Source organism: Pempheris klunzingeri, chromosome 7, assembly GCF_042242105.1.
Source record: "Pempheris klunzingeri isolate RE-2024b chromosome 7, fPemKlu1.hap1, whole genome shotgun sequence".
Lineage (NCBI taxonomy): Eukaryota > Metazoa > Chordata > Actinopteri > Acropomatiformes > Pempheridae > Pempheris > Pempheris klunzingeri.
Genome location: NC_092018.1, coordinates 14,077,129 through 14,197,760, shown reverse-complemented (window position 1 = coordinate 14,197,760; position 120,632 = coordinate 14,077,129). Strand labels below are relative to the sequence as shown.

At 39.3% G+C, this 120,632-nt stretch overlaps 4 protein-coding genes across 4 annotated transcripts; 3 read left to right on the top strand and 1 right to left on the bottom strand.

Moving 5' to 3' along the window:
* Positions 1-753: 753 nt before the first annotated feature.
* Positions 754-8,411, top strand: vsig10 (V-set and immunoglobulin domain containing 10). The gene is made up of 9 exons (XM_070834169.1): positions 754-1,007; positions 1,116-1,427; positions 2,661-2,966; positions 4,449-4,739; positions 6,358-6,642; positions 6,953-7,066; positions 7,265-7,277; positions 7,844-7,986; positions 8,077-8,411. Exons 1-9 carry the CDS (start codon positions 956-958, stop codon positions 8,169-8,171), a joined length of 1,611 nt encoding a protein of 536 aa, XP_070690270.1. The 5' UTR covers positions 754-955; the 3' UTR covers positions 8,172-8,411.
* Positions 8,412-9,793: 1,382 nt separating this feature from the next.
* Positions 9,794-16,382, top strand: wsb2 (WD repeat and SOCS box containing 2). The gene is made up of 9 exons (XM_070833564.1): positions 9,794-9,987; positions 10,100-10,268; positions 11,413-11,618; positions 11,715-11,846; positions 13,344-13,444; positions 14,442-14,638; positions 14,825-14,914; positions 15,016-15,132; positions 15,425-16,382. Exons 1-9 carry the CDS (start codon positions 9,945-9,947, stop codon positions 15,633-15,635), a joined length of 1,266 nt encoding a protein of 421 aa, XP_070689665.1. The 5' UTR covers positions 9,794-9,944; the 3' UTR covers positions 15,636-16,382.
* Positions 16,000-21,945, bottom strand: rfc5 (replication factor C (activator 1) 5). Its single transcript, XM_070833565.1, has 11 exons — positions 21,812-21,945; positions 20,908-20,972; positions 20,542-20,678; positions 20,321-20,400; positions 20,155-20,228; positions 19,056-19,215; positions 18,729-18,810; positions 18,444-18,573; positions 17,917-17,994; positions 17,310-17,364; positions 16,000-16,864 (listed from the first exon to the last, which is right to left on the bottom strand). The coding sequence occupies exons 1-11, from the start codon at positions 21,856-21,858 to the stop codon at positions 16,765-16,767; spliced, it is 1,008 nt and encodes a 335-aa protein (XP_070689666.1). The 5' UTR covers positions 21,859-21,945; the 3' UTR covers positions 16,000-16,764.
* Positions 21,946-24,405: 2,460 nt separating this feature from the next.
* Positions 24,406-112,988, top strand: ksr2 (kinase suppressor of ras 2). Its single transcript, XM_070834167.1, has 21 exons — positions 24,406-24,579; positions 37,538-37,678; positions 38,529-38,679; positions 51,361-51,396; positions 52,283-52,784; positions 73,974-74,146; positions 86,402-86,471; positions 87,741-87,824; positions 88,133-88,218; positions 91,010-91,030; positions 91,302-91,411; positions 94,648-94,816; positions 95,025-95,066; positions 96,719-96,788; positions 100,877-100,925; positions 101,796-102,157; positions 105,187-105,283; positions 105,371-105,504; positions 107,011-107,145; positions 111,078-111,207; positions 112,842-112,988. Exons 1-21 carry the CDS (start codon positions 24,406-24,408, stop codon positions 112,986-112,988), a joined length of 2,883 nt encoding a protein of 960 aa, XP_070690268.1.
* The last annotated feature ends 7,644 nt before the right edge of the window (positions 112,989-120,632 follow it).

Here is a 120,632-nt window from a genome sequence, read left to right as displayed (position 1 = left end):
AAATAATCAGTTGAAAATTGGAGATCCATTTCATTTTTAAACATAGACTATAACATTTCATCTCAGATTTATGCTAAATGCCTAAAAAGGAATCTTGAAGAGATCATAAATGAGAACAAAAATGCCTTCATGGCCAAACGTTATATTAGTTCCAATATTAGATTAGTATTATATTTAATTAATTATTCAAACTACATACATTTAAACATATTAATTGAGTTCATTGCTTTATATAAAGCATTTTTTCCTGAAAATGTTAGTTTTGGAAATAAATATTAATTATATGCCCATGCTCTATAAAGATATAAATAGCTCTGTGATTTTATATCCCAACATTTCCAAAAGTTTTCCCATTTCAAAAGGTGTGCACCAAGGTCGTCCTATTTCTTGTTTTTTTGTTTCTGCTTGTTGCTGAACTTTTCTTTTGAAATATTTTACATATTCCAAATATACAAGTCTTAACAATTTTCAACAGAGATATAAAATCACACAATTAGCTGATGACACTGTATTATTTATGAAGGACAAATGGCAAATATAGAGTGTAACTGGTTTAGTTTTCGAAGCTCAGTATTAGCAAAAGTGACATTTTATGCTCATATGAGAATGAAGACTGTATACTAATGTTTAATATCCCCACTATACAATGACAAAAAAAAGAAGAAAGAAAACTGTGTTACTGTACCTTTAACAAGGTGAGGTCAGGGTGTGGTTTGTTCGTGCCAAAGTTTCCGGATCAGCGTGCACTAGTAAACAAAGCAGCAGCGCCAGAAGTCCCATCATGTCTCACTGGTCCCTCCTGCCTACCCAGTGGCCTTTGGCTGGTTTATAATGGGCGGACTGGTGTCCACTGCGCTGCTGAGTGTCACACAGGTGGACTAGTCGGACAGGTTTGTTCTCGGGGCCCTTTTGTTCACCTTTTCTTCAACGCCATGTAGCCAATTGGAAAGTCACCATGAAGACAGTCGCAGTCGCAGCTCTTCTGCAACTGTGTCTCCGTGCGGCAGGTGAGTTTTTTATTTATTTATTTATTTAAATGGCGGACACACGGCCAGGTGAGTCACACAGGAGTGTCTGACAACCTTCCTCACGTCGCTTCTCTGTCTGTATTAAAGCGACAGTTTCGGGTAATGGCTCCACAGAAACGGCCCTGACAGCCGCGCCGGGCGACATCGCTCTACTTCCGTGTTACGCCGTCGGTAACGTAACACCGACTTCAACGACGTGGATGAAAAATGGACGAGAGGTCGTCAGCGGTGGCGCGTCTTCCCCGAGTTCTTCCCCCGCCGGGCAGCGCCTCGCAGTGCTGCATGACGGGAGTCTGAACATCATGGGGGTCATACCTGGGGATGAGGGCAGCTACCTGTGCAGCTCCGCACTGCCGGGAAACAACACCTTTAGGGCGCGTGTGCTGCTTCAAGTAGCCAGTAAGAGGATGCTCACATGTCCAGTGATGACCTGCACCTTTCTGCCTTCATTAGTTTGAACTCCAGCTTCTTTACTAGTGAAATGACAGACAGTGGTGGAGGAAGTGTTCAGGTCCTTTACTTCAACACAAGTACTAATACCACACTCTAAAAATGCTGTTGCAAGTAAAAATTCATTGACAATGTTATTTAAGTATATAAGTATAATCAGGAAAATGTGCTAAAGTAGCAAAAGCAAACGCACAATAGAGAAAAATGCCCCGTGGGACTGGTGTGTATATATCATATCATTAGATTACTCGTGAATCCTCCAAAGTGTCATGAAGGGAACAATTTTTTATGATGTTTTCACTACGATTACAGCCAAAAGCCAACGTGTTAGCCTGACAAAAAAAGTTGCCCATCTGTTTCTTTTTTTGCCAAATAGGTTTCCTAATGACAGGGCTACACTTTAGACAAACCAATCTACCTAAAATCCATGAAAACTTTTGCAAATCTGTAAAAATAAATAAATGCATAAATAAATAATTTTTAAAAAGTGGCATGACACCGCTCTTACAGCGTTATATAGTCATAGGATTTGTTTAATAGTTCTTTTAGTTAAATTAATTGTTTGGTCTATAAAATGAAAAATGGTGGGGGAAAAAATGGTATGGCGTCTTCATAATGACTTTTTTATCAAACCAACAGTTAAAAACCCGAAGACATTCAGATTACAAAAGAAAACAGAAAAGCAGCAAATCCTCCAACCTGGAGCTGTACTACTATTCAGCATCTTTGCTTGTTAACTGACTTAAGACTTTTCTGTTATATATTTATCTTGTTGTATTTTCTTGAGGAACCCATTGAGCATTTGGTCCATAGAAGGCCAGAAATGACGTGTGCAAGTAGGTTTTTAGTCTGATTTAAGGTCAGAAATTTAAAGATATTTAGTTCACTATCACGTAAAACATGAAAAAATACAAGTTGTCATGTTAGAGAAACAGGCCAGAACCACCAAATGTTTTACTTGAAAAATTAACTTAAAAAATCAGTTGATTATCAAAGTAGTTAGGAATTAATTTTCTGACGAGCAGCTAATTGTATCATCAGCTTATCACTTTTACTTACCATGCAATAATAAGGGTTTTAAGAAAGTTAAACGAGTCATTTACCCTAATTCTAATATACTCTTGATATTAATGGCTGATGAGAATATGAACCATTGTGATGTGCTGCTCGTCCTCCTTTCAGGTGGCCCAGAAAACATGTCTACATCCGTGGGTCCCGCCACTGCCCTGTCCAACGGGACGCTCATTGTGTATTGGGGGGCCACCGTCTCCTTTAACTGCTCCAGCTCCTCCTACCCCTCTCAGCAGCTGACCTGGGCCTTCAGAGGAGCGTCGTCCAGCAACGCATCGCTGGTGTCATCCTCGGGATCCTGGCTAGACTTCAGGATAGAGGACATCCAGCCCAGCGCTCAGGGAGTTTACAGCTGCATCGCTCACAACACCATCTCTCACCAGGCAGCCAATAAGAGCACACAGCTGCTAGTGTACTGTAAGTACTATGAGCCGAGTACCCAGAATACCCCACTCTGCTCTGATGTAGAAAAGCATTTTTTTGTGGTTATTTCTATTTATTCGACTGTGATTTAGAGGAGGAGTCGGAAATGTCAAGAGTCAGCCTTGGTTTTATAAGTATAAAACATATCGCAATGTATAAAGCAGCATTTTGTTTCAATACTGGTTCCAATACAAAACCTAAGTCTGATATTAAAACAATAGTGTTATCATTACAGGAAAAAATACATGTTAAAAGTGTTAAATGTTGAAAGTTTCCAATTTTGATTGGGGAAGTGGCATCTGATTAGATATTCAGCACCAACTTTCAGTACTTTTTTTTTTTTTGTCCAAACAGAAAAGAAGGATAATGCCTCTGAATATAGGAAAAGAAAAAGAAAGAAAAAACTAAAAAAAGAGAATGAAATATATAAACATTATTTATATTAAATTAATTACATATTAAATACTAGGCCTAAATACTAGAACTAACCCTGAAAAGGGAGAAAAACACTTACTTAAGGAACTTAAGCATTTACAGACAGTACAGTAGTCAGAAGAGGAGTCAAGGGAGGCGGATAAAACTAAAACTAAACTATTTTAAATAAGGACAAATGCAGAGATCAGAGTACTCTTCAAGAAAGGTATAGGGACAAGGATATCATCTCAGTGAATAACAGTTCAGCAAATTGTGGCGTGTTTAATGTCAGTAGTATTGATGTTTAATTCCACTCGTATTTTAGAGATATGCTTAAATATTTGGTATCTACCTCCTTAAATGTTTTCTATACAACAGTCAAAACATTAATATTGCATTAAACAGCCTTTTGCATGATAAAGGTACAGCGGAGTAATGGCGACCTGAGCAGAGAATGAAGTCACATTTAGTCTTTGTGTGTCGTAATCCGAGCTTCTCCGTCTTTTGTTTTGGCTGTCGGGACGGCCACGCTTGCATGTGAGTCCGTGAATCGTTCAGTGAGCCGAAACCGAAAACTGTGTCAGAGCTGCTGCCCAGCGACAGACTCAGCTGAGCTTTTGAGCTAACAAAGTAGCACAAGTAGTTTGTTTTTCTGAGATAATGAAATCCCATATAGCGAAGCTTTAAGAAACGGTCTGTTACTTTAGCTATGTCCATAGAAAAGATGATGACACTGGGATTGTTACTTTGTTACAATGGGATTGTTACTTTCAGGAAACAGACACAGAAATAGGTTATGATCTTTTCACCATTTTTCCTATTTATCCTTAGTGTATCAGTGCTAAATATGTCTAATTCCCTGCAAACTGTAGTGTAATGAACTGTAACTGTCCTGTATCTTGCGCTCACTGCTAGATATAAAAAAGAAAATAGAAATAAGCGGAAAAAAAGTCAGATAAACTGTTTAGTTGCCAACTCCAACATTTAAAATTAACTGTATATTTAAAACATAGCAGTCATATCACATGGTAAGTTCCTTACTGATGTTTTTGTTCTGACCAGATGTCCCAGGCAGACACCCTGAGTGTATGTGGGTACCAGCAGAGGACCCCTCCCGCGCCCAGTTAAGCTGCACCTGGTTCGGAGCGTATCCCACACCGACGCTACGCTGGGGGGAAGACCAGGGTGGCCAAGGAGCTCGCTGGAAAGGACGTGTTTATGTGTCGGAGGTGACAGACAGCCTGTCAGTGACGCTGAACCGCTCCATGCTGTTCGAGGGGCAGACGCTGAGGTGCATGGCCCAGCACCTAGCGCTGGCTTCAGGGACAGAGAAGTCGTGTTCGTTTACCCTCAGTAAGCATGTTGTGGTCAAATGAGCCCCTTAACAATCCTGAGATGTACAACTACTGAATATTTAATGTGCTTTCCTCTTCAGAGGCCCCTCAGCCACACTGAGAGTCTTCAGTGAGAGACAGTGTTTACTTGCACTCAGTATTGACATTAATTTAAAGGGTTGGTTCATTCAAACTCTCAAATAACAAATGTGCTCAATTACCACTTGTGGGAGATAGGTTTTGTTTTATTTGTTCAGGTTTTGAGATTGAGGTTTCTGTCCCTTTTTGGGGCTCACGATAATGAAAAAGCGTATTAAAGAAATTTTGCAGAAGCATAACGCTGTGGAAACAAAGAGATATTCCGTAAAAAAAAAAAACTGTCCATGGTGAGCTTTGTGGATTATCCAGAATAACAGGGACACTTAAGTATGGCATCTAGCCATGCAGATAACATTGGTATAAGGTATATCATAGGTTTATGAGATTTCTGGCTGCACCCCATTGCAGTGAAGCTCAGTAGGATTGTTTCCCTCATTTACGGCATTGATAAACTTCTTTATATACATTGATAAAAATTTAAAAGAATCTAAAGAGATATTTCTCTCTATTAATGCATCCCTTTTGCACTGCATAATCCACATAACTCAAAGGAACTACTTACTTGGTGGAAAGTAGTTCCAATGAAAATTGTTCACAGCTGAGATCTATCTGAGTAACAGACACTGCAATAGTTGTCATTTGCTCCACGTCTTTGTCACAGCACTCTGCTCACAATATAAACTTTACTCGAACAGAATTAAGATTTAGATGTTCAAATGCTCCTTTTTTAAAATTCTCTGTTTTATTAATATTCTCTTAATTAGTTTACCTTTCATTTTAAGCACCGATGTGAATGCAAGCACAGCCAGAGAGACACAGTTGGTAGCGTGCCCATGAGGACACGTGTATAGTTAGTGAGTGAGTCACTAAGTAGTGTAAGGGTTATCCTCACAGGGCAGGACAGTGCAAACACTGAGACAACACAAAGAGTGTGACAGTCAAAACAGTTGCTTAGCTTATCTGCAATCTTTGATGTTTGTAAAGCTTTGATCGCATGATGTGTCTTTTATCAAATGATATAATTTACCTGTCAGCACAACGCTCCCTTAAAGCAAAATTTGACACATTGTTATACAAAATGTACTCCTTCATTATTGATATAACACAGTAATGATTCAACCAATGCATATTTATGAAAACTTTTACTTTTAATATTTTCAAGCATTTTTCAAGAAAAAAATGCCAAACATTTACTGGTTCCATTTTCTTAGATATAAGGATCTACTGATCTACTCTACATGTTGCCATACAGACATGAGAGTGGTCTGGATTCTCTCATCTAACTCTCTGCAAGAATATTTCCCAAAACAGTGTGCTCTTCCTTCAGACAATTTAATTAGATATCATATTATACATTTTTCTGTTGGTCAAATCAACTAATCATTTCAGCACTACATGGCATTTACCTCACTATGGCTTCCTCTGGGGCCAACGAGAATAAAAGTCAACTCTTACAGTACTGAAAGACAAATCTGGACAAATCATATTTAAAAGAATATGAGTCTGAAAACATTTCGGTGTTTGTCCCTCTCTAACAGAGCCTCCGTACCCTGAAGGCGAGCCGCTGGTCACGGCTCTGGAGGCGTCCAGCGTGGCCCTAACCTGCACTGAGGCCGTGTCCTTCCCCCCCGCAAACACCACGTGGACAAAAGGGGTCCAGCAGGAGGGCATTGTGCCCGGATCGAAGTACGCCCTGTCTGTGGAAGGCCCCGTCCTCAGGCTGACCATATTCAACATCAGCAAAGACGACGAAGGCGCCTACTTCTGCCGCAGCGAGAACCCTCTCGCTGTCCGTGAACTGGAAGTCTACCTCACTGTGAGGAGTGAGTTTGGGATGAATGGAAGGGTTTGGCTGCAATATGCTCACATGCACAGGAAAGAAACCATTTGCATATAGGTGCATTTTTGTGAAATAGCAACAGGAAGAGAGGTTAACAATTTAAAGAATGTAAACAAATGAAAACGTGAGAGAGGAGGATGAGCACCAAACAGCGCGTTGAACATTCAGTTCTTGGCAAACAATAAGCCAGTCACAGCAGGTGTCAACTCCACCTCTGGAATGCTGATAAACCTGATGCTCCTCCCTTTTTCTTCTTCATAGTCCTCTCCTGTCGTCTTGTTTTGTCTCGACAGCCTCCTCGGAGTACACAGGAGCCATCATCGGGATCTTCATAGCCGCGCTGATCGTGGGATCAGCCGCAATCGTGGCTAAAACAATTTACTCCAGCCGGCACCGAATTTGCCTGGGTAACTGCTGCTGACCTCTGCAACATAAGCACAGAAGTCACTAATGCATGCAACTCCAATGATTCTGCCCCAATTTATCATTCTGTGCACACATTAGAATTTCCTATACTACATCTGTAATGTTGTACACGAGAACATATAAATCATAAAAATCCACTTATACTATTTTTACTATTTCTGTTCATATTTTTGTTTCAGGAAGCGGCTTTGGGTGAGTATCTCAAATTTACTTCTCTAATAGGCAGTGCGTGCTCATTTTAGTGATCCAGTCCATTAAATACCAGTGTTCACTGCAATCTGGGTTTCATTATAAATGTCTTGTACAGTAGTTTATTATATTGTCTCTGAATCAAGTAGTCAGAAGTTGTGTCTTGTCTCACTATTTGGCACATATAAGTATAAAACTGTGTCAAATGTCCATTGTGCATTGCATTTTGGGGCAAATGTGTCAACAATAAGCAGTTATTTAGCTTGTTGACATCTCTGAGTAAACTTAAAGGTACCCTGTGGAGTTTTTTTTTTTGTTGTAAATATTGTTCACATTCAGTGTTTCTCACCAAAACAAACTGAGTGTGTTCTTGAGACCTGATAAATGTGTTTTAATGCATTTCCTTCATCATTTGCAAAGCAGGTTTTTTGGAAGAATAAATTGCTTACATCTGTGTTCTTTCGATTTGGGTGTTTGGGTTCTTTGTTTGCATGTTCTCCGTGTACGTGCATGGACTACTCTTACCTGCATGTGCACTCTAATGTCACACTGATGTCGCTGCCCTGTAGGCAAATGGAGGAGGACAGAGGAGACGTGCTGAGTCTGGTGGAGTCTGATGACGAGCAGATCTTTCAAGACGCCGTTCCCCGGCTGCCCCCGTTAACCAACGGACACCACACGACGCTCGTCCAGATACATCGAATCCCGTCGAGTATGACCCCATCATGGCATTGATTTTTATGGTTTGTAAATGGAGCGGGAAAATGTTTTGTAATGTTAAAATGTCCCTTTTTTTTCTTAGGTGATCACGAGGATGCAGAAAATGCTGACACAAGTCCACAGCAGGAGGAAGAAAGTGTCCCGACAGAAGAGTCAGTGGATCTTGTAACATTTTAGGTGTTTCTAGATTAAATGCTTTATTTTAGGTAAATACCATTTACTCCCAATGAGAATGTGAACTGAATCGGTGGAAGACGCATGTAAAAAAAAAAAAAAAAACAATTCTAATTTGTCATTTTTTAAAAACAGGGTTTTGAATTTTTGTAAGCTTATTTCTATGATTGATTTGTTTGTACATTTTGAATATGTTGCTCTGACATAGAGGTTCATGCAGTAAATGAAGCTGTTTAAACCAAATGTGATTGTTGGTATTATTCTAGAGGTTAAACAACAGCTTTGATCATCCATAACTAACTCCCTGTTCATTGATTAGTGCACGCCTCCACCCTGTATCGTACACTTATGGATGAACTATGACTAGAATGCAACTCGAGACAGCTTAAAAATGTGGTGGAGTCAGTTTTTCAGCCGTCTTCGGTTCTATTGTGTAGAACATAATGAAGGATGAAACTCCAGTGTTTCAGTATTGGTCAGTTAGTTGTTTTTGGCATGAATTTGCTCTTTGTAAATATTTAAACTATAGATAAAACTATAAGTAGAACTGAAATGATTACATAGATAATGACTTGATATACAGATAATTATTCCTATTATGTTAATTGATGAACCATTTATGTCACTTTTCATGCAAAAATACCAAACACTCCCTCACTCAGTTGTTTGGCTTTGACATTTTTCTTTGTCTTATGTGAAAGTAAAATTAATATCTTTCGTACTGTCGTCAAACTGTTCTGCAAAACAAGACAATTCAGGAAAGTGAGGACATTTTATTGGCCAAAGGATTCAGCGCAAGTAATAGTTAGTTGCAGCCCTAAAATTAAAAGAATGTTTTACACGAATAGCAATGCTTAATTCAAAGTAGATCATTATCTATTAGGTAGTCAGAGCCAAGTCTAGTGGATATGTTCTGTTATAATGAAAATCAGTCAAGATTCTTTTACAGCACTTTAAAATTAACACAAAGACACTTTAGAACATAAAAAGTATAAAGATACAAGGTAAGGTTTCTTTTTGTAGCACATTTAATAGACAAAGGCAATTCAGGTGTGGAGTGGAGGGTTAAGAAAAACATTTTTAGAAAGAAATGACATGGAAAAATAAACACAAGGTCAAGATGTAAGTGCGAGATTTAAATCTGGATTTAAAGGTGGGAGCCTGAGAAAATACCATCACAGTAAACTAACCTGTTGGAAAATAATGGATATTTTTATTGATGTGAAATCCTTTAATTGATTAAATTTAATTCCTATTATTTTGCTGTTTTTAAAATGGCATAAACTGGAGATATAAACCAAGCCAAACTAATGCAGTGATAAATAAAGTATGTTTTGGGAAGTAATTTTACACTTTTCTCTGACACACTGTGTATTTAATACAAAATAACGTTCTTTATTCCAACCATCTAAGCTGACCATCATATTTTAATTCCCTGGATATCAGTTGTCTCAGTGTCTTCGTGTCATAAATGTTTATCAGTAGAAACCAAAGGGATCAATAGCCTGTGTTATAACTTCACGAGGGGGCGTGGCGTGTCTTAGCGAGGTTACGTAATTAAAGGAAAAACGTGAATACGTTGGACAACGTCGTAGCCAATGGTACAAAGTAGTGACTCAGAAAAAAACAGGAAATCAGCTGAACATTTTGTTTGTCGCTCGCACAGCGGACAGGGAATCGCGGTCCCAGATCGACAGCGTCTCATGTAAATGGCCCAGACACGGAGGACAGCTTCAGGAAGTCGGCGGTAAAGCGGAGGATGTGAAGCGGAAAACGATGATGTGCTCCACGGACAGCAGCGCGGAGCTGCAACCGACGCGTAAGTCATATTTTTAGGAATAATATCCGAGCCTTATCTTGAGAAACCGGCAGGAAAAGGTGCTCCGACCTGGACCTGATCAATCTGTTCTGTCCCCCCCCCCCCAATCCAGCGTCCGACCCGGCTCTCATCCTGGAGCTGAAGACCAGACGGCCCCCGTCCTTGGAGGGCCGGGCGGGGTGCGAGACGTGGAGCGTGGACTTCTCCCCGGACGGAGCGTGGTTCGCCTGGTCGATGGGACACGGGATCGTGTGGGTGGTCGCCTGGCCTCTAGACTCCGAGTACGTTCACCTGTACGTTTTAATACATGCGTGACGCATTCAGGTGTCACCGGTTCCCTGTGGGTGGCAGTGTGACAAATCAAGCCATGTTGGGATATTCTTTTTTCTTTACTTATTTATTTAAACATCAGTCACAACTTGAAGTAAAGAATGGAAATATAACCATAGATTTATAACCTGCAGAATGGGTAAAAAATACAATAAAATGCCCCAAAGACTGTCACCAGTTTGTTGGCAAGCTTTGGAGACCCGTAGTGGCCAATAAACTAACCAACTAACTAAATAAAATAAATAAAAATATGAAATAAACGATGATGCTAATATCAGTGTGCTTGTACAACAGAAACAGACTTTGGACAGAACAGCAGGATAAAATGAAAAATAAATCTATTAGATTATTTCACCATTTCCTGAATATATTACATATTAACATTTTGTTTGCATTTATTCATGTAGTTATTTCAGTGGCTATATCTATTATTGAACCCTTTACTATACCATATGATTTACCTTTTTTTTTCTCCTTAAAACAGGCCTTTAACCCAAGTGTCTGTCATTTTGCCAAGTGATGTCAAGTGCCGAAAAAAGGTTTCCTTCTCCTTTTAGCTCTGTGTGTTCATCAGGGCCAATATGATGCCTGCTAAACACCAAAACAATACCTGTTTAGACACATTAGAAAATGAAACAAAGCTGAGAGAAGAAAATATGTGATCAAAGAATAAGGGGCTGATATTCTTTGCCAACTTTTGATAATGGACAGTTCTCCCTCTCCTTCTCCTTTGTGGATACATTTTTGGTTTCTTGATCCTCCTCCTCCTTTAATGTTTATAGACCAGCCCATGATAACATGAAGCATTAAAAGTCAGAAAAACAAAGTCAGGAGCAATATGTAGAGAATCAAATCAAACGGATGCTGTCAGCTCCTTTTTTTTCCCCATTAAAACTATAAACGTTAGAACCAGAAAATTCAGTTATATTAACTTTGCTCTTGCTTTGTTTTTAACCTGTTGTAATTCTGATTATGATGTTTCCAACCGCAGCATCATATAATCATCAGTTCTAGCTTCACGCCACCTCAAAGTGAGCTTTTTTTTTTTTTTTCTCCTTATTGTATCTGCATACTTGATGCTCTCCTCACCCACAGAGAAAGTCAAAACGGAGACACCGACAGAGGAGACAAGAGCTTCAGCTGTGGTCATCCAGTGTGGGGCCTCGCCTTCGGACCCAGACCTCCGAAACCGTCTGCAGCAGCGGCACGTCCAGCTAAAGCAACATCGAAAGGGAACAGCAGCCTGCTTCTGGCCACAGGCTTGGAGAACGGAGTGATCAAAATCTGGAACGTGTTAACAGGTGAGTTTTCCACCGCTGAGGGTGTTACCTGCGTTGTTTTCTGATATCACGAGTCTGTCGCAGTAGATTTGAAAATGCTTTTTATGTGTTTTTCAGGCGATGCTGTGTTTGATCTCCATGGCCACGAAGGCGTTGTGAGGGACCTGATCTTCCCTCAGAACGGGACACTCACGCTCATATCATCTTCTCGGGACAAGACTTTGAGGATTTGGGACCTGGCTCAGAAAGGTGCTGTACGTGCAGGTTTTTAGTTTAATCCAGAGCACTTCTTCAGGAACTCAAAATATTATTGAGTTTTCACAAAGAATCCTGATAGACTCTATTGTTTACTTATCAAAATGCAATGCAAACACTCAGTTTCATAAGTAAATAGTTTAAGGAAATAGCATTTGTTTACATTCAGGGTGGACGTTACTAAAAAGAGTCCTGACATTATGAAGGCTTTGTACAAAGTCTTGAAAGTTTGGAAAATGCTTAATGTTAACCGTTTTATTTCCAAATTCAGGAATATGCTTCAATTTCAATATTTACTCCTTAAAAATGTTTGATTTTTTTAACATAGTCTAGTGTTTTATAGACACAATTACTCAAATAAACCAAAAACTGGTCGATAGTTGAAATGAATTGATCCAGTCGTCGTATTTGTTTGGTGTCTCGAGGCGTCTCACACCAGATAACGATCAAAACATCCAAAGTGAATACAAACAGCTGGCAAAATAAATCAAGTGACAATATATATTGATTGCTGTGGATATAAAGGAATTCTGCAAGCTGTATTTTTCACCATTGCATTTATAGTAACAATGTAGATAAAGGCTTCAAGTGTTTTCAATCTTACCCCTTAAAAAGCTGTGAACCCTGATTATGAGATATCATCTGTTCACCGTTTCCCAAAGCGTACGGCGTGTTTTTATGTTGATTTCCAGCCTTTCAGGCAGCTCATGGTTTCACTTGATGCCGATAAGAATCAAGCACATGAGGGAGGATCTGACATATGAGACATGACGCTTCTGTAAAGCAATCTTATAATCTGACAAACTAAGACAAGGTCCGGCCTTTTCTCACAGCTTCAGGTCTTCAGGAATGACCTTTTCGAGCTCAGTTCTTTGGTATTCACAAAGCTGTTAATGCCACATTATAGATTTACGGTGTATTGATTTACAATTGTCTTGCACTCCGTTTTGATTCACAGACATTGCTCATAAATGCACGTTTTGTTCGGGAGCCGACTGACTTGTCAAATCTTGAAGCATCCTTGTTGAAGCACCCATGTTAAACCGGCCCTGCACAAACATGAAATGCTCACTGTGAGTTGCCAAACAAGTTTCAAGTCTCTGCAAACTGAATTTTCACGCTGCATTGATATTGACTGAAACCATGGCTGTCTGTGATGCTGGAAATCAGCCTACAGGCTCTGGGTATGCACTGATAAATGGTGTGAAATAAGCATTCAGGGTGTGCAATTTTCAGGTTTGGAATCATCAGTTAAATATTTCCTACTTCTTTCTGTGTATTTATCACTTCGCCTGTGTGTTTCGCCACCGTGCAGTCCAACTGAACCAAACCTTCTGCTCCAATGGAAGAGGTTAAAGCAAACAAATGTTCATGTTCACACACATAGGAGTTATATTTGCCACCACTTTTTTTTTTGTTTGTTTTTAGTGATGCTTTTGCTGTCTGCCTCATTCAGTTCAATTCGACTGTCTTTTTTTCTGGCTGTTGTAGGTAAAAAGGTGCACGTGCTCTCCGGCCATAAAGACTGGATCAGCTGCTGCAGCGTATCTTCAGACTGCAGCATGATCGCTTCTGTCGGGAGATTTGACAGAGTGAGTTATGTCATTGTAACAGTATGTTTTATATTCAAGGTGAAGCCACGCGTAACAACACAAACACAAAAACTGCAATCCTGGGGGTCAGTTTTCATATGAATTTGCCTTGTGCTGGTGTTGTTTTTATGTACTTAAAACGACAACACAAGTCTCCAAGCTGTCTAGATCAGTCTAGGGAGTCTTTTTCAATTAGTTCATTGTCAAATTGGTGTTCAGCGCGTCACTGCAGAAGAAAGGGACACTCTTTCCTGTTGCACAACTTTGTGATGTAGGCTGATAAGAATTAACTATTAAACACTATCCTGCATCAAGTTTACTCCTCAAGGACACTGGAATAGTTGTTAGATAAAGGGAGAGTATTTTATTTTCTAACTCAAGGGTTTTCCTCCCTGATCTTTTATCTAAGCAAATATTCATGGACAATATCAGCTTTTACAAGCTTCTGGTGACAAGCCTGTTTTTTCTGATCATTTGAGCAGCATTTCCTTTCGACGGCTCACAGTTTTGGAAGATTGCATTTGCAGTAGCATTTATTCACTAACCCAAGGTCCAGATGGGTTTATCCAAGTCACATACAGCTTTTAAGGTTCGCTATTTGGTGCATTTGTCATGGAGTGATCTGGTTGTAGTCATCTGCTCCTGTGTTTAGTTGTTGTTAGATGAGCAGTTTGATTCTTTGTTCTCCTCATTTGGAGACAGTTGGAGCACCGGGGAGCTCTTCCCACTCCTGTCAAACTGCTAATTTGTCACATACTCACTTGCAAAGAAAAGCAGAACGCTTAACATTGTGTAATACCAGACTTTAAGATCACAATCACACTTAAAATGGTTTGCAGCATGTTTCAGCTTGTCCCGTTGACATTCAGGGAGTCATTACGCAACTTAGAATCATTCACCAGATTTGACTAAACAGACACTCATTACTTCAAATGAAAATGTCCATACAGCAAGATCTAAAGACTGATTGACCCCTCCATGATTTTACCTCCATCAGATGGTGTGTCTGTGGAGTCTGCGGTCATATACGTTCATGAGGAACCTGACAGGAGGGACCCACAAGACCTTGTACCTCCTGTCTTCCTGCGACTTCTCCCCTGACGGGGCGCTGCTCGCCACCGCTGCCTTCAGCGGCTCAAGCTGGTGGATCGACCTCTGGGACCCGTACACTGCAGAGAAACTGGCCACTCTGGTGTAGGTTTACAGTCTCAAAATGCACTGAATATTCTGTGTTGGAAATTGAAGGCAATTGGAATCCTGAAACTCATATCCTGTGCACAAGTGACCCTTCACATTGAGGGCAAATGCATCAGAGGCACATATGAAGGCTTAGCTCCAAGCAATATCATTCTTAAAAACTCCTGTTTCGTGTATCCACAGGGACTACTATGAAGATTACGGCCAAAATCAAATCTCAGCAATACAGTTCTCACCTAACGGTTTGCACTTGGCCATCGTGACTGATGACAGGTGAGTGATTTATCAGTGACATCTCCCATGTCTTTAATATCATGTCATCGTCTAGGAGTTTCAGGACAAAGTGATTTCAGACTGGTGTGTTGCGTTCGCAGAGCACTTCGGATCTGGGAGCCGGGAAAGAAAGGGATGGTGATGCAGACGAAAGCGGACCGAGACGCCAATGGACTCTGCTGCAACTACCATCCACAGGGGGGAGTGGTCGCCACAGGGTAATAATCCTCATGTGTTACCTAACTGATTGTAGGCGTGAAAGGTGGCTGTAGAAATATCTTGTGAAGGGTGGTGGCAGAGGTCAGAATGGATGTCAATGGTGGCCGACTTGCATGACAATGAGCACACGTAGAACTTCTTAATCCATCCCTGCAACTTGAACCACAAAAAAAAAAAAAGCTAATTTCCCAAAGCCTGCTCTTCAAATGTCAGTTCAGCATCATCTTGCAGTTTGCATGCGTTTCTTGGCCACCATATAACTGTAACACTGACCATACCCTCACGTGACAGAACCAGAGATGGCCACGTGAGGTTCTGGAGGGCGCCCAGGACGGTGCCCAGCCTGAGCCACCTGTGCCGATCCATCCTGCGCCACTCCGTCTCCACGCACCAGATGGAGCCGCTGCCTCTCCCCAAGAGGATCCTCGAGTACCTCACCTACAGGAACATCCCCGACCGCCTCAAGACCTGCTGCTCCTCAGATGAAGAGTGGGATGGTTGAATAGGAAAATTAACCAATGCAACATTTACAGCGAGTGATTGTCAGGTACTGTCACAATAAAAAGAAAAAAAAATGCCTTCTTTGTTTGCTGATTAAGAGATGCTTTCAATGCTTGATTTAGCACAGGAGGCATTTCTTATTGTAATTTTACATTAGATACATTACTAAGAATTTCATTTATTGCACTACTACTGTAAAAGGATGCAGAAAATTCTATGTTCACATGCTTTACTTGAATATCACAATTTTATATGCTTAATTTATTGTGTAAATATCAAATGTGTTTCTAATTCCTGTGTTTATTATAAAACAGCACATGCACAGCTACTGTATCAGCACATTAATTAATAAACAAAAACTGGACTTCTAGGAAATAGTTTTATTAAACAGATTCAAACACTTGTACATGTCCAAGATGTATTCTTACACAATTGTATATGAAATTTATTTGTAACATTACAGCTTGTTCAATGGATGAATGGTTGGCTATGTGTTAATCCTACACAGGTAACTGAATTTACAGTTCTCCATATTTTAAGTGCCCAAAGGATAGATTTTTCTTTTGGTGCTCGAGTTACAAATGACTGCCTTCCATTTTGTTCAGTTTGTATGTAGATGGGAGTGACTCAGATAGCTGTTAGCATTTGTGGCTGCACTGTGCACCAACTCTGGAGCGGTGGTGGGCAACCATGTAGTGAACACTTCAGGGCTTTTTTTTTCTTCTTAATAAACAAACTCCCCAACTGACTGCTTTGATTTCTCATCATGAAAGTGTACCAGTCGGTGAAAAATCACTTGTTTGGCTTAACCTGTTCTCAGCTCTTCATAGCATCATTGCACACCGCAGCCACAGGGAGCACCCACATTTCCAAAAAGAACCTGGGACACGGCCAGATTTTGGATAAACTGTTTAAAGGTTTTTTTGTTACATTGACAGAAAGCAGCAAGATGGCACAGCAAGACATGAAAGCCCACTTAAACATCCCCTGAATTTCGGATGATACATTACTTTCGTTGTGGTACAAATAGATGTGATGGTCATCAAAAATTGTATGGCCAAATTTCTGTCCACCAGTGATTTGCAGTCGAGAAACAGAATGTTTGTTGGGGGGCAGAGCAGTTACTGTATCTAGGAGGCCTCGCTGACCACCAGGTCTCTCACTGCCTGGAAAGCTGCAACCATGGAGCTCAGCTGGATCTTCTCATCTGTTCCTGAGGCGAGTCTGTGTCTGAGGAAGAGACACACGATAAGACCAAAGACCACAGTGCTTGAAGTGGGTAGGCACTTTTTCTTGTGCACCAGCACTTCTCTCAAGCTGCTGGTACTCTTTTCTTCCTTCACCATATCAGGTTCTCTGGGCAATTCTTAATTGCCCTACATAAAACTACATTTCCCAGGGGGCACTATGTGATGCTCACCTGTTCCTGTACTTGCCTTCCTCTTTTTCTGTCAGCTAACGTTACAATAATGTTGGCCTGGCCCCAAAGCACTGAGTGCAGGCTGGAAGCAGCAAGCTAACGTCACCGTTGTTATATATCATGTATTGATATTATACATTTTAGCGTTAATTTTTACTCACACTTGAAATGGTTCCCAAATTCAATTACTTGTATGTAATCTAATCTTTTCCTTTCTGTAAAAAGGAGGCAGAAGGAATGAGCGATCTCACTTACTCGATGTCAGCCAACTTGATGAGCAGACCGATCCGAATAGCTGGAGGAAAGTCAACTTGAAAAGGGGAGAGAGAAAAAAAAAAAGACTGTAAAATTTGTACAATCTTGTTATGATTGTACAAATACTTCTACTTGTAAAATACAGATACTTGTCACAAACTACTGAAAGACATAAAAGTTGAAAAAGATCAACCAAAAAAAAGCATGCCTAGGAGGAAAAACAAAATCACATCCCAGGGTCATGATCTTAAACCTTTGTTAACAGAAGACATAAATAGCAACCCCAGTCAAAATGAAGATGTTTCTAACAGAGATCCGCTGGTTCTCCAGCTACGTTATAAAATCATTTGACACACATAACTCCAAAGACATGCAACTGCTAAAGCCAAGAGACCTGGAAGGCATCTAAATGGAGAAATGTTAAATACATGAACCCTCTAGATAGCAGTAGGATGTAACCTGCAAGTACAATACACAGTAACCAACAGCAGCTCAGGCAATTGCTCCTACAGGGAAAACCCATTCTTTGGTTAACACACTGAAAACACTAACATAGTACCAGGTATTAAACAAACATTTTTTTTTACATGTCTTTGCAGGGCCTTACCTCTGTGAATGAGCAGGTGAACCTCGGTGAGGATATCATGCAGGGCCAAACCTTTCAAAGTCTTGAGCTGAAGGATTTCTGTGACAAAGGTGTTAAGGAATTGCAACACTAACAGAGCTGGTACCTTGTTTTACATTATGAGAAGTTCATTCAATCAAATCCCAAAACTTCATTTCGCACAATGCAAAACATGTATAAGCATGGGTGATATTGGTAAATGTGTCAAAGTCTAATTTTACGTCGTCTGAATGCCAATCAGTCGTGTTTGAAACTGAATTTACCAATAGATTTGATGATCGTTTAACTATCTATCTATCAACCTAACGCTATTATCAGTTTCAAATACGAAAGCAAATTCAGGATGTCTGTCTCTTTCTGGACTGTGCAGAATACCAAACACACTGGTTTACATTTCACAAGACGGGGGGGGGGGGGGGGAACCCTGTAGATTATATGAAACATAAATATAGACTGATCATTCTACAGTATGTGTATTATTCTGAAAGACAAGGCAAGGTGAAGGATACGCTTGTATGTTGAGGTGAAGTCTTTGTTGAGGGACCAGTCAAGGATGTTGGCTATGTCTGAGCGGAGGGGGTGACCCGTGCAGGTGTACACTGTGTCCTCTGTGACCTTCCCGTATGCCATACTGGTGCTCTGAAATCATAGGAGGTGGATAGCAGTTAGTACAGATTACCCTTATAGGAAAACAACAAGTGGAATGCATTTGTTATTTTTGCAGTTTTAAAACAAACTATGAATGAAAGTAATGAAACTTGCTTTTGAAAATGAAAATGAGCTTTTGGTTGTACCTGCAGTATATTGAGAGATCTTCTCATATCACCTGACGATAAAGTCACAATGGCCTTCATTCCATCTGGAGTTATGTCGATGCTGCCACAAAAACATTCACTCTTTCAATGAACAATAGGGTCAATGTAAAGCTAAACTGTGTAACATGTTTAATAAGTAAACAAATGTATTAATGTCTGCAAAAATAATTGTTTTGAGCAAAGCAATTTCTGTGCATGGTGTCACTAGTTTTCCCAGGATGAACACCTTCTACCTCAGATTGTTTTAGCAGTAGAAGGAGTAGAAACATTCCCAATATTCACACGCACACACTCATAGGAACTGACCTCTCCTGCTGAATTACATGCTCCAGGCGAGGGATCATCTGGTCCGGGGACAGCGGGCCAAAGCGAAACCTGGTGCAGCGAGACTGCAGTGCCGGGATGATCTTGGACAGGTAGTTGCAGATCAGACAGAATCGAGTGTTTTCTGTAAACTTCTCAATCACTGAGAGAGATAGAGATAGACAGAGAGAAATTAAAAGTAAATTAAATCCCATGCCTCGGTCTTCTCAAAGTCCACTCTTACAATTCAATCAATCAGTCTTTATTTATATAGCGCCAATTCATAACAGTGTTATCTCAAGACGCTTTCCATAAAGACCAAACTTATTGTCTGGTTCACTTTAGAAAAACATCCTTTTCTTACTGCCATTGTGTCATTTTTATATCATTTTGACATATTGCTGTCACTTAAAGCACTTTGCTGTGTCATGGTGCTTCACTAAGTGTTTATGGACAGCATGTTGCCTGTTAGAAACTGAAAGTAGTTCATGCAAATTCATCAAGTTGGACATTGTGGTCATTTAAATAAATAAATAATATTTTTATTGCACTTATCAGGAGTAGCACTCCTAATTTAATTGTATTCTATACAATAAAAATAAAGGCCTTGTAATTCTGATTTTAGATATAAAATATTAAAACACAATACCTGTTCTGTTCTAAATAACCTGACTAGGATCAATTATCTGTATAAAGATTGTCAGCCTTCTCACTGGGACGTTTCAGTGATCTGTTACTAATATTGCACTTTCAATATTCTTTGTTTAACTGTGCAGCAATCACTAAATCTGCAACAAACCACTCCATTATACAAATGCACTCTGAAACAACCACTTACAGCTGCAACATTGCACTGAGCAGCAAAAAAAAATCAATGCTTTATGATCACACAAGCTTATGTTACACACAATAACCAAAGACAACTGTTACAGTGTAACTCAGTCAATGGTTAAAACCCAATATTCACACAGGTATTGGCTTCTAAAACAAATACCGGTGTGTGCAAGCAGATACCCTGTAATTCACCAGCAGCAATTTGTCTGGCTGCTCAGTGAGCCGTGCGGCTCACAGTGGGCAACGCCCGGCCGAACAGATGGCCTACCTCGCCGCAATGCATTCTGGGCATCCTGGGTCATGGCATCAGCCTCATCCAGTATCACCAATTTGAAGCCTTTCCTGAAGGACAAGAGGCACGGAAAGTTATGGGCTGCAGATAGGAAGGAAAGAGCATTACGAGCATTCATTTCTGAATAGATTCTTGGTCTTACTTGAAGATGGTCCTGGTGCTGGCAAAACTCAGAATAGGCCCTCGTACAACATCAATACCTCTGTCGTCTGATGCATTTAGCTGCACAACAAAAATACTCAAACATCAAATCAAACGGTCACAAGATCCAAAAACTGTCAAAGATGTCAGCTGCAAAGACAAACGTCAGCCTTCATATGATCCCAGTAAACCAAAAGCTTGGAACGAGGAGTTGTTGTGTACCTCCAGCACCATGGAGTTGAACTCTTTGTCCTTGTACAACTGCTTGGCACAGGCGAGGATGGTGGAGGTTTTGCCCGTTCCAGGGGGCCCATAGAACAAGAGATGGGGCAGCTTGTCCTCACTGATAAACCTCTGGACTGAGGAGGTGAAACAGTTGTAAAGGAAACAAAATTAACAGTCATTTAATCTAATCACGAGGAACAACTTGATGTAAACTTTATACCAACACATTTATCAGTTTAATAAAATAATTATCTTACCACTTTTTAATTCAGATTTATATACTATTAAATGTTACTGGTGAAACCTGTTGAGGGTTTAGAAATGAGGATTATATACATTTATTCTAGCAGTCCATATACTTACTGGTGCTTAAAATATCTTTGTGCGAGATCAGATCATCAAGTTTCTGTGGTCTGTATTTTTCAACCCTGGAATACAGAGCAGAAACACATTGTCCATCAATTTGCCTTAACATTGTAGGTACAGCAGAACTTGGTTAACCTCCAAAAGTATCACCCTCTACATACTGGTACAGACGTACAGAACGACCTCCATTGAAAAATTGTCTAATTTTAAAAATCTTACTCATAATTCAATTTTCAATTCAATTTATTTGTATAGCTCAATATCACAACAGAGTTGTCTCACAGTGCTTTACAGAGTTCATTGATTGAACAAACAATCTAATAAAGAGTCCAACAGTCGATGAGGCCAATGGATCAGTCCGAGGCATCACCTGCCCTTAATGACCCTCCTTCTTCGGGAAGGAAAAACTCAAAAAACCCAATGGGAAAAGAGGAACCTCCGGGAGCACCACAATGAAGGAGAGATCCAGCTCCCAAGGCATGGGTAAGTATGCAAAAGCCTTTAACTTCCGTTAAACATTTCAAATTGCTGAGGGTCACTTTTCAATTCGGCATCTATATTTTTCACCAATATCTTAAGCAAAATATGAACTTGATAATGATTTCACAGTAGACGCTGTAGCATTTCCGATGAGCTAGTTGGGTTAAGTGGCAACTAGGCGATGCTTGATGCTTTAAAACGTTTATTATGTTTGCCGAATTCAAGAGGAGCTCATGTAGCTCCTGATTAAATGTTTACTTCTAAAGGATAAGAGTCTACAGTTATGTGAATATACCGGAAATGCTAAAATGCATCTACATAATACGGCGAGCTGTTAGCTTGAATTCACAGTAGTAGTCAGGTTAGCTTGCTAGCACTAACTATTGTAACCCATCTGTGACAAACAGCCATTTCAGCTCACCATGGTAGGTTTCTTGACTGTAGCGGCGCTTTACTAGTAGAAGCCATGTGTTCTTTGGCAGGGAATTTGGCTCCAATGAGGGTTAAATACTTTCAAAGTTATGAACACTAATCGTTTACTGTTGGGGACCGTCTTTGGCGCGCTCCACAACAAAATGTGCGTCGACGTCACGGCGTACAACCAATTAGATCACTTTGTCCGCTCCTATGGGCGGGGTCTCTATGACGAGAGTGGCCACTGTAAAAAGTGTGTGGTTTAAGGATAAAAAAGATATGTTTAAGACATACAATATATAGGGCCTACTTTAAAAAATAACATACCATGCATGCATATATTTGAATCCACTTTATAGATAACATTCTGGAATAAATACATTCTTGAAAACATTTGATATAATGCCATTAAAATCAAGAATATTAAACTTAGAAACTGCTCAATATGCTGGTCTTATCTTTTTCTCTTTCCTAGCCAGTCTTCTCAGCTTGGCTGGACTCAATGCTGGCTGAAGTCTCTGCAGGAGACACAGAGAAAATGTCATAAAAAATTTCCCACTAGTGTCCCCAGTCCACCTCATGAGAGATGACATTACTGTGTACAGTTCAGACCCCCCTGCTGGGATCCCTCCCATCAACCATCTAAAGAGAACGTATTATCATGATTTACAATTTAGTTAGAGACATATGAGGATTTATTAAGAATTTTAATCTGAGGGCATTACAGTCTGTGAGTTTGTTTAGGCCTGTTGTGTTACCACACCAGTGTCTGATTCTTACAGCAGGTCATACATGCAATTCTCACATCATTTGCACCTGATTTTGCTTTTAGCCATTTGATGAAATGATAAAGACAGTGTTGTACAAATCCTTTCTAGACTGACTTTCGGTGTAGCTTCAGTTATATGGACTATATTTTCTTCTAACAACACCGTGATGAAAATCAAACATGCCCATCTTTATACATATGTTATGAAATGTCCCTGCATATTTTTTCAGATGATTATTATTTCACCCAACGTCTCATACGAGTTGTTCTCAACATCTTTGGCTTGTGACCCCTTAAAATATAGCAGTGCGTTGATGCCTCCTTACAGATTAGTGGCATGAGTTGTGAACAGTTCAGTCAGTTCAAAGAGTGATTTTTTTCCTCCTCAGAGTTTTGAGGCTATAAGTGGTGAAACTATATCCAGTATTTGAAAGGAAAAACTTTTTTTTTTTTAATATCTCATCTCTGTAATCATCTTATGACACCTCAGATTTATTATGGTTTCAGTGTATTTTCTGGTTTTGATTATGCCATGTTGTAAATATTTAAACTTTCTTTTAATCGGGGACTCTCGCTGAGATCAAGATCTCTTTCGCAATAAAGACCTGAGCAAAGAAGAAATAAGAACAGAGATAAGACATACATTATAACACTGCCAGTCACACAGAGGCAGTGGTGGAAGAAGCGCATGGACCTTTGGTAAAGGTATAGAAACACAACACGACGGTGTGGACATGGGATACTGTTACATGTCAAAGTCCTGCATTCAAAATGTTACTTGAGTAAAAGCACTTTAGTAAAAATACACTTAAAAAGACTAAAAGTAAAAGTAGTATGCTCATTGTGCAGAATGGCCTATTTCCAAATAATATATAAGTCCTATAATTAGATTATAATTATTAATGCATCAATGGATACATCACTTTAGTGATTGCAGCTGATAAAGGTGCGGATCAGTCATAAAATCACTGTAAAGTCATGGGATTAAACAGACCCAGGCTGTAGAAAACCACACACCTGACACAGAACTAGTGTGTGTGTGTCCTGTATGGGAGTATCGACATCTAATCCCCCCCCCCCCTCTCCCCTCCTCCTCCGCCATCCTTCCTCCAAACATGTGAAAAGTGTTGATCTGTTCCTCACACAGGCCTGCAGACGCCCGCTGCACTTTGTCGCAGATCTCGCGAGAGCGGCCCATCACGGCGGTGTCTGGGCGATGCGATGCTGTTGCTGTTGCTGTTGCTGTGGGTTTGATTGACAGGAAACATGTCGGTGTGGTGGGAGCGAACCGGGATGCAGCTGCTGCCAAGGGAGACAGGGAGTACCTGCATCCGATCCACACATCAGCACCTTTAAAACCACCGGGCTTCCCCCCCCCAACCCCCCCCTCCCCCCCCACGATACGCCTGCTTAGGATGCGCTGAAGAGCTTCTCTGTTTCCTTTAACATCCATTTGAAACGAAGGGGCACCCAATGGATGCTGTGGCACACCGTGTAGTCCCGCTCGGTATCTTCATATTGTATTTGATTTAGCCTACAACCAGAGACACCTTGATGAAACAGCAGGAACTACGAGGACTGGTGTTGCAATGGAGTCGACTCTCTCACGGCTCAAACCGCGTCTGTAGACCTACAACATCTCATTTCATGGCGTTTTGCAGGTTGCTCTTTTCCGTGGGCTTCTCCACGTCTCTTATCTGAATTATTATATTTTTTGATGTTGCTTTTAGTAGATTTTTTTTTTTTTTTTAATTTAATTTAATTTAATTATTATTTTTTTTTATTTTTTCAAAGTGCAAAGGGAAAATAACGACCACTGCTCGCAAAAAACTATGAACGAGGAGATGACAAAAAGCGAGGAGCAGCATCTTAGTTTGCAGAAAGCCTTGCAGCAGTGCGAGTTGGTGCAGAATATGATAGACATAAGCATTTCTAGTTTGGAGGGTTTACGGACCAAATGTGCCACATCCAACGACTTGACACAAAAAGAGATACGAACGCTGGAGGTAAGCAATGACTGAATTTCTGCTGTGCTTCTCCATCTAAATCACTTCGGAGGGCTGTCACTGTGTTATTTATCCGTAGGCCACTATGCATTCATTTTCAGTGCCTTTTTCAGCGACAAACTGGTTTTCTGCTGTCGGTTCTGTCATTGCATGAATATGCAAAGATTTCTGCCAGAGCCCACCGCTATCTGTTTTGTGCAGTGCAATAAATCAAGAGGCTACGGGGCTGCAGTGGGCTGTTGTAGACTTGCGCATTCTGCAGGTGGCGGGGAGAGAAGGTGGCTCTTCTCCATCAGAATAATATCTGAGGCAGCCGAGGCCTATAGGCAGCCCGTGTTTACAATCCATTGCCAATATGCCAGCCTGCGCATCTGTCCTGGCAGCGCACGCAGGCCCGGCTGTTACGCAAGGCCAGCAGATTACAGAAATTGTTACAAAATATCGTTATCCGTTTAATTGGCCCGCGGGGTATTCCGTAAATTGCGTTACGTAATGGCCATAATGTCCCGGTGTTGTGTGTTTTTTTTTTTTTTTTGAGAGATCAGACTGTCCGTTTTGAGATCACTTAAACCAGTCGAACACCCCTATCCCTCCTCCTCCTCCTCCTCACCAGTGAGAGGCTGTTACGGTACATAAAAAATGCCATAAAGTGCGATAAGGTCACTGAAAACTCACCATTGGGCACCGCAGGCACAAGGGCCTGTAAGAATGTTATGGTGATGCCTCAGGAGATTAAAACAAATACCATTAAGTGCGATAACGTCGCCATAAACAAACCACTGAGCATCTGTGTTTGCCATCAACACACTTTTAAATCCAGTGGGAATATAGTTGACATATGACATAAAAATACCATATAGTAAAGTGACCTGTGGGCCTTCACTGTTGTGTGTTATTACAGATATAAACCAATGGTCATATATTCAATGCCTTGTCTGAGTTAGCAGTGGAAGTTTGTAAGTGTTGCGCAGACAGGGGACAGGAATGTAATCCAAGAGGAGAGAGAACTAATGTTAAGTACAAATGTGCTGCCAGCAATAAGCAGGCTTCAGCCTGAAGATAAATGTTCCCTGAATGCTTTGCAAAGCATTGTGGGTCCTGGATTATTTGTTATAAACATACCGAGATATTCTTTTTTATGTTGCGACATATTGATATTAGTCTTTGCGAGTGGATTTTTATTTTTTCAATACTAAGATTTGACTGATGGTGTCATGATTTATAACTTTACCTGTTTTGGATCAGTCCCTTAACTTTTAAGGAAAAGTGAGGACTTAAGAAAATACACATCTTAAAACATCTATATATCGCAAACTAGGCTGAATGGTTAAAAAGGTCTCTGCTTTATTGTGAAAATTGTAGAAACTGTTGCATCAGTAAGACAAGGGTTTTACCAATGTGTACATTGAACATTAGACAATATCATCCTTTAAACCGCGATGGCAGTATGATGAGCACAAACCTGTACATTTCCAGCCAGGGCATTTGCAGTGACACCTTTGTGGTTAAAGGGACCCTGCAGCGTTTTTGAACACCACCGGTGCTGTGGAGTGTTTGAATGAGGCCGTACTGTTTGGGTCACTTGTTCAGAGGGCTGATGTGAAACATATTTCTTGTGATCGCAGAGGGCAGTAATGCAAAGTAGCAATATGTCGATAAAGGACACAATACAGGCTCCAAAGCCTTCATAAGTTATTAATTCGTTTATACCTGGTTATTGAATTGGATGTAGAAAATATAGTGCATCGGGGGTATTGTAGTCTTTGTTATACACCACAATAGTGGAACATCTGGCTTCACTTTGTACACGCACTGTTGTTCAGGTGACGCTGTATCCTGCAGCAACATTTCCTTTACATATTGATTTAACTTCACAGCTGAAATTAGGCAAAAAGTTGCCCATTTACACATCCAGCGGACACAGAGGGACATTAGCGTTCATTTGAAGTCACATTTCTGGCCTCTTTTCTAATTTCTATTCTTGATTAATATAAGTCCAATATTCATTTTTCCCTAAGCTCTGTTTTGTTCTTCATCAGCTCCTGAGAAAAATATCTGGCTAGCTGCTACAGTGTGGCTCTGTTGTTTGGTGCTGGGCATGTAGCACAGTGTGGGTTTATCAGAGCTGTTATGCTGAAAACAGATGCCAGCTGCAGCTGGAAGCAGAGCTGATGAGAGCAGTTTGTGGGCCTTTCATATTACACATGATAGTTTGGTTAATATTAGGATATCGATTACTGCGATTATACATTGTGTGTCAGATTTCACATCTCCAGTATCACCACACTTTGCGTCTAAATAGTGAGTCCCCAGCAGCATTAATATCCCAACTTATGTCCCATCTATGGTTGCTCTCTCTGTCCCTTCGTTCATAACTGCATAAAGATCCATAATGATGACTTAGATTTGTTGCAGACATCCTACAAGTGAAACTTTGCTTCTTCACCTGCAACCACAAGTTGTATTTCTGCGTTGAAGTCTTGGTTTAATATTGTTTCAGCTATGCTGTAGCACTCTTCACTATAAACTTGTGTGAAAAGATGAGAAGGAAAACCTATAAATTGGTTTACCTGCTACTAGGACATTCACAGTGGTTGAGAAGTACAGTCAGAGGCCACTTTTTTATTATGTGTATGCCCACCAGCCAAAATATTAGAAACACCGACATGAATTCAGGTCAGAGTGAGATATATTGGTAGTCATGTACTGTTGTGGGCTGCAAGTCTTCAGTTGTTAAATTTAGGCTACAATCCCCTTGTAAAAACATATTTTATCAATACCCAGGAACCAGTACAGATCCAACTCAGCTTACTGCAGGAACTTGCTCTGGATGGGTCTGCATATGTGTTTGTTTTGATTGTATAATGTAATCTAAAGGAAGTAAATTAACTGATATGTGAAAGAAATACTCAACAGTAAGAAACATGCTAGAAAATGAATGAAAACAAAGGAAAACACACTCAATGGTGAATTCACAAGTGCAACGAAGGAGTTACTCCTGAGAGCCATCTACTCTTCCTCAAATCCTCTGAGTTTGAGAGCTTTTCAGGATGGCAGTCCCCTCATTGCCTCAACGACAAATGAGTTGTCCGCCAGGGGTTTTGATCAGGATGGCAATGACGTCCCTCGTTCATCCCTCGTTAACCTGTCCTGATCTTTATTGAGTGCTGTGTGTATGGGAGATCTCTCTGTTTTCCATCTCTATTATTAACCTAAAGGACCCAGACTGTACCTCAGACACAATCTCTTAGAGGCGCTGAGCGCTGACCTTGCCTCAGCCAAAAGCTTAACCGAGAATAGAAGCCTATATCATTACCTGGATGAAGTGTTAATACTGGTTTCCATTAATATGATTATGCATTGGCGGCGGTATCCCTTGGATACACTGGAATGATCAACGCACATGATGAATGATCCTTTTTTTGAGGCTTTCATAGAGCATCACATGTGATCCAATTACGTATTTCATATAACATCAAAAAGGGCAGACCAAAACAAGTGCTGTTATTCATTTATACTCCAGTATATGAGATGGGCTTTACAATGTTTATTTGAACAAGAGGTGCAAAATTAGCTTTTTTCGCCTCAAAAGTGGCACCATGGTATTTTTTAACATGGAGTCAGAGGATCACTGAGTAGGAAAACCAGTTCAGGTATTATAGCTCAGAAGGTCAAATGATTCATTATGCTTGAAACAAACTAGGTCATACAAAGTGTCCTCTGACCACGTCTAAAGACACAAGTATCGACACATGTTCCAAATGGCAGCGCTCAAAGGGTGCATGAAGAGCTTACTGTTATAGCTTCCACTTTTCTGTGTCTTATACACATCTGGGTAAAACACATATGGACAGTTGCTGTGCTGTGTGGACAAATTGTCTCACTGTCTGACATATTATCACAGTTTAGTTTGATGTGGCAAACTTGTTAGCAAAAGGTTGCTTATTTACATGTACAGAAGTTACAGGTAACATAATCATTAATTTGGAGTTGACTTTCTGGCCACCTGGCAACATGCGACTCCGATATTCTCTCTACTTTTAGCTCTTTGTTGGTCTCCACCAACTCCTGAGGGAAATATCTGCTTCTTTAGCAGCTAAATACTCCGCTGTGTTCACCAGCTTGCCACTCACTGTGTCTGTCTGCTGTTGGGTGCTGTAGTGTCCTGTGGGTTTAAAGTGCTTTTCACTGTGAACAGCTGCTGTAACCAAAAACCCTTTGGCATTGTGTTCACATTTCCTTTTGATACTGTGTTTTAATGATATTGATTATAGCTGCTTTAAAGTGTAACATAACCTTAATGGAGCATTAAACCGATTTTACACGTTATTCTAAACCTGTTTAGCTTACATGCTTTGAGAAATACTACTCAGTCGGTGTACAATATCTTTTGGAGAAAGTTTCCAAAGTTTGAAAAACAAACCCTGATGATGTTAGCGAGGTCTAACAAATCATGCAATTGAGTTGCATTATGGGAAATGTAGGTTAAAACGTCAGGACATCTCTCCTCTTGAGAAGTGTATGAAAGTGCTCCACTAAGTAATTTGAAGCACCATTTTAAGACTGCTTGGACTTTGTTTGACTCTTTTTGGCTACTACTATTTACTACAGTATTCTGCTGCTCAGTAGGCTAAATTTGGGTACTACCAGTTGAGGAATTGCTGTTTTTAAATACTAAATGCAAATGAATGTGTACATTTTAAGTTGCATGACTTTTAGTTGTGCCTTTACCCGAAATGAAGTTGAATTCACAAATTGCACAAACCTCTGCTTCAAGACATTTTATTATGCTCTTGAATGAGCTCGAACGATGCTGGACATTTGTAACGTGAGGAAGTACAGGGCTCTACTTTAACAGATCAGATAAAGCCGGCGTGGAAGTTATCGTCTGTTGTACATTCATTAAGTGTTCCAGTTGATCTGGATTAACTGTGAGCGTAGCAATTGTGAAGAGGTCAATTTAGCTCACGCCTCAAGTGGGAATAGCACCATATAGGCTCATCGACCTTAAGAGTCTGCTTAAAGAAACACTTATCATTTTAGGACTCTGCTGGTTTAGTTATTGATGTTATGATGTGCCTATAAAAGTACACGCAACCCCTTTGACTTTTTAAGGTTCTATTGTTTGACAACATTAAAGTGGACGTAGGTCTTTTTAAAACACACCAACAGAAAAACATCCTTAAGTCCTCCTATAAGTATAATGTTTGTAGTATAATGTAGAGGCCAGATCAGAAAATTGCTACTAGAACTGTAACATGTTGGGGAAAAAACTCTTTTTCAGAAGGTATTGATTGTTTGTAACTTGCTTTTTAAAAACAATGCAAGCAGCATTATCGGAAGGATTCGTCACATCTAGCAGTCTGTGCAAGAGCAGAGACAGAAGGTAAAGATACTAATGTGTTAAAAACAGGGCTAATTTTCAGAGTGTGGGGTGCTATTGTTAGCCTGCTAGCCCTTCCAGCTTATGCCTGTACAGCTGCCCACAGTACAGTATGTTCAGTCCCTTCTGGCTTTCACTTCAGCAAGGGAGTAAAGTTTGCCGTGTTAAATCTGCCCTGACTGGAGCTTGTTGGTTGGTTTTCTATGTTAGATCAGGGCATTAAACTCCCATTACCCTGGCTCCACTGGCCACATTTTAACTATATACATTCCAGAGTTTCTCTTTCCTCTCCCTTGTACCAATAGCACTCCTCTAAAGTACATGTTTAGTCAGGTAAGGTCAGATCACTTGAGATTGTTAAGACAGTTTTCTCCTCACACCTTGCTCCTTTTGAAACTGGCTGTGCTTCATGCCAAGCTGATTTTTAGGTTCAGAAAGAGACATTTTGGTCATGGCTCAAGTGTTTATGTTGACAAGTTGCAGAGTTATGTGCAGCTTGCTTGATTTTCTGCACCAGCTTTCATGAACCAGATTTCTTGTAATCCATCCAGTATTTGTTGAGATATTTCAGTCTTGACCAAAGTGGTGTCATTGACTGACCGGCAGTTTGACAGACGCTGGAGCCATGCCGCTACTATGGCTAAAAAGAAATTTAGTATTAGTCCAGTTACTAAAAAATATACAGGGGTTTTGAGAAAGATAAACATTGCTAACTGAAGTCCATCCATCCATCTATTGTCTATGCTGCTTATCCTTAAGGGTCACCAGGGGGCTGGAGCCAATCCCAGCTGACATTGGGCGAGAGGTGGGGGACACCTTGGCTTGTTTGCCAGTCAGTCACAGGGACAGCACATAGAGACAGACAGCCAGCCATACCTATAGGGCACTTCAGAGTCAGCAATTAACCTAACCTACTTTTCTTTGGACTGTGGGAGGGAGCCGGAGTACCCGGAGAGAACCCACGCAATGCAAACTCCACACAAAAAGGCCTCAGGCACAAACTGCAAATCTGAACCTGGAACCTTCTTGCTGTGAGGCAACATTGCTAACCACAGCACCACCGTGCTGCCCTTGTTAATAGTATTCATCAAAAATGTTCTGTCAACTTGACTCTCTGCCCCTCTCTGTCGCTTTTACAATCCTCAGCCTTTCATTTCCAGTGAACTTGCTATTTTATGTTATGTCTTGCTATGTGGTTGCTTTTATGCAAAAATGACATTCCAAAAGCTACTCGACAATCTTGAGTTTACTACAGAGCAACATATCTGGTCTCAATTTCTTTCTCTGTTCTTGAATGTATGAGCAGCGGAGAATGAGCTGTACCCAGCACACCGTTTAGCGGTGTAACAGTTAATAGGGGTCCCCTCTCAATACTCTACACAGGGCATACTTCTGGTAGTTGTAATGAACTACAAAGAAATATGTCCGATAGATCTGAAGAGCTCCGATATATACATCACATATACATACATACATACACACATACCATTTTTGTTAGATGTGGTATGAGACTTCTGCCATAAAAATATGATATACAGAAAGAAGGCAACTCATTTAGCCAGGGTACAAGTGTGCTTCTCTGTAGGTGTGCACTGAGCAGTCGCCTCATCGGGCAGAGCGCTAGCAGCCGTGGGCAGCTGCTGTAGGGTTTTCTGCATTCAGAGGTGACTTGCGAGTCCCTCCTCCACTGGTTTCTACTTTGGTATGCACTGATGTAGGCCAGCACTGTCTAATTCCTAGCAGTCATTTTGTAGGTGTGTGTTTGGAATGGGGCCATCCACATGCATCATCCTTAAGTCTTCAAGCATCACGTCACCCACTGTGGGCCTGGATCTTATTCTACCATCGTTTTTAATTAGAACCAATTGTTTCAGCTCAGAACCGCTTCACGACAAATGCACTTGCTGTTAATCTTACTTGCCAAGTTGTTGGATTAAAGTACAGTTGAAAACAAATCAAAATATCTGTTAAACATTTTAATTGTTCGCTCTGTAATGAGAATATAGTGGTGATATATTTTTGTAGCTACCTCAATCTTTAATCATTTGCTCCTGGCCGGCTGGTGGGCTTCAGTATGTTAGAAAGCGACATGTTCCGGACTACAGCCTATTAACCCCTTCAGAACCTGCGTCCACTGGAATGGACATGACACATTTATGGGTCTAGACCAATAAATATCTGAGATTTCATCATTTGAATAGTGCTTTATTGCTGATTGGTTCCTGATTATCCAGTGACAATGAAGTTATGACTGGTAATTTGATCTGAGAGAGCTGCAGACATCAGACATTACAAGCATGGCTCTGAAGCTTGACAGGACGAGGAGTAAGCACCTTTATTTTCTTATAAATATGCATTTATGATGATTGTAGCCTAATCAATTTGCACTCCGCATAATTCACACAATTCAAAGTGATGATATTTTATGTTGTTCTGAATATATTTCATAACTGCAAGGTACAGGATTTTTTTAAAGTTCAGTGTCCATTCCAATGGACATCAGGAGTTGGGTGATGTTAGCCAACAGTGTCAGTGTCACATTATTTAGTGTCACTATGCAAAGTCTGTGAGCATTTCATAGCTAAACTTTGACAGTTTATTTATATTTTATGTATTTATAGTCCAACGGTGGGACAAAAAGCAGGCCCGATTTTTGAATGTGCCCCGTGCAGAGGTGGTCAAGTTGTACAATGAAGCAATGGGTGGTGTTGACCTGCTCGATCAACTTGTCAGTCTGTACCGTACCGAATGATCACATATGCTTTTTGAACTCGCTGTGGTCAACAGTTGGTTGGAGTATAGGCTGGATGCCAAGAGTGCCAAAATAAAGGCCAAAGACACTCTCGATCTCCTCCACTTCAAGATGAATGTGGCCCAGTGTCTAGTGAGGGTCCACAAACCAGTGGCAGCAAAACGTGGAAGACTCTCCAGAACCACAGCATGTCCACCACAGACCACACATTCAGGATGTAAGGCCCCTACCTGAAGTGCAGTTAGACATGGTTGACCACATGCCAAATTATGACGATAAGAGGGAGGCCACCACATGCAAGAGGCCCTACTGCATGGGAAAAACACACGTCTTTTGTGACTAGATAAAAGTATCCACAAGCTGATGTATGTGTTCCAATTCTTTGTGTGATCAATTTCTACATGCAGCCTACTATGTTAAAAAGTACGGCAATGCATTCATGAAATGTTGCTGACAAAGACATCAGAACTGATGTCTTGATTTTATGTTTCCCAAAATCATACACAGGTTGTTCAAATTGTTCATGTCCAGACCTGAACACAGACATACACATAGACAAACATGCAGACACATGCAGACATCTACTTCTAAATGTCAACAACATATCCTTTTTCTCTTAAGTTTTTATGACATTTCACGCCCATCCAGTCGTGGCGTCCATTGTAATGGACATGTAAAAATACTAATAAAAAATTGACTTAGCAAAAATGTCTTTTTTTCCCCTGCATTTCTATATTGGAGAGGAGTAAAAAGCAACTGTAAAAATTTTTTTGCTCAGCAGAAAAAAATCAGATCTGAAGGGGTTTTAAAGAGTTGTGAGTGAGCAAGATATCAACATTTTCTGAAGTGAAAGCAGCAATACCACAGTGTAAAAATACTCCATTTCAAGTAAAAGTGTTGCATTCAGAATCTTATTTATGTAAAAGTACTGTAAAATGAACTATTACATCAAAAAGAAGTTCTCATAATGTTAAATGACTGCTGAGGGTACTGTTGTATTATTATAATATATAATATTTAATATAATATTATTATTTTGGATTGTTATTACTGATTACTACATTAATTTCTAAATAACATTTTATAATTGCAGATGACTATGCTGGCTATGTTGGGACTACTTGTTATATTGTTTTCTAGTTTAATCTATACCCAAAAAGTGATTTTATGTTTTGTGTGAAATTGTAATCCTTAAAGTAACTAGTAATTCAAGCTGTCAAAACAATATAATGGAGGGAAAAGAGTGGTACTTTCCTCTGAAATGGAGTGGAGTGGACTCCAGTTTAAAGTTCTGTAAATTAGAAATACGGGAAATGCTGCAAAGTACAAGGACCTCAAAGCTGTTACTTTCCACCACTTGATATAAGACGCTCTGTCATGATGTAATTAATGAGATTTTTATTAGCAGCGATTGGTGTCATTGAAAAATGGGTCCATGTTAAAAAATGACAGACATTATGTGTCAGGCATTAATGTAACAGATGTGAGAACGGGATGCCCTTTGGTTGTCCTGAATCTTAAGCTGCCTTGTTTGCATAAAGTGTATGTTCGTTATAAGTATTGTAGACTACACTGTGTTTTGCCAATATCTATCCTGCTGAGGAGCAGAAATTAGCAGAGAGCAGACAAGACTGAGTGTGGACTGATTATCGAGAGTAATGTTAGGTCTTCCCCTGTCTTGATGACTAAGAAGCAGAGTTTTTGCTAAATAGACTCACAGTAAACAAATATATAACAGAGCTATTTGAAGATTGAAGATTGGAAATAAACAGACAAATGACCAGGTATCATTAAAAATGCTTAGAAATAAATAAAAAAAGAGAAGCTATTGTCAATTAAAAAAAACATTAAAACATCAAAATAATTTGTATACTTACAATAATTGAATTATTCATAATGATTTAATTATATATGCATATGGCATACATATTTATTCATTAATCTAATTTAGTGAGACTTTATTCATTCAATTTAATATGTAATTTATTTCACTGTTACGTTGCCTCAGAATTCATTAGTTACTAAACACAAAGGGAAATAGATCAATCTCATCACTTTAGCTTTTTGTGTGTGTGTGTGTGTGTGTGTCATCATAATCATTGGTGCCACTTATGAGACTGTGATAAACCACATAAATTCCAAGATTCCTAAATTAATTGACTCAATCAAGTATTTCTATTTGAACCCATGACACTAAAATGAACTCACCTATTTCTTGCAAGCACAGCTTCACTGCTAGATTACCGCACTCCTTTAAATGCACTAACAAAGAAAAGCCACTTCAAATAATACATTTTTAATAGGAAGGAAATAAGAATGTATGAATAAATACAGTGCTGTCGTGAATAAGAAAAGAAAGGAACCACCCAAAATATATCAGGTAGAAAAATGCGGGACATCCAACCTAATATGCATCATTAAACACAACTGACAGCCTTGAAATAAATAAAAAGGAAAAGATGCATGAAAATAACATACATATTTTAATGGTCTTTAACATGGCAGCTGCACCTGAATAATCACCTGTTACTTTGAGTAACTCTTATAGCGATACATAAAAGTATTTAGATAATTAAAAAAATGACTTATTCTGATGGATTTATTCAGTAGTCAATTTGTTAAAAACATGTCTCCATCTTTTCAACATCAACATCTTTTCCATCTCTTGTTTTGGGTTCAGCAGCATAACATGTGATTTATAGTCCCGTGTTGTTACCTATGACAGGAGACACACGTCTGACATTTTTGGCACAATCACACATTTAACTGGAGGAAAAAAAATGGAAGTCAAATGTTTACATGGCAGCAATTTAAAGGTTGAGTAACTCAAATGTGTTAATAGGGTTAAAGTTACACTGATTCTCTCCTCACAGGATGTAATACAGTGATAATGAAGTGAATTAGCGAGCATGAGGGCTGATAAAACCTGAGGGAAAAGCAGTTTTGAAATTACAGTTTCTCACTTTTCAGAAAGTGAGCCCCATTTCGTTAAATCCACAAAACTTTAGTTTGCCCTCAGACAACTTTGGTAAGTTATTATGCTTCTATAAACATTCATTGTTATATAACAACAACTGATACCAGAACAGATTCCAGTAGTCATGACCAAAGCTACCATCAAATAAAATCCAGAGCAAAATAGAGAAGAGAGTGTTCATGTCTTTTCAGATATGTAAATATTGCTTCAGGTTTTTAAGGATTCATTGAGAAAAGTAATTGAACAACAACTCTGCCACCAGCATTATGTAAGGTAATTAAACACCCTGATGATTTAGTAATGTATCATTTTAATTTTTGTGTACATATGAATATATTGGTCGTAGTGTATTGTTGTCAAAACTGGATGTGTCTTGCTCAAAAACTCTTCTGTAGACTGTATATTTACTGCTACAGGGGCTTAAACCATCAAACATCAAACACTGAAAAATTCGACTTAATTTAACCAATTACGTCCCAAATTTTTTTCTGTATTTTGCATTAATGCTACATCAGTAAATAGTTGACACCCAAAAAGACAACGAATGCTGAGTATTGACAGTTGCTCTCTGTGCGACAGACAGTGTGTCTCACCAGTTGAACAGTTTCTTCTTCCTCCCATGTTCACATTCGTTGATATGAGTGTAGAGGAGCTCACAGTGGCCAACAACCACAGCTTTCAACCACGGGCCACTGAGCAGCTCCACTGGAACAAACAGTCGTTGAGTGATCTTACTGATGGTGGTCGAGGGACCAGTGAGTGGTGCATTTGTTTTCCCTCTGCGGGTTACGCGAACTGTCCAGGGATTTCAGTGACTTTGCAGTAAACAGCGCACCGCTCCGACTGTGAGACTACTCACTACTGTAGTACAGTGCTGCACATCTTAAGGCTGACAGAAGGCTTTCCTTTAATACCATTGTCATGTCTCAAACAACTTTGGTTTCTTTGAACAGTGCAAATGGCTGTAATATTAAGGGGAAATGTCTGAAGTTGTTTTTGTCACTGAGATTACTGATGAACAATCACCCTGATTTTGTAGGACACAACAGGATTCAACACCTTTATAGCCTACAGCAGCCCTTTCCACTATTGGCAGGGGTGGGAAGTACCTAAGTACGTTTACTCAAGAACTATACTTGAGCACAATTTTGAAGTACATGTACTTTACTCTAATATTTCCATTTTATACCACTTTATACTTCTACTCTACTACATTTTAGAGGCAAATATTGTTTTTTAATCCACCACATCTATTAGATAACTTTAGTTCCTAGTTACTTTGCTTATTCAGACTGATAGTACAAAAAACATTTGAATTAAACTGTAAATTTAAAACTACCCACAAAACACTAAATTGACACATTAATGCATCAATAATTATTTTCCACTAATGTAATATATAATGTTTTCAATTGAGTACTTTTGCTAATTGTACTTTAGGTATATTTTGATGCCAATACTTTTTGTTCTTTTTATGTTGGGTAAAAACTTGAATGCATGAGTTTTACTTGTAACAGAGTATTACTACACTGTGGTATTGCTACTGAGATCTGAATACTTCTTCCACCTCTGATTATTGGGTTTCTATTCAGTATCAGTTCTGGTTGTGATAAGAACAAGAGAGCTTTGCTGTCCTGTTTCCCGACTAAAACTAACACATTTCATGCTGTATTCCTAAAAACTCTAATTTTCATGTTTATACTTTCCCAAACTGCATCAGATTCCACAGCACATGCAGTTTTCGTGTAATGCATGAAAGTTGTACGTTGGACAAACTAACCGTAATCATTTTTGTTTTATATGTGGATTTTCCAGCCTTCACTGTAGTTGTCTTTCTCATTTTCAGGGGAAGCTGGTGAAGTACTTCAGCCGCCAGCTGTCCTGTAAGTGCAAAGTGGCCTTAGAGGAGCGCAGTGCCGAGCTGGAGGACTTCCCTCGCCTCGGCCACTGGTTCCGCATCGTCAACTTGAGGAAAGAGGTCACACAGGTAATATGTCAGGTCATCATTTTTATCCAAAAAGACGCGCCTCTTATCTTCTATAATTACATCACGGGGATATAGGTTTGAATGGCTCAAATGGCCCATCTGATAATGTACACATGGGTAATGGAGATTATAGTATTAAATATGGTGGTTTAATTGACTAACATTCATACAATGTCACCAGCTTATTGCATGTCACCTTTTTTTCTCTTTATCATTCAGTCTTTTCTCTATCGAGCAGCTACCACCACCATGGCTGGATGTTCAATTCACTGCAGAAGTATTTTGAGCTGCAGTTCCTCTAATGGCCACTAGATGTTGTCTTTAAGAAAACCTTTCAATTTTTTATCCTTAAATATAAATGTCAATCAAGCTTTTCCCCAAGCTTTAATAGTTATTATCACATCTTCTAATGCATGCTTTGGTGGCTATTTGGGGAATAATTGCAGTGACAGTGCATTACAGCCACAGTGATTGCAGTTTGTTTGTTCCACCTTAGAATCACCCAGGCTTTAAAATGTAGGTTTGTTTTGTCACATTTAATAAAGATTTTGCCAAGAGATGAACACAAATCCATTAAACAAATCCATTTAACACAACACAACACTAATAGGCCAGTTTTTTTTACACTCCACCACCTCTTTTCACTCTTAACTATCAATAAAACACGGAAAAAGGTAAAAAAATTTACCCCACAACTTGTTTTGTCATTCACGGCAGCTTATTTTGGGCATCTTTAACTGTAAACCAGTGTTCCAGTGTTTTAAAATGAGATCTTTACGATGCACATGAGTGTGCATATGGTATCTGTGTCTAAGTGTCATATGTGTTTGCATATGTGTGTGTTTTGTAGGAGATGAGCCCTGGCGAGGTGACCCTGGAGGGCCTGCTGGAGATGAGCGAGGAGCAGGTGTGTGAACTGCTGCAGAAGTTTGGTGCCAACGAAGAGGAGTGCGCCCGGCTCAACGCCTCCCTCTCCTGCCTCAAAAAGGCCCACCAGCTCGGTAAGAGTTCCTCCAAAACACACAGAGTTGAGCTCACACACAACACATCCAAAGAAGCCTTAAGAGCCTCTCGAAGAAGTCTTTTTTTCTGACACCCAATGTCTTTCCTAACAATGGGTGTCAGGTAATTAACAGTAGGTTGGGCGTACTGTGTTGTGATCACACATTTGATAGAAACCCAATACAATTTGTGGGTTATAATCTCACTCCATGGCATTTGTTATTCGTATGGCACAAAAATGACAGTATCCTGTAGTATTTTCTCTACAGTACGCTGTACAGTAGAGAGCTGACCGGAGATGAGGGGATAGTGAGGGGGTGACATATAACAAAAGTTCTCTGACTGGATTCACACTCAACTTGTAAGACACCAATATACAGCTAATAACAACTTTTATTTATTTGATTTAATTAATCAATAACTAATTTCTTAAAATGGTTTTCATAACAGGTGAGTCCACTTATTGCTTGATCTTTCTCGTCTGAGCTAGCTGTTGAATTCTATTCTATTCTAGATATGACACAAATTATCAATGAGATAAATGTGTCAAATCACAAACATAGTATACATTATCGCAGAATATATAGTAATTTAGTGTAAATATAGTGTCCAGATTGATGCAAAAATTAAAAAACAAATTTTCTTTAGGATATAATTCATTAATCCACATACTGATATTATACTTATGTTCTATGTATGCGATTGCAGTTTCTTATCTAGTGGCAAAAAACAGTTTGTCCACTATTACATTATCTTTAAATGCATTGAGAAGCATGTTATTAGTACCCTCACCAACACCACTGTCTATGTGTGTGTTGTCTTTAGTTATGAGCTATAAAAGATTAGAATTTACAGCAGTCATCATTTGTAGATTCATGTGTGTTATGTATTTTTATGACTTTGGAATGGTAAAAATTCAATGGTATATTCACAAATGCAGCAAGAAAATGATTATTAGATTACCTTATTTAACTAATTCATAGCGTTGTATGGCATCATATGGCAGATCCTTAATTTTTTTGAGTGTCATCATATATTTATATATATATACACATGCATTACTGTATTGGCTATGGCCTTAACTTAAATATGAAGTCTGCCCAATATATATCAGAATGTAATACTTAATATCTTTATTCTTACACTGCAGATTAAAGTGAATCACCACTTGTGACCACCTGCTTAGAAGAGCATGTTTCATGAAGTGGATAAATGACTATAATGTTGCTATGAATCATCATTACAGCAAAAATTTAATTGCAATTTAAAAGATTTGTGGGAAGTTACTTCAAATGTCATGTAAAAAAAAAATCTACAGTGACTAATATGAAGCAAAAAGCTGTGTGGAGTAAACTGTCAGCAAACTTTGGGAAGATCAGTAATATTTGGGACCCAAAAGCATGACACAGAGACCAGACAGGCAGGAATCAGGACCACTTAGTATCAAGCACATTAGATGATCTAACAGCACATGAATGGGAATGGTCCGGTGTATAAACTGCAAGGCTGATGAGGAAGTGGGAACAGGTGTGCAGGGGAGCACTGGGGTTACTGCAGGGCACGAGGGAATGGCAGGATCTGAAATGTCAGGAGAGTTAATGCATAGCAAAGGCAGAGAGCGGATCATAAATGTGGCACTAAAATCTTGCTGACATAGTGGCAGTCTGGAAATTGTCAGATATGAAGCAAAAAGTTGTATGAATGATGACCAATTTTTTAAAAACTACACATGATTATGCAGTTTTAAAACCATCGGACTATTGTCTTCATTTGATCACTTGTGTTGCCTCATTATATCTCCTCTTAGGACAGTGTAGGTGTGTAAAGACCGCGCTAAAGCAACATCTCCCTGATACTCTTAAGAGTGGACAACTTAGACTTTTAAATTCACCTTCTAGCGTAGCTTACAGTAATTCACAAAAACATTAAAGTCCCATGTTTATAGTGCAACAAATAAGACCAAGTTTAGCCACACTCCAGATCTGTAATGTATAGTAACAATATGTTATTATTTATTCCTGCTTCAAGTGGGTTTTTTTTATCCATCAAAGTCACATCCAGCTTCTTCAGGTTTGCCAGTCCTTTCTTTGAATTTCATGTTTCCCAGCAGTGCATTGTTATTTGTTGTCAAATCGATTCACCTTTTTAGAACCAAATCTGAGAAACTAATGTCTCTTTAACCCTTTAACGTCCTCACCAAGAAAAAAGCAATGAAAAAATTTATTCTTTATATATTTTATTTCCTTGGGGCACTAATTACAAAAATCAATGTTTTTTTATGAACAGACCCCACATTTTTTGAAATATTGGCCTCTACCAAACGGTTGAGATGTCGTAAGTAAAACATGTTTTCAATAAGATATAGTGAGTCAAAATGTGCTCTACCATATGGTTGAGCAGAAGGTTAAAGGGTTAACTGCCCTGACAGCTGGTATCTTTAAAGCCTTTGCTGACCACTTCTTTCCCATCAAGAAAACACAGCAGGAATACTTCCTGCGTCTTCTTAAAACACAGTAATCTTCATTAGTCTTATTGGTCTGTGGTTATAATGAACAGTACATGTTCATGTGCAACATGTTGAGCCTCATGAATAATAATTTCATTTTAGTGAGCATTTATGTAATGGCAAGTGGACTGTACTTGTGGACTTGTATAATGCCCTTATAGTCTTTTTCGTCCACCCAAAGCACTTTAACACTTACCCATTCATCCATTCACACACTATTCATACACTAATTGCATGTTGCCAATCTTCCATCAGGGAACTAATTATTTACAAACACTCACACACTGAATGTGTAGGACTTTTATTTTTACCATCATGTTTCTAGGATTTATTTCAAAGATAGTCACCCAGTCTTTGTTGCATTCAGATTTTTGAAAAGTGGCTTTTACAAACAGTGCGGACTTGTCAAGGCATCTGCTTCGGAGTGCATGTCTTTTGTTTCATGGTTGCACACCAGGTGGCGTTACAGACCGCACTGTGTTTTCAGCCTGTTAGGTAAAAGCTTTTTCAAATATACAAATGAACCAGAAGGGGGCAGTAGATTATCACACAAATTGGGTTGTTAGGTTTGGTAACAACCTTTTATAAACCCGTTTGATAACATATCTGTCTCCTCTCTACTCCCACTCAACACACACACACACACACACACACACACACACACACACACACACACACACACACACACACACACACACACACACACACACACACACACACACACACACACACACATACAACAACATTCACAGACACACTCTGTTCTGTAACAGATGTCCTTTCAGAGGGAAGGTTCTGCTAAATATTTAAGCAAATTAACTTAATGAGTAGTCTTTCTTCAATATGCCCTAAACAAAACTGTGCTTTATTAGAGTTGGTAGGGTAGGCTGGTCTTCAAAGCATTTAAAAAAAAATAAAGTTGTGTAATGAATAAGGAGACAAGCAGAGAAACAGGACCCCCACAGCGCAGCCCAAAAACCAGACTCTTTGTGATTCTGCAGGTGCTCGGCTCTCTTCTCGGGATATTCACACCTCTCTGTTGGTCCCTTTGCTCATTTGTCAGACTGCTGGAGTTGCTCGCCTTCCTGTGTGCTTCTCCAACTTCCTTCCTATATTTCTGTCTCATCTGCTTGATCGGGGATGGAGGCGGATATTGTCAGGTTGACAGGCACACAGGCAGGCGTGTGTCACTTGGCAGAGTCCGTCAGGTAGTCCCTGCCGCTCATGCCTCAGTCCAGCTGGGTTCACACCAGCCAGGCATCAGGCACCTCTGGAGACCAGCCTTCTTTTACCATCATTGTCCAGATCTTTGGCTGTGCTCACATGAAAGATGTCCCCTTGCACCTGATGTAGATATATTTTTCTAATCAGGATGAGTGCAAAGTAATCCAAACTGGACATGACCGTTACTAAAGCTCATATTTCTCATTTGAGTAAGCGTACTTGAGTCATAATTGAGAGTTCAGCGAGTCCTAACAATACTAAAGTGTCCCTAAAATGAGGAAATGTCTCAATTCAGTCAAAACGCAAAAAGCGTTTAAAATACATTATAAACAAACAGAAGTAGCTTAGATCCAAATATTTTATTCATAACTTTTATTGAACCATTTAAAATGGCAATGATCAGCCTGCCTGCATTGCAACTAACAGAATCCAAACAGAAGCGGGGATGGAAGAGACGTGTCCAGCTGCTAACTGTCTTCTTCCTGAAGCCCTTTACCTGTTGCCTGAAATAGAGAAACACTATATCAACGATTTAGTTACAGTTCAGGTACAGTTCCTTCCTGTAGGAGGATTTGAATTTGCTGGAAAAGTATATACGACATTCCAGCCATCTTTTCTACAGCACTGCATTATGACTTAGATTTTAACATGTTTCTTAGAATTGACATTTTCTTTCTAACAGTTGAACTATAGCTATGCATGAAAGTGCTTGGAAGCAGTAGTGTGAACAAAAAATAAATGAAATCTTAACTCAATGACATCTATCTTTTCGTTTTCAACTGCATCTCATGTTTTTCAGTACATGAGGATAGCTCAGTTTCCATCACATGGCGTAGGCATGAAAGATGGTAACTCGTGTCCCTTTATCTTTTTCCAGCTGTCCACTGACTCTTGCTCGTTTGACCTTTCACCTCTGGTGAACCTTTCATGCTCTGGCCCTTGGTCTGGTGCTCACATAAAGCTTCTCTCATCTGTTTCATGTGTTCACTTAGTTTCTGTCTAAGGTCCTTGCTATTGACCTACAGTATATATTGTTCCCTACAGCTGTTGCATAAGATGCCATACACTCCAGTTTTCCTCTCTGGGGAGTTCCTGTCGTGAGGTTGCGGTCTGTGGTGATCCCTGTTGTGGTTCTGAGTCGGTGGGGTTGTTGTTCAGGATCCTTATCATCCCCTCTTTTTTACTGAACCAAAACCAGTGACAGCATTGACATTTTTTCACATCTGTGGTGTCGAGCGCTTCCACACCAAAATGCTTGCTCACATTGATCCTCAGATTTGTTGCCATGATAATCAACACAGTGCCGTTATAGTTTTATGGTTTCTTATCTATAGTTTTATTTCATGGGTATTTATTTACTATGTTGTGTAATCAGGTTTGGTTGATTAGGATGGCAGAGCTGTAGTTTTCATGTTTTTATTCCTGGATAAATAAATTGAACTTGTACATACATACTGGGACTTTGAATTCAACAGATCATTATATATTTAATATAGAATGTGTTCCCACGTAAATACTGTAATATGAATTTCAAATAAAGAGGGACAGCCCTGGAATAGACTGAGAAGGGGCTAAAGATCATGGAGGCCATTCACATCAAACCCTAAAAAACAACTTTAAACAAATATAAATACAAATATGACCACCTTCTTCACATGACCAAGGTTCCTTACTTGGGTCACGTGATACCAGCTAGGCAAACTCTATCCACTGGTAAAGACCATGAGTTGTGATCGAAAACATTTAGCATTAAAGTGTGAGCTGTTTGGCTTTCTCTGTGTTAGTTTCATTTCTTCACTTTCTACCTATTTTTCCTATTCGTCGTCCTGTGTTCCTGCTTATTGTTTAGCATTCTCATCTCTGCCTCTCCTCTTCGCCAATTGCTTCAACTGTTGCGTCAACCCTACTACCCTCCCTTCCTCCTTTCTCTCTTCTATCTGGCTTTTCAAAGGTGGGGTTTGGCCACACAGAGCCACTAATGGGCTCTCTAACGGGGGGACTGGCTAGAGATGTGTGAATGTACCACAGCAACACCACAACCCCCACACAGAACGGTGAGAGGCACTTTCAGCCGAGAGAAATACAGCGTGCAGCACCGTTCCTCATATTCTTACCCAGATGGTGCTCGGAGAGAGAGATGTCATAGCTTCGAAACATCGCTGCATTTGGACGTGTGTGTGTGTGTGTGTGTGCGTTAGTGGGACTGTGCCTGTGTGTCTGCATATATACATGCAAGAGTAGAAAATTCTTGAAGGGTTACACAGCCCCATGAGAGCATTTAGTACTTCAACACTGCTAAGCAAGAAGCGGAGGATGTTCTTACGTCTTGAGTCTTTTCAAAGACTTATATTTTCCTCTTAAAAATCTGGAGGTTGTTGCAATAGTACAGATATATCCAACCATTATGAATGAGAGAACAGAAAAGGATTTACAGATTTATGCCATATGTTTTTTCAAACAAAATATGTTGTTCCAGTTTATGAGTCATGGGGAATTATGTTAAAATTGGCTTTCATGGACATTCATATACTTTACAATCTTGGCAGTTTATACATCATGTCAGCGGAGAAATAGAGGACGATATAAGTGAATGTGTGTTGCTCTGTGGTGTAATGGTGGAAGAGGGAAACTAATACAAGTTAATAGAATTTTTCACTACAGACTCTTGGGATTGCAGTCCACGAGTTGCGATGAGGATGAGTCATACAATTCAGAGGCAGCCAGTCGGTCCTTTGTGCCGCAATATACACACATTATCCAGCCCGCCCCTCTAGATAAGTCCACACACACACACACACACACACACACACACACGCTAATACAAACATTTTCACATGGAGAATTTCCTGAACATGAGCCCTTCTGTTGATCAGGCTAATAGTGTTGATCTTTGTTTAGCACGACAGGTCTCCTTGCTGCCTTTCCTCTGTAGTCTTTGATAGCTAAAAGGAATGTCCCTACGCCTTGCCTTGAGACAGCTTCACATGAATACAAACACCTAATTGGCTTCAAATGCCATCAGCGAGAAAAGAAGATGAAGAAAGGCAGAGACGAGAGGGAGCAAAGACTATGCGAGAGAGAAGATTGAAGGAGAAGAGAGGAAAGTGAAGTAGGCATGTGGGGGAAGAAGGATGTGGAATAAGATGAGAGAAAATTAGGGTGAGAAAGACGTGAGATGACGACAGGTGGTGAAGAAGAAAAGTAGTCATGTTGAGAAGAAAAGAGCAGATGCAACAGGGAAGGAAAACGACCAGGAAAAGCATTGACCGAACCCCCAACACCCATCTTCCTGAACACCCCTGGGTGGTCCTTATTGGGTGTTAACTAATTAGCAGAGTCCAACGTTGAGTCCCACTGATAACACTGCAAGAACATCCACAAACCCTCAACTTAAAAGAGTCAAGATTAAAAAGGGATACTGCGTCTATTGAACACAGCCATTGCCCTTTTTGCCAAATCCTGTTTACAGCGGCAGTGTGATAGGCTAGCCACTGTCCCAGTGGCATTTCACTGCCATTTAGCCCAAAGAAGCAACACATCTATAGGTAATTAGTCCAATTATGAGGCTTATCTGCCATTCTCAAACCCTCACTGCATGTTAAAGATTGCCCCAGTAATGGTGTTTGGCTGCGCTATTTGCATCAATCAATGCAAATGCATCATGTGCGCATTGTTTGGTTTGACAGCTGATGTGGAGATGCAAGTTGATTCAGCAGAGAGGAGAGAAGGGAAGATTGATGATGATGTGGTGCCAAAATTAAAAACACAGCCAAGTGTCCACCTCCACCTGACGCAGCGGCTGTGTGACTTGGTTTCACATTCAGTCTTGTTCAGTCTGTACTCAACTTCTGACGGACAACCTCTCCTAGCTTTTGTGCTTTCGTGCTACCGTGCTGACCAAATAGTGTGCTGAGTCTGTTGCTGGGCAGCAACTCTGACTCTGAGCTACGGGTTACTAAACAATTCACAGACTCGCATGCATTAACGTGCACATGTGACCACGACCATGACGACCGAAACAAAGGACAGATCATCTTAGACTACAAGACAGAGGGAGTGTGACCTCTTTTGCTGCTCTGCTTACTCTGAACTGAATGTTACACAGCAAATAGCTGTTTAATACTAAATTCATTTTTCGAAAGGACATTTTGGAAATATTTTGGGACATTTTTAATAACTTTTTTATTTCAAGTTAGATGAACCTCAACCTGATGACAGTTGATGGTTTGTTTAGTTACTGTTTGGCAAACAGTTGCCTATTACACATCCAGCACACATGGAGCAACATTATCATTCATTTGGAGTCTCGTTTCTGGACACTTGACCAATATTCACTTTCCACTATGTTTACCAGCTAGTCGCTAACTTTGTCTTTCTGCTGTTTGGGCAGCCTACAGTATGTTTTAGAGCTACTTTGTTGAAAACAGCTGCGTGTGGCATGTGGAAACAAGGCTAAGCCGTGTGCTCAGATGAGACGTTGGCTTGGCAACCTCACAGCTATAAGACAAGTCATTGCACTCGACTTGTCTTCACCAAGACATAATTACAGCTTGAAAATCTACAAAAAAACAAGTTATATGTTAGTGAGCTTTAGAGGTAGGCATATTTTTAAACTTTGGACAGAACCAGGCGAGCTGTTTCCTCTAAAATTGCTCAGGTGTGCAGCACAAGTACAAACAGAACTTTATCAATGAATTTTTGAAGTAAACTGACTATACGGTATCACCATTGCCACTGATCACATCACTAACTTTTACCAGTGGAGCCCCTCACTGGTAGACAGCTTGGCTGTGATTCATAGTAAGGCCACAAAACCCACAGAAACAATGATAACTAGCCATACGTGATAGTCTACAGAGCTATGAACCTCATCTACAGTGCTTGTATAGGTCAGTTTGGATGTGACAGCTTGGGCTGTTACCTACGGTGATGTGTTCACGTACTAACCTACCCACTGAAGTGCATCTGAACTGTGATGCGTTCCCTTGCTGACATACCTATGATGCTGGTGATGCAAGAGTTTAGCTCAGGAAAAAACTAGATTAGAAAAGAACTAGATTTAGTCATTGAGTACGAAGCTTTGAACTGAACTGAACGAAGGGATTTGAATCAGAGAGGTGATTCTTGATATCCACGTTTAGCACAAACATGAGAGTGGGTTTTTAATCCTTACCTCTAACTCTCGATCAGAAAGTCAAAATATGCATTTAATTTATGGTTTCCACCTATATCTGTGACCCTTGGACAAACTTTGACAGCTGTGTGATGATTGGCTCGTAGGGGTTAGAGTGTTTGATTAGTCTAAGTCCAAGAGTGTAAAATGCCTACAATCACCTGATGAGTTAAAAGCAGGAGGAGAGTGACTGAGAGGAGGGACAGAATGAACATGAGTGGTCATAACCAGACAGTCTGCATGGTTAAACTTATTCTATTTATACATACATACATTCTTATGCGGCATAGTCAAGCCTTGGCATCAACAAGTTGAATTTAGCCAATGGAAATTGTGATAATTATATTTCTGTTTTCTACCAAAGCTCTCCATGAAAAGCAACTTTTCAATTTTACTCTCTAACAAACACAAGCCACACAAATTAACCTAAATCACAGTTCTCAAAGGGGTTATACTCAGTCGGTGTTCTCCATCTCATTTAGCATCAAGTAGTTTTATTGTGCGCCTGAGGCTTTTGCTAAGGTGAGATCATGTGAAACAAGAAATTCACAAGTCATGTCCTGTTACTATTTTGCAGAAGCAGTTGCTAAGATACTAGTTTGCTTGATGAATTGACTCATTACTTGAAGCAACAGTTTCATGAGTGTGATTCAACTTCATTGCTTCGCTTGCAGAGAAATTTCACTTGGGTATCGGCTTGATAAGCACTGTCAAAAGCATTTTCAAAGTGAGGCAGCCATATGTAAGAAAATAATTACCAACGGGAAGCTTATAATTTAAATCAAAGGTGATTGGTCGACTTTTAAAAAAACAGATCTTGTTAGATTTTTCAAGGTACTTTTGAAATGCACAGTACATGTTGGCGCTGGAAATGTCAGGTATTAAACACATCTGGACCTGACCAAAAGCAATCAGCCTCCTGTTGCCTCCCATCTGTAATCTCAGCCCCGTGATGTGAACTCTTCACTGACCTTTGATTAGTTTTTGTCGTCCATGTAGAGGCTGTAAAGCTGAACTTTCACATTTCTGAGTGGCTTGTTGTGATTTTATATCTCCTAATAAATCAGGCTTGGTCAAACATCCCCCTCGTCTTTCCCTATATCCACGGATGAGCACTCTTTTGGGTCCACTCGTCCTTTTTGTATCTTGATATCTTTCTGAAGGGGTTCTAGGGTTGAGATGTAGGCCTTTTTTTCAATGTGGGGTCAGGCACAAGTGTGAGAGTGGTCCTCAGACAGCCACGCTGAGGGCAGAGCACCGGCGACAGCTTGACTCGAGAGACCCTTCTGACTAATATCCATAGGTGTGAATCACAGCTGTCAACAAGGTGTATATTCATGAGACTAATTTGTCCTTGCAAGTGTGGTCTGTATTACTGGGATCTAAAACATCGGAAAAAAAATTACAGCTCATGCTAATACATCACCTGCATGTCTTCAAAAGAAAGCACTCAAGTTTTCCATTTCACATACTGTACTTCGATTCTTCACAGAAACCTATTCTGTGCAGGAGATGGATAACTAACCGCCAAGAGCTGAAAAACAGCAAGTTTCCTTGACAACAAGACAACACAAGGTTCTCTAATTGGAAAACTTCAGGCAGCAAGCAGTGACATTCATTTGGTTCATTTGGCATGTGTTTGCACCTGTTCAGTGTGTGTGTCATATAGGTACAACAATAGGGTTACAAAGCAGGAGTAGCCACTGATTCTGGAAGTATTTTTACCACTGTGAATTCTCATTTGAAAGTTGATATTTTAAATGTTCTTTCATGGGAGCCCCCTGGACAGTTCAAAATAGATTTAGCATTGCAACATTGTTGGACTCATGACGAACTGTTCAAAAAATCAATACAGCAGAATGAGAGATATCGTCTTTGTTGTTCCTTGCATTCTTCTTCCTTGTTATATCCTGATACCTACATCACCCACAATGCAACCTGACTGTGATAGTTCAGTTGCAGATTGGGATGTGTTATGCTAAGGTTTTCTCTTTTCACACACACAGTACTCACACACACCTGTAAATGGACTTTGATGTGTAAAAGTGCTAGCGCTCTCCTTTAAGGTTTATGTGATGGACGTCAGTTTTGGCTGTTTCAATTGTGTATGGCAGATGGATTTAAATTCTATAATACCCATGAGCCTCAGCAGCTGTTACCATGGAGGAGAAGAAAGTCAAAGGGACAAAGCTGTTGCTGTAACAGGGATCAAAATGCCACACCATAGCTGCTGATTTGCAGTAGTATCAGCTTTTTTTTGAGTAGTTTGGGGGAAAAGCCAAAAGAAAAAGTAGCCGCAACATTTGCAGACTATCAAACTCTAAAGTTGGCATGGTTAAAATGCAATATTAACTAATTTAGTGTTGTTTTGGTCTTTAACAGTTCCTTAGAAAAGTGACTGCCTCTTTAACTGCTAAATGATCACCATGTTCACCCACTAGCTGGTAAATGTGTCTGTTAGCTGCTTGGTTTTAGGCAGGTAGCAGTTGGCTTATCACAGTTTTTGTTGGAAATAACTGTCTCTTTCTGCAGGAATTGATGTTCATGAGTGCTGTGAGACTGAACCTAAATAGTAACATTCAAGTGGAGGGGCATAAAAACAAAAGAATGACCTGAAAGATGCTGAAACAGTCAGGGGAGAGAGTCGGGTGATAATTCTCTGTGAGTTCATCACTATGAATAAGCCCTTTCACTTTACATGTAATCATTTGACCCATTGTAATACAAAATTGTTCATTCCTTCAGCTTTGAACAGCTTGAGGTATCATCTGTTTTCTACAAAGTGTTGTCTTTAGTGTGTGTTTGCTATTAGCAGTGCACTCAACAGATTTTAATCTCGATGATGCAAACTTCTCTCATGGTTTATGTATATATTGTAGTCTTTGCCCTTTAGAAAAACACTGACAGTTCCTGATTAAACATACATTTGAACTTTTGCGTTCAAGGCTCTCTGTCAGAATTACTCAAAGAAGACACACAAAACTACATTAATATCCTGCCATATTAAAACATTTAACTTACCAGCCATTGCTGCAGGTCACTAGTGGTCGTGTTAAAACAAAATGTTTTGGTATGTTTAAGTAGTGGCAAGTATAACTTTTGATGAATGAAACCTTAAGAGTCTCAAAAGTGGTTGTCTTTTGGGGTCTTAAACAAGAAATTTAGAACCCCCGTAGAAGAAATATGCTTAAAATATACTCAAAAAAGCCTTTAAAATTCCTCTACACGAGGTCTCTTGTGTCTTTCCCACAACTGGTAATTCCTTGTGGCCTCTTCTTCATAACATTACAGAATAGGGAAGGCTGCAGGCTTTTTTTCCATCAAGTTTTGCAATTCCACTGGGACCTTTTATGGGAGATATTTTTCGTGGTTCATTTGATGTTGCTGGTGTTGATATTGTGTTTGAAGTTTGTGTTTTTGAGGCTTATCCCCCTGTAGTTCCTTAGAGACAACGACACATGGAAGAAAACTAATGACACAAAGCAAAAAATGAAAAAAAAGTGTAGGGCTGTTGACAGAAATTTGCATTAACAATGGGTTGGCGGTCAATAGCAGGTTTTGAAGACTGAGAGGTCAGTTTTCTTCAGACATGCATGAGATGCTGCATCTGCTGAAATGAACCGAGGATCAATTCTACCGACATTATTTTTTGTTTTGCTGAACAGCCCTTTGGCTGTGCATAAGTGCAGATGGGAAGACAAGTAGAACACTGCAAACTATTTCAGCTGTGCCTCTCCCAGATCAATAAACACATTCTTTGTTTGTTTCTTTCTAAAGAACAACTTGAGGAGGATAAATTGCACAGTAATGGAGGTAAAGTATTATCATCTGAGCTTAAAAACACCCATTTTGGCTGCTCACCTTCAACTATTTGCCTCTGTTGCTCTTTGTTTCTCATTCAACAGGAAGTTTAGTTTTGGTAGAACTTGGCTTGCTTTGTGACTCATGCAGCTTTGCCCTGTTCTGTTTTGGCGCTTCCATTTTTCGCACTCTATTGCTCCATCCATTCATGCTTAATCTGCCTCACATCAGCGTATTTGAACACCGCAGCACTACTAATACGTTCACACCAGATAACAACAAAGTTAATTCTTCATTGCCCAAATTGAGCACATTTGCTGGTCGTAAAATGTCCCCATGCTGCCAGGATCACTCTTACTGCTGCAATCAAGAAGTAGAACGAATGGATGTTTTAGTATTAAGTGCATGACACAAACCAATTTAGTTTAACTTGATACACTGTATTACACAGAAATGTTCACCCAAATTATGAAAATAACATATTTTTTCACTCACCGAGAGTGATATCTAGACATGCAGATAGTTTTGTGTTTTTTGGCCCAAGTTTTGACATATCTGTCCCTGAGATTTCTACAATGGAGGTGCTCTCAGTGCTGAACATTTGTTAAATTTAACAGCAACATCTTTTTTTACATAAGAACAATTTTAAAATATGCACTTTCTCAGTAGAAAGTAGTCTCACTGAAAATCATGAGGTCTCAGGATTATCCAGAGCATTGTTTCTGGAGCTGTTGCTCGAGGCAGAAAGCTTACAGATTTCTCAAAACCTGGACAAATTAAACCAACAGAAAATATGTTTTTTTTGTACTTAGTGTGAACTCACTAACATGCATTTGATGGAGGATGTCACAACAAGGTGTTATGTTGCCTTTAAGTCATCTGTATCGTCATCCAACAGGGAGCCAGGCAAAGCAGGACTGGTCCATCCAGTGGCCCACCTCTGAATCGGGCAAAGAAAACACTCCAGTGTGCCAGCCAGAGGCAAGTCAGTGGATACGGTTCCAGCTCTCCCAAAGCCCCAAAGTCCAGTCCAAGTACAACCAGCACATGTGCCACAGCCCCCAGGCCCTGGCCCCCCCTTTATATGCCGATCGACTGACCGTCGACAGCCCGGCCACAGGGCTCTTCCCTCCTTTGGACTCTGGTCATCGCTCCCTGCCCCCATCACCCCGCCAGAGGCATTTCGGTCACACACCTCCTCGGACTCCCTTGGTGGTCAACACCATGACCCCGCCTGGCACTCCTCCCATGCGGCGAAGGAATAAAGTGAAGGCCCCAGGAACACCACCTCCGCCGAGCCGCAAGCTCATCCATCTGCTGCCAGGCTTCACCGCGCTGCACCGGAGCAAATCCCACGAGTTCCAGCTGGGAAACCGCTTGGATGACACACAAACACCAAAGTAAGTGTTATACTCCTCTTAATGGCATAGTTTGGCATTTTTGGAGGTTTGTGATTATTTAATTACCCAAACTGTGATAGAAACATAAATGCAAAGGTTAAAATTCTAAACAGAGGATCTGAAGCCACTGTCATTCCCAAACTGATTGTCGGGTCTTTTGGTGCATGAAGGAAAACTTGTCAAAAAAGTTATTTAAGTAGTCTTTGTTTACATCTGTGAACATGCCTATGCTTGAAATGATCAGTTGGAAACACAAAGTATTTAGTTTAATCATTACAACTCTTGGCCATGGTAAAAAGACAAATTTACAAGTTCCACACCCTTTGTTAAGTATTTATGTCAGTTTCTGCTGAAACTCCATTTCAGTTTGATTTGGTCCGTATAGATTGGCCCCATGTAGTCAAGCTAGTTTTCAAGCATTTTTAATAATACTATATGTAAGTATATATTTGAAAATGACTCGATTACAACAGCAGAGACATAAATAATCATAGTGATGCAATCAATGGAGAAAACATTTACATTCCTTACTTGAATAAAAGTAGCAATAGTGCAATATGAAAATACTCCATTACAAGTAAAAGTCCTGCTTTAAAAATACCACCAAGCAAAAGTACCCAAATATTATTGGGAAACATATTCATGTACTCATGGCCCCAAAATGGCCCCTGTAAGTGTCAATTATATTATAGCAATTATTCATTATTACTGATGCATTCATGCATAAGTTGGCTAATTTAATTTGATTTACTCTTCAGTAATCAAATTTTAATTTAGTAACTAGTTATCTCGTTGCTTGACTTTGCATCACTCAGTTCTTAGTTTCAGTAGCACTGCGCTGTGCTACGATATCAGTAATATTTGCACTATTGCATCAGCACATAGACAATAAGTCTTCAGAAACCCTAATTTTGCCTTTTGGCCAACAAAGTCATATTATGTAAGGAAGGAATACGATGTAGATAAAATTACGCCGAAAATTGTTGCAATTCAGGACTAAGGCTGCATGATTGTTGTTGCACAAATTTGTTTTACTGTTGAAATTATCTTGTTTATGAAGTTTAGACCTTTAGACAATATTCCGAATTACTGCTGGTCAGTGAATTTCAGAGGAGGCTGCCTGAAGCAGTCATTTAGAGATTCAATCCCCCCTCTCCCTCCCTGATGAGCACAAGGTCTCCCTCTGATCCAACAAGCACAGAGAGGAAGTTAGGGCCTCTCCTTTTCTTTCAGCAGTTTCACTACAACATAATCTTCCACCAGAGCCCAATCAGATTAATTTCTATGAGGAGATCATTGCCCATAAAGAACCAAAGGCCTGCCGGTAGAGATAACGGGCCTCGAGGCTGAGTTCCTGACCGGCCATTCTTGTGTCTGGTACCATGCTTATCAGATTTGGCCATGAACATGGTCCACCACTGTTGGGTAATCAGGAACCAGAGTCTGCCTCAAGAGAGCTGCACTCATTTTGTTAATGCCATTAGATGACAGTGTCCTATCATTGCTATACTTGGTAAGTTAATATTTGGGAGTTGTGCTTTTACGATGGCCATCTGGGTTATATTTGGTGTGTGCTTGGTTGTGGACTGGGCTACGTCCACACAAATGTGCGTGGGTGTTTGCATCTGCATCTGCACAGTGAGGAGTGGATCATTGCTGCAGTGAATAGGCTCAAATGGCATTAGAGAATTGATTACCGGTCCCTGAGCGCTGATAGACTGCAGGCTGTGAGTTGAGCCCCTCTAATCAATGGCCTTTGTGTGCCTGGAAATGTTGCAACTCATCGAGACAGGGCAGATCTCCTGGCTTCTCTGGTAGCTAAGTACCTCTCATAACACATCATAATTGGTTGGAGGACGGTGCTGGCAAGTATCAAGTAGGTGGTTCAGTTCTGGCATTAGGCCCTCATACTTGTTTGTTTCTTATCTGACTGCGCAAAGGAATTAGCGTCATTGCAAAGTTAGCATCTGTTTTCTTACTTTTATGAAAGACTAAATACCTGAAGATAGGAGCATGAAGGTTCCTACCTCACTATTTTCTTAAATCCTGCATTAAGATTACTATTCCTCACCTTATTTTCACTTAATGACTCAGGATGCAAAACAATTTGCACCAGAGCAAAGTAACCCTGAAAAAAATATCTAAAGTATCATGCAGAAAGCTATTTTCTTACCTTAATGGTTTCTTTTCTGTGATACCCTGGTCCTTCCATACTACCCATGTTTCCCCCATTATCAACCTCAGGATTTTAATAAGCTCACAGTGCTCCTTAGGTCCCCATTTTCTCTTGCTTAATTGCCTGGCACTGCAGCCAGGATACAATAACCAGGGATTACCCTCTGACCCCAGGAGCCTTTTTCTCCCTTTATCTTAATGAGATGTGGCCTAAAATGTCATTATCACTGCATAATACAGCAAGACTATGAAGCTGAATGTGCAAAATTGCTCAGCATACCGCGTTGAAGGAAAACTGAGATTTGGTGTTGGCGCTAATAGATAAGCAATGTTTCTTTTTACGTAATCTCGTAATTGCCCATTGTCCTTTTGCCTTGGAAACATTTGAATATTTCCATTAACATCAGAGATAAAAGACCTAATTGCTGTATCACACATTACACATGGACATATAAATGTAAGTTAATTGTACTCTGTTTGCTACAGCATTTTCTGTTGTTCCTCTTATGTAGTCACTGCAAGAGAAAAATGACACTGGTAATTGATAAACAAAACAAGTAAAAAAAGTTACATTTTAATGTAACAGTTTAATATTCATATTTTTGGCTCGATGCAAGTGCTTTCAGGGCATCTTAATGGCCTTTCTAATGCATAATAGTCTCTATTTCAATTATTATTAATCTACAGCTGCACAATATGTGTTCCAGTCACTGTTATTGTAAAAACTCAGGAAATACTTTGGTCTGCCTTTGTGGACCCTCATCTTTGGCTTTATAGCTGCGCACTTCTTGGCTTAATGTGTTTGCCTGTGCAATAATGTGTTTTCCTTCCCAGGTTGCGCCGAAGCATCTGTAGAAATAATGAGCAAATTACTTCCTTGTCCGATGGGTTCAGTAATCTATAAATCCAAGATAATCTCTGCCTGAAATTAAAGAGCTGCAAGTCGTAATGCAAAAGAAATCATCTGTGTGGGGAAATTGGAGTCTTCTTTCTCACCATCTGTCAAGTGCAAGTTCAAATATATTCAGTTGTGTTTGGTCCTTGGTCCTCCATCTATTGACAAAGATATTTAGATCTGTTTGTCTGGCTACAGTAAATGCTCAATTCTCTTCACTTTCAGTCATTTTTGATGGGGCTGATATATTCATTTTCAGTTGACCCTGGTTTTATTACCAGAAAAGTGTTAAGAACTGATACTGAGATGTTGATTCTCAGTAGAATCAGCAGTACTAGCTCCATGTTCACATTACACGGAGTAGAAGAAGATTGGACTTCAATGTCTAGTGTCCATCACTAGCCTATAATCTGGTACTCATCCTAAATCAGTTTTGGATACATTTAATACATTTTTAAGGGATTTTGATGGATAAGAATTGTCCTCAATTCCCCCCAAACAAGATATGCTTAGATTCAAGTGAGCTATAGTAACTGTGGAGCTTGTGACGCTTTAACAGAGACGGCTGCTGTTTGTTTCCCATTTCCTACCAACAGTCAACCTTGGTCTCTTTTATCCATGATCAGGATGAGGCTATTATTGTAACCATGATGACCAAGGCCCCTGAACATTATCAAAGTAGTATTAAAATAGGAGACCACTGCTTGTGTTTTGTTTCCTATCGACAGTCAAAGGTTCACAACCATAGCGGCAAAGGTCTCCTCACCTTAGTGAAGTTCTAATCTTATAATTGATTTATGTGTTGTTTGCTTAATCGTCTTTTAATGGAAAGAAAAGACTCCACTAATATTGCTAATATTTTCTCTCTGTGGTGTGTAATTTCACAGTTTGATAGATTTAATGTAAAAATAGAACTTGCCATATCTTTAACAAATGGCATAATCTTCCCTATTTGCATAAGATCTCACAGTTTTGAATAGAATACATTTGAAAAACATTTGAATCATTTGTATTATTGTATGTTAACACAAATCCTCTAAACAAACAATTTGTCAGAATATTATTTGTTCTGGCTCAACAAAAAGGAAGATTTTGTTCAAAGCCTTGCTGCAAGTATGTCATTCAGGAAGAAATATTTACATTTACAGTCATCCCCCCTGTTTGCATCTATACTTTTTAAAAAAATCAATTTGTGATGACTACAAAGCAGCAAAAACACATTCCCTTTTCCTATAATTAATGAGTTGTTTCCCAGCATGAAAGAATATGCTGAGTCCAGAGATGTTGCCAAGTTTAGGAGAATTTAGTGGAGTAATTAGTTTGAAATTAGTCTGAGTCACTTAGAGTACACTCACAGTAAATACGCAAATCACATTCAAATGCTGATTTATTTCTCCAAAGTGTTTTTAATAAATACTGCAGTCTTAATATGTACCATCTCTTTTTGCCATGAGAATAACCATTTGTTTATTAAAAAATCTCACGCAGCAAATATTTGTCATAAAAATTTTAGTTGAGCAGTTCAGACAACTAATCACGTAGCAAAGGGAACCAAAATGAAAACCATAAGGTGCTTTCCATTATGGTAACTTGTGCTTCTTCGCCTCCTCTCTCCTCCTGTGGACCAGAAACCATTTTCCCTCTGCCAACATGGCTAATGTTTCGGTCCCTTAAAAGCAACTCAAGGAGATGGGAAAAGAGGAGGCTTCTGGAGGAGCTTAGAGCGAGGAAACATGGGAACATCCTTCAGCTCTGCCGTCCTCACATCTCTCTGTCACATCCTCGCTGGGAGGAGTTAAGATGTGAGGAAAGGAAACAAGCGAGGGAAGCAAGGAGACATATTAGCATAATGAAAAGCGCCCGTAGATTCATAAAGGTTTGATTCATAGTTGCCATATATATATATATATATATATATATGAAAGAAGGAGGGTGCTGACATTTGATAGCCAGATGTTCCTACTGCTTAAAAAGCCCAACATAATAAAATGAATAGAGCAAAGTAGAGACTTCTAATCATTCTCAGTTATTTCTGTCAATTTCAATACAAGAAGATGGGCCTTCATGACTTAAAACTACTAAAATGATCATTTAATTGGGTGATAAAATAGTCTCCAAGCTAAACAAGGAACGACAATCTTCTGTTCTCAGTCAAAATGATGTACTCTCTGTCAACACGTCTGTCTTGGAAGCACATTTTCCCAGAGGGGATGCACCACAGACAGGGTTAAAGAGCACAGCTGTATAGGATCAATACAGTACCAGTATTACTGTTTGCTTTGGTGTAATGGCTGAAGTGTCTGCTGGTGTCAAATATCATCAGATCATTGTTAACTTTACGTGACGTGATCGATTACGTCCAGAATGAAATCAATTTTGAAATCAGATGGAGCTTCTGATTTCTTTTTAAAAACTTGTCTTTGCGTGCTTGCATTTCCTGAAGAGACAGAAATGTTTTTCCTTCAATTCGTTTAACATCTTGTCTGTAAGGTGAGAACAGCTTGATGACGCCATCCTTTCCCCACATTTACTAATTTGACTTTGAAATATGAGAACCAATTTCCGCACTCAATCAATTTGTACCCGCCCCACTGAGCACCTGCAAAACACCGACTCGCATACACACTGTACAGGCTCACACACTGGCACAATCAGTAAATCAGTAAACCAGCACTGCCCTTTTTTGACACAGGATTTGCTGCTCATTCCCTAATCTCTCTTTTGAAGATTTAATATACTGATTCCCCATCCCACCCTCAGACGACCAGATTAATTATCCAACTGAAACACAACGATGATATTGTGATTAAGAAAAGTAAAATGGAATATTTGATAAATACAATGTGCAGAGAGAAACAGCAGAAACGTAAGTCCCTTTTGTGTATTCCTATTTGATCACACTGCATGATAGACTGATACAGTTTACCACTGCCATAGAGTCTGACAGAGGGAGAAAGGGTGTTTGCAATATTTCACATTTTAACAGACAAATAAATATAAAAAAGTCTTCATATATGAAATAAGTCTTCACATATGAGTGCTGACTAACTAATTTTTTTCCCACCAGCAATAACAGCAACACCAGTTCGGGGCCTGAGTCCTTCAGAGTAAATAAAGTAAATTCTTCAGAAACTTACCAGAAAAGAACACAAGACTTTGTTATGAATACACACAAAAATGGTGATTCCTTGGGGTGGTTGAGGTGCTGTATAGCCACTATATGGTGCTATGGTGCCCCTATATGGTTCTTTTGAGGTTCTTTACTGGTTCAGCTTAGTTTAATTTTGTTGGGGAAAGGTCATATTTTACAAAGGTGCTATGTTGCACCTTTAAAGATGGGTACTAGAAACAATGGTTCTCTTATGTTTATGAGCCAAAGAACCTATTTTTGTGGGTTTTTTTCAGTGTGTACCCTCTGAAACGCATTGATCGCCGCAAATTGATTACAGTTTGTCTAACAACGCAGATGTAGGTGGTGCCTATGATAGCTGTCGGATAGGTAAAGAGAGACAGATGCCCAGCACCACTTAAACTTTAATTTCTAGGCAGGAGTGCGACAGCAATTTCATTTTGCTTATGTTTTCAACCTTTCTATATCTCTCCCTCTTCTCTCTTTATTTCTCAACATCTCTACCCCCTTCTCTCTCTCTCTCTCTCTCTCTCTCTCTCTCTCTCTCTCTCTCTCTCTCTCTCTCTCTCTCCGTGCCCTTTTCAAAGCAGAGAGGCTCTTTGGGCTGGAGTGTCAATTAATGAACCTCGTTGTCTATGTTAATGAGTAGTAACATGCGTGCGTGGAAAAGGCCAAGTGAGTTTTCAGTCTGTCACAGTTCCACTTGGCACGTCACACCCAGATCGTTCTGGAAAGTGGGCGTGTTTGTTTTTCCACGGTCTCTTGTCTTGCCTTTCCCCCGCCAGTGGAAATGGTAATATCATATAGTTAATGCCACCTTATAAGACTTTCACAGGTTTTTGAATGTTAAGCACTTTCTCATTGAATTAGATGTTTGCTAATAAATCATATGGCGCTGAGAGTTGGCATGATTCACCCTCTGCTTCTCTCAGGGTAATTCTACCATGCAACGCTCAGGGGAAGCAAATTTGCATCCATTCCATGACTAATTTAGCTGTTTGCTTTCACTGAGCTGGTGTACACATCATATATTTCTCTGCCCCCTTTCCTTTCCCCTTTCTCTCTCTGTTTCCTTTTCTTTCTCTCTTCACCCCTCTCATTATGCGTCTCTTTTGAGACATTCACCCGTAAAATGTACCAATTCAGACAGAAAATATATTTCTTATTGGATTTAGTTTTCTCTGTGGTGTGAAGGAAAATGTGATATGGTTGTGGTGGTGTTGACTGCGATCGGGTGTTGAACATCATTGAGAGAGAATTCACTAAATGGGGTGGTACATACTTAAAGATACAATGTGTGATCAAAGTGAAAACTAACAGGTTAACCCCTGCATAGAACTTAAACCTGCTATAACTCTCAAAATGATTTCCAGGTGTTTTAATACAAGTACAAATAACACTAAATTTAGGCATTAATGCTTTCTTGTGTGATGTTGTTAAAGGTTTGATTACAGTAGCATTGTATGAAAACACAGCAGTAAAATTTATCCTTGATGTTAATAGAACTACACAAAAGCTGATTTTTGCCATTTTGAAGATGTTAAACTCTGTAAGTGTTTATGTGCATATGTCTGTAATTCATACAGTAAAATCATTTGTTTGTAAGAGATTCAAATGAAGCAAAGAAGCAACATATCCTAATGAAGTAAAATGTAGAACAGGTTACAGAAAACCACAAGATGAAACACGTTCATTGTTTTCTAGATAAGAATACTCCGGAGTCACTTATGCTATCATAAAAATCCCAAGAGTCATTTGGTTTTAGATTTATTAACTCTAGACCAATAGCAGTAGAAAAAAAACATACAATGCAGTAATGGCACAACAATGGCCCTCGGCAGGAATAAAGACATAAATTACAACTAAGTCTGCTGATAAAGCAGATACAGCTCCAAGCCTTGGGAAAAGCTAGTAAGTGGACCTTGAGTTGAGATTTCTTTTTATCAAATACCAACTCTGAATGAACTTTTAAGCCAACATGGACAAGAAATCCTAAAAATGGTCCCATTCGATTCCTTCTATGTGACTCACAGTTGAGCACTGCTATAGCCTGGAAGGGTTAAACACAAGATGAAAAGTTAACTGCATCTCTGAAAGAAACATCTAATCCTAAAGTTTAAATGTCTATTATGTCTGTCACTAATTGCAGGTGAAGGCTAAAGATTACCTTGTTAGATAACTGTTGGTAGAATCTGCAGCTTAAATGTCACATTATTAAACCACACCCACACAGTCCTAATGAAGCAGACTAATTTTTTGACTTTTATTAATATTTATTTTCATAGTAATGTAACTTGTGCAGCTGGCTAGCTATTTAGGAAGATGCCATCTAAATTCTTTATCCCTGCCTGCAAAAATTTGATTGCCGTCACAGACGTCAATAGGCAAAGCACAAGAAACAAATCTGAGATATGCACGTGGTATGAGGTGTACGATGGTTCAGAAGTCTGGAACCATGCCGATCGAGTAACATACAGTAGATTGAAGCTGAAATACTGTTGGCATGATTACCTACAGCATGATACACTTTGTGCACTGATTTGACTGGAGTCAGAAACAAGTATTCTCTGTGGCTGTGGGATCGTTACATTTAAAATTATGTATTAAGGTTTGTTTTTCTTTGGTAGTCCACATAGAACACCATACAACAGCACCTCCAGAGAACAAAAAGTGAAACCACCACTGAACTCAGTCAACTAAAATGACGTCTTACTGGTGCTGAGGTCAGTTTCATGGAGCGATCTGCAGTGCAAGACACATTTATTGCCTTTCATTGTGTTGAAAAAACTCGCGAGTGTTCCCTGAAAATTGTCGCTGCTCCCCAGACGATCCGCTGAGATACAGATCCGCCTCTCTCCAAGACACACACGTCGTCACATTAGCCTGTGACCTCTTGATTCTGGAGGATTATTAGTCCCACATGTTCTGCTGCGTGGGACATTCACTGCGTGGTTAAGTGTACTGCAAAAAGCCATATATGTCAGTGCAGTAAGGTAATGTGTGTGTGTGTGTTGGTGAGAGGGAGGAGGCTGTTGTGGCGGGTTTAGAGAGAATGCGAGTGTGTATCTTCTTTTCTCTGCGGACATAGCTCATCCATGTTAATCAGGACTTTGGCCCCTTTGCCATTAATGACATGTCAGGTGAGAGGGGATGTCAACAAAAGGCCCTTAACAGCCAGACACTGCCACCTCTCCCCTCCATCCATCCACCTATCTATCGGCCTTAATGAACGCTCATCCCAGCCTCCACCGGCGGCCCAGAAATTGGAATCATGATTATGAATTTATATGAGTGTTTAGGAGTGGCGGTTAGCCCAAATGCCACTGTTGCTGGTGGAGAATGGATTTTTAAGGCTGATGTTTTTTGTTTTTTTGGAGTGATTTGTGAACAAGTGGGAGCTGGTTAGGGCAGATAACAGAATTTGAGGGGCTGATTAGAAGTCACCCTTACAAGTTGTGCAGTGTTTTTGAGAAGATAAAAAAATGGATCTATGAGAAATTACCAAGCTGTACACAAAAAGGATTTCTAGCATTTACACTGTCGTCAAAGCGTTTGGTTAATTTTGTGGAAATCTTGCTTTGGTTTTGATTTAATTATATGAATCCTACGTTTACTGACATGATTATGAAAGTTTAATCTCTTACAGGAAGATCAAATACTAAATTTTAAGTGTGAAAATAATAATGTCAAACATCGCTCTAACAGAGACCAAGCAAACGAAAAACCGTATTGACAGCAGCCGTCTGATTTATTTAACAGGAGAGAATGACTGTTTTACCATCCAACAACCATTAAGCTGGATATTACCATCATTCATCATTCAGGCCATCAAGTAGAGGCTTTCATCTCAGTGTTTCTCTTTGATGTTTAAGTCAAGACAGATAATATCTGCTCCAGGTTCCATATTGTCCCTGACCCCCTCCTTCTTTTTAGGCTTGCTGTCATTTACTGCTCTGCCTGTGTTTCAAAACTACCACTTAACCTGCATGACTGTGGGCCAGATAGCCGTCCTCGCTTCTAGTGCTGTTGGTTTAATACTTGGATTAGGGAGTTTATGGTTTGAGCTATGGTTTCATTTTGACTGAATTGAGAAAATAAATTCTCATTCAATTCAATACATGGGGCCAAGTGCACTCACAGTGTGACAGATGTGAGTAGGAGGCTGTGACCTGATTAAACCTGAACATTTAAGGCTGCTGATTGATCACATAAAAAGATGACTATATTGTATTTTTTGTACAAAAGTTTTATAAAACTGACCTGTTAGTGTTTAACCATCATTGCACATTTACAATACAGTTCACTTAGGCCTTCCATGATACATTGGTTTCTTCAAAGAAATTAGAATCAACCTAAAAGAAATCTAGCAATCTACAAGGTAGCAATGGATATAGCAACCGTATAGTCCTAATATAGTAAGATAGACGTAACTCTGAACTTCTGTCAAAAGATCATTGCACGTCATCTCTTTATTCAATATATTGCATGTAATAGTGTTTTTATATAGCAGTTGTCATTCAGGTAGCCACTTGTCTTTTCTGCATGGGATTCATATACACATGATGCAAGACGAATGCAGAACACAATGTTTGATCAGTTCAGTGTCACACGACATTGTCATCTGTCTTCTTACTCTTTTCTTACTGAAACAACTTGGGCTTGAAAACAGCAGAGAATCCTAAAGTTTGTTTTGCTTTAATCAGATACACAAGTTGCTCTTCTTCCATTGCATTTCTGACTTGCTGCCCCTAGTGATTGATATACATGTAATAATAAAGTTTATTTTGATTTTGTACAGCACTTCTCAAAACCATTGTTATATTTCTTTACACAAAACAATCAATGTAAATATGTAATTTTAAACAGAAATCTGGAACCTACACATTGCACACTGAAATCTCTCTCATCTTAGTAATGGTGCTATGGGTAAACAGAGCGTGTTTTAATGTCTTGTTTGCACTAATGTAATGTACCACTGTTTTTTATAATCTTAAAGGCTGTTTCCACCATTACTTTATCACTACATTATACTGCAGTTAATGAAAAAAGATTGCTGTGGCCTTTGAGTCCTCATTAACTCTTCAGAGTCTCCGACCGCCCGTCGGTGTCAACGACACAAACACAAAGAAAGCAAGCTAAACAGTTTTAATGGGAAACACAAAGGTAAAATGAAAAGTAGTAAAAAAAACGGCCATTTTACCCCAAGACTCTGGAGGGTTAAAGCTTTATGTTTTTTCCCCATAAGCTTTACTTTGACAGTTTCAATTCAATGGTTCCACATTGTGGGCTGATAAGCACCAAGTACAGAATGTTCAACTAAATATTTGTATGTCAGGTATCTCAAGATTGAACAAGCAGTGACTCATCTTGCATTGAAGAGGGATTTCATGTGGTTAAACAAAGGACACAAATATACTTTATGTGATAGCCTTAGAGCAACTGTTTCCTCAGGCTCTACTGTGACAAAAACTTTTAAAAGAGTAAGCAGAGTAGCAATTAGAGTTGAACTTCAATGCCCATCCTGGATACAACTCACTGTAAATTAAGAATGAAATATGCAAACAATATCAAATAGTGATTTTTTTTTTGGGGAGGGGAGCTTATACAAAAGATCTTGGAACACCTGTTTGTATTTTGAAGCCTCAGAGATAAATGGTTCTTTATTCATATTCATCCCAAACAATTCAGCTGCAAATGAGGTACACTTAGACAGAACAGGCATGAGGACAGTTTTGAATCTAGTCCATCGGTTGAAAAACTCCCAATAGGTGGATGCCAAGAATATTTAATCATTAATTTGCACAACTTTTGCTAATTGTGGGCTTTCAGAGCATTTTAACAGTGAAGGATTAGAGTGTCATCCTAAGCCAAGATATCAGTTAAATGCAGACTCTATTATGGAGCCAGAAAACGTCACTTCAAACAACACATAATCACCAGGTGGTAGAGGTGCCTGATGCACAGCACTGGTAATGGCAGGAAACAGTGGTACCTGAGGAAATAGTACTAGACTGAAGAGTTTTAAGAATCAGTGCTCTTGTTTTGCTTTGAATCGCACTCACTATTGGTGCGCGTCTCAACAGTGGCGGACGGACGGGGGGCGCCACTCGGGGATGCAAATTATTACTAGCTTGCAGTGCCAGCTGCTGGAGGGGCGCTGCTGCAAGCCGGTAATAATTTGCACCCCCGAGTGGCGCCCCCCGTCCGTCTATATACCGCCTATATGGCCTATGCCTAGAGCCGGCCCTGTGTGTGGCTTACTGAGAATCCATCTTGACCTCAGTCAAGTGTCCCATGGTCATCAAAAATCATGGGGCAAGTTGTTGACTTGAGTTTTAAAATTGATATTCCAAAATAATGCTGCCCCTTATACTGACTTTGACCCTGATCAAATACTGTAACTTCTCTCTCCTTAAAATGACTGACATTATGTTTGCAGGTATTTGATTTTAAACCAAAGCATCAGACAAATATTAAATTTGACCTGATGCTGTCGCTTGAGGAAAAGTTAGGGGATCATAAAAGTCATTGGGATACATGATCTGGCAACCATGAATGTGTATGCAAAATTTCAATCCATTCAATACTTGTATTTATTGTAGATATTTCTGGACCGAAATGATGGATCAACTGACACACCAACATCCATAGAATCAAGAAAATAAGCCTCTCCCAATTTCACACAACCAAAAGTGACAACCTCAGTCTGAGCAACAATCCAAAACCCAAAGATATTTAATTCACAGTGATGAAAATAGAGAAAATCTCGAAATCTCACATTTAAGAGACAATTCAATAATAATTTCTACACTGATGTGAAGTGAAAGTAGTTCGATTTAGAAGTTAGATTTACTATCAGTCAGACAACAAACCTATATAATGAAACCACACGTTATGCCCATACAACATTACTATACTGTTGCTCATGGATTGACATGGCACAACATTTGGGAAAAAAATATTTTAACCCGACAGACTTTGCAGTGTCAGTGTGCACCGACACAGATCCTGGAGAAACCACCGAAAAGACAACATGTCACAGTACCACCTTCCTGTCAGCTTGTCACTCCTCTGTCCCTGCTCCCCAGTCCCAAACTGCTGGTCTTGCCTCTCATCTGGTCTCCCCCCCCTCCTCCTCTTTCTCCCTCTCATTTTCATTCTCTTACACAGGCTTGCTCTCTTTTTCAGTCGTTTGTTTCACTCTTTTTTTCTCCACCTTGAGTGTCTCGCTGCCTCCCCAGCATCACATTCAGCTTTCAGTCAACAACACACACACACACACACACACACACACGATTCCCATCCCCACTGAGAGTGCTGTGCCTTCTCTGGCCTCTGACAGCATTCTGACACCCACCCATATCTCAGTGGGAGTTACTGACCGTTAAAGAAGAGATAACAAGAGAGGGAAGGGTGGGGGGGAAACGAGTTTTCTACTTGTGTATTATTATCCAGCCATCTCAACAGGTGATCCGCACATGTCGTCATGATGAGAAATCAAATGACGCCCAGAGCAAAACTCGTGGGCATACACACACACCTACATACATGGGTTGACAGACACGCCTCTCTCCGTGTCCACAACACCTGTGTGTTAATAAATGCTGTTATATTTAGCAATGACGTCTGGCAGAGGTTGAGACTGTATGTAGCTCAAACATTTGGATGAGACAATGAAACAAGAAAGTAAGACAGTTTTGCTAAAACACTGCTGTCTGTAGAAGTGAAGGTTCAGCAGTTATATGATACTGTGTTTGTTGTCATCGCCTTATTTTACTCACTACAAAAGTGGTGAGGTTTCACCAGATTCCTTGTTTGATGAAATCTGAATCCACCTTCTTTATTGTTTGCAGATCTTTATCACAGTAAATGCAAGAAATACATTACTGTTTGATAGAAGCTCTTTTAGAGAAACTGTCAAAGCAATGATTGTGTTGCAATGTTTCTCATGCATTGGATCTACTGTCTTTAAATTCTGCATCAATAACCTAAAATACATTTTATTTTTTACTTTAGGATATAATTCTGGTTTATTACAACTAAGGTCTTATTTTCATAGTTCAATCCATCAATTTAGCCAGATTATCTAACTATTTTATTTGGAGGTAAAAATGAAGGTGACCATAAGCAAAATGCTGATAATAACCCCTCACTGCCCTAAAAAAAACTGTGTATGCCCACAAATTGCAAGCATGGTACAGTAGGTAAAAGCAGAATCAAAGAAAGCTGATTTCTAAACTTTGATGGAGAGTTTGGGTAAGAATGTCAAAGTTAACCTTTTTTTCTTTGCACAGATGTTTGGCTAACCTTTGGATTTTATTTACCACTTGTTTGATTGTTTGGCTGCTTGTGTCTTCTGTTGTCTGACTTATTTTTTTATTAATGCCACTGCATTCAAGGATCTTACACTTTGGCAACTCCTGGTATTAAATTCACATATAGGGGCTTTAAATAGGAGCAAAATTTATATGTATGAATAACTGATATATTTTTGGACTTTTTGGACGCATATATAGTATTGTCCATGGTGGATCATTTAAAATAAAATATTCAAATCAAGAGTTTTAAGTTTAGTAAATGTGTTTAGCTTTATAAATTACGAAAGAGGGTTTTTGGTTTGCACTTATTATGCAGAAACAATACCTTCCTTTTAGATGACGTTTGGCATTGGCTTTACTATACAGCCTTCAGAAGAAATAGAAAGTTTACCCAGGATTTCCAGCTTTTATTCAACTTAGGCATGACACCACAGACCTGCGTTTCATCCTTGGATAAAACTGCTCAAAGGGTTCACAGTAATTCTCTGTTGTAATCATTATTCCAGCCACCTTTATTTCATTTTCCAGCAACTTTATTAAAGAAGCAAAGAGCAGTGGCTGCCAGAGATATTATTCCACAGTTCTATTTGCATAAAAAGCAACAGGGCGCTTTTCTCAACATATGGGTCTCAGCAGAGCTCTCTGCATATTTCTGAGGTAGAAAGTGGAGGTATTCAGATGGAATCCTGCAAGTAATTTACTCTCCTAGATGGACACTAGTGTTAATTAGTCTGAATGTTTTGCAGTATCATGGCATCACTGTTCAGATATGCCAGTTTGATAGTGAGCAACTGCTAGCTAGTTTGGAAGAAAGCTGTGCAATATTCATGACCCTGCCTTTTTAAAATCCTCTTGATATGCCAAAATGTAAAGGAAATATGTCATTTCAAGGATCGCTGCTCTCCTGTGCTCTTCTCTGTCCTTGATCAAATGAAACCTTTACTTGAAGGTGTCACTGTAATTAGTGTCTCTGGAAGTATGGGGGAAGTGGATGTGGAGGGAGTGGGTGGATGAATGTGTGTATGTGTGTGCATGAATGTTTTATTTTTTTCTGGCTTGCATATTGTCGAGTGAAAATCCCATCTTTCAAAACCATAAATTATCTAGTAAACCTTAAGCTTTGATCCCACCTCATGGGAGTTGTAAAACCTAATTGAGGTTGTTGCATGCATGTTATACTTGTGATAAAATATATAATTTTTTTGTACTCTGCCCATCAGTGTTGTGCAAGTTCACACTTCACAAGACCTAACTCAAACGCGAGAAGATGTGAAATGGCGGCGGGCAATTTGAGTGTAACATTCACAGATCATCAGCAAGAAAAAATAAGAAATCGTCTGCAAACATCATGGCTTTTTATTGGTTGATGCAAATTCATGTTATGCAACCTTCAGATTGCACTTTTACTCTCTTTTACTTTTAGAAAAGATACAACTTTTTGAATGTTGCCATTATAATCTGGGACATTGTTACAGGTTATAATAGGAAGAAAGTATATGAATAAGAAATCAGCAAGTCAGGAGGCAATAAACATGACGCAATGGATAATTTAATTACAACAAAATTTCAAGTAAAAATTCCTGAATTATACTGTGTCAAATCACTTTGGTATTCCTGTTTACTCCTGAGGGAATAAAAGACTCAAAAATGCTACCTGAAATGCGACACAAACATGCAGTGATTTCCATCTGTGAGAAATGCATCATGATGTACAATCCTAGACAAGATCAAAGGATGACTGTACTATTCACACCTTTGCTGATTTCTCTTGACACTTGACAAGTCACCCACCTCCCTCTTCTTCTGTCTTTCCGTATCTTGTATTCTTCAAGTCTCTCTTTCCTTGAACTTTTTATATGCCAAGTAGAAAAAGGTATCTGAATAGATGCTTTAACAACTGAACTGACAGTCCCCTCCTCCGCCCGCCCGCCTTCACAGACAGCCGTTTTCAAAACCAAAATTGGGAATCCTCTCCCGTCTCTCTACATTCATTTTCACTTTTCTCTCACTGAACTTCTACAAATCATTCGGGGAGAGGAGAAAGAAATGCATACAGGGAGATGAATGGTTTAATTTAGATTCAAATGGCACAAAGTGGGCTAATCGGAATAGCTGACAAAAGCTCTATGACGGAGAAGTGATAACCTGCAGGCTGCTTCCTTATTGCAGGAGATGGGAGTGAAGTGCTGGGATGGTTTACAGGTCTAATTGCATGACTCAGTGTAGCAAGTGAGAGACTGACATTGGAGGAAAAAAATCCTGTGGGATTTAATACTTAATGAGTGATACTTTGCATGGACTTGTAGTTTTAAGTTTTTGATGGATAAACTCTTTTTTTTGTCTTCATTCTTGCTCTTAACAGTCTCTTTGAGGTTTCTCTCTGTCTGGCCTTTCACTAATGTCCTCTGTTCTGTTTGCATATTAGTCTGCATTTGTCTGTGTTCTGCTTTTGTTGGATTATTTTTTGTTCTATTTGTCTCCCATACTAGCTCTTCTAGTTCTTCTCTGCAGCTTTCCCCTTTCTTGTCTCTTTTTCCTGTCTTTCTGGCTCACTCTTTATACATCTCTTTTACATGTCCTTCACCGTCTAGGCTGTGTATGTGTCTGTGCTTCACTCAGACATCAGTTTGCAAATCAGTTTACAGACTAGCGAATCTGATGTCGTTGCCCAAAATGAGAACTCAATCAGGGTTGCCGTCACTTTTCTACATGTCATTCTTCTTCAGCTAAGCCTGAGGACACAATGTTGTTCCTTCAGGCTATTTTTGTGTCTCTGCATGAATTTCTCTATGCATGCACAGTTGAGATGAATTGAGTATATTTCTATGTGTGTTTGCCTCCAACTAAGTTCAACCAAAGCCCCATTCAGACTAAATCAAAATCACAGGGGAAGGTGAGGAATTAAATATTCACTGTGCTTCTCAGTAATTTAACTCATGTTGCTCCTCCTCAATTTGAAGTCGGACAATCAGCTGGAGTTTCCTTTCCAGCACTCTGTAATAAGCTTTCCCAGCAAGGGTGAGCAGTGTCATACTTCGATAATTGGAGCACATCCTTTGGCCCCCCTTTTTGAAGATGGGGACCACCACCCTGGTCTGCCACTGCATAGGTGTGTTAGCCAAGACAGCTCAACAATGTCCTGAGCTTTCAGCATGTCAGGGCGAATCTCATACATCTGGCGCCTTGCCACCAAGGAGCTTGGCAGCTACTTCGGAGATCCCTACCATGGATATGGGTGAGGCCTGGTAACTGCCTCCTCCACAGAGGACACATTGGTTGGGTTCAGGAGTTTCTCAAAGGGTTCTCTCCACCACCCGTCGATATCTCCAGTCTTGGTCAGCAGTTCTCCTACCCTGAACACAGGCTGAACACAGCCTGGGCCAAGCCCTGGTTTCCCTTCCTGAGCTGCTGACAGTTTGTCAGAACTTCCCTAAGGCCCACTGAAACACCTTTTCCATAGCCTCCCCAAATTCCTCTCATACTCATTTTTACTGAGGCAACTTCTCAAGCTGCAGATCTTTTGGCCTCCTGGTACCAGTCTTCTGCTTTAGGGTACCTCTAGGCCAGCAAAGCTTGTAACACCTCCTTCTTCAGTCTGATGGCCTTCCTCACCGCTTGCGATTCCTAACAGGTTCTAAGACCTGCGACCTGCACAGACAGGTTCTGGCTACAGGTCCCTGTAATGGAGGCTTTGAAAATGGCCCACTCAGTTTCCATGTCCCCATCTTCTCCCAGGATGCACAAGCAGTCTGTCAGGAGGTGGGAGTTGAAGACCTCATGGATAAGGGCCTCCACCAGATGTTTCCAGTTCACCCTAACTGCACGTTTAGATTTACCAGGTCTGTCTGACAGCCTCCCCGCCATCTGATCCAACTCGCAGTTGACAGCTCTGCCTGAGTATCCAAGACCTACGGCCACAGATCTGATGATATGACCACAAAGTCGATCATTGATCTTCGGCCGAAGGTTCCACTTACACTTATGAACCACCATATGCATGTATATGGTGTTTGTTATTGTTAATCCATTGCTAGCACTGAGGTTCAATAGCAAAGCACCACTCTGGGTCAGCCCAGGCAGGCCTTCCCACCCAATCACCCCCCACCCAGTTTCTCCAATGTTGCTCATGTGAGTGGTGAAGTCTCCTGTGAGTGGTGAAGTCTCCCACTAGTAGTATGGAGTACCTGTCTGAGTGCAAGAGGGCTGGATATGAATTAGTGCATTAGCACCAACAGTCAGAGCCGCCCCTCGAGTTACTTGTAGTTGCACAGAGGCTATCCTTTCACTGTGGAAAATTGCAGCACAGGTCAAATTATATATTCTTTACCATAATGAGCCCAAGATGTGCAGATTCTGTCACTTAGCACGCAGCACCTCACAATTTCATAAGGATCCGTGTACTTACAGGTGATATTTTACTGAAATACACAGGTTTTACAAGAACAAATTCTATGACAAGCTGACAAAGACAAATTGCACCACAAGCTTAATTATCCAAAACTCATTTCTGAAATGACAGGTCTCCCAAAAGGAAGCATGCTGACAAACAGAAGCTGGTGATTATGGGAAATGATTTGAGACTCGTGAATTGACATGAAATACTGCCTTTTTTTTCAGAATAATTTACAGGCTTCTGCTGAAAAGTAGAGAGAGCTTTTGGGTGACATGTCGTAACACCCCCTCGCAGCTCAGTCCAAAGAGCCAATTCATCAAGGCTTGATCCTATAACTCCTGTCACAAAACATCTCAGACTTCAATTTTTAGACTCACACTGAAGGTCTCTTTGCTCCTCAGATGGTTGAGCAGGCTTCGTATCTTTAGGCCACATGAAAGTTCCTTTGAAAACTGTTAAATACAAAATACATTAAAAAATTCATGGCTGTCAACCTGAAATCCCATTTTATGAATACAGAACACATTTGTGCATGTATGTATTGGTTAGAGCAGAAAGGTTTGCCTAACTCAAACACTTCTAGTGGTGGAGCTTACCAATGGCCACAAAGAGAATAAATCTTTAATTTAAATCTGTCAGGAATATATTAAAAGTATTGAATATGACTCATATTGTATTTTTATTTGGTTATTTGGTCGTTTATTCTGTATACATAGAAACAAGTACTGTATACAGTTAAATACAAACAGTATCTGTATGTTAGATTTCTTAATAGGTCATTTTTACGTACAGTCTCACAGAACTGCTAGCGTGTCTGTAAACTCTTAGCCTTGTTTTATTAGAGTAGCTTTGTGATGACATACTATGCATGTAAGTATAAGACTGACAAACATCAACTACTTTCTTACCTCCAAGAAGAAAAGCTTACATATACTTACAACGTACCAAATGAAGCATGACTTTTTATTCCAATTGTGGAATCATCTGTCCCCCTATCCTGCATACTTTTTTCCTCTTGTCAGCAATTTGTTTTCTTTTTGGGCTGATGCCAGTAGCTTTGTAGTCAGTTCATGAGCACGACACCCATCCTTACACACTGTATCATGATCACTTCATCCCATAAATGTGTTGTTACAGTACACCATTCTTACTACGGCAAAGGATGCCATCATACCTACAGTTGGTTTTCTGTGTTTGTGCAAAAAATGTAATATTGTTATGGTTTTGTGGGTAGTCTGTTGGGATGGGATGCACCATGGGAAAATCTTTAAAATAGTGGTCACTGCTTTCCAAGAGTTATTTTGCAATTATGTTATCATAAATGACTTCTCTTGTTGCACATTTCTCACTTTCACTCTCCTCATTTTGTCCTCTAGAGTGACTGTCATACCCCTCCAAGAGCTGCTGTGAACTTGTTGCTCTCAGGTGTGGGGTATGTGTAGGTGGAGAGAATATTATTGATAGTGGTAGAAGCAGAGAATTTTTCATAAAAAGCCAGAGTTATATCACTTATTAGAAGTGCAACATGGCCCACAGCTGCACTGCATTATGGTTTATGTATATGAAGTACTGTGGGTGGAGAAATGACTAACACTGGTTAACACTGATGTATTAAATGACAAAAAAATGGTTGAAATAGTAGAAATTTGTCATTATTTTTGGAGAATTCTTGAGATTCACCAAAGATGAAGAGGACTCACAACAATCTTGATATACTTATTCAAAAATAGGAGGGGAGTAGTGGATCTCATGCTGTTAACCAGAGCTAGCAGCTTTGTGAGGCTGTACCTCATAGCTGCATAAGAGGAAAAGTCAGGGGATCACCAAAGACATTAAGAATCATCCTCTGGGGACCATAAATGTCTGGACTCAATGTCATAGTAATTCAGCTAATAATTGTTGAGTTGTGACCAAAATGGTGAACCAATTGACTGTCAACTGCCAACCAACAATGCTGCTAGCATGGCTAAAAAAATACAGATACAGATTCTATTTTCTTTTAGCATTAATTTATTCTTTAAAAACAAATGAATGAATGGGTGGACATTGTAAAACAACTTTCCATGTAGTGTATAAATTGTATCCTGTAGTTCGTTTACAATTCATTGTCACATTTAACAACAGAAACACACATTGCCAGACACTGTTGGTGCAGGTATTTACTATCATTGGAATTTGAATAGCCCAAGAAAAAAAAGGGAGTTTGATTAAACCAGTCTGGCATGTGCACAGTCCTAATCTGTCAATCTCATTGTTTTTCTTGTCTTGTTTCCCTCAGAGCCAAGAAGAAGACCAAGCCCTTGAACCTTAAGATCCACAGCAGTGTGGGCAGCTGTGAGAATCTGCCCACGCAGCGCTCGCCCCTTCACACCGAACGATCTCTGCGATCCTTCTTTTTCCCCTCCTTCATCCCTTCCACACCCCCTGTCCATGCTGAAACACCCTCTGCAAGTAAGTGAACTCTTCTTTTTTTAATCAGCTCGCACTCTAGCTTTTATGAAATGAGATGCCTTTATATCTCTTTAATATTCCAAACAATTTCAGCACCTGCTTATTTAGTTCTCAGGCAATGTCTCATATTTGGGATGCCATTCTGCTATTTTCTAGGTTAAGTCAAAAAGTCTAGTGAGCTCTAAGGCTGATCCATCCTTGGTTTTTAATCGAAAATTAGTCTTTATTATCTTCATTATCTAGCAGTTTTAGCAGTTTGTACATGCGGAATACATCTCATTCTTCTTCATATTCTATTCAGTTGTCCTCACTTTGTGTTGAGCTTTCTACTGTCAGTCTTTAATAAATAAAGAACACTTGCACTCATAATCAATCCTACCAACATAATTCTTTTTCTGAAGAATATACTTAAGCAAAGCACTGTCAGAAAATGCAACAAATGAACATCAGCCCGTGCCTTAACCGGAGATGGTGTGTTGCTGCACATTAGCAGCCTTATTGGCTGATGTATTATGGGCATACTGCGGAAGCCATTAGGCTGAGGAAGAGATGGGGAGTAATGGAGGTTGTGTCAAGGAAAGGAGTGATGAATGGAAGTCACTTAGTGTTGTGAATAGTAGTAGACCTTAACTGGAAGGTATGTGGGGCACAGCAGTGCATATTTGTTGGTAGAGGCATGACATGGAATAATCATACGCCATATGCATGCAAGCAAAGATAAATAAAGACGTACGTGAATTACAAACAGATGGTAGGAAGACAAGAACCACTGCAGATATATATAGTTTAGAGTTTATTGGTATAGTCTCACATTCTCACTTATTCATGTGAGCATTTGTGTTAGGGAACATGCTATTACACATTGCCTTTATTAATTGATAATAAATAATTAATGAATTCTAAATAGGCCAATAAGGCATTAATAAGAATGATAAATGATAATAATAAAAATGGTTGTAAAACCTGGTGTTTTTCCTTCTCCAGCAGAACTCTTGTTTTGTCTGTTTAGTTATTTAGCTCATTATGTAGACAGCTCCAGTTTATTAATGTACTTAACGTGTAGAATTACAGATGGCTTGCTAGCTTTCTTGGAAACACTTTATTTTAAAGGGGAATTTTGCCATTTAAATTGTGGATGTCCAGTCAGTTTTGGTGGCGAATAAGCAGGTATAAGTGTTTATTAATGTATTTAGCATTATTAATGTATTCAGTGTCACTAACATACAACTATACCTCCTCACCCACAAGTGATGGCCTCTGTATTAACAGGCAAAGAAAGACAATTAAGTAAAACACAGTTATGATAATACAAAATATGTCTTCATAGGAGAAGTCAGAACTGTTGACAGCAACATACAACTACATTATAGTATGTTATAAACCAGTTATGGAATATTTATATTCTAAGTGCTTAAATGGTGGATTTAAATAAAGTGTTACAGCATTTTCTGTTGGCTTAATGAAAAGTGACATACCTTTGCCTTCATTATTAATGATTTTAATACTACACTCAATTTACATTTATAGCTGCAGACTTGATATGCCTGATAATAACTCACTCATTTAGAGAGATTTTTCACAACCTGGCCGTCTATAACGTGTTCTAATTTACGGCTTGTGATTGATGTTTAAAGCATCACACAAGATTGAACAGTAGATTTAGGCAGAAATGATTCTAGGTCCTTTATTGTTGTGTGAAGTGTGATAACGTGGTAAAATGTGATTTTCCTTGGTATTTATACCAGATCAGAACACATGGTCATATCTGAGCTTTCCAGGCATAAGGAATTTCTGGCTTTCAGACTTCAAGAACAATCTTCTAAAACTGTCACAGGAGCTGTGTGCAAACATGTTATGTTTTTTGTGCGAAGTTCAAACATCAGTGTTTTCACCTGTCCAAACATTCAAACAATGCTGCTAATGTCATCATTGTTACTGAGACGGAAAGGTGCCTTGCCACCTTTCACTTGACATTTTTATGAAAGTCATGTATCACTGGGCTGGTGCCACAACTCAACCCTGTCTTCTAGACATGATGTTTAGAAAGGATGTTTCTTTTGCAATGGCAAAATATGGATGCAGTATATAATGTAATGCAGCACAGTGTAGGAAGAACTCTAATAGATAAAAGTAGGACTCCTGCACATTGTCTGCACAAAATGTATTGGAGAAGCATGTACGTATTCATCATTGACCCCTGTTAGGATTTGGAATGCACCCGTTTTTCATGTGACAATGAAAATGAATTACAGGTGGACTGGAGACCTAAAGTGTTGGTATTTAAGCTGTAAATAATGATCTTAGGCCTCCAGTCATTCACAATGAAGCCATCTTTCATGTCTCCACCTGTACATGTGTGGGAGTGCATACTGACAACCCACTGAGCTGGAGCGTCCAAGTTAACAGCGTCTGCTCCAGGCTACAGCAGAGATAGTTCTTCTTACATAGACAGAGAGTTTTTTGGAGTTGGAGGAAGTACACATTGCTTTTTTTATCCTGCTGTACTAGAAAGCATTATTAGACACGGTGGGAATCACAGCTTGGTTTGGAAACCTGCCTGCTTACCTGAAATCCGAGATAAGCTGTCCGCGGTGGACAGCTCTGAAGGTTGAAGGAGTCCTACCGCTTCATAAGGTCCTTCGGGCTGTCAGGGAGGAGTCACTGGGCATGCACGTTCAGAAATAATATCACCTCTGACTTCTCACCTCAATATGAGTTAGCGCCCCCCCCAAGGGTATGCATCACAGTTTTCTTAATACAGGTTTAACTGCTGAAGACTTCATTTGTGCTGGTGTCAGTTACAGCTCTAAATGCTGAGGGTGACGTGTCTCTGCAGCAGCACTGACTCTGAGAGGAATTTACCCATGAGAGAAATATAATTTATCTGTTAAATGGTGATCTAATTCCTCTTTTATCATCAGCTTTATTGAAGCTTCAGTATTTAATTCTAAACTGTTTAACTTGTAGTTCTTCAGTCCTTTAGAGCTGTAAATTTTATTTATTTTTTCAGATATACTGTACCCTACTTTCTCAATCCACAAGTGACAAAAATATATTTTGATATATTTTATGTTGTTAATCTGCATAACTGTTAGTATACTATACTATATAGTTGATATAAGGTTTGTACGAAACAAAAGTAGAACTCAATAACACAAATATAGAGGAACAAAATAATAATAATAGAGGAACAAAAGAGGGAAAAAAAACTGTGTAAAGAAAAACTGAAACGTTTTCTTTATCTGTGGATCTTTTCAATTGCCCTGGGGCTCTCCGATTCTTTTTTTAGGCATGCTTGTGTGATTGTGTGTGAATGCTTGTGTGATCATGTGATCGAGCGTTTGTGTGCAACCACTAAGACAGACTAAACATCCGTCAAGGATCTATGTTTGGGATTATGGTATCACTGCCACCTTATACGTCAAAGGCATCGCTCGTCTCTCTTGCCGTCTGAATCAAAACCCAACGAAGATCCACAAGTTTGACTGAGGTGACCAAACACTGTCTGCTCGAGATGAGTGAGTCAGTGTCCGAGCTGAAACGTCAGAGCCGTGCAGTCAGTTTGTTTTCTTTCCACGACTTGCTTTGGGTGAAAACCTTTGTTGATGTTAGGAGGAGCTTCAAATCATGCTTACAATGATAACCAGTAAGGTCAGGTAATGACCAAGGGATTTATTGGCAGTAAAAAAAAAAATAAAAATGCTGAATATTACTCAGCCACTGCATTCAACACACAACTTCTCATAAACATCAAAGGGAATAATTAGTTGTAGAGTTATCATGTTGGAGTTTGAACACTTGCCAAACTCTGATTAAAAAAACATCAATATTGTCAAATTAATTAGCAGTCCAGTCCTGGTTGAGAACATTTCTTCAAACGGTGGTAAACCCACACAGGTGATTTCAATTAGTTTGGATGATTAGACTTCTTCTCAGTGCTGTGTGGGCGTGCACAGAGTGAGCTTGTCTCAAATCACTAATCCACTACTCCCTGTATAAAACACAATAAATTAAGATTACTGTAGGAATCATTATGGCCTGGGAAGTTGTGCTGTGTGTGTATTTTCTTTTTGGGCAAATGCTGTTAGGCAACTGTCTGCATTTAGAAGCTACCAAAGCTAAAGCTAGCTGTGGAGCTGGTAATGTAATGTTAATGCAGGAAATGTGAGGCCGTTGGGAATATCAACATTTTCCTCAGACATAAAATGACATTAGCAAAACTCTCTATGAATTCTAATATATTAACTTACCACCCACTGATTAATTCATTTCCATATCCGCCCTTCATTTCGGAAAGCGCCAACAAAATGTCAAAACTCGTGAAATTGGAGCTTTCAGAAAATCTTCACCTCCAAAGTCATGAATACCACAATGGGAAGACACAGAGACACAGCCATCGACTCTCCTGTCAGCGCACAGGTAGTTACTGTAATAGATGTAGTTTTTTATGGCAGACATTTTAACTTCTCATAGCAGAAAAACAGCAGGTGAAACAAATTTGGTTCACAACGGCTAAGTTCCAGTAAGTGTCCCAGCAAGTCGTGCCAGTGAGCCAGCAGGCTCAATACCAAAAGCACTCATTATTTATGTTATTAGTTACACCTGTGCTTTCCTGCTATAACATGCCAACATTTCTGCCCTGAAAAAATGGGTTTATTAGTAGATATAGTCCTGTGATCTCACATAACAGCATATCTCATATCTCATCAGCCAAAATAACAAACATGTGAGGAAGTTCAGGATTTTTCATGTTTACATCTTTATCTTCCTGTATTTACTCTCATTACATGCTGATAAAAAGCAGTGTGGGGAAAAAAGTCCTTCTAACCTAATGAATAGCAAAAGTACAATAGAAATCTTTTTTTCAGTAAAGCCTTTGACGGACATGCATAAACAAGTTGTCATGCCAATACTGCATTGGTGTCTACTTACATGTTCATTTTCTCGTGATGTGATGTTTACAACACAGTTTCACAGTTTTTTTGCAAGCAAGGAGAGTCCGGTGGTTGTTTTGTTATTTACCCTCATGGTCAAGTTGAATAATAAATATTCAGTTTTTGCTCTTGCTCCGGGTGTCATGATAAATCATTGTTTGTCCAATGTGAAAAGTTATGGTGGCCATAGAGGGACATTTGCTACAGACAGCTCACCTCTAGTGCCTCAGGCTGTTTGCCTTGTGATGATGACTTGTGTCCACTTGGAGGTCCAGCACCAGCCCTGGGACGCGACCTACACACACCTGCTGCAAAACTGATGTGTGTGTACTAGTGTGTGTGTGTGTGTGTGTTTGTTAGATGCACGGTGAGATAGAGAGAGTGTGGGAGTCTGTGAGTGTGTGCCTCTGGATATAAACGGCTTAAATGTTCTTCATACGCTTTATGAACAACTCACTCTGTTTATTTCTACATGTGTTTTAATGATGTCACCCGCTCACCCTAATCTCGCATAAACTCTTCGCAGTTGTGTCATAGATCTCCTAGCAACCAAGTGTGGCACCACAATGGAGGTCCTTTGAGAATCGGCAAATAAATAATGACTACACATTTAAAAGTGGGTGAGGAAACGAAGACCCTTTTGAGAATAGCTGTCATTCAGCCATCAGTTTAAAGGCATGGAGAGATGTATTATGTTGACTCATGCTTGGGCAGCCAAGCGTATTCGTCTTTCTTGTATTTTTGACTAGTAGACTGAATAGAACAGATAAATCTCACCTTTTGACCTGCGTTTGTTTTGACTCAAAAAGAAAACTCCAAATAGCTCTATACACCACATATTTATAATCTTTTGCTCACTTGGAATTGGGCTGTGTGAGCCAATAAACAAAGGGCAACAAAGTCAACTTTTCAGCTATACATTGGGCCACAAAAATGGAACAGTAGCTCTTAAATGCTCCATGAAACTCAATAAAATAATGTATTTTCTCTGTATTTTGTTCCGTATTTTCTGACAGATTAAATTAATAGGAGGACCGGGATGGCTAAAAAAACGTGTTACTATGTTTTGTTTACTCTTCCTCCACAGCATCAGGTCACCACTTAAGAAAAATTTTCCAGGTCGTAAATGGTTTACAGGTGGGACTTAATTGACCGTCTCTCTGGCACTGAGCTCTCGCATCAAGTTCTCGTCTCACTCCAGCTAATGAAACCCTGCAGAGGAGGTTATAAACAGCAGTCAATGAAGAGGTGGATTGGTCAATAGTTACTATGTTGGTTCCTGGAAATGTAGGGCAGATGTTAATACAGTGCCACAAGTCAAAGAACACTGAACACTGTGCTGCTACTGCATCTACACTGAAAAGTTGTTTCTGGGCGAAAGATCTCACTGTGAATTTTACACACTGTGCTACTAGAAACAATTTGAATGAATTAATTAGTCTTTCTTTAGAATTAGAATTTGACACCACTGCAAATCTTAAACTGTTTTAATAGCCCAATAGCCAGCCGAGTAGTGTAACAAAACATCAGATGTGAAGAACATTCAACTTGCTACAGAATTAAGGTACAGAGTACGAATCAGATGTCTTCACTCTCATATTTGTGCTGTGGAAGACAGCTCTCTTTGGTCAGGATGTAGTGAATGCTACATGCGTTTTTGAGCTTCCCATCTGTCAGCACCACTGAAGCATTCTTCTAGTCAACTTTTGGGATCTTTATATAGCCGTTTTCTCAGTTTTGACATGAGTGTTAGCTGTCGAGAAGGAGCCAGCTCTAATGAGACAGCAAATTTGTGTATTTACTAAAACAATTGGCTGTTCATAATCAGTGTTGTCCGAGGAGTTATGGACCTGTGATGTGGCAACCAGAGGGTACGTTATGCCTTCCGTAGTGTTACATTGGCCTCAGCACCAAAACCTGCTCTGTCTGTCGGTCAGTTTTTTCGTCTGTGTGCTCCAAGCCACTTGAGTTCTCCAACTGAGGAAGTCACTACCAAGCCATAAGGCCTCCAGGCATCATCTGTTCTGCCATCCCTCCTCCCTTTGTCTCACTGGCACACTTTAAACCACCAGTCTTAAAAGACTCCCACTATCTATATGGCTGTGTGGAGATACTTGTTACATCCAAGATAATTGCTATTTTTCCAGCACTGTGATTGCTATTGTCTGTTAATCACAATGTGTGCGTATGTGGGTTATTTGTATAAGTGCATGCGTGTGTGTGTGTGTGCTTGCTCGTCAAAGATGACAGCACAATATTGTGCAAAAAGGCTGATCGGCGTGTTGCTGTTGCCATAGCAACTGAGCAACCTCGCTTTGTCTCTTGTTCATCGGTGGAGTTTTTTTTTTTGCTCACACTTGGATTTATAAATCTTGTTTATCTATTTCCACCCTTCTTTTAATTCATTTATTGCTGCCGCTCCAAATACATGCTCAGTTTAGTACTTCCACCTTGTAGAAAGTCTCATTAAATGAGAATAATGAGAATATGGCGAGCAACAGCCTGTAACATATCGCTCATACAACACTCATGTGCTATAATGCAGCACATTGTGCAGCAAACACCCACACATTTTTTACAGTCCTGTTCACTTCGTCTGCTGCTCTGCACAGTCCACTGTATTTACCATAATGTCACTCTTATCTCGTTTAACAGGCTGCTCATCATGTTGCATTCTAGTGTTATTTTGTGCTGAATTTGTTTGATATTCTTATCTTAAGCCATTGAATCTTGATGATACAGTGCCAGTTATACCACTGATTGCATTCAACCATTTGATTAAAGCTTTTATCCAAAGTGCCAATGTCCTCCACTCTGCCCATTGAGCTGCAGGACCTTGATGATTCTGATAATGAGAAGATTAGGTGTGGGTGAGGTGACTTGGTGACATTGACTTGGTGTTTTTTCCCCATGTTGCATGTCTCTTGTGTTGTATAAATTGTCACATGCTCCTTGCTTTTCTTTTTTACCCACAGCAAAAAATTATCCTCCATGGGGAATAGCAGCGTGTAGCGCTCAGTCAGTCACTTGGAGAGGCATCTCAGTCTAACATCAACTGAACTATATTTGGCAAATAGACTCCTAGACTCAAGTAGTCTCTTTATCTGTGCACACATGCACACACCCGCCCCCCTCTGTTTAACCCACACGCAGAGAGAAACATATAGCCCTTCATCTTTCAGTGTAGTTACATTTCTCTCTTTAAACCACACACATAAACACACACACACACACACACAGCATACCCAACCTCATGGCTCGCTGTGTGTCATGCGACTGGCCAATGGAGGAGGGGGGAAGGAAGGCCTCGTCTTAATAATGCTGAGGCCAATTACAGAAGATGGAGTAGGACACTGTTGTCTGGCGCCTTGGGGTTTCTCTGCTCCTGCAGGCCCATCTGTTACACACGCACATACAAACGTGTGCATGCATACATACGTACAGCCTTGTTTGACTTGGTGTGCTTTTATTGCATGGGCTCAAGTTTCGGTATTTTTGCCTCGTTAACATGACTGGATATTTACACAACACCTGTTTGTGAGCATGTGCTTCCCAGTGCACATGCCTTTATTGACTCGTATTAATGCTGCAATTACATTTTCACATTACAAGTATTTTTGATATGATATTGTTGCAATCTGATTTAATGCTCATGCACATGCTGTGTGTAGTCTTCCATACAACAGAAACACACAGTAAAAGTTAATGACCTTATTGAGAAGTTGGAGGTGTCGCCTGCAGCTCTTCATCAATTCACTGTAGCTACAATTTTTTTTTGTTCCATTACTCTCCTCCAAAAATTAAAAATGATCTACTGATTAACTCATGCCTAAATGACATTTCTCTTGTTTTGTTGGGGCATTTTTGATGAATGACCATGGTTATGGTCAGTATTAATTGCAGCGACAAACGCTTTGCATTTCTTGTGACTGCTTCACAATAACCCCCCCCCCCCAGTTTTTTTTGTCGTTAGAACACTTTTAATGTATAACAGTGGCAGTAGGCTGTTTTGTTTGCATTACAGCCCTGACACGATGTTAAGAGAGCAAACAGTAAATAGTGCGGCTGATATCATTCTTTCATCACTCAGATCGTGCATCCTTAAGAGTCACTGATGTCAATGACATGAAATTCTGCTGGATTACATGAATGCACTTTTCCTGTGAATCCCTCATGTTACATATGCAATCTGAATCCAACAAGAGTTTGGCGGACTCCGCCACTGCCCATAAACACTATTCGAGAAATAACCTTAAAGGACAGACATAAAAATCCACATCAGTATGCTTGAATAAAACAAAACAGATGAATACCTCAATTAGAATTTATTTACTTACTACTAAGCTCTGACCTAATCTCTGATTTAACCTCTGCAAATCATTTAAAAGCTATTTAATATGCGCCGTGTATGTAAGCATGTGTGACATAAACCTACTCTCCCCTGTTCTTTGAGTGATGGTAGGATCATGGATCGTTGTGGAAGACAGACGTCAACAGTATACACACACAATGATGAATAGCCGTGACCACACTGCTGATAAGTCCAGTCATCTGCCAGTCGCCAACAAGGCCGACAAGAAGCAGATGATGTCAGTTTCCCCTCTGTATTGAGTTATCAGATTGATTGAGTGTAATTGAGCGATGCATCGGAGTGCGGAGAAAAGACACCAGGCCCCTGGGGAGACTGGAGGAGGAGGAGGAGGAGGGAGGAAGGGTGTTTCAGGAACTAGGAAATGCTATACAGCACCAGGGCCATGAGATTAGCACTGTCAACGACTTGCAGCCCTGTAATCAATTGATAGGACTGATTGAGGCCTTCAGCAGATGAAAAATTTGAATTATACAAAGATTTCTTATCTCGCTTAGTTTTTACTGTTGAAGTTGTCGTTAGAACAGACAGCATCATCAGGGAGGGAGAGAAAGTATGTGCAAATTACATAATCGCAATAAGAGTGTGTGATCTAGACTTTTTTCCCCCGAAAGGAAATCTCTTTATTGAACAACGCACAAACACTGAGTTCTACTTTTAGGGGGGCAGTTCAAAGAGTGACATAGCGGCTGTCTGAGTAGCTTAAGTTATTAATAACTTACAGAAACATTGCATGCAATAGCCTGACTTCCTCCTTCTCGTCCCCTCTCTCTGTCTCTCTCTTAAACACACACACCTTGGAGAGCCGTGGTGCTCAATCCTTGTCTCTTTTCTTGACTGTGCTACTACAAAATTGCTGGTTTGTGTGTCATGTGTTTAGATGGTTGATTATTGGCATATTCTTGCGGGTCTGGCAGTGTTGATTGGCTCTCATAACAGATGGGTATAGGTATTGTTCACCCTGACTCACACATCACTAACGTACACACATATATACAGCACTCCGCTGTGTATATGTGTATATGCTATCTGGTATCCGTCATGGATGGCCGGATGGCAGATAGCTGAATTAAGGTGGATCACTCTGAAACCACAAAATGCTCACGAAATTGAATCAATCAAAAAAAAGTAAAAGCTTGGCATTTAAATAAACGTTCATATTTTGTTACAAAGTATCTATACTGACTCAGCAGCTTCACTGTTTGATCAATTTGTTCACTGACACTTTTCAAGCAGATGCCACTCATGAATTCAAGACTATTGCTTTTCATGAAAGGTGGCAGATGGTCGTTCTGTTGATGCCCTTTGTATAAAATGTATCCCTAACTATTTATGTGGAGTGCTTCTGGGTAGCAGTGTTATGTGTGGTACCATCACTTGGGATGGTAAGATTCACTGAAGGTCATGAGTGATTGTAATGAGTAAAAAAGTAGGGATCTTGTAGAATTTTGGATGAACTTGTGATGCACTATTTCTAAAATCATTGCATCGGTATAATGCAAATTGGTTGGTTGGAAAATTTTCCAATCTCTGCCGTATTTCTCTGGCATAGTTTATGATTGAATATTCTAATCAGCAGCAAATGAAATGGTAAGGTCTCAGATATAGATACTTTTTGAATCAACCTACTTTTCAATTTTTTTTTTCCTGACAAAAGACACGTGAAAAGGCCTGTTTTTAGAACACAAAATGAAACAATGTCAGCTGACCGAGCTGCAGCCGCCCGCTAGAGGAACAAATACTGTATATTGAGTAAAAATTTTACTTTTTTCAGTTCATTTGTGATTTACTGTTTGCAGAAGAAGAACCAAAGAAGTAACATAAAACACTCTGTATCATATCGAATTGCAACATATTCTTTTGCATTGTGTTGAATTGCATCGTATCATGTTGAATTGCATTGTCTTAATTGGTAGTAACTATATATATGCATCTTTCATGTATCAGATCATTGGCATTGTATCGAGTCGGTCTCAGAGATGGAGATGCACATCCTATGGTGGTGATGGTGTGGTGAAAATGTGGTTGATATAAATATATTGATACCTCCTCCCATTCCATGTATTGTTTAGGTTGGCTGTATAGTACATGTTCTTTTCTTAATTGCCAAAAGTCTAACAGAGCACAATCAGCCTATCAGCCTGAAACATGTGGGATTTCTGCCGAGTGGTACGGCCTATGACTTTATCAGCATTTTTCAACTTTTCCGTTCTTTTGTTATAGAATGATTGGCAGCTTCCACATCATAGAGTGCGCTATCATCTCAATGCATATCTACCACATCCAGCCCCCTTCACAGGCAATGCTGTGTAGGCTGCCATTCTCATCTGGTACTAAAAGGTGGTGCATAAATGTATCGACTACTCAGTCATCACACTAATGGACCAAGCGAAAGGTTTTTGTTGTGAAAACCTTTTTAGGGGAGAGTGCCTCACAATGAAATACAGGTAACACAAAAGTAGCTGAGTATGAGATATCTGTGTCTAAACATACAAATAATTCAAACAGTTGGTTCAGACAGGACCTTGATTCTGATTCTGTTTTCAGCCCATGGAGAGTGCACTAAAAAGAGATGCCTTTAATTGTATTTTACCTCATATAGTCTTTGTTGACTGATGTAAATGCTTTGGCAGATGGGTTGTCATTACAATGCAATTTGTGTACGTGTGTGTGAGTTTGTGTGTGTGAATAATGAGGATCTATCTATCTATCTATCTATCTATCTATCTATCTATCTAGGACATCTTATTTACAGTTATGAGTCATTACTAACTGTATGCATGATATGCAAGCTGATAAAGTCAGTTTGCTGCTACAAAATCAGTCCATTCTCTAAAATGCTATATGTGCTTTAATGTAACACATTTAGGCAAGTCTGAAAGACTTCTGTCACTATGACAATTTATATAAAAATGTGACAAAAATAACGACCTACCATCTCTTCCTCTCCAGACACTCTCTCAGTGCCTCGCTGGTCCCCACAGATTCCCCGAAGAGATCTGGGAAACTCAATAAAACACAGGTAGGCCAGAATGAAAGTGTGTGGGTGAGAGTGTGTGTGTGTGTGTGTGTGTGTGTGTGAGAGTCTGCCTATGTGCATGCACATCATATGCCAGTCCAATTAAAAGGGGCCTCTTGCGTAACTGATCTTGGTTCTCTTTCTGTCTTTGGCTGCCTTTCTCTCTTACTGTTTCACTCTGCTTGACTCCAGCTAGTGATCTAAAATGTAAAACAATGCCATATTTGCTGTGGGATCTTAGCAGCCTCCAGAATGTGGGTGTACTGCCTGCTGAAAGTCAGCGAGGTGGAAAGAGAAGCTCTAAGTCTCGTCATACGCAGTCAAACTCAGCACAAATGTAATTTATTGAGCTTTTATTTGAAGATTAAGGTCGGTTTTAAGAGAAATGCCATTATTCCATCCAACAACCTCCTTGATGTGCCAATTTACATATTTTACATGTGCCTTTGATTGCAATGTTGGGCTGTTAAGGCACACGATGCACCACTATGGCTTTAGGACCTCCGCTGTGCTGTAAGAACATTTCTTCATGCAAAATTGGCCCTTAAAAATCACATCATAATTCATATTTGACAGAGTCCAGTAAAAAATCCATCAGGGGTTGGATTTAGTCGTGCCTCTTGATTGAGGCGAAGGTGGGACCTAATAAAGAGATTTGGATTCTGTCAAACTACATTAGTCACCTGCCATTAGCCAGCCAGCGGCACTGCTGGCACCCAGACATTGCATCTGTAAATACAGCCGATAGTCACTTAGGTGCTCAATCAATCTGAATAGGGAATTGGTTGCTACTGCAGAGCACATTGTTTGTTTGAGAAGTGTTGGACGCTTAAAGAGTGGCACAGGCCTCTGACCTCCCATCACTCAGGCTGATTGTTGCATTGATGTACACCCTGTGGCCTTCTGTCCTGCGCTATGGACCAACTGCTTGAGAGGTTTATTCACACAGCATTACTATAAAATGAAAATGAAATGGGCCCAAATTAAATCAGCGGGTGAAGGAGATTAGGAAGGTAAACAATTTACAGAAGTAGATACTTCAGGCATCTATTATCCTTGCAGAGCGTTTACACAGGGAACGCGAGGCCTTCTTTGCCTTCTTTAGCTGTCTGTCAGAATGGGAGAACGTTATTAGAGGCAAAAGGTCAGAAGCTGTATTCTCCTCACGGTAATCCACAGCTCGTATGTGTCATATAGATGTGCAACAAGCTGAAAGTGATGTCCTGACTTTTTTTTTTTTTCTTTTCTCACTCTCTCTTCTTTTGCCTGCAGGTTTTCCACAAAGTATTGGATGTCCCAGACATGCATAGTATGTGGAAAGGGAATGTTGTTTGGACTGAAATGTAAAAACTGCAAGTAGGTTTTTTTGTTTTGTTTTTAAGTGGTGATTTGTGTTACTGATATCTCTTGCATATTTTATGAAATTATCATCTGTGTCATCTTGCTTTTTTTGTTTACTTTGTTTTTGTGATTGTTTGTCAAGGTGACATGTTTATGAACCCTTGTGTTAAAGTAGCAATTTTCATCTCTTGTCTGTTTTAATGCATTAATGCTTTAGCCTTTGCATAGGCTTCATTGCTGTGCAAACAAGCTAAAATATCAACAACAACAACAACAACAAACCAAACACTAATCAAATTCCCTGTCATTTTGCATGCGCTCAGGCTGAAGTGCCACAACAAATGCACCAAAGAAGCCCCACCTTGCCATTTACTGATCATACAGCGAGGCGGACGAGAATCCCTCAAAGGTATTTTTTATGTAACATTTCAGTTTTCATGAGCCAAGTGTGATATTAAATGCAGTATGTATAAATGAAGTTGATTGAATTGGCGTGCTGGCAACAGGATTGAGTGTCTTTATGTTTTCTAAAATGATATATGTTGTCATTTCCTGTGTGAATGACTGTGTTTCATCACCATTTGAAATTCATTAATATTAATATTAATTACAGTCACTAATACCACAGTCTGTTTCTTCAACATTTTGTGAGTCAGCTTGTTTTCAGTCTGGGAGTTTGATGTAGGGTTGAACGGTGTATTCACCTTAGGTTTTGTCACCCCAGACAAATTTATGTGTGATCATGCCAACGTGTCTTTCCCTCAACTGAGTATGTAATCATGCTCTCAAAAATTTCCCTTGCGTTCTTTCTGGATGATGATATGTGTTAGCTTGGCACAGGGGCCAGAGTTCGTGGAAAGTGTTTAGCTTCTGCCAATCAAGATGCACCTACAGATAAAGAGAAACAGGCAACCTGATAATTTCAATGGTTACTACTTTACATGTTTTGTCTTAGCTAATAGCTAGCCATATCCCGAGTCCGAAATATACGCTTGTTATCTCACTTTTGGCACATTTCCGATTCCCTGGATGTGCTAATGTAAAAACTGATGTATGGTTGTGGAGGCTTTGGAGCACTTTTGTCAGGGCTAAGATTAGTGACGAAGGTAATTCAATGACAAATTTACTAAATATGAGTAACTGATTACAATTATCAAGTCACATCAGGTCACATCACCACCATCAGCTGCCCTGATCCCACCTGAGATGGTGTTTAGGTGTTTGTTTATTTATACGCACAGCCTCCGGTAAAAAGAGACAACAGAGGCAAAGCGCCAGACAGAAAGATGTGGGTACGACATGAGAACCAAGACACTGGTATTGTTGGCAGCGCGCTGTATTGAAGTTTAGTATTTCAGAGTTTGTCTTTGGGCGGGAAAAAAAGTTTATAGATTGGCTAGCACCCAACCTGCATATGGCTAGCTGCAGTCCTGAGGTCTCTGTACACACTGGCACTGAAATGTTTGACTGAAAACTGCTCTGAATTGTACTTTTTGAATAGTCACTTTCAAGTTTTATACCAGCATATATTTTAGGGTTCTCAAATTAAGATTACTAAAATTACTAATTATTAATGTTCAAAAACTATATCCAAGTTGCTCAGTTAGCACATATCAGATCAAAAAATTCCCATCAAGTCAAAAACTCAAATACATGGCTGCTCAAATACACTCGGTCAAACTCAGATACTAAATTAGGTCTGAACTTAAGAGACTGATGGCATGTGAATTCTCTATCTGACTATGAGAAGCCTAAAGTGATCTTGGAAATAATGTTTTTGGAATTGTACAACTTAGGTGACTATTAAGAATTTCATTTTTTTTTTCCATTTAGATTTTATAGTTTTTCCACTACAAAGCAAACCACATAATAGAACAGCATGATGAATACAAGCACATGTTGATTTATTTTATGCATGTGTTTCTGATCAACACCGTTGCGAGTCACTAGATACACATGCATGCACACAATCTCACATCAACACAAATTACACCAACACATGGGTATACCTTTAACTCATTTATTTATTTACTTTAAGTATTGTTGTATTTTAAATAAGCATTTACTTTATAAAAGGGATCAAATAAGATGGTAGAGGAGTGAGTATTGTAGGTCCAGTGCTAATTTTGTTACATTACAGGGAGCAGGGGGAGAGATACTGTGAGTCCAGGAATGCTCTTATTATGTCTGATAGGACACTCCTTCCCCAGTCGTGATACAGCAGAGATGCAGCATCCTCCGTGCTTATAAGCCTTAGAAAGTCTCCTAACCCTCTATTCAAACTGAAGCAGTTTAGTTTTCTAACTTTCAAATTCACAAGAGTCATAGGTTTGGTTGCAAGCTATGCAAATAGAATTTCACAAAGTAAAAAAGATGGAACGTCAGATTTCAGTGAAATAAATTCTGTGATATTTAAATTTCAACATTAAGTATTCAGTAATGATTAAATGTCAAAATTTGGTATTCAGTTGCTGATATACAGTTTTTCCAGAAATTATGGCAATGATTTGTATCCATAGACAACAGGATACATTATGCTCACTCCCATCCCTCCACATACACATACACATACACACACACACACGCACACACACACATTTCTGATTGGCTGCTGTTTGTGATCAATAACTAGATCTAATTAACATCAAATCTCTAATAATTGCATTTGTTTAACACTCATAAATATGATTTTCATACATGTGGCTTTTTTGCTCCCTGGTAAACTAATGATAATGATATTCCAGCCGTCCAGTTAAAACAAATCTGATGTTTGGCATTCACCGACATGCTTTCTAATGATACAACAGTGAATAATAATCAATATTAATTTCAGCGAATATGATTAGCCTACAGTATTTTTCATGGGGGACGGTAAGGGACATAAATAATGTATAGGGGGGCGCTGGCCCAATAAAGATTGAGAACCACTGATATATATGAATGTGTCTGAGTCCTTAGAGCCATAAAGAAAAAATTAATTTCAGTTGAGTTCCCATTTAAAAAGAGTGACTGCTGGTTTAAGAAGATAGAGGATTATCTGCTGATTAATTAAGCAATTTAAGTTTGACAATTGTGACTGTGCTATACACTGTTTGTACTGACACAGACAGCACTGAAGAAATTCCCATTATCTGCTATCAGAATTGAGATTCTTTTGTCCTTTCTCTGCCTTTCTCCCCTCCCTTTCTCCCCCAAATAAGACCACCAAGGAACAACTCAAGGTAAAGAACACTAATTAGACTTGTTCTACCCTGCTTTAGTAAGAGAAAGTGACAGTTTCTTAATGACATAGTTTGTTTAAGGAAACTTTTTTACTTAAAAGTGCCTGTATGCGATAACAAATGTATGGTGTTCAAGAAAGGGCAGTTTGTTCACATTAAAAGCAGGACCTGATAAAAGTTTCTTCTAATTTTCCTAAGGCTATTAGGCGAGCATTGTTTAATTTTGGTCTCCCACAGTGCTTCATTGTTCCCCTGTGCTTTGTTTCTGGAGCAGCGCGTCTGGTACGAACCGAATCAGTGCCATGTGACATCAACAACCCGCTCAGGTACACAGACCTGCACATCAGTCAGACGCTCCCCAAAACCAACAAAATCAACAAGGTATGTGTAGAAAATAAACCGCATATTACAATCTGTGTGTAACCTGTCCTACATATCACACTTCTCTCATTTTTGGGAGTGGAAAATGGTTATGCGTCATCGTGTGTCTCCCAGGGGATCATGAAATCGGACGAAAATATCTTCAGCAGTATTGATGTTAGCACAGATGAATTTGTTTTCATACACTGAAAATTTTGCAGGCAGCTCATCTAACAATTTCTCAGTTCCAGAGTCAAAAAAGTTTATCACAAATCCCCATGGTAGTAAAACAATGACAGAAATTTAGTGAACTGAGCATTGAGAAAGAAAGTATGTGTGTGAGCATGTGAAAAAAAGACGTGTTTGTCGTCTAAAAGCACTGATACAGGATGAACCAGATCATGGGGAATATCTTTGTAAACAGAGACTCTGTCAGGCAGCTTTCCCTTGTTTTGCCATCACGTCTCATATCTTTTATGATATCATGTCAACATCAAAATATAATGATATTATTTTTCTAATGCTTTGTTGTGACAAAGGAACGGAAGATTAATGAACCCTGCATACATGTATCCTAGCTTTGTCGCAGCCCAGATGACATTGAAATACAATCGGAAACAGCAAAAACACTTTTATTATCAAGGGTTTGGATTTGAAATTCAAACCTATGAGGGCTTCCAGGATGGTTTAGGAAATGAGAGGACCATTTCTCAATTAAAACACCTAGATCCTGCCTGTAATGATAATGATGATGTGATAATTTCAAGGAAATATTCAAATATTCAGACAGAAAGTTTATCACAAACCCCCAAAAACTATCATGGAAAGTTTGTCAAGTGAATGTGAGTGTTAAGAAATAAAGTGTGTGTGCGTGTGTGCGTGTGTGTGTGTGTGTGTGTGTGAACATGTGAAAATAAGACCTTAACAAATGTGTATGCTTTAGTGTTTTACTGTAAATGCTTTAGTGTCTGTCCTTAAAAGGTGCTGATAAAGGATTAACCAGGTCATGGGAATATCTTTATATCTGAGTCAGCAGACAGCTTTCCCCTGCCATCATGTTAAATATGATATGTCAACATCAAACTATAATGTTTTCATATTGATATTTCCAAGCATGTGACAGCAAAGTAAACATTGAAGTGCAACCTGAAACAGCAAAACACTTTTATCCTCAAGGGTTTGAAATTCAAACCTGTGAGGGGTTGCTTGATGGTTTAGGAAATGAAAGGACCATTTCTGAAGTGGAAAGAAAGGATTAACCAGATTTGTCTTGATGCAAAGAGATCCAAAAAACAATGAAATCATCTAGATCCCACCTAAGATGATGATGATGATGATAATGATCATCAGGACTGAGGCAAATAAAATCAGACAATTTAGATAATGTAAAATAAAAAGAATAAAATACCCAGTTCCAAAAAGTAAGTAAGTAATAATAAGAATAACAGCTACAATAATAAAACATTATTTGAAATTAAAGAAAAGTAGTGTCAGCATAAATAAAAGTTGTTTTATGATTTAAAAGGAGCAGTGGTTACTTTGTGAGAACGCTGCTGATAGCCAACGCTCTGAGGCAAAACTCCTTGCATTGACACGCAGCTGCCACAGTCCAGGTCAATATTTTAAATCCATTACTGTCAGGGATATAAAATTATTAAAATTATTCAGCGGTGAACGCTTACATATTAGAAGGCACCAAAGCAGAGACGTACCCGAGGAAAAAAAAAGTATAACAAAGCTTTTGGTGGTCCTAAAGCTTCAGATTCAAAGTCTGAAATCACAAACCCCCAAACTATGATAGAAATTTTGTGAACCGAATGTGAGTGTTAGGAAAGAAAGTACGTGTGTGTGTGTGTGTGTGTGTGTATGAATATGTTAAGATAAGACCTTAACAAATGCGTTTGTTTGTTCCTTAAAAATGCTGATAAAGAATTAACCAGATCATGGGAATATCTTTAAACAGAGACTCTGTGACTCAGCAGATAGCTCTCTACTGTTTTGCCATCATGTCTAATATCATAAATGATATCATAAATAATGTCATATCAACATCAAAGTATAATGTTTTGCCATTTCTGATGTTTTGTTGTGTCATAGGAATGGAAGATAAATGAACACTACACAAATGTGTCACATATGTGACACCACAGATGACATTGAAATAATCCTAAATCTTAGGGGTTCCCACCTTCGAGGCAACCACTGATTTCCAGTCATTTCAGTGGGCTACAAAAATCATCTTGCAGTGACTTGAAACTTGCTCGATGAGGAAAATCCAATAGGTTGAAACTATGTATTTTTTTGTCAGTTATGTTATCATCACATTGTGAGCTTGGATAAACTTCTTATTATTGTTGCGTTTAAGGATGCTCTGTCATCTGAGATGAGATATGAGTTGGCTGTTGAACAGAAAAAACCCCCACCAATGCTTGCTCACTGTTTGTCTTTTGGATTAAAATGTCAGAGTATGTAATTCATAAAATGCTTTTTCGGCAGAGTGTGTACAATTAATAGAGACTTATTGAAAAAGTGATTATTCTTGAGTTATTACTGAAAAAACAGCCTTTGGTTGATTAGACTCCATTATGAAATGATTAGGTTCAGCCATTATTTGAATTGAATTTGGATGGAGTCTAGACAGAGATTGTGTTGTAGGTCTGAAAACGGAGTACAAAGAGACATCCTTCAGAAGTTACATCTTCAGTTGAAAAACTGCACGAATGTCACCAGCATTACCGAGGAGCTCATTGGAAGTGACCCGGAGATGAGTCTGAAAAGATGACCATTTAACACTCAAAGCCAGCTGATTGAGTAAAATAAACAGCACTATGATGACAGTGTGCCAAAAAGTAGATTTCCTCATTCAGTTTTAGCTAATCTTATTTTGCAGGATGTTGGAACATCCTTGAATGCACCACTGAGTTGGGGATTTGAAAATACCTCCTGTTGGCAACCACACAATGATAGCATAACTTTGTCAAAACAATAAAGGCAGCATATTGCTCTTTGTGATGGATTACCTCTGTCGGGCAAGTTTCAAATCTCTGCAAGTTGATTTTCATATTTTACTGGAATTAATGAAAACCAAGCACTGCCTGGAAGGTAGAAAATCAATCTTGAAACTTGTGGTATGATTCAGAAAGAAGCCAACAATAAAGTAGAGTGCAAGCATTTTGTGATTAACACGCTAAAACTTGCAAGATCACCAGTATTGAAGTTTAAATCTATTGACCTTTGTCTTTTCTGTCTCTTCTCAGGATCACATCCCAGTCCCGTACCAACCAGACTCCAGCAGTAATCCCTCATCCACCACCTCCTCCACCCCATCCTCCCCGGCTCCCCCCCTGCCCAGCAGTGCCACGCCCCCCTCGCCGCTACATCCCTCCCCACAGTCAGCGCGGCAACAGAAACAGTTCAACTTGACAGGTATTAGAATGTGCAAGACCTGATACAGTGCTGTATATGGATCCGTGTATAAAGTATAATTAATCTGCAACTTTTCATGTTGTGTAATGAAAAATAAGCTAAACTGTGTCCTTTAATCTGTGTGTGAACTCATTTGAGCATAAATACTTAACAAACCGTTCACATGACTTCAGATCAAACTCCAGCTCTCCTTTTGCCTTTTCCACAGCCTCCAGTTATTTCAAATACAAACAACAGTTCATCTTCCCGGGTAAGTTCCTTATAATTGATCATTACCCACAATACACAGCATCCAGCTCTGGAAAAGTAAAGAGGAGGAGGATCTTGATTTGGATTTTTCTTTTGATGTTGTTGGTGATTTTCATCACCTCACTTTGGCCTGCTTTAAGACTCTGAGACCCCACACCCACTCATTGCTTGTCTCATTTGGTTCTCCTAATGAGGTGTCAGTACCCAGATGTTTTGCTTTTGCCCACACTGATACCACAGTCTTTGCTCATTTGGCGAGTTATTACAGCCAAGCAAACCTGGAGTGGGGTGAGGGAAAGTAAAAGATGTTATTGAGATCTGGGGGAGAGAGGTTTTTGGAAATAAATATACTGCATGCAGCGTGGTACCCAGGTTCTGATTATTGTAGTCACACATATTGTTGTCCGTTTTTCAGCTTTCAATTACATGAGCTACCTTTATGTACTACTTACTGTTCCCATCAGTCTACAAGCTTGATACCACATTCACTTCATAGTTTACTGCAAATTCTGGCTCTTGTTTAAAAAGAGACAAGAAAACAAAAAACACTGGCATCCTAGGGGCAATCACAGTATGATTTACAATTTATCAATTGATTGTATTCACACAAGTGGTTATTTTTGGTGTCACAAGGGGCACAAGCACATCCCAGCTTATGGCTTTGGTAGAAGGTAAGAATACTCTGTCTGTCTGATCACAGGCTGGCTCAGCTTCATACCACTGGCCAATTTAGAGCCTTCAATCCTCCTGGCTTGCTGGTCTTTGGAGTAAATCCATGCAAACATCCATGCAGGCTTTACAGAGAAAAACATAACCATGTCTTTGTCTCTGTGAAGCAACGGTGCCAGCTACTAATGCAACATGCCACAAAGGGAATGTTTTTTGTGGCTCCCACTTTGTGTCAGATTGTCAAAAGTGTGCCAGCACAGGAAGCAAACGTGGCAGCAAATGGTAGATACAACACAACAGCTGACCATACCTATCTTATGTTGAACCAGAGTGCCTCCAAAGACTAGCAGAGAATTCAACCTGCTGTCTCTCTTTTGAAGATGATATGACATGCAGTACCACAAAGCATACCACCGTTACCACCATGAGGACATTCTCTGCACTGATTGATATTTCCATGTAAAATATTTCAGGAAAGACATATGGAAATGTGGAGGGTTTCCATTATTCCAACTCCTTTGCTCAGAGAGCATTGTCTAATGCACACCAGGTCCACAGAAAAATGACAATGTCAAAATGTAAGCGAGATTGTTGGATTCTAGCTCACTGTCAGCGCTGGGCTTTTAGCATTGTAACTGTGTTCAATCCTTTCATTTACTCTGTGATATGAGCGTTCCTTGCAATCACTGTATTTAGGTTCTTTCTTTCATTATGACAGAGAGCAACGATAGCTTTGAGCAGAGGGCTTGAAGTGGAGATGGCTTTGGTAGCTGTGTCAAACCTATAGGAGGAAACATGGGCAGACCAAGCAGCAATCACAGTTTTTGCAGTCTCTACTCGATGTGGTCTCTCTATAGCCGTCCATCCATCCAACCTATAGCTGATATCTTTCACTTACATTATTGTAAACAATGTTAAAAAAGGAATTAATTCTGAATGCCACTCTGTTCTAATTTGTTGATTTTGTGACTCTCATATATCCAGATGTTGCTCCCGAAGCCCCACCAAGCAGAGCACCGCAGGTCATCCTGCACCCGGTTCTGTCTGAACCAGGGTGAGTAGATTCAAGTCAATGAAATCACGTGTCTACCTTTAAGGAATTTAAGATAGTACTTGTGATCTTCATCAGGCCCGCGTCTCTCCTCTCAGTTTTCTTCCTCTCATCTGCATGCTCCCACGTCTCCTCCTCCCTCCTCTGCTTCTCTCCATGGCTGCTGGTCAGAGGCCAAGCCAAACTTACTGGAGCACGGATATTTGGGTGACAATTTCAATGCGAGGGCCGACATGACGAATACTGAGAGACTAATGTTAGCATAGCCTTTAGTTCACGCTACACTTGGGATGCCAACTGGATTTTCACTGGCTCTTTGAGCAAGCCAGTGGTCACGGGAAGACAACCGGAAGAGGAGGAGGAGTGATGAGATGCCTTTCGACCCAGATGTTAATTAGATTAGGGTCTCAATCTATCACAAGAAACAGGCCATGAGAACCTCCATCTATAGGTGGATGGTCAATAATGATGAAACATGGACCGTAGATTGTGATGATTTAATCAAAAGCAAATAATACCACTGTTAATTTTATTTTCAAAATATCAGCGCTGTCTTGAAAAGGTCCTAGACATAGGGAATGTAAATAGTATGTTTTTTTGTTTTTTTTTTAATGAAGGTATAGGGTATGGAGCTCTACATGTTAGTGCTGCATCTTTTAAAGCTGTATTTGATGTCTTCATGCCACAATCCTATAGCAGCTGCCAGCTTTGAGATAAAAAATGAAAAGGATCATCTGGAAATAATAAGAATCAGAAGATGATACAGGACTACAAATAATGGCATGCATACATCACAGTAGGCTCCATATGTGTTTGAATAGATGAATAAATTCTTTGAGCTGTTGTGTTACAGTACATTCATTACCATAAGCATTATGATGTGACGTACAGATGCAGCAAATGCATACAGGATTTTTATTTTGCAGCAAAGCAGCAGAGAAAGTCAGGCCAAGACAGGCTGGTCTCTATATGAGCTAAGTTGCAGCTGTGTGGGCAGTTGATCTTTAGGGGGAGGGAAACTCAGTGAAGACAACATGGTCACTGTCATTGGGATATAATAGACACTTTGAATGAATATGAAGTTTTATACAGGGAACATTTTCTATTTCATTGGGTACGTGGACAGATTTGTCCAGAGGGTATTGTTCTCCAAACCCCTCTGCTATGTAAGACCTGTGTAGCTCACCCTAAAACAATTATTTTGTTGTCAATCCATCAACAATTACAACTCTCATGCGGCTTTGACAGCTAAGACCTTGAATGTAATTTTCGTTATTTACCAACACAATAATCATGAATTCATCTTTATCAAAATGATGATGTCAGTACAGCAGTAGACTAGATGCACCTTTACCTAGATAATGATTAAAATACTCCCTTTGCGACATGTTTTAGCAAAAAACATGTTCTCAAAAACATCAATGAAAGAAACCATCTATTAGCTGAAATATTCTTTTTTAGGTTGAGGCTAGTAGAACATGCGCGGGTTCTGACATCATTGGTGGTGAAATGAAGTATCTATTACAGTAAGTGATAATTTGCCAATATGTAATCCAGTTTGCCTACAGCCGCATCTAAAAGGACCAAAACGCCCCAAACAGTTTAAAAAGTAAACTTCTGAACAAAAACATTTAATTCTTACAAGTCTGACAAATATTGGATGCATTCAGTGACCGTGACAGCCTGGTTAATGAATCTAAATTGATCAATGACCGCTCATTTCGTGATGATGAAAAGGTAAAGAGTGGAAGTGTTGAATGGTAAGAGAATGCCTTTGGTTCGCATTGCAGGTTTCTCTCTGGTTGTTGAATTTATGGGTAAGAGGCACAGAAAAGCTACAAAGTTTATCACCAGCAAAAATAGTTCAAATCTACTGTCCTTTACAGCAGCCACCCTCAGTCAATAAAAGCATCAAATTATTTATTGGCTTCTCAGGCAGCCGTTTGCAGCTAAACATTTAGAAATTGGATAATGAAGACATCTCTTGAAAAATGGGTGTGAATATACACGGAAAAAATGCTCATCTTAAGCGGCCGTGTCTTTGAGTCTCACCTCATTATTATATCTCTAGATGGACAGTTTCACCATTTTACTGTTTCTCCCTCTCTCACTCTCTCTGTCTGGCGTTCTCTGCCTTTTGACGGATGTGCCTACATTAGTGCGCTTATGAAACCCATATTCCTCTGATTTAATTAATGCTATTGTCCCTCCTTCCCCACATCTTTGTATGCTCTTGCAGCTGCAGCTGGCAGATTTCTTTGGCCTTAATGGCCTCATCCCAGGGTTAATGAGGGCCTGTCTCAGACCCCAACACCCGGCAGGTACCCCTCATTAGAGCAGAGATCGAACCGGTGGTAGGGGCCCTTGGCGCCACAGGAATCACATATTATTTTATACACTGTCTCACCTGTGGTCCAAGAGTCCAAGATTGCTTTGTGAACCACTGTTAATATACCACAGAGAGGTTGTGAGAGGCTACATGCTGGTGTAACACAGCCAGTTATGTTGACGAAGGAGAATTGGTTGAAGAGGGGAAATGGGTTCATTTCTGTTGTGTCCTTGGCTCCCATGGTGTGGGTGACAGTGTACATGCCGGGGTCAGAAATTAATAGGGGCTCGGGGCGCAAATGCACTTCAAAGTTCATGAAAGTACAGTAAAATTAAAAATTAGGGCTATATAATGCTGTTAGTAATTAGGAGTGCCCTTTTTAGACTTAATCCTGTTCACATTTTATCGCTTTATCAGTCAAATAGTGTTATGTGTGAATATGCTCATACCACCTGTGGACCACTGCAGGTGATCTGTGGTATAAAAGCCTTCAGTGGAGTAATTCTTTCCAGTGTTATCAGTGGGCATGGATATATTTAGTTATTCTTTAGGGAACAAAATACACTAATTGAGTAGAATAGTACCAAACAAAATGCCAGTGCTGCGAAAAAATAAATAAATAAATAAACAAGACAACAAAATAAACAAAATTTGAAAATTATCACAGAAATGAACAAAGAAAGGTTTGAGGATAGATGAGTTTGAAACCATGTAGATGAATATACCATATTCTGTAATGTCAATCACCGGTCCGAAAAAGAATGTTTGTAATGATTTAAATAAAGTTTTACTAGGCAGAATGAAACAGGCTCATCTCATAGTCATTAAAATTGCCTCAATAAGGGACCTTACTTAGTACAAAGGGATTCTGCATCAGCAGAATGTCTCCTATCTTTTAAAAGCAGACTGAAAAGGTTACCCTGCACACAAAATACTGTGGCAGACGATTCTTCAGTCCAGCCTTGCAGTTTTTTTGCATTGTGTAAAGGTGCTCTGCTGTACAAAAATGCAACTCGAATCAGCAGCAAACATCACAGCCCTTTGGAGTTTCAGCAGCGCTTAAAGATTCCAGGGTTTGAGGTTAACTGTACCATACAGTAACATGTAATAAATCTTATTTTGAATGACAAGACCGCAGTAATGCTACAACATAATGTATGGGGATTCCAGTGCTATATCAGGTGCTTTGGCATGAAGTCAAACACAGTTCTAAAGCAAGGCTACCACAATGTTTCTTTTTTATACAGCTATTATACTATTATATTACATCAGGCTACTCAGCATGCAACCATGAAGGTATGGGTCCCAAATTGAGCTCTACCTCGAACTACATGAGTATTTGCTACAGGATGCAAAGCATGTGTGGAATAAAAAAAGACAGATGCTTGTGGTTCTGCTGCATCGATTTTGAATCTTTTTTTTTAGCGTTTGGAGTGCAATGCTAAATCAATGGTGTATGCTTTTAATAATAATTGTGGTAAACATGTCTACACAAAAGAAAGGTATTACACTTAAGTACACCACTGTTTAGCTCAACCATTAAACTCTGCCAATTTAATTTAATGAAAATAGTTGCACTAAACAATATTTAAACATTACACTGAAGGTCTTGTGTCTTATGGGCAATAAATAAACATTTAAAAAACTGATAGATTGAGCCAAAACTACATTAAACAACACGTTATATGTGTGAAAGGAGACTAATTTTATTTACACTGTTGTCTCATGGGTTGTTTTCTACGTCTCTTCTTCTTGCCTTTAGGAATGAGGGCAACCCTTTACTTCAAATCGAAGTTGAGCCCACATCAGATGTGAGTCCTTCTTTTGATCTCTAAGTGTGACCTTTGTGATGTTTTTGAATGTACGAGAGTGTACGGTTTTTTATTCATTACATTACTTCACTTCTCCACATTTTTGTCATTTGTAATATCGGTGTGGAATCACTTCCGAATCTGAATGAAGACAAAATACAGCTCTCATCATCACTTGTCGCAGTCATTTGCGAGAAGGAGAAATAACAAAGCCTAACAGATCGTCATCAGTGTTCCTGTAACAATGATATATTTTGAGAAAATGTGATGCAGATTGCCTTGAATAATATTCTAGCGGGCATTTTTGAATAGGTCATTTTCACTCCTGCGGTACATTATATTTAAAGTCAAATCAGAATAAATCATCTAGTTTATCCCTTCGGCTGTTTTCCCTTTTCATAAATCAATGCAATACATCAAATTTTTTTGTAGTTTATTGCTTTAACAGCAGTCCGTGTTTCAGACTCACACAGTTTGAGAAAGATGATTTGCTATTTCATGTACAGACAACATATAACTATGTGTATTTTTTATATATATGTGTGAGTATGTTTATGATTTATGTTTATGTTATGTACATAATATGATGCCACAAGGCATTACAGTCAGCAGATAAACAATTGTGTATGTATCTCTCTCCCTCTCTAGCTCTCTCTCTCCTACTTTGAAAGAGGTTTTAGCAGATTGTAATCCTCCAGCTGCTGAATGCCATTTGTCAGAGTAAAAGAATTTGACATCTTGGTTGAATATTTTAACACCACCTCTTTGTGTTGTGTGAGGGCATTTTAATCACCACACTTGCAAATGTGTAAATCTGTGAAATGCAGGCTCACAGCTACTCAAGAACAGTTCAATTTTGTCTTATTACAGAATGAGGATGGCAACGACGAGGACTCTGGCGACGAGTTCGAGGAGATGAACCTGTCGCTCCTGTCGGCTCGCAACTTCCCGCGTAAGGCCAGCCAGACCAGCATCTTCCTGCAGGAGTGGGACATCCCATTTGAGCAGCTGGAGATCGGGGAGATGATCGGTAAGGGGCGCTTCGGCAAAGTTTTCCACGGGCGCTGGCACGGCGAGGTGGCCATCCGCTTGATCGACATCGAGCGCGACAACGAGGACCAGCTCAAGGCCTTCAAGCGGGAGGTGATGGCCTACCGCAACACTCGCCACGAGAATGTGGTGCTGTTTATGGGGGCCTGCATGAGCCCCCCACATCTGGCCATCATCACCAGGTGAGGATAAAGATGTAACAGGTTGTCGCACAGAAAGCCTGGAAATCACCTCTACTTGTGTTGTAGATGTAACTTAGTGTGCTGCCACACCTCTTAGTTACAAGCTCATTTTCCTTATTTACTGCAATGCTGTCCATCAGCAACACACTCAAAAATCACACATATTTAACTATGCGTACTGACTGGTTTGAGTTAGAAAAACACTGTAATCTTGAAAAAGTATGAAATATTTCAACCCATTAAAAATCTATCAAAAATTACCATATTTTAAATGTATAACGCTGTGTAAAACTGAAAGAGATAAAGGAATCAACAGCTGTGTGCAAATGTGCATTATATTATAAATGTGGATGAAGCTTGCAAAATGGTTTTGGGCTGAAGGCTGTCAACTATGACGTTTGTGTATTGTCAGCACCATACAAAAATAGTATGTATTTATTTAAATTCTTTCACATTTGTATGTACAGCATGTCTGTCATGTATTTTATGTCAAACAATTAGCAATTGTAGGTAACTTTTATATTCCAAATTCAAATAAAGTGGATGAAAAATAGGTAGAGCAAACAAATAACTTTTTCATGGGTACCCTGGTCATGTGTTCCTCCAAAGGCCATTTGTTCCTCACTTGTTTCTTGCTGACCACTGAGTCATCACAGGTCTTAAATCTGTGGTTTTCTCTGCTTCTGAACTCTCAGTGATCCTCTGTGGTTAGGTAGCTGTTTGGCCTCCAGACCCCGTGCTTGTCCCCTGGGACTCATTTAGATCAGCCACAGATCAGCCTCCTTCTGGGACAATGAGTTTAGAGTGGCTGATAGATACAGTGAAGCGTGCAGAGGTTATGATGAGAACAGGCGGCTACTGTTGCTGAATGGATGAACCACCCACACCCACATCCTCTGCTGTATTTGTCTTGACTACAGTTTATGGTTATAGTGAATGAATTGTGTCACGTGGAGAATAACTAATTATTTCACGGATTAGTGATCACATTTTTTGCAGCAAGTATTTTCTCATTTGTAACAAGGACTTTGTTCATCACAAGGAATACTTTCTTGTTGAATTAATTAGCACAGCTAATACTGGTCAAAAGGAAATTGTTTGGATATTTGCGGCTTTCCCACTGTCATCTCCACAAGCTGTGAACAAAGAAGGATATCTAACAAAGAAAATAATTCACCCCATTGTCTCGTCTCTTGTGCTTTTGTTTAAAGGAAAATTGGAAAAAAAAAATGGATAGAGAAAAATGGATAGAGAGGGATTTCCATGCTGGGTCCACAGTTTAAAAATGCTTCAGGAAACGAAATGTAAAAATACGACTATTCCCATTCACTGTATAACATTCACTGTGGTTGTAAATATCTTTTACATTGCAGACTGAATGATAAATGACTGATTGACTGATTGATTAAGACACATGATTGCAATTGTATGCCAGCTGAAATTGTCGTGAGCGCAGTAGAGCTGACAGATGAGCTGGCTGCTTCTCAGGAGCCCTCACTGCTGATTGCTGATAATAATAGCAAATGTCAGTGCAACAGGTGTCTTTGTTATCCACCAATGCTCTGCTTCTCCTTTTTCTTAAGAAGGCAACTTAAACATGCAATCTTTATCATGCTGTTGCAGCCCAAAGTGCAACATGATAAACGTGTAAAATTAAAGCTGAGTGTGGTTTATTGGTTAATTAAGGAGAGTTTTCAGGTAGTATTAGTGGGAACATTAATATTGATTGTTTCTTTTTCTTCGATTGTTTCATTTGTCACAAGATACTGTGGATCGATTACACCGAGCATACAGAACAGAGTTATCTGTAATATTACTGCTGGGTTTTTATATGTGGATATGGCAAAATTACTCTGCTTCAAAGCACATAGGTGACTTTCAGTGTGTTGAGGGGTCCCCGAAATGCAGCCACTGTGTCCTCAGCATGGCATAGCCACAGCCTGTTTCACCAAGGTGTGGCAGTAATTGTTGACATAAGATGTAATGTTTAAAGGTGTTTACTGAAGTGACATTAAAGTCATAAATCACATTTCTGTGAAACGAGCCCAAGGGAAGAGAGCAACTAAATATAGAGTTGCTGTCAGGTCAACATTGGGCATGAATATGCATGAACTGTTGGCTTCGGGTCCTTTGTTGGTCACCTGCATGGCACAGTTGGGGTTGAGGGCTTCATGTGTGAGGCAGGGGGTGGTTGTAGAGCTGTCTATTAATATGCCGTAGTGATGGCTCCCCTCCAGAAATATGACACCACCTCCATGCTCCGCATTGTAACAGCTTCAGCCTGGCACAGAGTGGGCCCATGTTTCAGCTAGAACGATGACATTTTATCCTCTAACAACATCTCAAACTGCACTGAGACAAGTCACTGACACAGACTCACACATTAACTTCAGGGTGAGTCTGTGTATTGGCTAAAAGCAGCAAAAACTCAAAAACACATGAGCATTAAAAGATGACTGGTTAGACGAAGCGAGTGCAGCAACGTGCAAATTGAGAAGTTGTGTCACCAGCTGTTGTGTCATAAGTTTACTCTGAATCGAAGAGCAGTCAAGATTTTGTTAATATTTTTGAACATGAACAGTATTGGGTGGGAACCGCGAAATCGTCAAAGGTGTGAAAGTCCATGTTCCTATCAGTAGAAAATGCGTGTCATGACATCAGCTATGTTCATGTCATGCAAACTGTAAAAACATCAGCCACCAAGCTATGATTGTTAATAAGAATAATTTGAGATGACATCAATATCTCCTACTTGCTGAACAGCATCCACAGATTGGTGCCAAAATGGTTACAAACCCACCATTGCTAGGATTAATCTAAACTGTAGTGCAGTTATGGTGCAATACAAGGTATGAATGAATAGTCCCAAATTTAATTGATCAAAATGCATTACACAAACGTACCATGGATCAGACCTACAGTAATGATTGTAAAAAAAAAAGGAATCTGACTTTGTTTTTTCCACTGAATTATTACATACTGTAAGTCAAAACTTTGAAATCTTATCCTTGCCTTTTTCTCTCTCTCAGCTTGTGTAAAGGCAGGACACTTTATTCTGTGGTGCGGGATGCCAAGGTTGTCCTGGATGTTAACAAGACCAGACAGATTGCACAAGAGATGGTCAAGGTAAAATAACTAAATGCTGATTCCCTTGAACACTTCTGCAGTACATGTCGCGTTACAGAAAAGTCACATGGCTCCTTCTGTCCTCAGGGGATGGGCTACCTCCACGCTAAGGGGATCCTACACAAAGATATGAAGTCTAAGAATGTGTTTTATGACAACGGCAAAGTCGTCATCACCGACTTTGGGCTCTTCACCATATCGGGGGTTTTGCAGGCTGGCAGGTAATTGTGTTTAATACACACCAGAGACGGGAGCAGTTTTTCGGCATTTGCATTAGAGGACTTTGTATTGGCAACCATGGTAGGAAGTAAATAGTCTACATTTCGTGACTTTGGCAGCAGTCAAACAAACAGCTTTATTTTTACATAATTGAAGACCAGTAAGTAAATACTATGTTGACTGTGAGACCATTTATTAACAATAACAAAGGGATCACATTAAAATAGGCGACAGTCACTAAACATACATTATTTTAAGTAATGCAAGCTGCCACAAACCTTTAATTTGGTGTCAGCTTCTCAGCTCAGATGCATTTTTGCTCCTGTCAAGGAATCTTACTGGCCCCCGTTGCTTTCAAAACAAACAGCCTCTTTGACAGGATTATAGATAATGAGTAAGACATGGTGCTACACTTGAACTGCAACTCAAATTGTTATAAATTAAAGGCAAGCTGTTTGCATTTGGTCCGTGGTTACAGTTGTCTTTCCAAGTCTCCACTGAAGAACACAAACAAGAAAGGTGTTCAAGAGAATGATAAACCAGGTCAAGGTTGAGCAGAGAAATTCAGCATTGGTTAGGTGAAGCTGAAAGTACATAGAGTACAAACAAACAGAAATGTCATATACAAAGAAAACATTGAAAGACTAAAAGGTTAGGGTAAAATAATGCACAATTTCATGGTCTGCCTACATATTTGAATAGTGTTTTATTGCTCTGTCTGCACTTTATTTGCATATGTTTGCTGTCACTATATTGTTCAGTGCCCCTCATTTTAAAAGAATACTTTAACATTATGAGAAATATTCTTATTTGCTTTCTCCTGCTGAGTTTTATATGACGTCTCATCTGTGCAGTAACTAAAGTAGATAGAGCCAGAATCGATTTCAGGGGGAAACAGCTAGCCTGGCTCTATCCAGAGGTTAAAAATCCACCTACCAGGACGTTGTATTTTATATTTTTTTGTTTAATCCAAGTTGGTTGCCTGGCAACATCACTATGACAACAAGACTCCAGAGGAAGACACTGCAGCCAAGCCGCTGTTCACCAAGAAATAGTAACAACAGAGTAAAAAGTAACTGAGTAAAAAGTAGTCCTTTTTATGTTTCTATTTCTGTATGTTTTACACAAATTAGATTAAACGTGTTAATTACTGAGCAAGTCTAGCAGTTTGATTTCCAATGAATTTGTATGATTGTTACACAGCCTATAGGTGACTTAAGTAAATTGAAGGAAACATTGTAATAGATAAAATGTACCATATGCTCAGATGGTGTTACAGATATTGGTTGTAAGTTGCATCAATATGCGAGTGATGCAACTGCAAAGCACTTTGATACAATAATGTATCAGCAACATCTATCTATCTATCTATCTATCTATCTATCTATCTATCTGCAATGACAATGTGCTGTAATGAACATGCAGAATTGTAACATCTTTATTGGCTTGGCAGCACAACACGTCAGATCAATAGACCCTGATAACCTCCACATTTCCTCATTCTGCAGCCGAAGAGAAGACAAACTGAGGATCCCCAACGGCTGGCTGTGTCACCTGGCCCCAGAAATCATCCAGCAGCTGTCTCCAGACACGGAGGAGGACAAACTTCCCTTTTCCAAACAATCAGATGTCTTTGCTTTTGGGTAAGTGTCCTCCTACCCTCCTGTTTGTTTGTCCAGGCACAATTGGAGCCTGATGTTGGACTAACCCCATTGTTGACAGAGACTTTACAAACCTCAAATATCTGTGTGAATTTTAATTCTTCCTTACTGTTACAGAGCAGGTTCCTAAAACTTCACATGGCATGACAAAGAGGCAACTCTCATTAACAGGTTTTTCAGATCTCATTATAGATACAGTTTCTCTCTGCTTACTGTACAAAGACAAAGATGTAAAAATACGCAATATTTTAAATGACAATTTTGCTTCTGTTGTCAGACTTTAGATATCCAAGTTGGAACCATTTAATGAGAGCAGGGCAAACAATTTTAAAACTTAATTGCTTAAAAAAATATCTGATTTTGACATAGACTCCACTTGGGGTCATATATCTGATTATGGAGAAGATGCTGGCTTATCCTTTATGAATGGACTCTTGCTTAAGGTGGAGCTGAGGGAGGAAATGGTGCTCAAATAAGCATTGGTAGCCGGAAAACAGCACCAAAAAAAGAGCACCGTAGTCCGTGATTTGTTCCCCCATGTGGGCGCAAGAGCAGAGATGGGCAGTTTTTCATTTAAATTTGTAACATACTTTAAGAGCTTGTTTTTTGTGAATTTGAAATACTTAAAACACATTAGTTAATATGTAATTTTGTTGTTTTGTTTATACTGTAGAAAAAAACTGTGCAGCCTAATCACAGTGTTTGGCTAAAAAGTGAATCACATGACATGTCCTGTTGGGTCAGTCAAAGAGGATGCTTTAGTGTTTGGTGCAAATTTCCTCTGAGATAAAGGTGTGCAATCAAAATATTCAGATGTTACAGCCAAGGCTGTCGTACTGAATGACATTAAAATGCAACAGAAGAAAGAAGCAATTGAAACACATGTGCTATAGAAATATACTTACTAGCTAGTGACATTAGCATCTCTTCTGTGGCAGCGAACACAAAACGCGGCCTTTCAGTGACCTTAATTCTGAGTTTATAAAGAGACTTTCTAGCTAAATTAAGTAACTCCAAGCAGCAATCTCAAAGATGTCAGTTTTGTTCTCTCTGGTAGTATCTAGGGCAATAAGTGGTAAGTGGATTTCATAGAGATCCACACAGTGTCCTTGTAGAAGGTTTTGATGTCATATTTGTTTCTTTTTCTTTGGATTTGCGCTACTGCACAGTGTTTCATTGTCTGCAGTCATCAATCTATTCTTTGTTTGTTTGGCCATAATAAGTATCACTAGCAGGGAACAGAAAAACCGTACGCTGCCTCCGCCTACCCTGTCTGGCCGACCAACCATTGCTGGGTGATGGATGCCACTTGTGATTTTTCACTCAAATGCCAACTCGTCACCCAGTTTATAATACTGCAAATACAATGGTTTTCATCAGTGGACCATAGGCTCAATGACTCTTTGGTTAGCTCATTTGGCAATAGTGACTAAACAGACAGTTATTTAATTGAAAATCTTTAGATTATAACTTTAACTACCACTAATAGCATAATGAACTTTTCTGTGGCTGTGCCAATTTACAGATAATCCTGTCACAGATCGGGAAAGACTCCTACAATATAATACTACCAGTTAACGTTAATTGTAATTTTGTATTTTTTAATTACAAATGACTTGTATTCTAATCAAATACATTTTTCTCCTCAGTATTTTGTAATGTATTTAAACACATTTGATGAGCAAGTATTTATATTTTGTAAAAAAAAGATACTTTCTGATGTATTTGTGCCCATCTCTGCACAATAGAAGGTCTGGAAGCAAACAGAGAGAGAGTTAGCTTCTTGAAATTTAAACTGATTGCATAAGTGCAGGAAGACAAATGTGTAAATTAGCCAAGAGACATCAACTAATTGATTAAGCAGGATGAGGAGAGGAGAAAGGTTTACATATGAACGAATGCTAAATGTAATTTCATGGAAGCTTTTACATCTCAGCTTGTTTAGTGTTCACCAGGTGACGGCCTCAGCTGCGATGGGGTTTTATGTTCAGAACAGGAGTGTGTGAATCGAATAGAAAAATTCAACCTTCATCAACAATCAATCATCAATTTAAGGAAATGGACATTTCAATGGCCAATATTTCCCAAGAGGCAAAAACATTTTGAAAATATAAATATTGTGAAAACGGTGAAGATATGTTGAACAAATAACTGTAAAGAAAGACAACAAGCATTAGATTTTTCAGACTGGCAAAAACCAAGGACGTGTACGCATTAAGGGTCTTAATGATTCAGCAGTAACTTCACTTGAGTTTGCAGTTTTCACCTTCATTTTATTCAGAAAACGTGCTGTAACAGAAAGTAAACAGTGGTAATCATTGTATTTCAGGTATGTTACCTTGGATTGTTTTTTCAATTGCAGAATTGAAATAATGTACAATTATCTCTATTCATGTTGTTTTTTTTGTTGCTGCATGAAAGCTTGGAATGCTCTACCCACTTAAGCAAAATGCAAGAGCATTGTTGCAGAGAGTTTTTACTTACTCTTTTGTGTACTGCAAATACAGCGGCCTTGAAAGCGTCTTGAGATAACGCTGTTATGAATTGCCGCTATATAGATAAAGATTGATTGATTGAGGGGGGGGACCAGCTAGCCTGGCTCTTTCCAAAGTGAACAAAGTCCTTCTACGAGCACCTGTACAGCTCAGTAATGTAATTTTTAGTGTAAAAATTCAGTAACTTCCTGGAGTCATTTTGTCACCGTGAGGTTGCCAGGCAACCAGCAGAGACACCTCTGAGCAGAATAAACAAATGAGATATGTTAGTAGATATAATAGTGAGCTTGAGAGGTGCTGGTAGGCGGATAAAGTTACCTTTAGACAGATGCAGGCTAAACATGAGAGTGGTTTCAATCTTCTCATCAAGCTCTCTGCAAGAAAATGAATAAGCAAGCTGTCAAATTACTCCTTTAACACAACACACAACCAAAGGAGGTGTAAAAATACTTAATAAAATACAATAATAATTGATATCAAAATAGTTATTGATACCCATTTATGGAACCCGCTCTGCAGAACAAAACATATTTTTCGTGCATTTAGGCAGTTGTAAGATTGCTATCTGTTCGCAAAGCTGTCCAAAATGTAACCAGCCTACCATGAATTCCTTTAGTCAAATATACTGTATGTGGTATTTGCCTCAGTCATCAGTTATTACATACAGATTGCTTTTCTGCGTGTCACTCAAACCAAGGTGTCCTCCCCCTCCACCTCTAAAGTCCAATTTTAAATTTGTCCTAAGTTGATTAAAAATCCCCATGGCTCCTGTTCTTCCTCTTCTGCCAGTACTGATTCATTTGTGGGGGTGGACCCTGCTCGGTTGACTCCTAGCACAATTGCATTTTCAGATGGTCCCCCATATGGAGGTTTTGTCGCCATATCATTCTAAAGGGACAAAGAGTGCAGCGCTGGCGTACAATGTCCAGCTGCTCTGTTAGCTCTTGTGCTACCTAGAGGTCACCCCGTGGCTGTTTTACATATTCGTCAACAATAAGCTGTCATTTTTCCCCCCTACTCATGGCAAGAGCTATTTTTATGCTACTCAAACTTGATGTGCAGGAGCAGAACGAAAACAGCTGCCTGTTTGCACAGGGAGCAGTAATCGAAAAATTTGCTTTTTCTTTAACTTCTGGATGAAACTGATCTTCAAAACTTGAAGTTGAAGACAAAATACACGCAATAGCTGGCTTTTGCATACATCACAATTTAACTGTGCAGAAGCAGCATCTGCGGCTATACATTAATCTGAAAGCTGATCAGAACCGTTGAATTTGATGGCTCACTGAAATCTTGCCTTGCAGTGTTGGCACTGACTGAGATGTGGAGCGTCCATAGGTGTGTTTTGAAGACAGTGGTGTTATTCTCTTGATCAGACAGTTCAAAGCACTGACCCACTCTGTCCCTGTGTCTTCACAGCACCATCTGGTACGAGTTACACGCACGTGAGTGGCCTTACAAGAGTCAGCCAGCAGAGGTGATCATATGGCAGATTGGCAGCGGGATGAAGCCCAACCTCGCCCAAACTGGCATGGGGAAGGAGATATCAGTAAGTTTTTCATTTGTCACAATTCACAAGTCATTTTATCAAAAGTTAAGTGAATTTGCTCAATATTTTTCATGTTTAAGCACCCATTGAGTCCTTAGCCTCTTTCACTCATGGTTCCCAGTAAATAACCTTTCAGACACCACTAGTGATGCAGCTACATTTAGGAACATGTCTGTCCCACACCTTTTCACACATGCCATGGCAATGCTGGAACATCTGAGGCAAAGGACAGTCCAGCAGATGGTGGTAATGTAACACTTATGAATGCCTACTGACATAAAATTCAACAGAAGAAGAAGATGGGCGTACGAGTATACGCAACTAAAGACGTCTATTATTGTTTTCAGGAACGTGGTGGGTGGAGAGCTATTTTTGTCCAATGCTATGGTCAGGCATCAATTAGTTATCAAATCACCTGTCAAAGCTTTGAGCAGGTAACCATGAACAAGTTGCAGATTCAAATACATCATCAGCGGAGTCTTCTGATTGGTTTGCTCGTAAGAGTCTCTTTCGTCAGACGGTTCTTACCCTCTATGAGTCTCTGCGATGTTACTGCTTTTATTCATTCATTCACAACACAGCTTTACTGTCATTTTTGTTCCAACGCATTTTATAACTTTGAAAAAATGAATGTTGTATGATAAAGGCGAGAAGCAGTCTGTGGCTAGTTTTACAGAAGTGCTTTTTACCAGAATTATTCTAGCCACTATCAGGTAATTTTCCATTCTGAATGACCTGATGGTTACAAGATGTGTTGAAAAATATTTTTGCTTTAATTAAAGACAGATTTGACTGAGACAGTTTTTCACAAATGTGTGGAATTTATCAAATTAAACAAATGTGTTCATCTTAACAAGGAGTGTCAGATCAGAGTTGGTCTTTTAGTCCAGGGGTTTCAGCTGACTCTGTGGGCCCCCTCTTAAGAGAAGTACTGACAACTGCAACTCTCGCTTGATAGTATTGGCCTCTCCTGTCTTTGCAAAGTGCAGTGCAACACGCAATGAATCCTTGGTTGCCTTCACTTTCCTCCTCCATTCCCTTCCCCTCTCCTTGAAAGACCTCCACTCTCCACTTGAACACAGCTTTAGGTTGCTAATTCAGCATGCTTAATCTCTACGTGGTGGCATATTCCTGTAGGTCACAGGCAATCATCAGCTAGCATGTCTTCACAAATCACACACTGAGGCTGTGACCTATCACGAGACCCAGTCAAAGTAAAACCCAGCTCAGGATGTGTTTCATATTTCTGGCATTTTGGTTTAGCGCCTGTGGTTTTTGGCAGCTATGCTTACAAATATGTAACTTAAAACACTGAGCTTTTTTCCACAGCCACAGCTGCTGCTACAACTGCTCACTGTGTTGGAGAGCCGGCCAAACTACAATAACTAACTTCCAGTCGTTTTCAGAGTACTATCATGCACTTGTTCCTTCACACAGTGCCACCATTTCAACTGGCACACCCCATGGTTTAAAGGCCTCTGTTGATATTATATTTGAGAAAAGTATATTTGGGTCCAATTTTAAAGAGTAAATACACCACATTTATTCACTCTTAAGCCTTCCCTCTGATACACCCCAAGATGATTAAATGCAAAATGTCAACATTGTTCCAACTATTCCTGTTTTTTTTCCAGGACATTTTGCTTCTGTGCTGGGCGAACAAACAGGAAGAGCGGCCCAGCTTCTCCAAGCTGGTAGATTTACTGGAAAAGTTGCCAAAACGGAACCGTCGCCTTTCCCACCCAGGGCACTTCTGGAAGTCAGCTGAGTATGTCAAATGAGTTAGAGACACAAAACAGCAAACAATCAGCAACTATAAGAAACAGCCACCATAACTCTACATAAGTAACCCACCTCCTTAAAGAATGCACTGAATCCAAAAGCCAGCCCAGTGATGAAAACTGCCCATGCTGTGTGTACTTTCATGGAATGTTGGCATGTGTGTGTACAGATAAGTTGACTGTCCAGCTTCTCAAAGTCGGGACTCATAGTTTTTTTGGTTTGATTTAAACCATACAGGATGTTTTTCCTTTATCTTTTTTGTCCTTTACTATTGACTTGATCCCTTCATAATATTTGATTAATTTCCTGGATGTTTCTTGCTTGTAACTTTCAACTGATCATATCATCTTGGACTGAAATGTAGATTTTTTTTCCCATGTCTTCTTTTGTTGGTTTTGAATGAATGTAACTGTTGTACATCACACATTGTATATTTTTCACAACATTGTCTTGCCATTCCTTATGTCTGTCAACTGTGTAGATCATTTTGTCAGTGTTACCTCATAGTCTCTCATGTGTGGGTGTCCGTATAGGCTACATGCTTGTCTCAAAAGCTTTATTTAACTTTAAAATGTCCTCTTATTTACACCGTACCATTTGAATGTGAAGAGGCCCGCGTCCCTGTTTGTGTGGGGATGTGTTGGCACGGTTCTTTGATGGGAGACTGTTCTCTGATCAGACTGTGCTTTGAATATTGTCTGTGAATATAAGTGAGACGTTTGAACAATACTTTTTGGGGATAAAAAAAAAAAGCCGCTGGTCAGACCAGGACTCCCAGACTTGACGCTGTTCTGTGAAATTGCTGACACTTGAAATGTATCTCGTCAATTGTTGCAGAACTAATTATCCTTCAGAAATGCTATCACTGAGCCCCTCAACCCCCGACACCCCCCTATTCCCAGAAATAAATGTATATGATTTTACTTTAAATAGCTAATGATAGATACAGAATATAATAGATACAAATCTAACGCTTCCTACTGTTTAGTCAGTGCAGTTAAGTTATTTTATTCAGAACTTTGTAGACCCTAATCAGTGACAAAGTGTTGAAAATGACACATTAGCTTTCTAAGTAACTAACTGTTTTATAAAATAGTTTGGAAAGCTAAATGGATCAAAGACCTGATGCTAATGAGCCTGGGTCTTAGGACCAGAATGATTTGGATCTGTGCAGGAAAAACAGGTTTTAAGATTCCAAGCTCTGTAATGATGTGACTGTTAAGACGCACAAAGGGAGAGCACATGACCTTTAAAAAAGGCAAAACAAAAAGTTTGAGCTTGTGTTTGGCTCGTTTAAATATGTTCGCAGTTGCTTAAAAGCAGTGTTGTGGTCACTATGAATTGCAACTTTTAAAATTCATCCTGCCTCAACTTGAATTTTCTAATGTGCATTTTCTTTCAAATCCATATATTTCATAAACATTTAATACAATAAAAAACACATTGCAGGCAAAAGTTGAGCTACCTTACGTTTTCTTTTTCAAACCACTGATGAATTAGTTTACGTTGAATCTTTTAGAAATCTATCATTTATATATATATATATATATATGGTTACTTATTATATTCTTACACTCTTTCATTAATCATCGTGATAATTGGTTAAACTTTCATATTGTTGACCTTTTTACTTTTTACCTTTTTACATATTCTCTATTGGATTTCATCTTTTATTCATTAATGTAACAAACGACTTGCTATCTCTTGGTATTAACTACACTACTCATGACTACAACACTGCTGAAAAGGTGACTGTAGAGCACAAATTATTCTTAAACTTGCCTTGTTTTTTTAAATCTTGAAAGATTTTTATTTACACAAACCTACAGTGTGAATTATCGAGTTCTTGGATTATACAGTAAAGTGACAAGTAAGTAACTTAAATCTGGCTGAACTTTCCCTTTAACATATCAGAAAAGACATATCAGGATGCTGAAGACCACCCCAGGCCATTTTTCTACTTCATGCTGTATATCATAATATATTTTAAATGTATGTTTTAGAGATTTAACAAATCTGAGTCATGTCATCATGAATTTGAAGCTGTGGCACCATTCGAGCTGTATACTGCTTTTGATTCTCTCTAGCCACGTCAAATAGATAGAGACAATCCAATCATGTTAAATAGCCATTTTCCACATCATTATATACACATCTGTGTGTGGGAAAATGCATACAAACAATCTGCTGCTGTTTTTTGGAGTCTGTCTGTCTATTTTGGAATTGCTGGGATTCAAATATTGTAAGTGGATCATTTATATTTGTACTGTTTACAACTTTCAAGTGCATGAGATGGACTATCAAAGATTGATTCTTGTTATGAAAAAAATAATCCTTCTACACTATATATAAAAAGTATGTGAGCATTTTTCTGATGAACTGTTGTCCATTGAGCAGTTTGATCTCAATACTTAATGAAGTTTTACGTCAGGCTTTGCAAAACTTTTCAACAGCTTTCTTTGAGAGAATGATTGTTTCAGAATATTTATAGATTATATAAATGATAGGACTAGCATTTAAATAAAAAAAAGAGTTGTGACCTGTGCACATGCTAGAGTTGACAACAACCTGACTGGACAACAATCAAAGATCTAACATTAGTGCCAAGTGTACATAACAGATTGTAGACTATGTTTTATCGTCACTTGCCGTAATATCAATATTCCTTGTGAAATTTTTGACTTCTTTTTTTTTTGAATGTACAAATTGTGTTGTGTTTTCTTTTTGTTGTTTCTGTTTTCTGTTCATTTAATTTTCTTTTCATCCATTTTCCTTCTGATTGCATAAGCATTGATAATGTGTTGTTTCTTTTCCTTGATTCCGTCCTTGTATTGTAGATTGATAGCTCCAAAAAGCTTGTATTTAATGATGCCTTATGGTCCATGGCTTAGTGATACGTAGATTTTGATCACAAGCTCTTTTATTTGCACTCATCCTTTACAAAGTGTATGACAATAAAAAGATGTTTTCATTTTGGATGTTTTCTGTTTCTTTTATGTCATTTTTTATCTTAGTCGACCCTTATCCATATTTTACTTTGGTTGAAATTTTTAGCACGTCTTTAAAGAGAATTTAGTGTTGAGTCAGTGCTTACTACCGAATTAATTGTCTATAATCACTCACTCTTCTTTTAGTGATGTGATATCTTTTCTGATGTTGTGTGTACTCAAACTCTAAATTCTTTAAGTGATCCTCAATGCAAAATCTGTTTTAGAACAAAACACCCACCACCTGTAGAACAGTGAACTACTAAAAGGCAAAACCTTCACCTCTCACAAAGAACAGTGGTTATAGTCAGACTAAATTCACAAATTTGGAAATGCCTCTATTCTCGCTTTCTTGCCAAGAGCTTTGATAAGAAGATCGGTATCACTCTCATAACTGTCTCATGCATAAACGTCTGTAAGAAACACATTCCTGAAGTCTTGTCATCACCGTAAGGTTACCAGGTAACCAACCAGGAAGTCACTGCATCCGACCAGCACAGAACCTGTAATTTTTTTTATCTTGTTTTTGCACAAATTTTACAATTTGTTACCAATGGAAATAGAAAAACTAAAACTAACTCTCAGCAAGAAAGCATACAAGCATATTTCCTTAAAACATTCTTTTAAACAATTCTTTGAATAAAAGAAACTCTTTTTCTGTCAGATATTCCAGGCACTATTAAACATTGGATAAAGATCCTGCTTCCACTTGTTGCTTATGTAATGAACATATAATACAGCAAGCAGCCACTCTGCAGTTCTCTGTGAATGATGAAACGGTGACATTAAAAGACCAATTCAAATTCTATGAGCTGAAAAATATTCCGAGCTGCCCTCACCATTAGAAAACGAAACACACAATGTGGTGAATAGTATGCTCATGTAGCAAGAAACCAGATTGAAAAATAGTGATTTTATTTTTCCCTCACAAAAACCTTGTGGAAATAGGCTGAAAAAAAGACTAACAATCCTCTACAAGCTCCTCTAATTAAGCTGTTGGGTTAAGGTCAGTTTAGCTGGGTTCATGTAACATTACAGAGAACTCCATATGTTTAACTTACTGAAAGCAGGAAACATACAAGTGCGATGCTCCTGAAACTAAATTATCCCTTTAGTAAAGTACAGTACAAACCTGTTAACCTCTGTTAGAGATGAACAGTCTGCAGTGATAGAGCTTGTTGACTCTGATGCAGCCCTTCACACCTTGACTCCTACTTGGGCTCATAATAAACAACAGAAATATAGAATTTAAAGGTAATAGAAAACAGAACAGAGCTAACAGAAATGTCTGGTAATATATCACCGGCATGTAAAATTCAGTTGTAGCACTGCCTAGACATTTGTTTCTTTAGTTTAAAAAGAAGCTTTTTGGCCTTTGGAGCTGCCCTCCGTGCTGGAGAAAGGTGATGAATCTATAACAAACAGCACAGCAGGAAAAAGTGATCTCCAAGACATCATGTACACCTGGCATTAACATGTGACCTGCATCTGGATGTCATATCTGGATAATGAAAATTGTTTGGATTGTGAAAAATCAATGTTTGTAACTGTAATGAGGGGGAGATTGGTTTTGGCAAACCATTTTTGGAGCAGACCTCAGCCAGAAGTTCACCCAGTCTGTGCAGCATGAGTGTATAATTAACAAAATGAAAAACCTCCACCAAGGCCAGCCTGCTGAAAGGTCAGCTAGAATTCTCCTCCCCCTTAAACAAGCCTGGTAAAAAATGCAAGCAAGTCTTACAATATGCGAATTAGCTAGGCGGGGCTGGTGGGTTCAACAGCCAACATGGTGCATTCCAGGTCACGGGAAGCAATGCCATGGGCTCTTTAGTTGTAGCTTTCGCTGAGCTGTTTTAAAATAAGTCAGGTGCCCATATGAACATTTTAGCATGTTTCTTCTCTTTGTAATCATTCCTGCTGTTTAAAGAGGACATTAAAAGAACCCTTCTTAATGTGTTTTCAAAGGAAGTGAAGATGAACAAAATCCATAGTCTTTGTTCCATGCATATACAATCCAAGGTTTATCTGAAGCTAGTGAGGTTTCAGCAATAAGTCATATTATGTAGATGTCTTTAAACGTTTTAGCTTTTTAGTAAACTTTTTAGTTTGAAACTTAATTTCCACTGATCATTTTCCTGTTGGACTCTAAACAGCAAACGTTTTGCAAAAAACAGATATTTTTATGGTTTTTGTCCCCCCCCATCACTGTCTCCTGTAATCACATGGCCAGTATGAATGAAAGGGATTAATACAGCGAGCAAAACCTGTTTTGATGTTGGTATGCACCCCCGTATTGTTTAAAGACAGCCTTGAAAAATGAACCTATCCTTTAAGCTAGCATGATGATGTGACCGAACAGATTGCAATCAAAATATGTGCATTTACGCCTGCATTTCCCATCCAGATAGGACATCCTGATAAAGGCCAAAGAAAAGTTAATGCTAGGTGTAAATAAGATCGACACTAGCTACTCTGTATGTGCTAATTCAATGCACATTTGAGAAAATCGTAGTGGTTCAGAGGATATTAAATATGTGCACTTTTTACACTTTGAAATTAGTTCCAAGTTCTAAATGAGGGTGTAATTAACTATCAGTGAATCAGTACAAATCCCAAAATCTGGTGTGTTTTCTGTCTTCATTTGTCTTCAATGCTGGTATACTGATGACAGTGTGTGCATGCTTGTGTGTGAGTTAGTGTGGCATACAATGTCAGACCTGTGAGTCACTGCTTGAAGAGAGGGTGAGAGAGAGCTAGTTAGTTAGTGAGGGCATAGAGCGGGAAAATGGAAAGATAGATAGATAGATGAACAGATGAGAGCTCTGCACAGTCAGTCAGTCCTCCTTCTTTTTCTCTACGTCTACCTCCATGTCCAGCCTCAGCCACTGAAGCGTAAAAAATACACATCACCCAATCCCAGGGAGGCTGAAGCCCATCAGAGCATGAATGTTTGGTTTGTCGAGATTCCTAAAAGTGTTAAACCTGGTAAGCTTTAGTGTATTTCTTGTTACAGTACGGACAGACGCAAAGAGCAAAAATAAAACCAATTGAGATTCATTAATTGAGACAATTAAACCAGATAATACATCCACAGACTGAGTTTATAATGGATAATGATTAATCTGAGTGATGATAATAATAATACATAAAATATATTAAAGTCCAAATTAAAATGAGTTGCTGACACGTTTGTAAAAAATGAAAGCAGGAGCGTAACTCTGTATCAAATCCCAAGGGATCAAAAGATTTAGGTGATCAGGTTCATGTCCAGACTGTCAGTATTTATAGTTTCACCTGTGGTTATTTAATAAGTACAGGTGAAATGAAAAAATGGCTATATGAAAAACAACTTAATTCAGAAAGGAACAAAGAATGAAAGGAAGAAAATTTAACTAAAAAGCTGAACATAAATCCCAAAAATTCATTGATCACATAAAGAAGAAAAAAATCATTCACAGAGTAAAATGTGCCAAGTCATTGGGAATATTTCTCTTTGTTTGTCTTGATGTTGAAACCTTTTAGATCCCCTCATGATGTTTAGTTTATTACCATTTGTCACTGAATCAATTTTTAAACGTCAGCTGCACTGAAAGGAAATTAAAAAGCAACAATTTATGCTCCTATGATAGAGTATCTGTGGGAGTTGATACTCCAAACAGAAACCTCATATTTTGAAAGAGAAAAAAAGAAAATTGAATGACAATATTATACTACTGTCTGGTATGTGCAACAGAACTTCAGTGAAGGTCAATGGAGCTCTCTAAATCTTCAGTGCAGAATGTTTATAATTTGTATCAACCATTAAACAATCTCTGAGGGAAAAGAGCAGTCTATAAGTGGCATATTTGGAAAATGTGCTGCTAACAGTGACCTCAATTGACCAGAATGCATTGCTGCCACTAGCTATGTTGTGATTTAAAAAGGTACTGATGTGGATGTTTCATGTGAACTGGATACCTGGTAAGGCTAACTGGTTACAGTGCCTAATTTTAGCTAGCACTCAATTTTAGCACACACAGTCACAGATAATAATTTCAAAGGTTTAATCACAAAAAATAAAACATACAATCACTCTTATGGTATGTTCAGACAGACAATGAAGCTAATTTATGCCCTATGCACCCACATTCGTGCAGTCTGTGTTAATTCACTGCAAACAGCCAATGAACCAAGCCCCGAGGAAGTGCGCAGGCTTTGAAGCCAATTTAACATAGCGGCCAAACTGTCCAATGGCGTCCGTCCTCAAGTCTCTCTTATTTTTCTTTTCATCTCTGTAAAGTGTCATTTATTTGCTCACCATGATTGAACAAATTTGTGTCTATCCATTTACTTTGCATGCAGAATGCACGCACAGTAAATGGAAATGAACCCACCTTCAGCCAGGTTACCTAAAAGCGATAAATATTGGTGAACAATGGACTATATGAAATAAGTGGACGTAGCCTCTGGGTCTGAATGGTGAAGTCATGGCTGAGGTGCCGTAAACCTGCATTTTTTTCTAATGGCCAACAGTGGGCGACTTCACTGGCTGTCTGAAGTATGGAATTCTATGAGAAAATGCCCCTACTTCTCACTTGATTTAGTACCTCAGGAAATGTGTTCCTAATAAGTTTGTGGTCTCAACGGGTAATTTCATGTCTTGTTCAATACAGCATG

Bases quoted from the DNA above. Each gene is read 5' to 3' on its own strand.
- vsig10 (XM_070834169.1), top strand. From the start codon at position 956: ATGAAGACAGTCGCAGTCGCAGCTCTTCTGCAACTGTGTCTCCGTGCG. The intron at 1,428-2,660 runs GTAAGAGGATGC...TCCTCCTTTCAG, and splicing joins TGTGCTGCTTCAAGTAGCCA to GTGGCCCAGAAAACATGTCT. The intron at 4,740-6,357 runs GTAAGCATGTTG...CCTCTCTAACAG, and splicing joins GTCGTGTTCGTTTACCCTCA to AGCCTCCGTACCCTGAAGGC.
- wsb2 (XM_070833564.1), top strand. From the start codon at position 9,945: ATGATGTGCTCCACGGACAGCAGCGCGGAGCTGCAACCGACGC. The intron at 11,847-13,343 runs GTGCTGTACGTG...TGGCTGTTGTAG, and splicing joins TTGGGACCTGGCTCAGAAAG to GTAAAAAGGTGCACGTGCTC. The intron at 14,915-15,015 runs GTGAGTGATTTA...TTGCGTTCGCAG, and splicing joins GCCATCGTGACTGATGACAG to AGCACTTCGGATCTGGGAGC.
- rfc5 (XM_070833565.1), bottom strand. From the start codon at position 21,858: ATGGCTTCTACTAGTAAAGCGCCGCTACAGTCAAGAAACCTACCATG. The intron at 20,229-20,320 runs GTAAGACCAAGA...CTTGTCCTTCAG, and splicing joins AGCACCAGGACCATCTTCAA to GAAAGGCTTCAAATTGGTGA. The intron at 18,811-19,055 runs GTCAGTTCCTAT...TTTTTGTGGCAG, and splicing joins CATGTAATTCAGCAGGAGAG to CATCGACATAACTCCAGATG.
- ksr2 (XM_070834167.1), top strand. From the start codon at position 24,406: ATGAACGAGGAGATGACAAAAAGCGAGGAGCAGCATCTTAGTTTGCAG. The intron at 52,785-73,973 runs GTAAGTGTTATA...TGTTTCCCTCAG, and splicing joins GATGACACACAAACACCAAA to AGCCAAGAAGAAGACCAAGC. The intron at 95,067-96,718 runs GTAAGTTCCTTA...TCATATATCCAG, and splicing joins ACAACAGTTCATCTTCCCGG to ATGTTGCTCCCGAAGCCCCA.